The sequence below is a fragment of the Carassius carassius genome, chromosome 19 (genome assembly GCF_963082965.1).
Source record: "Carassius carassius chromosome 19, fCarCar2.1, whole genome shotgun sequence".
Lineage (NCBI taxonomy): Eukaryota > Metazoa > Chordata > Actinopteri > Cypriniformes > Cyprinidae > Carassius > Carassius carassius.
The window spans coordinates 29,973,905-30,118,083 of NC_081773.1; the positions used below are offsets into that span (position 1 = coordinate 29,973,905).

At 35.7% G+C, this 144,179-nt stretch overlaps 3 protein-coding genes across 7 annotated transcripts; all 3 read right to left on the reverse strand.

Moving 5' to 3' along the window:
- Nucleotides 1–15,038: 15,038 nt before the first annotated feature.
- On the reverse strand, nucleotides 15,039–81,312 carry slc4a10b (solute carrier family 4 member 10b). Of its 3 annotated transcripts, XM_059500647.1 has the most exons (27): nucleotides 81,152–81,312; nucleotides 68,440–68,469; nucleotides 55,105–55,186; nucleotides 50,696–50,839; nucleotides 49,291–49,429; nucleotides 47,004–47,164; nucleotides 41,041–41,229; nucleotides 37,625–37,713; nucleotides 35,830–35,987; nucleotides 35,662–35,749; nucleotides 30,415–30,561; nucleotides 29,058–29,152; nucleotides 26,087–26,261; nucleotides 25,828–25,961; nucleotides 24,323–24,568; nucleotides 24,102–24,207; nucleotides 22,646–22,807; nucleotides 22,387–22,500; nucleotides 21,162–21,323; nucleotides 20,832–21,083; nucleotides 19,627–19,695; nucleotides 19,349–19,522; nucleotides 18,910–19,032; nucleotides 17,613–17,677; nucleotides 17,130–17,222; nucleotides 16,698–16,734; nucleotides 15,039–16,076 (listed from the first exon to the last, which is right to left on the reverse strand). In XM_059500647.1, exons 1-26 carry the CDS (start codon nucleotides 81,197–81,199, stop codon nucleotides 16,722–16,724), a joined length of 3,258 nt encoding a protein of 1,085 aa, XP_059356630.1. In that variant the 5' UTR covers nucleotides 81,200–81,312; the 3' UTR covers nucleotides 15,039–16,076; nucleotides 16,698–16,721. The 3 variants fall into 3 exon arrangements, with proteins under 3 accessions (XP_059356630.1, XP_059356631.1, XP_059356632.1); XM_059500648.1 differs by lacking the exon at nucleotides 68,440–68,469; XM_059500649.1 differs by lacking the exons at nucleotides 68,440–68,469; nucleotides 81,152–81,312 and adding an exon at nucleotides 64,246–64,533.
- Nucleotides 81,313–84,126: 2,814 nt separating this feature from the next.
- LOC132095549 (T-box brain protein 1-like) lies at nucleotides 84,127–99,553 on the reverse strand. 3 transcript variants are annotated; one of them, XM_059500657.1, is made up of 8 exons: nucleotides 99,505–99,553; nucleotides 99,156–99,258; nucleotides 98,516–98,628; nucleotides 87,543–87,697; nucleotides 87,221–87,342; nucleotides 86,536–86,694; nucleotides 86,391–86,452; nucleotides 84,127–85,688 (listed from the first exon to the last, which is right to left on the reverse strand). In XM_059500657.1, the coding sequence occupies exons 3-8, from the start codon at nucleotides 98,524–98,526 to the stop codon at nucleotides 84,842–84,844; spliced, it is 1,356 nt and encodes a 451-aa protein (XP_059356640.1). In that variant the 5' UTR covers nucleotides 98,527–98,628; nucleotides 99,156–99,258; nucleotides 99,505–99,553; the 3' UTR covers nucleotides 84,127–84,841. The 3 variants fall into 3 exon arrangements, with proteins under 3 accessions (XP_059356640.1, XP_059356641.1, XP_059356639.1); XM_059500658.1 differs by lacking the exon at nucleotides 99,505–99,553 and having other exon boundaries at nucleotides 99,156–99,453; XM_059500656.1 differs by lacking the exons at nucleotides 98,516–98,628; nucleotides 99,156–99,258; nucleotides 99,505–99,553 and adding an exon at nucleotides 88,446–89,211.
- Nucleotides 99,554–115,366: 15,813 nt separating this feature from the next.
- LOC132095553 (TRAF family member-associated NF-kappa-B activator-like) lies at nucleotides 115,367–136,129 on the reverse strand. The gene is made up of 8 exons (XM_059500663.1): nucleotides 135,917–136,129; nucleotides 134,135–134,359; nucleotides 133,922–134,033; nucleotides 131,312–131,418; nucleotides 129,566–129,633; nucleotides 126,648–126,766; nucleotides 121,292–121,671; nucleotides 115,367–116,216 (listed from the first exon to the last, which is right to left on the reverse strand). The coding sequence occupies exons 2-8, from the start codon at nucleotides 134,231–134,233 to the stop codon at nucleotides 116,052–116,054; spliced, it is 1,050 nt and encodes a 349-aa protein (XP_059356646.1). The 5' UTR covers nucleotides 134,234–134,359; nucleotides 135,917–136,129; the 3' UTR covers nucleotides 115,367–116,051.
- Between the last annotated feature and the right edge of the window lie 8,050 nt (nucleotides 136,130–144,179).

Below are 144,179 nucleotides of genomic sequence, written 5' to 3' on the forward strand. Positions count from 1 at the left end.
CCATTGAATCCAATGGGGTCGCTGTGTCCATTTCTTTTACTGTCTATGGTGTCAACGCGCCAAGTGAGTTCACAAACACACACACACTTTCTTTCCAAAGCGCTCGGGCAGTTGCGCTCATGGGACGGACTTGGCCATCTGGTTGAGTGAGTCGATCGCGCGGCCGTGGCCGATATGTTTTGTTTGCATGAGCGTTTTGCCCTCCCTCCCTGTTTAGTTTTCTCTACTCCATTGCGTATCTTGAAACACACCCCCTTTAACGTGGTCTATTTTACAGAGAGAGAGAGAGACAGATTTATCCGGTACAGCGAATTTCTCTGAGCAGCAGGCCACTGTATACGTTCACTTAAAACATAACCGACTGTGTTTACGAGAATACTTGCAGAAACAATTATTTTTAGAGTGACTCTAGGGGGCCCTCTGCTGGCTACAGGGCCCTTTGCAATTGCAAGGGTCGCTTAGTGGCTTGGCCGGCTCTGCATATATGGTACGTCCGCTTTATAACGTTCGCTGGCGGATTTGGTCCGCTTTTTGGCGTTCGCTGGCGGACGTTCGGAGGACATTCGTCTGAGACAGTTTGTGAACGTCCTTGTTTCGTCCCTCATCTGCCATTTCCATTCCAACACTTGAAAAATTCAGTCCTTTATCTTTTATCATCAGACCCCCCGCCCCCCCCCCCCCCCCCCAAAAAAAACTGTAATAATAACAGATTGCAAAATAAAATTAAAAAAAAATGATTTACCGATTGGTATTATAATTTTTTTTTACTATATAGATTTGAATACATTGTAAAATAAAGTTAATGTTAAATTAATAATTTTCATTTCTGGAAAAAGAAAATAGGAGTAACTTCTGTAATGAAAAATGTCATTAAATCAGGAGTCTGTTTTCAGCATTTAAACATCAAAATCATGATGCCTTTCAATAATATAATTGAACATAGCTACAATTAGGTTTATGCATGAATGAAGAAAATGTGTTTGCATCCCAGGAGCTCAACTAGAATGTTATAGAGTGAATGCCAAGGAAAACATGAAGAAAAGAAAGTGAAAAATAACACAGGTAAGACAAATAAATTAATTATTATTTATGTTTATTTGTGCTATATAAATAAACATGTATTCAGAGGTGGGTAGTAACGAGTTACATTTACTTCGTTACATTTACTTGAGTAATTTTTTTGGGGTAACTAATACTTTTCGGAGTATATTTAAAGATGGGTACTTTATACTCTTACTTGAGTAAATTTTGGGGGGGGAAATCTGTACTTTTACTTCGTTATTGTGGGCGACGCTCCTCTCGTTACTTTATCTTAATGCAATACATGTTATAAATGCTTCAGTTTATTCCAAACGCGCCGTCTACTTTTCTCTGGGCAATGAGCGATGCCCATTCGCGAATGATTCATTCTTTTGAGTCAATTCTGTTCAAAGGCTTGATCAAACCAATTGGCAAACGAGTGAATTGGTTCATGAATCAGTTTGAATGAGTCGTTCAGTTCCCTGCCGCACGCGCTGAGCGTCTGAAGCAGTTCACTCAGAGTTGTGTTGTAACGTTTAAGAACATCGTGGCTGGAACTGCACTGAATTGAAAGCAAATCTGCAAAGGCTATTATTTGCTTGCGATGGAGATCCTTATTAGATGAACACCGCGTGTGCTGTCTACTGTTTAACAGGTAATAACTTGGGCTACATTACAGTACACGATAGCACTGTGACATTATTTTGTTGTACGTGTGTGGCTTATAACAGAGGGGAGTCAAGTTGAATGCAGCTTCTAAAAGACAACAAATAGCCGATTAAGATTTTATTAATATTAATACAAACACACCGGTGAGAGTACGTTCAGCAAGTCATATCATCATCAGCTGCTAAATTCAGATCTGTGATTGCTTGCTGGCGCTGAGCCAGAGATAGATGCGTTTATACAGAAGTGTGCATTCAATCACACATGATTCTTTTGAGCTTATTAAAGCATTGGCCAATCAGAGGCGTTCAGATGAGTCATCGCTAAAATGCCGGTGCTTCCTTCACTCGCTCACTGACTGAATACCTCTTTCTGGCGAATTCTCTCGTCAGAAACAACAAAGTGCAGATGTGTGTACGAATCTTTAATTAAGATATTGATTTCACAGTGTTAACAGTTTCAGTGATTTTATTGGGAGTTTCTGAGAGTGATTGAAATCTAGACTGTCAGTGAAAATGATCTTAATAATGTAAATGTTATTTGATCTCTTTCTGAACAATAAAAAGATTAGTAGCAATATTTATATCACATTAACTTTCAATGTTAAATTCACATTTAATATAAAGTCAGTCGTATTAAAAATGTTATGGCATGACACCTATATCTGTTACTTAAGTAAACAGACAGGGTTTTATAATAAATTACATAAATTGGAGTAAAGGCTGATGAAATATATACATTTATACACACACACACACATTCATTACATACATTTTATCTATATATCTAAATAAAAATAGGCTCAGTATATATGACCCAAAGTAACTAGTAACTAACTACTTGAGTAGATTTTTTATCCGATACTCTTTTACTCTTACTCAAGTAACTATTCAAGACTAGTACTTTTACTTTTACTTGAGTAAATATTTCTAGAAGTACTTTTACTTTTACTTGAGTACAGTTTTTGGGTACTCTACCCACCTCTGCTTGTATTGTATAAACTGTTGGTAAGCCGACAAGAAAAGTTATTTAGGAAATACATTATTTTAGTTATTGCATTTAAGACTGCTATACTACATGGAGCTCTAATAAAAAAGTAATATAGCCACACTGGAGATAGGATCCAAGCAGCTGTCGATCAAATGAGCACATGACCGAATGACGTCACTTTAGGGCACGCGGCATGTATCCATGGCAACGCTCAGCCGATAGTGACAGTTAACGGTCATCCGGTGATTTCCTCAGACACGGCCTTGAGTGTTCGCTTTTGTTTGATCGAAAAGGTATTTATTCTTTTATATTATTAAACATTATAGCTGCATAACTACTGTTTATCTCCTAATGCTTACATTTGATGAGGTTTACCTTTTTAAACATTTTATGAAGTTGTCCCGCACGGCTGCTGACCTTAGGCTATGTGAACACTTTCTAAACTAAGGTTAGCTTGTAAAGCTGAAATGATTAACGTTAAACGTATATAATATTGGCAGATATTGAACTTAAATATTTAATTTCCATATGGTAAAACTACACACTGAGACGCCTATATGCGGCAAAAAGGCATACCTTATGTCCGCTAAATTTCGGCCTTTACAAATCTTTTGTCAATGGATAAACGATAGTCCTAGACATATAAAGTCATAACACTACTGAATATGTTCATTTTGTTGTTTTAGGTTAGAAGACAGTGGGAAGAAATTCCATTGACTAACCACAGCTGACAACCAGAGACACGCAGACACACCATCCACCAAAAGACACACAGACACACACACACACACACACACACACACACACACGAAAATAGCCCTGCAACTTTGCGATTGTTCAATTAAAATAAACAGCGTGTCTGTTGTCTTTGATTAGCTTAAAAGTACAATAAAATGACATTTAGAGTATTTAAAGCGAAAGTCCCCTAAACGTCCTGAATGGCCGCTGCAGGTCCTGTGAGAGTCCCCGTGAATGTCCGGGGGACGTCTTCGCGAACCTCCGCTCGACGTCAAGCGGACCCTACACGCTGACGTCCGGGGGACGTTCGCAGAGCCATTTAGGGGACGTCCTGGGGCCTTTTTTTTGTTCAAAGCGTGTTCGCGAATGGGTTTCGCAAATCATTTGAATCAATTCTAGAGTTCGGGAGTTCGTAGCGGGATCGCGAATCATTTGAGTCAGTTTGAAGATTGCGAATCATTTGAGTCAGTTTGGGAGCTTGGAGCGGGATCGCAAATCATTTGAGTCAGTTCCCCAGCAAACAGGGGACGTCCCCCGGACGTTCCGAAAAACCGCTTAGGTCAGCAGTACGTCCGCTTTATAACGTTCGCTGGCGGATTTGGTCCGCTTTTTGGCGTTCGCTGGCGGACGTCCGGAGGACATTCGTCTGAGACAGTTTGTGAATGTCCCTGTTTCATCCCTCATCTGCCATTTCCATTCCAACACTTGAAAAATTCAGTCCTTTATCTTTTATCATCAGACCTGACCAGTGTTGGGCAGTAACTAGTTACATGTAACTAAATTACATATTTAATTGCAAAATAAATGTAGCTGTAATCTGTTAATGTAATGTAAACTGTTACAGTTAATTATGATATTGTTAATGATGACAAAGGGAGTTACATTTGAATATTTTCACACATATACATATTTAAAATATGAGACACCAATGTTTCTGGAGTTGAAGACAGAATATGACATGCTTTTTCCATAACTGTTTTATTTCCTATTTTGGTTTATGTAAATGATTATTTATTTATTTATTTTATTTTATTTTTTAGATTAACTGCCTTTTTTCCAAGGCATTGTTAGATGCCAATGTTTCCTGTCATAGCTATGAAAAGATTTAATTTCAAAAACAGTATCATAGCTATTAAACTATATCTTATGATTTTAAATCTGTATTTAACCTAAAAAAGATTGCAAAGTAAAAAGAGCTGCTAAAGTCCTATTTTGAGGTGGTTGTACTTTACAATCTTAATTCAAGTAAAGAAGGATTCTGAAATCTGAGAGTAATCAGTGTTGAGTACCACTGTATCATTAACCCTGCCTGCTTTAAATGATTCAAAATAATCAAAATTTGAAAACAATAGAAATTTAGAAAAGTAATCAAAAAGTAATCAAATGTAATCAGTTACATTACTTAAAGTTACTTGAAACAGTGACACTACATATTACATTTTAAATAAGGTAATTTGTAATCTGTAAACTATAACATTTCCAAAGTAACCTTCCCAACACTGGACCTGACACCTTGCAACTCAGACAAAGATAGTTGACAAAATCAAACTAATATAAACTCATATTGGATTTTAAAAGGTATTTTTGCCTAAAACAAAATACTGTAATAAAAAAACTGTAATAATAACAGATTGCAAAATAAAAGAAAAATTGTTTTGATTTACAGATTGGTATTATTGTTTTTTTACTATATAGATTTGAATACATTGTAAAATAAAGTTAATGTTAAATTTATAATTTTCATTTCTGGAAAAAGAAAATAGGAGTAACTTCTGTAATGAAAAATGACATTAAATCGGGAGTCTTTTTTTAGCATTTAAACATCAAAATCATGATGCCTTTCAATAATATCTACAATTAGGTTTATGCATGTGCTATATAAATAAATTTGTATTGTATAAACTGTTGGTAAGCCGATAAGAAAAGTTATTTAGGAAATACATTATTTTAGTTATTGCATTTAAGACTGCTATACTACATGGAGCTCTAATAAAAAAGTAATATAGCCACACTGGAGATAGGATCCAAGCAGCTGTCGATCAAATGAGCACATGACCGAATGACGTCACTTTAGGGCACGCGGCATGTATCCATGGCAACGCTCAGCCGATAGTGAAGCCGCTTGTCCACCAGCGTCTCGATTTCTGACGCGACGTCAAAGCCCATTCATTTCCCATGGAACTACGTCATGCAGCAAAAACGCCCCGCAAAGCATGATGGGTCACGTCGAGTCGATTTGGTCAACAGCAGCGCGTCAAAAAAGTATCTCGGTGGATACTTTATGCAAATGAGAGCGTCAAAACGCGGGGCAGCAGCCAATGGAAACTCGGCGGCGAGAGTTTGTGTATGGCCGTTGCTATGGTTTCATATTTAAAGTTCCAGGCGCGAAAATGGAGGAAAAATTAATTATTGCGGTCTCTAACTTTCCGGTTATATATGATTCCAGCCTGGACATATATAGAAATGTCCAGCTAAAAAATTATGCCTGCAGGGATGTAGTCCAGATTGTCGGAAGCGATGGTAAGTGCAGATTAAATATTTTAATGTTTTTTTTAATGCTGAACCCGGTTCCTGATAGCGAGTCTTCATCGTCGATCCATTGCAAAATGATAAATAAATGATAAAAAAGTATTTTCCCTCCAAAACTTCACAAATGACGTCCGTACAATGTCCAGCCCACAAATTCCACCCCCAAGCAGCGAAAACGTCACAGGCGTCGCAACAAAAATTGATCCGACGCTGGTGGACAAGCGGCTTTAACGGTCATCCGGTGATTTCCTCAGACACGGCCTTGAGTTTTCGCTTTTGTTTGATCGAAAAGGTATTTATTCTTTTATATTATTAAACATTATAGCTACGTAACTACTGTTTATCTCCTAATGCTTACATTTGATGAGGTTTACCTTTTTAAACATTTTATGAAGTTGTCCCGCACGGCTGCTGACCTTAGGCTATGTGAACACTTTCTAAACTAAGGTTAGCTTGTAAAGCTGAAATGATTAAACGTATATAATATCGGCAGATATTGAACTTAAATATTTAATTTCCATATGGTAAAAATACACACTGAGACGCCTATATGCGGCAAAAATGCATACCTTATGTCTGCTAAATTTCGGTTTTTACAAATCTTTTGTCAATGGATAAACGATAGTCCTAGACATATAAAGTCATAACACTACTGAATATGTTCATTTTGTTGTTTTAGGTTAGAAGACAGTGGGAAGAAATTCCATTGACTAACCACAGCTGACAACCAGAGACACGCGGACACACCATCCACCAAAAGACACACAGACACACACACACACACACACGAAAATAGCCCTGCAACTTTACGATTGTTCAATTAAAATAAACGTATTTTGCTTCATACAGCATGTCTGTTGTCTGTTGATTAGCTTATAAGTACAATAAAATGACATTTAGAGGATTTAAAGCGAAAGTCCCCTAAACGTCCTGAATGGCCGCTGCAGGTCCTGTGAGAGTCCCCGTGAATGTCCGGGGGACGTCTTCGCGAACGTCCGCTCGACGTCAAGCGGACCCTACACGCTGACGTCCAGGGGACGTTCGCAGAGGCCATTTAGGGTAGAGCCCTGCACGGGCCTCAAATCTAGGCCCGAGCCCGGCCCTGGCCCGAGACACTCAGGCCCTAGCCCGACCCGTGTCCGACAGCTCATTAGAATTATCAGCCCGAGTCCGACACGAGCCCGTGTTTTTATTTATTTATTTAATTACACAGCAGAAGCCTGCCCTATTTGCAACAATTAAAAAGGGGTCAGTTTTGTGTTATGTTTCTTTTCTTTTCTTTATCAAGGTAATTTAGAAAAATGTTTGGAGCATTTTTTTAAAATGAAGATTTACGTTAATCAGCTGAGCCGACAGCGAGTAGCTTAAAACATATTTAATCATAAGCCTCTTAAATTAACGCTAATACTTTACTTGGCTACAATAAAATCCATAGATATAAAACACTTCAAGCATATCACACAGACAGTTAGTTTAATATATGTTTATTTATTAAACCACAGTGAGTAAAATAAAAAAAATGGAAATACTGAGGAAGACTCGCAACAGCGCTCGCAAACGAAATGAGAAATAGCCTACAATCTAAACAAATTAAATTTGTTTAGATTGTAAAATTAAATTAATTGTAAAATTAAATTAATTAAAAACAAACTTGCAGGTTATCTTACCTCAAAAATGCACCACTTAACATGTCCATTCTTTTTCCATTATTTTCCAACAGTTAAACGAAAATAAAGTCCAGTCAAATGAAAAGTTAGAACAGTCTCTTACAGAGCATCGTGGAGAAAAAGAATAGCATCCAGAGTGGAAGGTTTTAACCCAGTCCTCCTTTCTTCTATCACTCTTCCCGCTGCGCTGAAGACACGTTCGCTGCTGCTGCTGGCGGGACACTAAACACAGAGCGAGCCAGTCTTGACAGTTGCGGTAGCAGGGTCTCGTGCTGTTTCCACCATAGCAGCACATCTCGTCCAGCACCTTCCATGTTGTGATTGAGGCGCATGTATTGCTGTACTTCATCGTCGTCATCCTCGTCCTGCTCCACAATGTTTTCAAACTCGGCCAGCGCTCTCTTCTTTGCTGCGTGGCCCGCAACAACAGGTGCAGACACAGAAATGCTCGCCGCTGCATGAATCATCATTTTATAATTATTATTTGGACAACTAGGCTATGATTAATACATTAATTTAGAGGCCTATAATAGCTACTACTACAATAAGTGGATATAAGCAGAGATGGGACCAAGTCACACATGTGCAAGTCTCAAGTAAGTCTCAAGTCTTAACCTTCAAGTCTCAAGTAAGTCCCAAGTATTTTTTTCTTGGGCAAGTCAAGTCAAGTCCAAGTCAAGTCACCTTATTATTGTAATTTTACCTGCAGAATCTGATCTTAATAAAGTTAAAGACAAGATATAAGTAACAGTAAATTAAAATAATTTGGATTTGCATTGTAAATACTCATGTTCAGTAAAATACATCATGGAATCAGAAATGTTTTACATTTTCAACATTGAGTCCATAAAACAAATAACAGCTAAACATCCAACAGACTTCTCTCTGAACACCTCTCTCTCTCTCTCTCTCTCTCTCAAACGACATGACATGACATTCGGCCATACTCAGAATTCGTGCTCTGCATTTAACCCATCCGAAGTGCACACACACAGAGCAGTGAACACACTGTGAACACACACCCGGAGCAGTGGGCAGCCATTTATGCTGCGGCACCCGCGGAGCAGTTGGGGGTTCGATGCCTTGCTCAAGGGCACCTAAGTCATGGTATTGAAGGTGGAGAGAGAACTGTACATGCACTCCCCCACCCACAATTCCTGCCGGCCCGAGACTCGAACTCACAACCCTTCGATTGCAAGTCCGACTCTCTAACCATTAGGCCACAACTTCCCCTCAAACACAGTTTACATACAACATTAAACTTTCTTACATTTCTCCTCTCTCTCTCTCTAGTTCAAGTTCAAGTTGCTTTATTGGCATGACATTTGAGTTACAGTATTGCCAAATTCAGCATTTAGATACAGAATAAAATATGATTACAATAAAATACAATAAAAATAGCAGCAGCAGATAATATTTCTAATATTAATAATAGTAATTATATACAATTAAGAATATCAAATAAAACAGTTGAATATAATAAATTATCCCTTTCGTATGGTGTATAAATATTTAGCAGCTATTGTGACTGCCGTCTCATTCTCTCCAAGTATATAGAGTAGTTTCTCCGAGTCATTTAGAGACAAGAATGAACGATTCAAAGCTTCAAACTGTGAGAAGAATGTTTCTCTTGTAGTGCTGTATTTGGGACAGACAAGAAGGAAGTGTTTCTCATCCTCTGTTTGATTCAGCTCACAGTGTTTGTCTCTCTTCTCTCGGTAGCCAGGATCTTTTATGTCTACCAATCTCTATTTCCAAATCATGATCACTGAGTCGATATTTTGAAAGGATTTGTCTTTCTTTTAATGGATTTAGTGATAAGTAATTTGCCAGTTTTGTGGTTCTGTTTAGGGCCGAATAACACTGGAGTTTGGTTTGGAGCTCAAATTCATTTTTTTCATTTTTCATCTTAATTATACTTCAGATTTTTGTCAATTAGTTTCTGAATGTTGGGGTTGTGATTGGAGTCAGACTCAGTTTGGGTTTCCTTCATCAGGTGAAGCACGAGTGTGTTTCTCTCTCACTCTCTCTCTCTCTCACACACACACACACACACACACACTCTCTCTCTCTCTCTCTCAGAGTACATCCGTAAGTCATTACCTCTATTACAAGGTATTGCACTTGCAAAATATAAGATTCGAGAGTCTTGTCTGCAAGCCAAGCACGATGTGGCCTATCCCACCATGTATGCGCCACCGGTATGCGCGCTCATAATGGAAGCAACGCGGTCGCGACACGCTCGACGCCTCAGGGGCGCAACTGCCCGAGCGCTTTGGAAACAAGGAGAAAGCGGCGCGACTAGCGATTTCCACGCGTTTTTAGGCGCGAATTATTGACGACAAAAGCGATGACCCTCAGTACCCCTCAAGCTGAGATGTTGATGTGATGTGATATCTGATCTAAGTGGGCGTGGTCTGCGTAAGGTAGAGAGGGCATGACTGATGATGTCATGACATGACAACGCGATTCTCAGCCTGCGCTCCAGCTGAGTAATCAATTTTATTTTTTAAAAATAATTTATATATTTTATATTCAAACTGAAAACATAATGTGATTAACACTCAAGTCATTCAAGTCATCCTGTCTCAAGTCAAGTCAAGTCCCGAGTCTTTAACTTCCAAGTCCGAGTCAAGTCTCAAGTATTTTATTTTTTGTCAAGTCAAGTCACAAGTCTTAAAAATAGCGACTCGAGTCCAAGTCACCAAGTCACAAGTCCCCATGTCTGGATATAAGTGAAGTATAATCGTGGGTCGCGCTGACGGAAAAGCGTGCGTGCATGAAATTGTCATGTCAGTATAATTATATGAGCTATTAATTATAATTATGAGCTATTACGTGAAAATTGGCCCGAAGCCCGGGCCTAGGGGCATAAATAAGTCGGGGCCCGTCGGGCTCGGGCTGAAATGCAGGGCTTTAATTTAGGGGACGTCCTGGGGACCTTTTTTTGTTCGGAGCGGGTTCGCGAATCATTTGAGTCAGTTCGGGAGTTCAAACCAGGTTCGCGAATCATTTGAGTCAGTTTGGGGATCACGAATCATTTGATTCAGTTCGGGAGTTCGTAGCGGGTTCACGAATCATTTGAATCAGTTCGGGAGTTCAAAGCGGGTTCGCGAATCAGTTGAGTCAGTTTGGGGATCACAATTCATTTGAATAAGTTCGGGAGTTCGGAGCGGGTTCGCGAATCATTTGAGTCAGTTCGGCAGTTCAAAGCGGGTTCGCGAATCATTTGAGTCAGTTTGAGAGTTCGGAGCGTGAATCATTTGAGTCAGTTCGGGAGTTCAAAGCGTTTTCAACGTTTTCCACGCGTGTTTAGGTGTGATATGTGAACTCGTATTTTTTGTTTTAATGATGTGCCTTTTAACAGTATCAAGTATATTCAAAAACTAAACAAATCGTGCCTAAAAAGTGCACGCATCTAGGCTAATGTAAAGTTACATGATGAAGTCATACTAGTGCGTGTGTGCATTTTGAGTGCGTTCTTTCACTGCATTATTCGGTGTATTCAAATGCATTTATGAATGCATGTGAAAGTGACGTGACATTCAGCCAAGTATGGTGACCCTTACTCAGAATTCGTGCTCTGCTTTTAACCCATCCGAAGTGCACACACACAGAGCAGTGAACACACACACACTGTGAACACACACCCGGAGCAGTGGGCAGCCATTCATGCTGCGGCGCCCGGGGAGCAGTTGGGGGTTCGATGCCTTGCTCAAGGGCACCTAAGACACACACACACACACTTTTTTATCATCATGGAAATTCGTCTCCCACACTTTTTCGGGCAAGGGTGTTCGTATAGAGGTTTTCAAGAGCTGGTGTGAATAAATATATATTTAAACTTAAAGAGACAGGATAGTCTGCGCATGACATGTTGTTTTATATATAGCATTTATAACAGTATAGAAACTATTCTGCCTTATTATGTGATAAAAATTGTTTGTAGTATATAAACAAATCATTATTATTTGTTATTGTCCAGCAGTTACAGATTTAAGCCAATTAAAAGCCAAGTCTGCATTTATTTGATCCAAAGTACTGCAAATCAGTGAAATTTTGAAATATGTTTACTAGCCTATTTAAAATAGCTGTCTTCTATTTGAATATATTTCAAAATGTAATTAATTGAGAATTCAAAGCTGAATTTTTTTGCATCATTACTCCAGTCACACAATCCTTCAGAAATAATTTTGATATACTGATTTGCTGCTAAAAAAAAAAAAAAAGAAAAAGATGAAAAAAAGAAAAAGTCATATTATGATCATGTTGAAAACAGCTGAGTAGAATTTTTTCAGGTTTCTTTGATGAATAAAGTTCAGAAGAACAGCATTTATCTGAAATAGAAATCTCTTGTAAAATGATGTCTTTTGATCAATTTAATGAATCCTTTGCAAAAAAAAAACATATATACATACTGACTAAGCTTTTGAATGATATAGTGTAATGTTGCAAAAGATTTTTATTTCACATAAATGCTGATCTGTGGATTCTTCTGTTCATCAAAGAATGCTGAAAAAAAAGGTCTCATCTACAACCCGAATTCCGGAAAAGTTGGGACGTTTTTTTAAATTTGAATAAAATGAAAACTAAAAGACTTTCAAATCACATGAGCCAATATTTTATTCACAATAGAACATAGATAACATAGCAAATGTTTAAACTGAGAAAGTTTACAATTTTATGCACAAAATGAGCTCATTTCAATTTTGATTTCTGCTACAGGTCTCAAAATAGTTGGGACGGGGCATGTTTACCATGGTGTAGCATCTCCTTTTCTTTTCAAAACAGTTTGAAGACGTCTGGGCATTGAGGCTATGAGTTGCTGGAGTTTTGCTGTTGGAATTTGGTCCCATTCTTGCCTTATATAGATTTCCAGCTGCTGAAGAGTTCGTGGTCGTCTTTGACGTATTTTTCGTTTAATGATGCGCCAAATGTTCTCTATAGGTGAAAGATCTGGACTGCAGGCAGGCCAGGTTAGCACCCGGACTCTTCTACGACGAAGCCATGCTGTTGTTATAGCTGCAGTATGTGGTTTTGCATTGTCCTGCTGAAATAAACAAGGCCTTCCCTGAAATAGACGTTGTTTGGAGGGAAGCATATGTTGCTCTAAAACCTTTATATACCTTTCAGCATTCACAGAGCCTTCCAAAACATGCAAGCTACCCATACCGTATGCACTTATGCACCCCCATACCATCAGAGATGCTGGCTTTTGAACTGAACGCTCATAACATGCTGGAAGGTCTCCCTCCTCTTTAGCCCGGAGGACACGGCGTCCGTGATTTCCAACAAGAATGTCAAATTTGGACTCGTCTGACCATAAAACACTATTCCACTTTGAAATAGTCCATTTTAAATGAGCCTTGGCCCACAGGACACGACGGCGCTTCTGGACCATGTTCACATATGGCTTCCTTTTTGCATGATAGAGCTTTAGTTGGCATCTGCTGATGGCACGGCGGATTGTGTTTACCGACAGTGGTTTCTGAAAGTATTCCTGGGCCCATTTAGTAATGTCATTGACACAATCATGCCGATGAGTGATGCAGTGTCGTCTGAGAGCCCGAAGACCACGGGCATCCAATAAAGGTCTCGGGCCTTGTCCCTTACGCACAGAGATTTCTCCAGTTTCTCTGAATCTTTTGATGATGTTATGCACTGTAGATGATGAGATTTGCAAAGCCTTTGCAATTTGACGTTGAGGAACATTGTTTTTAAAGTTTTCCACAATTTTTTTACGCAGTCTTTCATAGATTGGATAGCCTCTGCTCATCTTTACTTCTGAGAGACTCTGCTTCTCTAAGACAAAGCTTTTATAGCTAATCATGTTACAGACCTGATATCAATTAACTTAATTAATCACTAGATGCTTTTTTAGCCATTTGTTGCCCCCGTGCCAACTTTTTTGAGACCTGTAGCAGGCATTAAATTTTAAATGAGCTAATTAAGTGGATAAAAGTGTAAAATTTCTCAGTTTAAACATTTGCTACGTTATCTATGTTCTATTGTGAATAAAATATTGGCTCATGTGATTTGAAATTCCTTTAGTTTTCATTTTATTAAAATTTAAAAAACGTCCCAACTTTTCCGGAATTCGGGTTGTATTTTAAATATTGACAATCAGCAAATCGGCACATTAAGAATAGTTTCTGATTAATGTGACACTGAAGAAAGAGGAATGATGCTGAAAATCATTCAATATTACTGCTTTTGCTGTACTTTGGATCAAATAAAGGCAGGCTTGGTGAGCAGAAGAGACTTCTTTCAAAACATTAAAAATCTTACTGTTAAAAAACTGTTGACTAGGCTATATAGATTACAGAAATGTTATATCGTAATGTTCTATATATATGTGTGTGTGTGTGTGTGTGTGTGTGTGTGTCTGTAATTTCTGTCCCCCTCACTTCTGAAAAGATGGCTACGCCCCTGAAACAAACGATGAGAGGCCAGATGTTATGGGTTATTAAGTTGGTGGAAAGTGTATAATTTATTTGAAATACAATACACGAGTGGAACAAAGCAAAGCAAAAGGACAATGCTCTAGTGGACATGATAACCATGGATTCACAGCCATTTTCAGTGGTGGAGGATGAGGGCTTCAGGGCATTTGTGAAAAAGCTTGGGTCACTATGTGCTTCCCACAAGGCATGCACTGAAGGACATAGTTGCTGGATGGTATGAAGAGACAAACAGAAGGTGAAAAATGTGAATCAGTGAACATCAATGAACATGGATACTTACCTTGCCGTAACTTGCCATTACAGTACATCAAAGAATCAAAGTTGTCCACTGGGAGGACTGATATATGACTTTGACATACTGTGCACTTTTTTCTTGTAATTACAGAAACAAGCTATGACATATTTAATCAAGTCATACATCCATATTCATACGGCTTTTTATTTCACTCTAGAAGAAATAGCAGGAACAAAATCTCCAGAAAAGTCTAATTAGTTCCCTCACAGTTCATGAAATACAAGTGCCAATGAAAGTAATGCTTATGTCATAACCCCCCCCCCCCCCAAAAAGCATATAAATAAAAGATCCGAAAGCCACACCATACAGAGGATATAGTGATAGTTCATTCAAGTTAATTTACAGAAACATCAAACCAGTCAAAATAACTAGATATTATAATAATGCAATAGGACTTAAGCGTAAGTCAACATTTTAATAAACTGTTAAAATATTTGCATGATAACAATCACTCTCGTCTTTCAAAATCAAGCCATCTTTGTGTGAAGATAAAAGTCATACAAAACAAATATACATATTAATAAAAGCCAAACATTTCAATCAGTTTATGGTAATATTACAACAATATGTATGATTTTAAAATGATTTCTCATCTAGCGATATTATAAATGGTAGACTTTAAAGGTTTTAAATGGAAATTATTAATTGCATGATGACCTCAACATGGAAATAATATTTACAGAAGCAGCATTCTACATTTTTGTGCAAAAAAAACAACAAAAACAAATGTATATTAATAGCTAAAATTAATTTTCTATGATTAACACTGCATTAATGCAAAGGTCTTAAGCAAAATACAACAATTTTCTGATATTGCAGGTATAACAAAAATCTACAGGAGCCTATGTTTTATGCTTTTTAAGCGTAAAGTTTAAAAGTAAACTCACTGTCTATATTAATACTGACCCTCAAGCAACCTGGAGTAAAGTGTCTTGCTTAAGGACAAAATATGGCAATGGTAAATCTAGTAGTGAATATACCGAGTATCATCAAAGAGCTGTAACTTTATATGAACAGAAGGTTTCTTTGCCAGCCCAAAATATGAATACAAAAACTGTGATGCATAAGATTTAATGATAAAATAGCTATTAATTGCTCACCTACAGTAGATATTGTCTACATATTTAAAACTGTACCTTTAGGGATGTGAAAGTTGTGCAGTAATGCTATTTAAAAAAAAAAAAAACATAAAATACTTAAAAGAGCATTTAAAATAAAAATGTTAAATAATTTCCATTTCTGTCACATTTTCTTCTAATTTCTCACACAACAATCGCCACTTTGCTGGTATTACTATATGTACAGGATTTACATCTAGAAGCTAAAAAGCTTATCATTGTGATGTAATTTTAAAATACAGAAACGCAAGACAAGACAGGAAGCCAAGGTGTTTATTAGACTGTGAGTTTACTTGTAAACTAGCAATACTTTAAGCTAAAAACTGCAACAACAACAAAAAAGTCTTCATAAGTTAATTAAATCTGTAAAAACTTACAGATAAATTAATTAATGTTAATTTAAACAATACATCTATTTGGATAGCTAGGTGTGTGTGTGTGTGTGTGTGTGTGTGTGTGTGTGTGTGTGTGTGTGTGTGTGTGTGTGTGTGTGTGTGTGTGTGTGTGTGTGTGTGTGTGTGTGTGTGTGTGTGAACACAGTGAATCTTCTTTCCATCAATGCTCCGTGTGCACTTTCTTATTAGACAGGCTGCAAAATGACATAGAAAGGGAATAAGTTCACTTGTATTACCCTAAACTACAAAAGCTCTTTAATGCACAATGGCTATATTAAATGACTGTTTATCAGTTTAGCTAATTCTGTTTATTTACTCCATAGAGAAACTGATTTTCAACAATACTATACAAGTCTATTAAGAAAGACCTCTCATGAGCTCAGAATCAGAATATTTCATTCTGATTGCGTTGAACACATGATGATCTCAATAATAATCCATGATTAGCAGCTAGCAGACCAGACACACATTACAATTTCACAGCTGATTAAACATTTTTCCTGTCTGAGTAGTAAAAAAAAAACACAAGACAACAACAACCAAAGACGATCACATGCTGTCTATCTTTGTCTGACACTTACAGAGAGATGTGAATGATTTATTGTTTTCGACTGAGTAACTGGATGGAAAAATTGGGCTGAATTCAAACATTCTTGGAGAGACACATAATGTAAATGTCTGTTCCAGATGGATCACAATCAAATCTGTCTAACGCCGCAAATTTGGTCAAAATAGCTGTTGCCATGCAAAGAAAGACACGATGAGATCTTAAAGTGACGTGGGACGTTGCTATGAGAGCAGTCCAGTGTGCGTACCTTTGGGGATCAGCATCTGCGAGCTTAGGAAAGGGGACTAAAAAAAAAAGTAATGAAAATCAATGTGTTAAATGCAGAGTAAATGGATAAAAAAATTAAATGACATATTTATTGCACATGTGTGTTTCCAAACTATCACAATGACATTTAAAGGTGCAGGACAACATTTTTTGTTAGCTAGTACAGATACAAGTTTTGTCCACAATCCTTCTAAATACTAAAATAGAGTAATACAATTGTTTTAAAAACACTTAAAGTATTGATACATATTATTGATTTGACTATTATTGATTGATTAACCCTATCGGATAAAAAAAAAATACTTGTCTATGGCTGAAAGTTGTCATTATTGTCTTCTGTAGAGCTGCTTTATGTCTAAACATTACTACTGTACCAAATATCGAATATCAAAAATATCGAATAAATCAGAACCTTTTTGTGTTTAGATCAGTTTTGGAGTTCCAAGTGCTTCCAAAGGAGCCTTTAGACATTTCGTCAGTGATGTTGATAGTAGAAGGATCATCTCTGAAAAATAACCAATACAAAAAAATCATTAAAATCAATAAAATATAACATTAATAATCATAACCAATCATAAAACAGAATTTGACTCAGCAATGGTGAATGCTTGACAACAACTGCTTATTCCAATTATTCATAAATGCTAGTATGTATCATTTATTGCCTTAACATATTAATTCTACTTATTAAATTTTTCTAAATGTATAGCAAGAGTCTCAAGCTAATTCTACTTCTTTAATTCTTTCTATTCTCTATATGTACAGCATGTATTATAAAAAAATACATTACCTGTGGTGCCATCGCTGTCAAGTATTGGCCTATTGTTTTAAAAAACTAACAAAACCTAGTATCGCTTGCTGTTGTGAGAATTAGTTTAGAAAATCTGGTCCATACTTGTAATGTCCCTCCAATGGCACTTGTACGATTCCTTCTTCCTCTGCCAAAATACTTTGCTCCTCCTGGCAGTAAACACAGGGAGAAGGAGCGAGAGAGAGTTTTATTCCCATCCAGCCAAAGAGAACTTCCGAGACCCTTTGAGATTAAATAACTTTGCTGAAGGACATTTTGGCAGATCGATTCATGTTCCATTAGTTTGGCATGAAATGAATGCATTCAGATGCTGAGGTGGGTGAATCGGGGTCTCTCTATAAGAAACGTATCATGGCAATTTTAGCAAGAGTACAACATCAGATTATGTGCCAGGGGGTCAGAAAGTCTCTGAATGCAGGAAAAACAAACTGCAAAACTGGAGCACAAATCAGCCCTCCTCATTAAAGCAAAAACTCGCCGAAGAAAACTCATGCTTTTACTTTCATTCAGCTTGCATAAATAAACTCATGTCGTATCATTCACTTACACGGACATTGTCTTCCAAATGCTAATTACTCGTGTTTTTAGGGGTCGAACCAGTGACGTTTTTGTAGCAGGTCTTTATTTATTCCTTTTAAAAACAGCTCTAACTTTGTTGCTGTTTGGCAAGAAGTCACCAAATTTTGCATGGAGGTTATTTCGATGGCATGCTTTAATAATCTCAATTATGTGATATTAATCGAAATATTAAATATAATCGCTCAGTGCATGCTGCTGGTCCATTTGAACAACAGATGTGAGATTTATGTTCCTTTTCGTCGATCCTTTGCCTAGATTTTTGTTTAAAACAAAAATCATCTTCTCATGGACCACATAACTGATTTCCACAAAACTGTGCATGCATGCTATTTGGACATATTGGTAACTAAATATGGAGGAATAAAGACCAATGAAGACTTTCTATTCATTAAAGCATACTTAAACAATATGAAATGGTTTCCACAAAAATATGAAACCGTTTTTTAAAATGTTTCTTAAGCAGCATATCAAAATGATTTCTGCAGAATCATTTTAAAGCGTAATAATAATTCACATTATGTTTTTGATGTGTTTTTGACCTTAGTGAGCAAAAGAAACTTCAAAATAATTTCCCATTTTACCAACCCCAAACTTTTCTGTTTACTTTCCAGGATTTGATTAGAGAAGTCTTGTCTATATACAGCGTTTCCATTAAAATTCCTCTTCTGATCTTTGATGTCTGTGCATTTCATTTGTTCTTTCAGCTTTCTGCTTGGACCTTGCAAATTGCTGCTTGCAGCCATGTTTCCAAGAGCTTATTCACAGTGAACATTGCATTTAGATAATAAACTGTGTAGCTCACCTCTCGCTCAGCGTCCTCCAGCTTCTTCTTCTTGCTCTCGGGCATGAGGTCATCGAGCCAGCTGAGCTCCCGCTTTGTAAAGATAAAATCCAGCAGCTTTCTAATGAAAACCAGCGCCAACACCTGCCGTGAGCAAATCGCTAATTCAATTATCACATATTACTCGAAAAACCAAACGGTTAAGAGATGCTTCACGAGGCAATTACATGTACAAAGATGTGTTTGGCAGACTATATGTTTTCATGATCTCTCTGATTAGTATTGTGCCAACCTACAATAGATTTTTTTTTTTTTACTAAACTAAAAATATATTTAAAAAATGTTGCCTTAAAATGAGTTTAGACAAGGCTGAATAAGTAGACGTTTGACTACTAGTGTAAATTAAATTTGTACATACATGACAGATAAAGCTGGGTTATATTAAGGAATAAATGTGTACCATCATGGGAAAGACAATGGCGGCTCTGGAGGTCTTGATGACCCAGAGGAGAACCAGGCAGCTGAGCTGGATGATGGTGAAGAGATGAACCTTTCGGAGTGGAACGTGCCTCAGGTAAATGAAGTCTGGCTGGTGTTTAGCTGGCATCCCGAACAATCTCAAACGATCGAAAAACTAAAACGGGAAATATACAGTAATAACATTTTCTCAATTTGGCAAGTTTGAAACGTTGCAAAAGCTTCGATACTGTAAACAGACATTGTCTATAATATTTTTACCTGTATTCCTCTCAATGAAGATGCACCCATGTAAAGAAAAACTCCATACAGCACCGGCATTGGAATAAACTATAAGCAATACACAAAATAAACATTTTAATACCCAATTTATTTTATCCTGAGATTTTGTGCAAAAAAAAAAAAAAAAGTACTTATCATTTTTAGCGTTATATGACCACGCTTGAGTTTTAAAAGTGTTTTTAGTGTATAATGATCGCTTACTTTTTAAATAATCAAGTAAAATTTCATTCTTGTTTTTATTTTTTTTATTTGATTTTTTTTTTATAAAATAGCCCTTCTACCATATAATTCAAAATGCATGATGCTTGCAAAACCCATGTCGTGGTTTCGATTCCCAAGGAAATGCATGACCTAGCCTTGTGAAAAAGAAGTACATTTTAGAACTTACTACGGCAATAATAATAATACTTAAGTGTGAACTTAATGCACACCTTAATGTTAGAACTGTCCCTCAATTTCCTAAATCGTGCACACAATTTATAAATCGAGGGAACTAAATAGTAAATCGTGCTCAACATTTAACCTACTATTTTTTTCCTGTGCGGAGCTTCATACTTAAATACATCTTTGTATGTAATTTTCTAATTGTTTTTATAGTTTTATGAAATTTTTTGCTAATTCGTTCCCTCGATTTGCTCAATCATTAAAATAAAAATAAATATATATACTTTAATGTAATTTCTATTAAAACTGTATGTTCGCAGTTCGGAAACATTTGTAATAATAAAGTTGCAATTGAGTACATATGAAATAATTGGCTTTAAATGTAATATTGAATAACACGCTACCGCTTAAATGAATCAAGTACTTTACATGTCAGTCAAACAGCAGTACTTCTTAAAAGCACAACAAAATATAAAAATAATGATTAAAAAGTGAAACTTTTAATTAGAACTGTGCTTTTTAAAAGTGTACATAAGAAACATAGTGACCTAAGTGGCCTTTTATTTTAGTAATATTATATTATTTAAAAATATATATACTTTTAATATTTGAATTAACTACAAGTTAACATTAATTATATTTAAACACACTTCTTTCACAAGGGTTTATGCATTATATATATATATACATGTTTATACATGTAGAGCTTGAATGCAATGCAAATCATTTTGGATAAAAGCATCAGCCAAGTGCATAAATGTAAATGTGATTATGAATATCTTGATTATCGAGCTCCAGACCTTCAGCACTGAGGTCATGAATACAGAGCAGCCCATGAGGAGGAAGATCATGAGGCCGGTGACCCGCTGCTCTCTGATCCCGAGGAACTTGGGCTGTTCTCCAGGCGCCGAACACTCGGACTCCAGCTTCAGACTGTTGACGTGACTGATGGACAGAACCGTCGCTGCCACGAACCACGGAAGCCCCATCAGAGAACAGACACCCAGCATCACGGCCACCATGAACAGGTCCAGATGATAGCCACAGCCTTTCTGTAGAAGCAAGACGTCAAGCCGAGGGTTAACTCATTTCATTCAGACATGAAGGCAGTTTGAAGGAACTAGCAGCACCTTCAGTTTGTGCTCCTTCCTGTTGATGATCACAGCTGTGATCTGCTGGTCCATAAAGATGAGGATGGTGCAGAGGAGGGCGGGAACGACTGTAATCACACACGTCCACCACGGGTTCGGACCCAGCGGGTTAATGAACCACCCACGATCGTCACGAGTTGGCTGGAAACATATTGCAAGACTTATTCAAACATATTAAACTGGCCAAATCTATTCTTATCAACTCTTTTAATACATGTACACATATATATATACTGTTATGTTACAGTTAACATATGGCTAACATAAAAAAAACTTTGAACATTGTTTGGTTTTTTGTGAAGTTAGTGCATTGAACTTAATTTAGTTCAATTGTGCATAACACTGCATGTTTAATTTTATATTTACAGTATTCTGGGGGTTTTTTTCCACATCATATTTTTACTCAAATTTTATAATGCTATACTGTATATAGGTTTGGGAATTGAAAATCAATTCCAATTCCAGAATCGGATACCTGTTGCAAAATGTCAATTTCAATTCCACCGATCTATTTCTGTGTCTGCATCTTTTTTTTCTTTCATTTTTTTCTTAGTTGTTAAAATGTACTTGCCTTTGAATCATTCATTCAAGAGATTCATTCAAAAACACTGATTCATCCAATAATGAAACATATACACCTTGAGTAAGCCACTGAATCATTGCATTTTGTTTAGTTGTCTAATATATTTTTCTTAAGAATTGAGAGAGCTACAATCTCCATCTTAAAAAAAAGGCCCAATTTGTCATGCATCTGTATTTTGCACACATTTTTATGGAGTCAGCTGATTTTAGTTCATGGTAATCAGCAGCAATTAAATGTTTTGCAAAAACAGCCATTAAATAAATCTGTTTAATATCTAAATGTTAGGTACTCTACCCTAATTGTATATTCCTTAATACATTCCCTTGACAACCCTTTGTATATTTTCTAAAATGTTTTATTTCTATCACTTATTCTACTTGTACAGCCCTCAGTATCTCATCTGTGTGAATTAAATCAATTTGATTAATATCAAAATAAATGTTATTAAATGAAATATTAGTGAGCTAGAAAGTAAAGTGTGGAAGTGAAGTCCGATGTTAGCTTGAGAAAGCCTAGTCTGAAAGTTTAAAATGGTTTGAAAATTTTAAAACGGAAATTAAAAGCTTGAAGTTTGAAGGTTTTCAACATCATAATAATTGAAACTGTAAGACTTAAACAAACCTTAAACACATTAGGGACCTTCAGTTTGGGGGAAGGCACTCCTAAAGCGTAATCCACCAGAACCATGGTAGCAATAGTGATGAAGACTGCAAAGTCACTGATGATGGCTCTGACCTGGAGGAAACAGGATTTACAATCCTTATTCTCCTCCTCTCAGCAGCTGCAGGCACTCCACAGCATCACTAGAGAGCACCAGAGCGCACAGAACTACAGCATGGGGACAAACGCAGTAAACGGTGGCTGGGAATGACTGCAGTACCTTGGTGGGGAAGTAGCGGCTGGTCTTGAATTCTTTGAGGAACGCTGACATGGCCACAGTAGAGAAGAAAAGGACTGTAGACCAGAAGAGAACATCAGGAACGTACGGACCATGAGGCCCACAAGCCGACCCCACGAATTCTCCTTTTTTCTCAATGCAGTCCTGAAATGAAAAATGGGTTAGGATTCCTATTTTATTTCTTAAAGCAATTGTTCACTCGCAATGACAGGATGGTGAGTATATGATAACAAATGATACAATTTTGGGTGAAATCTTGAAATGCTGTGCATTACTGAATTTCTAAATCACACTCACACACATACATCTGCTTAACATGCTGCTATTTTCACTCTTGCCCATTAAAAGATGAGCAGCAGCGATGATCTTTTTTTAGCTTTTATGGTGATTTATCAGATGTAATCCAGCTCAGATTTTCTTAATCTCACGTAACAGCCCTGCTCCATCATGCCACTCAAACAAGACATTTTTAATTCCCATAAATCATAACATGCTTGGAATAACTTTGTTTAAATGTAAAGCAAATGTGGAGTTGATGCAATGCAGGTTATAAGACTAAAATAACAGTTGGCCTTATTCTCAAAATGTCTCATTTGTGAAAAATCTGCTGATTTTGACTATTTTGTTTTCACAAAATTATAGATCATTCAAATTAAATCATACATACGTGGTCAGTGTTATGAATATTATGAGTATTTGATCCATCAGGCTTTCATGGCTCATAAAGTACAATATATTGAGAATATAAAACTCAAACTTGATATTCAGAGCCCTAAAGTGATCAAAAATATCCAGTTACTGATACTGATATTTATATGGCCAAAAATAATAGAAATAGAATAGAAATATACATTTCTGATTCCTGTAATGTAAATCGATAAGATGATAATATGTCTTAGTACTGTAGGTTTATTTATGATTAAAGCTCTGTAGTTTCAAAACATATAATGGAGTGCAATAAAATTAACAAATAAATGTTCCTCAAAAGCCTGATGATCATGTTTGAAACTCACATTTGAACAGGATTTTTCTAAATAATTCTGGATAATCAAGTGAACTGAAGCTACTTTACTGAGTTAGTGACCAGAAAGTGCTCATCTTGAAATATTAATAACAAAAATAAAGTTATTTTCATGGTTACATTATAAAAATCAGTACAGATTTCACAGCAAAAAGACTGAAGATGGACGTCTTGTCTGTACAGTTATACTAAAATACCTTTTACTTGCTAAAAAGTATAAAATATCAATCAAACAACAGAAGGCATGAAGTAGATTGTGCACATGTGCACATCATGATTTTAGTAACACTTTGAATATGCTGATAATTTAGTGACCTTAGAAATTTGATACAAATATGATACAGCAGGCTTTACAGGGTTAAAATCAAGTTGTAAACCAGGTCAGGGATTCTCAAAAGACACAAATGCAACCCTGACCTGAACTTCCAGAGCCTCCCAGAAGATCTCCGGAGCTGAGATGTTGTTCTGCTCCCAGTATTGAAGAGTAGCATTGCTGGGGTTTGCAGGCTCAATACAGGAACATCTACAAGAACAGATTATTGAGGGGTTGTATACGACAGAATACTGATCTTCTTTACAGTATTGGAATCTACAGTACATTACTTTGGGTCTTTCATGCCATTCCAGCCAGTGTTCACCTGTAAGTGGTGAGTTTCTCCAGATTGTTGTTCATGTTAATGGGATACGTCTCTCCGAGATGAATGAGCTTCTCCAAGGCCTCGTAGATGAAGATGATGCAGATGAGAGAGGCGAAGGCCTCCTCCGTGAAGCGTGTGATGTAACAGACTAGGGAGCTGGCATCAGTGGCCACCAGCAGCAGACAGAGGAAGGCCGTCCACAGCCCGATACACGTCCTGAGGGACAGGTACGACAGCCCATACTCCCTGCACACAGACACACAGCCAGCCACGACTCATCTTAACACAGGCTGAGGCTTACACAGGCCCGATCGAGTCTGAGTCACTGGGCAGTTTGGAGAGAGATTACAAGTCTGAAGAGATGTTGACCATGGTTGGGGGTTACTAGGATATTCTGAGTGGTTACTAAGTGGTTTCTAGTCTGTTCTGGGTTCAAGAGCAGCGCTTGGCATTCCAGCTGTTTGCTAGATGAGATGGTTGAACAAATGAACGAACGATGAACAAACTACAAATGAACGTTCGATGGATGGATGGATGGATAGAACAAACGAATGAACGATGGATGGATGGAACAAATGAATGAACAAATGAACGATGGAATGATAGATGGATGGATAGAACAAACGAACGAACAATAGATGGATAGAATGAACGAACGAATGAACAAACGAACGAACAATGGATGGATGGATGAATGTATGGATGGAAGGATGGATGGCTAGAACAAACGAGCAAACAACAGATGGATGGATGGATGGATGGATGGATGGAACAAACGAACGATGGATGGATGGATAGATAGAACAAACAAGCGAACTATAGATGGATGGATGGATGGATGAATAGAACAATTGAACGAACAATGGATGGATAGAACAAACAAACGAACGATGGATGGATGATAGGACAAACGAACGAACAATGGATGGATGATGGATGGATGGATGGATAGAACAAACGAACGATGGATGGATGAATAGAACAAACGAATGAACGATGGATGATGATAGAACAAATGAACAAATGATGGATGGATGGAAGGATGAATAGAACAATCAAACGAACAATGGATGGATGGATAGAACAAACATACAAACGATGGATGGATGATAGAACAAACAAACGAACAATGGATGGATGGATGGATGGAAGGAATGAACGATGGATGGATGGATAGATGAATAGAACAAACGAACGAACGATGGATGGATGATAGAACAAATGAATGAACGATGGATGGATGGATGGATGGATAGAACAAACGAATGATGGATGCATAGATGGATGGATGGATGGATAGAAAAAACAAACGAATGAACGATAGATGGATGATAGAACAAACGATAGATAGATAGATAGATAGATAGATAGATAGATAGATAGATAGATAGATAGATATTATAAGTGTTTTCACTAAGCAGTATAAAACAGTTTTTTTATATTTGTTTATTAATTTAAATATTATTAATAATATTTGTATAAATAATAATAAATAATAGGCATACTTGCAGAATTTGAATAATATTTTCTCAAACACAAGGACAGGTCCAGTGCTGCCCAGAATAGTGAGAGGCTGGCCGGCAAAAAGTGAGTAAGCAATTCCAGTCATGGAGGCTCCAAACAGAGATTCTATTGCACTCTGGGAAGAAGGGAGAATGTGTCACAAAGCATCATGTTTACATGACTACACTAATACAGATTCAAATATTAATGACTAGCCAACTAGGCCAATTAGATGAGCCTGATGTGTGCAGGTGTTCTTACTATGCGTCCCTCTGTGGCTTCTCCCAGCAGTCCCCCAAAGGTGATAACAGGGGACATGCAGGCACAGTAGAGGAACAGGAAAGAGGCCAAACACTGCAGGCTGAGCGCATCTGTGAAATCTGACAGGAAGTGAGGAGCCTTCCTCTTCACATCCAGAACCAATCCACCAAAAATCCTGACAAAAAACACCAGACACTGGATTACTGCCATCTGAGCTGCGCAAAGAGGTGGAAAACTGGCTTAGACCGAATTCACAGTGTTACATTCCACAGAGAATTACATGCTAAATAAACACTCACCAGGCGATTTCATTTCACCAGGCAATTATTTTCATGAAAATGTAAAATTTTTCTTTCAAACTGTGAGTAACTGCCATGCAAAAAAAAAATAAAGGTACTATTACTTAAATGTATTTTTTTATAATAATGTATTACAGTAATGAAAATTATAGGAATAAAAAAAAACGTGAACATTGAATATGAGTTATTCTCCTGAAAAAAATGTCACGATGCAAAATGATTTTAATGCACCTAAAAATATGCTTAGTTTACAACCTATTATTATTGATTTATAGATTATTTTATTTCATCTTGTTTTTTGAGTGTAAATAATGTCTTGCATGTCTACCAACAAAAAGAGAAGTTGATCTATGGAATAGCTGGAGGTTTTTCTCCGTGTGCCGACACATGTGAAATATTCATCACATGAAGTCACGGTTTTCAGACCAGTGTTGCTTCACAGTAAGAAAGTCTGGCGCGTCTTGCATATGAGAAAACAGTTGCACTGTCATCGGGACAAAAATATATATTTCAATTTAGTAAATGCTAAATACAGTTTCATAGCCTGTATTAAATATTGTAAATGCAGGTGAATTGTGGAAATTTGCTTTCAACAAACATCATAATTAGTCAAAAAAAGAGATGTTAAACTCAAAACAGATCTGTCGCTCTGGAAATACAAGGTCAAATCGAGACCATTGCATTCTGGTATACAGTATTTTCTGTAGCACAATTTGGCAAATATCAACCAGATATTTCATGCATATAGAAAAACTACATTTTGTGCACAGTGTAGACATACTATATAAGGCATAAGTCTTTAAACAGAAATAAATATTAATTAGGGCTGATCAGATATGATCGCCGCGAACCATTTGGGAGAAAAGAGCCATCTGAGAACAGAAGGGGGTTATTGTTGTGAAAGTCACTCAAAGTTGTGAAAACTGTCACTTAACAGGAAGAGTGTGACCAAATGTCAAACATGGCGTCTGTCCAGTTCACTGTAGAGTCGAAAACCTGGTCTTCGGTGGCACGGCTCTCGGTTACATTGTAGTACAGAACTTAAGCACCATCCTAAATGATCTGCATTATTACAGTACGTGCCTTTTAACTGTCATAATGAACACAACGGTGAGCCATCTGACCTTTTACAGCCATTTGGCTTGGAACATTTTATTTACATTTTAGAGGCTGTCCTTTCAAAGTTCATGCAATTAAGCTGTTGTGTTTAAGGAAAGACACTACAGCCAAAAATATTGTGTTTTCATGCAATGGTTAATTTTGAGCGTCTGGAGTATTTGGCTTTTCATAACATATTGTTTCAGACTAATGGACAGAAAACATCCAGCATGCACTTTCAAGTGTTTGTTTTACTACACTTTATCTATTTGCGTCTGTAAAATTAATTTACAATAAATATCAAAATGAGTTTTTAGTCATACACCAAACTTCAGTATTACTCCGATCTGTATTCTGAAGTATTTTACAGAAGGGTTTGCTTAAATAACATTTTCCTGATTTATACAATACATTTTTCCTAAAAATATGGTAAAAAGGTTTTTTTTTTTTTTTTTTGTCTGTTGACAATATTTTTTTATTTGAAGACTGATAAAAAGAAAAGTTTTGAAAATGGCATTATTCAACATTCAGATTTCTGTTCCAAAATGAAAGCAAATTAGTGCATATTAAACTAGATAATACTTTATAATTCATAATAAAACATAGTATTTTTTAAAAAAAAGTGTATCATTGAGAAACTATTATTATTCTGAATTCGTTTTTATTTTTACATCTTCTGTTTTATTTTCATTTATATTGTTGTATTTTGCAATTTTTTTATTAGTTTTTGTGTGTTTTTTTAAATGTCTACATGGTTTTTAATCACTTTTATTTAAACTAAATGAAAATGTATTTAAGTTAAAGTTTATTTTATTTCAAATAGCAAAATAATTATAATTATTAAGGTTTTAGCTTTACCTAACTATAATAACCCTGATAATAAGTGCTGTCAAATGATTAATCGCATCCAAAATAAAAGTTTTTGTTTACATAATATATGTGCGTGTTCTATGTATATTTATTATATATACATAAACGCACACACACACAGTTTATATTTTGAAAATATTTACATGCATTTACATGTCTGCATCTAAATTCATATAATTTATATTATAAATAAATATATTTAATATATAAACATAACCTATATATATACATGCATTAGTGTGTATTTATATATACATAATAAATATAAACAGTACACACATATATATATATTATGTAAACAAAAAACTTTTATTTTGGATGCATTTAATCGTTTAACAGCACTTCTGATAATACAAAAATGTGTCAACTTTGTCTTAGATGTTTCTCCTTAAATTAATATAAAGAAATATGAGTACAGATCAATAAAATGTGAATAACAGCTCAGACAATTTGGAAAAAAATATAATGATAAATGTTTTCACATTGATTAAGGGTTTCATATTGATTTTCATAAAATCTCTTGAGATTCTAGAGGACACAAAAAAATAAAGCATCTAAAAAGCAGGAGACTTTAGCAAACACCTCCATTTCCTCTAAATGGAGATATTAAACGATCTCATCTTTGATATTTGGAAGGCTTTCACACAAACTGACATGTGATTGTGATGTGTCTACACACACACACACACACAGTCCAGACTGACCTCCCGGTGCGCTGCAGCTCAGGGCCTCCATGTCCACCATGTTCCTCCGGCTCTGCCAGCTCTCCATTAGGCACTGCAGGGATCTTTCTCTTCTCCTGTCATATCAGACACACAGACAGAGAAGAGTGTTTGCCGTGATATTCCTCAGCCGTTCTGCTCAGTGTTGGTTCTGAATCTGTGACTGTACATGTTAAACTACTGTGATTATTTCAGTCCGCTTAACATGCAAACATTTGTTTTTAGACAGCTATGAAGTCATCATAACATCTGCATACTGAATTATGATCGATAAGTGTTACGTGCATTTATTTAAATAATTTATAGTTAGAATTACACTGCATAATTGAATCATTTACTCACCATGATGCTGTTCTAAACCTATACTTACATTCAGACATTTTGGCTGGTAATATATATATATATATATATATATATATATATATATATATATATATATATATATATATAATTATATTACATAATTTTTTTTTTTAAATGTTTGTTGAAATATCTTATGCCCCTTATCAAGGCTGCATTTGATTGATCAGACATACAGTAAAATTGTGAAATAATATTACATTTGAAAATAACTGTTTTATATGTTAATATACTGTAAAATGTAATTTATTCCTGTGATGCGCAGCTGTATTTTCAGCATCATTCCTCCAGTCTTCAGTGTCACATGATCTTCAGAAATTATTCTAATATACTGATTTGCTGCTTAGAAATGGATTTACTATCACATGTGACTAATTTAATTCATCCTTGCTTAATGTAAGTGTTAAACAGTAGTGTAAAGGATTTTATTGTGCTTTTTTTAGAGAGAGAAGCTCCCCAAAAAGTCTTCTTTTTGTTTTCCGTGATAGAAACAAGTCATGCTGGTTTGGGACAGCATTACAGCAAGTCAGAATTGTAATTTTGGGGTCAGTTATCTCATAACTGGGGCATGACAAACAAATCATTTAGATCATCAGGTTTCAGATGAAACACTGTATGGTCAATCTGCAAGATGCTCATATATCATTGAACAGCATAAATAAAGTCTTAATCCTCTCCTCAATATTTTCTAGATAGAGATTCAACTGCAAATGCTCTGTTTTAATCTTTAAAACCAGATGGAGACTCGTGGCCAGCTGTGCTTTTATAAATCATGTGCATTACATAAGTAAATGACTTACTGTACATACTGTACACGTGGAAGAAAACACTGAATTTGACTTAGCAAACAGTTTTTCATTTTATATTAACCACAATAAAGGAGGAATATGTGTGATGAGCACTTCATGATGCTTTTCTATCCTGCGTTTTCTTACTGTATGTTTTTTCTGGTTCATACAGTAGTTTCTGTTCCACTGACCTGGGACGGGACGTTTTTTGGCGGCTCTATCCTGATGGACGGGTCCCATTCTCCTGGTGGCAGGACTGTAACTTGGTCAAGAAATTCATCAATTCCAGCAATCAGATCATTGCGATCTTTAGCTTTATAGGCCACGTCATGGAAAACCTACAAAAAACACAACCAGAACATTCTTAGTCAAAAATCTATGGTTATCGACTTCCACCACAAAAAAAAAAAAAAAAGAATAAAATAAAATAAAAAATTCTGACCTTTTTTCATTTATATATTATATTTCTATAAATATCTAACTTTGATTCTGGGAGGAAAAAAAAGTCATTTATAACATAAACTTACAACTGCAATGAAAAGTCAGAATTCTATGATAAAAAATGACAATTACTTTTCATATTTTTTATATTTCATGGCATAAGCAAAATTGAGAAATACAGTAAATTCAGAAATTGGATGGAAAAAAGTCTTTGAATTAAAATAATTAATAATGAAAAAAGGGTAGAACTGCAAGATGTACAAATTTATAAAATTCTGATAAAAAGTCAGAATTACAAGATTTTACTCAGAATTTTGAGAAAAAAGTCAGAATTGCAAGATATAAATTCTTAATTATGAGAAATGTCAGATTTGAATGATATAAACTCAAAAAAGTCAGAATTGAAAGATATAACCCCCAAAAAAGTCAATTGAAAGATATAAACTAAATAAAAGTCAGAATTGTAAGATATAAACTCAATAAATAGTCAGAATTGTAAGATATAAACCCAAGAAAAGTCAGAGTTGAAAGATATAAACTCAAAAAGTCAGAATTGTAAGATATAAACTAAAAAAAGTCAGAATTGAAAGATATAAACCCAAAAAGTCAGAATTTAACGATATAAACCCAAAAAAAGTCAGAATTGAAAGATATAAACTCAAAAAAAGTCAGAATTGAAAGATATAAACCCAAAAAAGACAGAATTGAAAGATATAAACCCAAGAAAAGTCAGAATTGTAAGATATAAACTCAAAAAAGTCAGAATTGAAAGATATAAACCCAAAAAAGTCAGAATTGAAAGATATAAACCCAAAAAAGTCAGAATTGAAAGATATAAACCCAAGAAAAGTCAGAATTGAAAGATATAAACTAAAAAAAAAGTCAGAATTGAAAGATATAAACCCAAAAAAGACAGAATTGAAAGATATAAACCCAAGAAAAGTCAGAATTGTAAGATATAAACTCAAAAAAAGTCAGAATTGAAAGATATAAACCCAAAAAAGTCAGAATTGAAAGATATAAACTCAAAAAAGTCAGAATTGAAAGATATAAACTCAAAAAAAGTCAGAATTGAAAGATATAAACCCAAAAAAGTCAGAATTGAAAGATATAAACTCAAAAAAGTCAGAATTGAAAGATATAAACTCAAAAAAAGTCAGAATTGAAAGATATAAATTCAAAAAAAGTCAGAATTGAAAGATATAAACTCAAAAAAGACAGAATTGAAAGATATAAACCCAAAAAAGTCAGAATTGAAAGATATAAACTCAAAAAAGTCAGAATTGAAAGATATAAACTCAAAATAGTCAGAATTGAAAGATATAAACTCAAAAAAGACAGAATTGAAAGATATAAACTCAAAAAAAGTCAGAATTGAAAGATATAAACTCAAAAAAGACAGAATTGAAAGATATAAACTCAAAAAAGTCAGAATTGAAAGATATAAACTCAAAAAAAGTCAGAATTGAAAGATATAAACTCAAAAAAGACAGAATTGAAAGATATAAACTCAAAAAAAGTCAGAATTGAAAGATATAAACCCAAAAAAGTCAGAATTGAAAGATATAAACTCAAAAAAGTCAGAATTGAAAGATATAAACTCGAAAAAGTCAGAATTGAAAGATATAAACCCAAAAAAGTCAGAATTGAAAGATATAAACCCAAAAAAGTCAGAATTGAAAGATATAAACTCAAAAAAGTCAGAATTGAAAGATATAAACTCAAAAAAGTCAGAATTGAAAGATATAAACTCAAAAAAGTCAGAATTGAAAGATATAAACCCAAGAAAAGTCAGAATTGAAAGATATAAACTCAAAAAAGTCAGAATTGAAAGATATAAACTCAAAAAAGTCAGAATTGAAAGATATAAACTCAAAAAAGTTAGAATTGAAAGATATAAACTCAAAAAAGTCAGAATTGTAAGATATAAACCCAAACAAAGTCAGAATTGAAAGATATAAACTCAAAAAAGTCAGAATTGAAAGATATAAACTCAAAAAAGATAGAATTGAAAGATATAAACTCAAAAAAGTCAGAATTGCAAGATGTGTGAGATGTAAACTCAGAACTCACACACACGCAAAAAAAAATCTGAATTAAAAGATATAAACTCAAAATTGCGAGATCTAAACTCAGAATTCAGAGAAAAATGCACTGAAACATTTTGGACATTATTATTCCATTATTCTGTTTGTGTTTCATGAAAAAAAAATTGGTAAATAAATGATTTACATTTTAAGATAAGCTATTTCTTTGAGACTTCTTATACTGGAAACCTGGTAGAAAAGTACATAAGACATTATCGAAGAGTGTGAAAATGTGAATAAGATGTTGCCTTAGCAACATCAAGCAGCAGCTTGGCACGAGGGTGGTTTTCTGGCTAATTAGCAGTCATTTGCATGTTATTAGGGCTGTTCTGGAAGTTTCCTCTGCACCTCAAAGACTAAGTGAGACAGAATGTGCTGAGCTGTGAAAGACCTCAGGAGTCTCCAGCGCTCTCATCTCTGTGAGAACGCTTCAGTCCGCATCAAATCCAGTTGATTCAAGCTATAAATGTGAGGTGTTTTTACAGACAATGCAAAGCAAAGCAACAATTACATGATAATAGATGGAAATGTTCAATGTTGAGATATATTTATTAATCTTAATAGATCATTCCTTCCATGTAGTACATTCCTTCTATTCATTCCTTAAAGGCACAATATGTAATTTTTCTGCTTTAAAAATAGCAGATATCACTATATCTATGATATATATATTTTTTTTGTTGTGTACTTACATTATCCCGACAGTTTCCACGAACTTTAAAATCCGGAGAAAATTATAGTTTAATTAGAAGACACGGCACGTTTCTTTATTTCCGTTTTGTCGCCCGTCTATGGCGTCATATAAACTTTGACCCCTCTAGTTTATCTAACTTCCTGCGGAACCGCCAAATACAAAGGTGAACAGAAGCAAAGACGAGACGAAGAAGAAAAAGTAGTAGCTAGCTTTGGTCGAGACTATTATATTTTATATTTATATTGTTTATATTCGTATTTATACCTCAATCAATAACTTAGTTATGGATCATGATTATGCTTTGCCTGCACGTTCTGTGAAGCGCAAACGTACGGGTGAAATAAATGACCTGAGAAGGTTTTGGGACAAGAGAAGAAACGAGACACGGGTAAATATTGGAGTTGCATTTCCAAGATAGAGAGAGCTTCGTGACAAGCTGAAACTACAGAGAGATGTTTATATTCTAATAAACAGGTATGCATCCATTCAGCTAACTGTATCTATCCGTATATTTTGTGAAACAACGATGTCTTGTGTAAAACGCAGACGGACTAGCTCTCATGTAGAGTATAATGTAAATCTACATGTGTTCTATATCTAGCTGGATAAAGTAGCTTCAAATGCAGTTCACTATCTTGTTCGATATCATAGTATAAACGTAGCCTAATTATAATCATTAACGAAAGGCAACCGTGTTTTTTTTACATATATTACCACTAGCTAGATGGAATATTGATTTGATAGGGGTCTGATAATTCATATATCTCTCCGTTCGAAAATACGTGATTGTCAAAATACTAAGGCCGGTGACACACTGGCTGCGTGGCGTCTCTGCTGCGTGCCAGAAGCGTGGCGGCTGCCTTGTGTTTTCTGTGTCTTTACACACCAGAACCGTGCCTGACGCGGCGCGGCGCGCTGCTGCTGCTGTAGGTGACATAGAGGGAGACCGCCGACAGACCAGGCGGACAACAATATCTATACTTCATGTTGAACATAAATATAAAGCCTACTGATAAAGGACACCGTCAACAGTATTGACGGCAAAATAGACTTATGTTTGACAGGTGCAATATTTGAAAATCGATAATTATTTATTTATTTTTTAAATTACATTTGTATCTGAATTTATGTCAACCTATAGACTTTCAAACATCAAAATGTCATGAATTAATATGTATTTGTGTACAAAATTACATATAAACATATTTTCCTATTATATTTTACCTGGAAACGCTTCCAACATGCGTGCGTGTTGCGTGAAAAATAGGCGTCGGTTCCATTTCTAGCATGCACACGTTTTCTGCGCGGCTCGAGTCGGGCCTGAGACACGCGTCTCACGCAGGCAGTCTGCAAGCTCTAACCTATTAACATGGGAGCCGAATTAAAAACTGACACGCCACGCAGCTGAGACGCTTGCGAAAATTGGGATGATACAATTTTAGAAAGTATAAAATTCTGAATATATAACAAAAAATAAATATATACGAAAAATAAGTATAATACCACAAAACCAGTCATAAGCATTTTTTTTAATTGAGATTTGTGCATCATCTGAAAGCTAAAGCTTAATAAGCTTTCCATTGATGTATGGTTTGTTAGGATCAGACAGTATTTGACTGAAATACAACTTTTTGAAAATCTGGAATCTGAGGGAGCAAAAAAATCTAAATGTTGAGAAAATCACCTTTAAAGTTGTTCAAATTAAGTTCTTAGCAATGCATATTACTGATAGATTTATGGTAGGAAATTTGCTAAATATCTTCATGGAACATGATCTTAATATCCTAATGATTTTAAGCATAAAGAATTGATCAATGCTATGAATTGTCTATTGCTACACATATACCCATGAAACTTATGGTCCAGGGTCACATATTAAAAAATAAATAAATTACTGAATCAAATGTTTTCAAATGTAAGTAGACTTTCCTTTTGAATATCTAACCAGTTGGATTGTGTCACTCTGATTCCTGTTAGATCAAATGACAGAAATTGATATGACAACATTTTTTTTTTTATATACATTTTTCAAATATATAATACATTTTTTGATCAAATAATTTCATGTTGACACATCAGACGTTCATTTTCATAAATGCAGCTCAATTAATCAGAGTTTAGAATTATACTCTTCAACTGATTTCGAATTATTCTAAATGCTAAAAAGTGAACACGAGAAATTCGTTAAACTGTAAAACAAGTTCATGCCCTCTTACCTCATCTGTCATTAAAGTAGCAATTGATCTGCCAATCTCGTGATATTGTGGTCCTTTACCCAGAGGCCCCAGCAGGATGAACAGGAACCTAACAGATCAGCCACAAAACACTAATGTAACTGCTGTCAGGTTATCAGTATGGACTAAGCTATCCAGTTCTATGCTCACCTGGTGGTGATGGGCACCTCTGCCAGGCCGTTCAGAAGTACAGCAGGAGATAGGCGGACAAATGCCACGACAGGCCTGTCCAGAAACTCCAGCTCTCCAACCAAAACATTAGAGGCCTCTGCACCCGGAGGAATCTTCTTCATGAAGTGCAGGTCTATCTACACACAAATCATTATGCAGAGTCAGCTTACTGCAGCACTACTGAAGATGAGAAATGCACATGCACACTGAGATCAAAGCCTGGCATGGATGTTTTTTAACAGGTTTATTATACAGAACAAATAGATTAAAATAAATTTGAGCCATCTGTGTAAAAAAAAAAAAAAAAAACATTACTCAAATTTTAACTACAATTTTAATGAAAATGCACAAAAAAAATTAATAAAAAAAAACTAATTCAAAATATAAATAGAAACAGTATCTCAATAATACAAAAAAAAACCTAACCTCAGTATTTTCAAGCCATAATTATGCAACCCATCCATATCTAGGATTCTAAGTGATTATCGCATCGCATCTAAAAGCTTGTGGAATTCTGGTTACTATGGAAATGCATTCTTAGACTGGTTTAGGGTCAAAGGTCAAATGATGTACAGAACCACAGAGATTATGTATGTTTGCATAACGCAAAAGGCCATGTGCTGTGTAAGATTTCAAAATATTACTCTCTCTGTTATTGCAGCATTTCATCATGACCCCTGTGACCCCTGACAGCACTGCAGCCGCTCTCTCATCTGTTCATGGGATCACAACATAATACCCACTTAATGCAAGAAACAGAACAGTCTAATGTCAGGTAAAGAGGGTTTCAAGCACAGTGTGTTTGAAGCGTAATCCCTCTTCACAGAGCAGGTCACACTGTAAAAGTCTGAAAACTTTAAGCTGCTAAACCAAATATGGTGAAATATTTATATGCAGTAAGATTTTCGTTTTTGCAAAGAAAATTTAAGAACGTCCATGAAATGTATGGAAATAAATGCATGCTAGAATTCTACATTATATATGACATTTAGCAAGAACATTCATGTACTTTTAATGGAATTGGTGATTTAAAAAAAAGATTTTATATATATATATATATATATATATATGTGTGTGTGTGTGTGTGTGTGTGTGTGTGTTTTTTTTTTTTTTGCACAATAAAAAATCTGTTTACTTAAACTACCTTTTAAAAGTTGAGGGTTAAGATTTTTTAATTCTTTTGAAAGAAGTCTCTTTTGCTCAAAAATCCTGAATTTATTTGCTCAAAAATACAGTAAAAATATTAATATTGTGAAATATTATTACAATTTAAAATAGATGATCTCTACATGAATATATATTTAAAATGGAATTTATTCTTGTGATGCAAAGCTGAATTTTCATCATCATTACTCCAGCCTTCAGTGTCACATCATTCATGTTAAAAGCTGTTTTTGCTGCATTTTTTGGAAACATTTTATTTTCAGCTTTATTGATGAATAGAAAATACAAAAGAACAGCATTTATTTGAAACAGAATCTTCTGTAACATAATGATAAAAGATCTTCAGGAGGATCATGTGACAATGAAGACTGGGGTAATGATGCTGAAAATTCAGCTTTGCGTCTCAATAATAAATTTCATTTTAAAATATGTTAAAATAGAAAACACTTAATTTAAAGTGCAATAATATTTCACATTATTGCAGATTTTCTGTCAAATTTAGGACATGCATGCAGCTTTGGTGAGCAAAAGAGTCTTCATTAAAAACATAAAAAAATGGTAATCCTTCCAAACGTTTGACACGTAGTGTAGTTTAATTGTGCATCATTACCTTGCTGAAGTCCACAGCACTGTTTTCGCGGCTCACGCCATTCTTGCCCTCTGTGGTCAGCGTTTGAGACTGCGGTGGAATCATCTGACCTGCAGACAGAAAGACTATCAATCAATCAATACTAATCAGCGTTAATCAGCCGATGAATGGAATGCAGCATAAGCATGGGAAGATTGAAAAGATTGTGTTTATGAATTGGTAGGAGAGAATGATTTTAATGGAGGTCTGTCATGATCTCAGATGTGTTTGGGCCATCACTATTGATCACTAAATCCATAAAGAGACATAATGAGCAGAGAGACGATGGCTCCTACTAATTTCACATTTTTGCCTCCAAAAATGGATATAAATAAATCACCAAGCATCACTTAATGGAAACCCGATTGCACTCTACTCTAAAGGCAGGTAAAGCAGCTTTCAGCGCATGAAGTAGCACCAAAGCCCTCAGTTAAGAGAGCATCTCACATGGCATGAACAGATTTGAGTTTATTAGTCATGCTCGCTGCTGTTTTAATGCAGCTTTGGCTCAGCGCTGCATGAATTACAGTACTAATGATGCTCTGTGCATCTGCACGGCACAGAACGAAGGGTCTGGTACACTTCATGCGTCAGCGTTAGCGTGTGGGAAGCTGGCAATCTTCCTAAACATAAGCCCTGTATAAAGGTGATGAATATTATAATAGCATTCACCTTCCTCACACAGTGCAAGATCATTTATCTGCAAAATCACACTGCTTATCTACTGGGGCAAATCGTATAACATAAATATATCACTATTGTATCAGTATACATTTGCTTTTATTTTGTAAATTCCTTTGGGCAAAATGCATAAATGTAAATTAATCAATTTAGCACCAGTCTTAAGTAAACTAAACAAACTAAAAGAAACAATAACTTTACTAACTTTACCTACATTTATTGAGTAGCATAAATGTAAGTAAGCTATTGATGCGTTCAAGTACTTAAAAGCCATAGCTAGTTATGTTTTTGTGCAGAAAAAAAAAAAACTAAGAAAGTTGTTTTTTTTGCCATCTGTGCTAAAACCAAGAGGAAATGATGCCTAATTGACACTTAACTTTTACATTTTATCCTTGTATAGCCAAAGAGAATCATGAGAAATGTAGTTATGTCATCCAATAGAATGAAAGTGAAAGTGAAGTGACATTCAGCCAAGTATGGTGACCCATACTCAGAATTTGTGCTCTGCATTTAACCCATCCAAAATGCACACACACAGAGCTCAAGGGCACCTAAGTCATGGTATTGAAGGTGGAGAGAGAACTGTACATGCACTCCCCCACCCACAATTCCTGCCGGCCCAGGACTCGAACTCACAACCTTTCGATTGGGAGTCCGACTCTCTAACCATTAGGCCACGACTCCCCTTAACTATCGCATTCATTTTCTCCATAAAGGAACTGATTTTAAAGCTAACAGATCATACAAGGCTGTTAATCGATGGTAGACGCTTTTGTAGAAACCAACCACCTTCATTAATTTAACAACAATTGTGTTTAAAAAGTGGAATTCCTGGTGAAAAACTACATTACCCATGATTCTTCAGAGAAATTTCTATCAGTCAGAGAATTCAAATAAGCACATTCCACCAAAAAAAAAAAAAAAGAAAACATCTTTGGCACTGCAAAGTTTCCCTATGCTTTCAAACGTCCTAAATATTTGTTAATATATACATACTACGCAATAAACATAACATATTTTGTTTCTATAATCTACACATAAATTCATAGTTTTATATTTTCTGTTGATTTTAAATGTCTAGTTCACAAAAAAAGTACCAGCGACAATAACATTTGGATGTTCATATGTATTTGTCTCTGCCATGACATGAATGAAGTATATTTGCAGTTTATTTTAATGAACATGTTCTCCAAAATGATTCTTTAAATCATTTCTCATTTTAGTTCCTGGAACTTTCTGTGCATTATTTTATGCACTTATGCATATTAAGTCTGACAGTCCACACAAATGAAATGTACTTAAAGGAAAGCGTCTCATCAGTGATTATTATTTTGGTGCCGTTTATGTGCACTCATCTCATAACTATGATCATTCTGACATTATCTGAATCCAGTATCTTATCAATATCTCCCTCCCAAAAATAAATAAATAAATAATTACTGATTCAATACATTCAGAGAGTTCATTTTAATGAACTGGTTCAGCAAAATGATTCATTTGAATCATCACATAGTTCCTAGAACTTCTTGTATATGATTTTATGCTTATAAAGTATGTATTTTAACATAAGAATGTCACTAACTCCCTAACATTTATCCTTGTTTTTGTGTCACAAATATGTTCATTTAATCATAATTTTTATTACATAATTATAATAAAATATATTGCTTCTTAAGATTGATTTTTACATTTGTAAGAGTTGCAAATAAAACAAAGATTACTGGAGTACATTTAACAAGAAAACACTATTTCATGTTTATCATGTTTGACTTAATGTCTTACTTGCTTAATTGTGAAATTGTCCAGCAATTTCTGAGAGAAAACTAATTTTACATCATATTTATTCCAGTGTACTGTAAATTATGTGTGGCTTGTTGCTTCGGCAAATCCTCACAATCATCTTTAGAGGAACAAGCAACTAAATGAATCCAGCCATGGCTAATGAAGAGGTTTTTAGCTTTACAACTTTTGCTAGTTGTTATTAATATAATCTCAGAGAACCATGCATTCTCAGAGCCTCTCTCAACATTTTAGACTACATTTAGTTTACCACGTGCATCCTATCCGCTGAGATAACCACCTTCACACATTATGTTTTAGGAAGCGCTAGAGCAGAAGGGAAAGTCTCTCAAGGTAAACGTTGCCTGGATCCAAGCCGTCGTCTCTGTCCAGGCTGAAGGAGGCGGTGGGGTTCTGGTTTGGGTGGGTGGATGTGGAGGATGGAGAAGGGAGAGGTGAGGTGATGGATGCACTGGATGAGCAGCACAGAGGCCAACATGGAGAACAGGATGAGACCTGCCCATCACTCCCATCACAAACAACTGATCGCCACAGAGGACACTTAAAGAGATGAGATGAAGCGCCTGTCACACACACACACACACACATATAGAGAGGAGACAAGACACTGAAACTCTGAAATGTGTGAGTGTTACAATCTAAAAGTATGGTTTTCTATTTTAATATACTGTAAGGTGTAATTTATTGCTGTGATCAAAGCTGGATTTTCAGCATCATTACTCCAGTCACATGATCCTTCAATAAAGACATTATAAATGTTTTTATTGTCACTTTTGATCAATTTAATGCATCCTTGCTCATTATAATACTCATTTCATATTCATTTACGGAATCCAAACTTTTAACCTAGTAGTATATAGTATTGATGCTATTTGCATATTGCATAATCAGACCTGCAACCGCCTTTATTTGAATACCGTTCTTGTCCATGCAGTTTGTCTCAGACTGTCTCTTGCCGATGTCGGCGAAAGAGCGGACGATGGGAATCCGATTGGCCAGTTTCTTCTGGTTCTGATGATGGTGCTGCTTCAGAAGAGCTTCTTTGACCCTCTTCCTGACATCCTCTTCAAGATGCCCAGCCACTTCCTGCTGGTCCAGCACCATTTCTGAGAAATCCAACATACAGCATCACAAATGATCAGCAGCAGAAGATTAAATGCATTATTATCACAAGCCTAAAACACACACACCTTATTTTTTCAAAATGTTAATACAAAATATTTTTAAAATTAAAATACTTAAAAGTTTTTTTAATGGATATAATCAATATACATTTCACACTTGTTGCATCACCATGGCATATTAACAAGTTGGCAATAATCTGATGTCATTTAGATGATCTTTTTACATTTATTGTAATTTTATACTAAAACGTGAAAAGTGGCACAGATGTGCAGCAGTATCGATCTGCCAAATGCTATATTCTTCTTCATATGTGCCACCAAAGTGTTAAGTATTCACTTAAAACCTGAATAATAAATAGAATGATAAATTCTTAACACAGCATGTCTGGCCAGTGCTTGATACAGAGCTGGTGGGATCTTTAAATGGCTAATCTGTGCTAAATGTTTGGCAAGAACCTCATCTGTGTCTATTTTACAGATGTTCCTTGAACTCTGCATCAAGAAACTGACATTGATGTTGATGACGAGTGATGGAGCATCTGCTCAGAGATCCGGAAGATGCAGAACAGCTTTGAGTAATGTAAAACTCACACGCTTAAGAGAGTGAGGTGCAAACACTGTATAATGTCATGACTGACTCGAAGAGATAAAGAAAATTTCCACAGCGCATTCACCTCTGGAGGCTTGTTCTAGTGCATTGAAATTACATAAAAAGTACAGTTTGTGTACAGACAGAATACAATACAATACAATACAATTTTATTTGTTAAGCACATTTAAAACAACCGAGGTTAGCCAAAGTGCTGGACACTGACATAATTGCAACAGATTTTAAAAACACATAACATGAGCACAATACACAGTTTAAACAAGTGACAAACTAAAATAATAAAATGCAAAGATGAACTCTCAGGCTGGTTTAAAGGCCAATGAATAAAAGTGAGTTTTAAGTCGTGATTTAAAACTGTCAAGGCTGGGAGCCACTCTGACACGCATAGGCAGATCATTCCACAGCCTAGGGGCCACGACTGAAAAATCTCGATCTCCCCTATTTTTAAGTCTTGTTCTAGGAACGGATAAGAGTAGTTGGTCAGCAGACCTCAATGACCTTAGAGGAGCATGCATCTTCAGTAGATCATCTATGTAAGCTGGGGCTTGACCATGAAGAGATTTAAAAACAAACAATAAAATCTTAAACTGTATTCTAAAACAAACAGGTAGCCAATGAAGAGAGGCAAGAACAGGCATAATGTGCTCTCGTTTACGGGTACCTGTAAGGAGTCGAGCGGCAGCATTCTGAACTACTTGCAATCTAGAGAGAGAGGCCTGGTTAACTCCTATATATAAAGCATTACAATAATCCAGGCGAGTGGTGATAAAAGCGTGTATAACCCTCTCCAAATCTTTGAAAGATAAAAATGGCTTCAATTTGGTAAGTAGTCTAAGTTGAAAAAAACTAGCTTTTACTACAGAGTTTATCTGTTTCTCTAGGTGAAGATCACTATCCATCTTTACCCCAAGGTTCGTTACCATAGACTTTACATAGGGCGTCAGGGGTCCCAAGTCCAATTTGGAGGTGCTAGTAAAACTGCTAGGTCTGAAAATCATAATTTCAGTTTTACTTTCATTAAAATGTAAAACGTTTAAAGCCATCCATGCTTTAATATCATAAAAACACTCTAACAGCCTATTTATCGAATCCTCACCCTTACATTTTATAGGCAGGTAGATTTGTAAATCATCTGCATACAGATGGAAACTAATGTTATGCTTTTTTAAGATGGAACCTAAAGGAAGCAAGTAAAGGGAGAAGAGAATCGGCCCCAAAATAGAGCCCTGCGGTACTCCACATGTCACTGGTGCTGCTGGTGAAGTAGAGCCCCCATACCCAACTTTAAACACTCTCGCTGAGAGATATGATCTAAACCATTTTAATACAGTGCCTTTAATCCCCACGTTGTGCTCGAGACGCGAGATAAGAACACTGTGGTCAACCGTATCAAAGGCTGCTGTAAGATCTAAAAGCATCAAGATTGAAGAATCTCCAGAATCTGTTGAAATCAAAAGATCGTTAAAAACTTTTATAAGTGCAGTCTCTGTACTATGAAATGCTTTAAAACCAGACTGGAACACCTCAAGAATACCATGCAGATCTAAATAGGCTTGTAACTGCACTAGGACTGCCTTCTCTAAAATCTTGGACACAAAAGGAAGTTTTGAAATTGGACGATAATTTGAAAGAACTGAAGTGTCCAGATTTTGTTTTTTGATAAGGGGCTGCACCACAGCCTCTTTAAAACAAAGTGGCACATAACCAGAAGTCAGACTACTGTTTATGATTGCTTGAATGTTTGGTCCAATAGTGTTCCATACCTCTTTAAAAATACGTGATGGGATGATATCAGTGGGACAAGTTGAAGGTTTTAAATGTGTAACAATGTCATTAAGGGCCAAGATGGAAACAGGCTCAAACTCAGTGAGGACTGCAGCACACTCTATGGAAATGGAAGGATCAAAGGCTGGAGGTAAAATGCTAGCTCTAATAGTGGTAATCTTTTCCACAAAAAAGTGGAGGAATTTTTCACAGGCCACAGTAGATTCTTCCAACATTATAGATTGGGGGGTATGAAGAACAGAATTAATTGTTCTAAAAAGAACATGAGGTTTATGGCCATTTTTATCAATAACATCAGAGAGGTATTTAGCCTTTTCAGTTTGAACAATTCTCTGATAATTATTCCAACAATCCTTTAGAATATCATAAAAAACCTGCAATTTATGTTTTTTCCATTTTCGCTCAGCTTTCCTACACTTTTGCCTAGCCGCTCGAGTTAAATCATTAATCCACGGTTCAGAATTTGGTTTGGAGCGCCTGGGCTTTAGTGGTGCAATTTTATCAAGAATATTTATACAGGTGGATGAAAAACAGGAAACAAGCTCATCTGTACATTGGAAAACAGACGGCTCTATAGTGTCTATAACATTACTAAATGCTTCAGAAAATTGTGCAGCAGTGGCCGGTTTAATCATCCTGCATATACGAGGTGGAGCACATTGCTTAACAGTATTGTATGGAAGGGAAACATCAAATAAAATTGGTGCATGGTCAGAAAAAACAGCCTTTTGTATCTCAATATTTAAAATAGGCAAACTGCATGACAAGACAAGATCTAATGTGTGGCCATGAATCTGTGTAGGACCACTTACAAACTGTATAAGGTTAAATGAATCAATAAGTTCTAAAAAAATCTTTAGCCAACAGAATGATGAACTTTTGTGACAACATGCCCCGATATTGTCCAGGTCAAGTCAAGTCACCTTTATTTATATAGCGCTTTAAACGAAATATATTGCGTCAAAGCAACTGAACAACATTCATTAGGAAAACAGTGTACAATAATGCAAAATGAGAGTTCATCATTGAATTCAGTGATGTCATCTCTGTTCAGTTAAATAGTGTCTGTGCATTTATTTGCAATCAAGTCAACGATATCGCTGTAGATGAAGTGACCCCAACTAAGCAAGCCAGAGGCGACAGCGGCAAGGAACCGAAACTCCATCGGTGACAGAATGGAGAAATAAACCTTGGGAGAAACCAGGCTCAGTTGGGGGGTCAGTTCTCCTCTGACCAGACGAAACCAGTAGTTCAATTCCAGGCTGCAGCAAAGTCAGATTGTGCAGAAGAATCATCTGTTTCCTGTGGTCTTGTCCTGGTGCTCCTCTGAGACAAGGTCTTTACAGGGGATCTGTATCTGGGCTCTAGTTGTCCTGGTCTCCGCTTTCTTTCAGGGCTGTAGAGGTCCTTTCTAGGTGCTGATCCACCATTTGGTCTGGATACGTACTGGATCCGGGTGACTGCAGTGACCCTCTGATCTGGACACAGACTGGATCTGGTGGCCACGGTGACCTCGGAATAAGAGAGAAACAGACAAATATTAGCGTAGATGCCATTCTTCTAATGATGTAGCAAGTACATAGGGTGTTATGGGAAGTTTTCCTGGTTCCAGTTTACCTAATTAATGCAGCCTAAAAATCCTTTAACGGATTTGGATAATAAAAGCATATTAGTATGTTATGTGTATGCCAGGTTAAAGAGATGGGTCTTTAATCTAGATTTAAACTGCAAGAGTGTGTCTGTCTCCCGAACAATTTTAGGTAGGTTTATTCCAGAGTTTAGGCGCCAAATAGGAAAAGGATCTGCCGCCTGCAGTTGATTTTGATATTCTAGGTATTATCAAATTGCCTGAGTTTTGAGAACGTAGCGGACATAGAGCATTATAATGTAAAGGGAGCTCACTCAAATACTGAGGTGCTAAACCATTCAGGGCTTTATAAGTAATAAGCAATATTTTAAAATCTATGCGATGCTTGATAGGGAGCCAGTGTAGTGTTCACAGGACCGGGCTAATATGGTCATACTTCCTGGTTCTAGTAAGAACTCTTGCTGCTGCATTTTGGACTAGCTGTAGTTTGTTTACTAAGTGTGCAGAACAACCACCCAATAAAGCATTACAATAATCTAACCTTGAGGTCATAAACGCATGGATTAACATTTCTGCATTTGACATTGAGAGCATAGGCCGTAATTTAGATATGTTTTTGAGATGGAAAAATGCAGTTTTACAAATGCTAGAAACGTGGCTTTCTAAGGAAAGATTGCGATCAAATAGCACACCTAGGTTCCTAACTGATGACGAATAATTGACAGAGCAGCCATCAAGTCTTAGACAGTGTTCTAGGTTATTACAAGCAGAGTTTTTAGGTCCTATAATTAACACCTCTGTTTTTTCAGAATTTAGCAGTAAGAAACTACTTCTCATCCAGTTTTTTATATCGACTATGCATTCCGTTAGTTTTTCAAATTGGTGTGTTTCACCAGGCCACGAAGAAATATAGACCTGAGTATCATCAGCATAACAGTGAATGTATACTATATATATACATTCTCCTCTGTATCAAAGTGAAAATGCAATGCTCTCTCATGAAATACTGATGCTCATAGGCTGAACACTGAACACTAGAACCTTGTACATATGTGCTAATTACCTGAGTTTTAAACACTGTGAGTCTGTACACATGGCTCGAGCTCTCTTACACAAATCCCACCGAGATTAAAGTGTAAAACTCAGTTTAAGGTGTTCCTCAGCGGCATATGAGCACTGACACATCCTATTAGAACGTGCTAATTTGACAACGGAAGCTCATTTGACTAGAAATAGCAAACATCTTATGAGAACAGGAAAGAATGAAAGGGTATATCTCATTTAAAACATGTTCAGGTCACAGTTCGCCCATGCAATCAAAACAGGAAAAACAACAAATTATATTTTCCAAAAACTCTCATTATCCGTATTGCATGTTTTATTTTTACATTTTCTAGAATGAATTATTCTCAATAGAGATTTTTATTTGCACACTGCAATTTTTACTGTTTTACAGTACAAGATGCTATTATACAATGATTTCATTTTTTAAAAGTTAAATTAGTGTAAAGACAGTTCAGCAAATACTACTATGGTGTCAAAACGGTTTACACATTTTTTATTCACATTACAGTACTAAACCTTTTGCATTAACGATGATGACTTGGGGATCGGCAATTCTCATTAAAATGTACATTAAGCAAACCATTTAATTTTTTATTTATTTTTGGTTTAAATGTGACCCAGAAATGACAGATTTCACCCAAAAGCCCAATGTGTTTGTATTGAAATCAGTTCTACGCTGATATGCACTTCTTTAATATAAAACCCAACCTGCGATCTCCTCCAGAGAGCTGGCTCTCATGTCCAGCATGACGGTGCCGTTGATGATGCAGCTCCGCAGCTCAAAGAGACTGTGTAGAGAGAGCGTCGCAACGTACGGTTTACTCCAGCGCTCACCTCCGTCCTCCACGTCCTCTTCAAACTTCAGCCACCTGAACAAAGAGACACAGACATAGCTAAAGGAGTAGTTCACTCAAAATATGAAAATCTTGCCTTGCCGTAATGTACTCATCCTCAGGTCATCCAAGATGTAGATAAGTTTGTTTCTTCATCAGATTTGGAGAAATGTACCATTGCATCAGTGTCTCAGCAATGGATGCTCTGCAGTGAATGGGTGCCGTCAGAATGAGAGTCCAAACAGCTGATAAAAACATCGCAATAATCCACAAGTAATCCACACCACTCCAGTCCATCAGTTAATGTCTTGTGAAGTGAAAAGCTGTATGTTTGTAAGAAACAAATCCATCAAGACATTTTTAACCTTTAAGCAAACCTTTGCTTCAGGACAAAATATGAGTCTATAATCCATAACAACGCTCCCTCCAGTGAGAAATCCCATCTCCACCCACATATTGGTTTAGAGCTGTTTTGGATTTAAGATGTTTGTTTACAGATGTGTGGAATACTTGTGGATTATTTTGATCTTTTTATCAGCAGTTTGAACTCTCATTCTGACGGCACCCATTCACTGCACAGAATCAATTGGTGAGCAAGTGATGCAGTGCTACATTTCTCCAAATCTGTTCTGATGAAGAAACATATTCATATAGATCTTGGATGGCCTGAGAGTGAATGAATTGTCAGCAAATTTCTTTGGTTGAACTATTTATTTGAAAACAACCATGAATGCCACCAGAATACCAATGTCTGTGGAAAATAAAAGCTCCAAGATACATTTCAGATATAAGAGCATAACTTTCGTATTTCATATACCAAATATATCATATTTGTCCTTTTTTTGGAGCTTGACAGCACTATGAACTGTCATGAACATTACGCATATGTATAAATAATAATATAAATAACCTTCCTTATAACTTCTACTGAATAAGTTAATGGGAATTTGTGTTGCCTCATGTGAATTTGTAATGTTTAGATATAAAGCACTACAGTCTAAATGTTGTCTTTTCTTACTGAAGAAAAAATGAAAGAAAATCTCATGCTCAGTGCGCTTGCATTTAGATGTGATGCCATATGACAATGCAGAAACCATTATCATTATAATCGCATTATTTAGCCTTTCTGTTTGATCACAAGCACACAAATGTTACATAACAAAGCTTCTTTATATAACCTCAGCTCTCTTGGAATAATGCTGCTCAACAGATTTAATGCATTAAACATCCCTCATGCTCTCAAAACACATGAGAGCAGCCAGGAATCAGTCTCTGAAAAACACTGAGCATTAACGCGTGATGTCAAAATATTGATTCATTATTTGTGCGCTAATAACAAATAAAGATTACTGAGATGAAGAAAAGCAGATATCTTTTACAAAAAGATTAAAGCTTATGTGTCAAGTGCTTTAAAATATAATTTGTGCATTTATTATGAATCTGAAATAAACCATGATGTGTCCTAAACAAGTGGAAATATCTTCTTTTTTTACAGATTTGCATGCACTGACCTAGGTACATTTCCATATTTTGTGATGTCATTTCCTGTTCTTGGGGTTTCTTGTCAAATGCATTGGTCATTTGACAAAATATGTAAATGGTTTGTTGTTAACCACAATTAGTTGTTGTTGTTGTTGTTGTTGTTGTTGTTGTTGTAATAGGTTTTTTTTTTCATTTTTATAGTTATTTTTATATTATTCATGTGCCATATTTACACACACAAACACACATTTCTATATTTTTCAGTTTCGTTTTAATTTTAGCTTTGCTTTTGTCATTTTTATTCATTTTTTTTTTATTTAATATTTGCCTATATTTGTATTTTTTTTATTTCATTTTAATTCCTAATTCAACTTTTTTATGACATAAGATTTTTAACTGTCAAATAAAATAACTCCTCGAAAAAATATTATATATAGAAATATTTAAATGAATTAATAAATAAATATACACTCATATTCTGTTCACTTTTTACTAGATGATTGCACAACTTTTTTGGAGACATCTGATAAAATCAGGATGAAAGATTATGTTTTTATTTTCTTTAAAAATCTGTATTTTATCTTCTCAGACATTATTATATGTCATTATCCCATAAGTGCATGCTGAATGACTGAATCCAGACAGATGAAGTCACATGACCGAGTCACATGGGTCAGTACCTGGCGGTCTCTCTCCACTCAGCATCCTCTCCGTCACGCAGGCAGATCTCATCCAGCTCGGTGAAGAGGTCATGTGGTATGTGCTCTTCATCCTCATCCTCAGTGCCGAGCAGAAACTGAACCCTCTGGGAGGGAGTATCTGTCACACAGCATTTCAGTGACTTCAATAAACCACCAAGCTCAGTTCAAAAGGTCACATGGCTAAAACAGGCAGCTAAAAGCTTCCGAGACCCCAAAACTGTTCTGTGTTCAACACACGTTTTGTAGATAATAATAATAAAGCTGCTCTCTAGCAGGACTGAGTCATCATGATGAGCTGCTAAAGGAGCAACACACACGCCAACTCTGAGAGAGAGAGAGAGAGAGAGAGAGAGAGAGAGAGAGACAGACAGAGAGAGAGATAAAGAGAGAGAGAGAGACAGAGAGAGAGAGAGCTTCAAAGAAACATAATACAACAGGACAGACCATCAAAGGAAAACAGAAATGATGAAAGGATATCAGAAGGAAAAGAGGAAGACAGCAAACAAACAGAAAAAAGGAAGGACAGAAAAGAAAGATACTTAAAAAAAGAGGTTCTTACTCAGTGTTTTTGTTTTTGCAAAACATCATAATATTCTTAATTAAAGATACATTTGCTTGCAATAAAAAGGAAATGCGTATTTAAATAAATTAATTAAATGTATTTACATTTATTCAAAATATAATTTGCTTACCACACTGGCAAATCTTTTTCAAATTTTTTTATTTCTGGGTTTTTTTTATTGTTGTTTTTTTTTCATAAATTTGATTCATTCTTTTTTTTTTTTTTTTTTTTACGTTTTAAATCATTTTGTGTCTCATATAAATGTACCTTTACTTAACCCTGTAAAAACATGTTAATAGAACAGTTTATTAAACCTTTAGACAAATTTAATGCATCAGGCTTATATATATATACATATATATATATATATATATATATATATATATATATATATATGTATGAAAACAGCCCAACTGTCACTCTGCTGTATACATCTCAATAATATGTTTATTAATTAAGATGATATTTAAAATTTAAAAACATATAGTGCAGTCCAATACTATGATGACTGAGAGATGAACAAATAAGCCTGATGATTATATTTCATACTTGAACTTGAACTAGCAGCTTCAGTCTAGAAACTGTTCATCTTAAAATATTACTAATAACACCATTATTTCCACAGATTTCACAGCAAATAGATGAAGCACACGCTGTGTGCCTTTTACTTGCTAAAAATGTATAAAGTATCACTTAGATGACAGAAGTACAGTAGATTGTGTAAGAAAGGTTTTTTTATCAGTTTTGTTCTGGGCTTTTATAGGGTTAAGAAGGAGAAAAACACTGAGTAAGACAGTCCCTGAAGGAAGGATGGATGGCTACTGTATGAAGGAGATTCGTGTCCGTCTTCGACGCCCGAGTCTCTCTCCCTGCTCCTCTTTCTGTGTCGGTGTCCGTGATGGCGATGACGGCGACGGGTTCTTCTGCCCAGAGGAACATGAACCCCAATATACAGAGTCCTGTGACCTGTCCGTCAAACACAAACACAAGCACTCAGAGACGGTGGGAAAATACAGAAAATGATTTAGTTCACGTTCTGAGGTCACTTGCTAATTAGCATTTTTTTCAGCAACAGAAAACTGCACAGATCTCAACATAACTTTCCCTGAAATTAAACCCCATACATACTGTAAAAACAGAGCAATTGGAACATGCTAAATAATCATCTATAAAAACTAAATATTTTTAATAAGACATTATTTTAAAGATGTTGGTAACAAATACTGGGCAAAATATTTTTTCAAACAGTTTTGGAGCAATGTTTTCCAGCAGTGAATTAATTGCTTTGCTCAAAAACACCACATTAAGTTTTTATTTTATTTTATTTAATTATTTATTATGTTTTATTTCATTGGTTATTTATTTATAATTTAATACATTTGTCTTTTTTCTTTTTTTCTCTTGGGGTGGGGAAAATATTTTGTCATGATTCTCCTGTATCTGTATCCAATTATTTTTGTAAAAGTTCAATAAACAGGAAAAAAAAGAAACATTATTTTAGTTTTATTTATATACTGTAGTATTTATACTATAATTTATAGTATTTAAAATATAATTTCTGTATTATTTCTATTGTAGTATTCTATTTATTTTAGTATTATAGTATTCTATTTTTTTAGTATTTATAGTTTTAGCTTTTTATTTTTAAATCAGATTTCATTTAAATTTTAGTTTAGGATTAAGTAATACATTGTGATTTTGTAATTTTTTATTACTTTTTTATTACTCCTATTTTTTTACTTTTACTTTTATTTGCTTTAGTTTTATTTAGTTATTTTAAATGATATAGTATTTTAAATTATTTTAAGAAAATAACCTAATTTTCATTTATTCATCTTTTCATCTAATATTCGTATTTTATTTTAGCTTTATTTCAATTAGTGTTATTTAAGTAACAGTTACATACTATTATGTGTTCTGTTTTACTATTAAGGTTTTTTTCAGACAATTTTTAAGTAATATTTTCCACCACTGAATCAAAAATATATATGCATTAATAATCAACATTTATAATTAACTGTGTTCATTCCTGGATGGGTTTTCTTTTTAATGACTCTGAGTTGCAATGCATGATGGGATTGTCTTTTCCATAAATGCAGTGCTGCTTTAGTATTCAGTCTTATGAAAGCTGCATAATTATGCTGTGACTCATTTGGAATAATTTTCCTTCACAATTATGAATTATAAAACACAATTATAAAATAATTACACAGTGCCTACTTTTTGAAACAGATGCTGCCTTAAATATATGAAACCTGCTGTCTAGGTTTTGAAGTGGATAATTGACTATAAACACTTTGGTGTACTATTTTTTGGTTCAATAATTACATTTGCTAAACATATTTAACCCATACAGTTATTCATCTTCTTGAACAAGGCTTAAATGACAGACATCACTCAGTTTAATTTACGTGCTGGGAAAACATCGCATATATCTATCATATATTATTATATATCATCTGTCTGAAAACATAACACAGCTACACACCTTTAATATACAGTAATTAAGTGATTACAATATGATCAAAAACAGTGTTATTTTCAGATTCCATATTAATGTTAAGTTTGTTATGTGCTTAAGAAATGTAATTCAGTTTCATTATTTTATTATTATTTGCCTGGATTCGTATTTGTTTAATTTATGTCAGTTTTACTTTTATTTAATTTAGTTTTAGGAAACCTTTCAAATAGGTGTTTTATCTAATTATGTTATGTGCTTTTGAAATTCATATTAGTTTTTAATCCTTCTAAATTTATTTATTTCGGCTTTACATTATCGAACCACAGTGTTATTTAAGTATTATTTATATACTTTTATATTAAAGGTTCTTTAGGCTATTATTCGTTCATATATTACATTATATTAAAATATTAACTAAAATATTATCTAACAGAATTATTATACAATTAATGCCTATATTAGGCCCCTGCAACAATTAATATTCACAATTTAAATGAACATTCTCTTTACTTTTAAAAGTATTTTCATGATTAATATTAATATTATAAAATTATATATAATATTATTAGCATGTTACTCCAAATGCACATTCTTTTACTTAAAAAAATATTATATTATTACAAAAAAATACTATAATATTGATATTAAAGTGCATCCCCGTAACAATTAATGTTAAAACTAATATTACAGACATTCTATTTACCTTAAAATATGTAAATGATTAATAAAATAAAATAAAAAGATATAAAAGAAAATATTCAATATTATTAAAATACTTTTAATTTTTTTTTACAGCCATGTAAAAGTTATTATATTAATATAATTAATAACTATATTAATAAAATTAATTATATTATTAATATCAAAGTGAACAAAATCACATTTAAAATGTAAATTCTATTTGCTTACAAAAACATAATTATTATTATAATTAAAATATTATATAAAATATGTATTAGAAATAGTAATTATTAGTAGTATGTTACACACCTGTGACAATTAATATTAAAGAGACAAATTCATATTTAAAATGTACATAAGAAATTATAATTATTATTATCATTATTAAAAATATTATACGATGTTAGTAGTAAATTACACACCTGTAACATACATTTATTTATTTTTTTATTCATTTATTTTGTTTAATTACGATCTGATAAAATGTAAAAACCGAACTCACTTTGGATAGAACACCTGACAATTACATACAAACATATCATCCTGCTTCCATAGATATGAACACAAAAAAAGAAACCTGCACTCATCAAGACATGAGGTCTTCAAGTTCATCAGCCAAAATTAGAGATGCATGTTCACAATTAATGCAAATAAAGCAGGCACAAACTTAAACAGAAAAGTGTGTGATTATTTCTGACGTGTGTAGGACATGGAGCCTCTATTTAGACACTAAAAGTCTTGATGACCCATTTATTATTTTAATTTGGATGCTGTAATTATTCTCTGCCTCTTTCTCACCAACAAACACAGTAGGATGTAAAAATAGCGGCTGACGCCATCCTTGCTTCCAGTAGCTGCTCTTTTCCCCTGTGAAACGCTCTCAAATACTAGCTCTCCGTCCTCCCACAGTCTTTTCTATTCATGACATCTCAGAGGCAGATAAACACACACACCCACAGACTTTCCTCTCCGACTAACATGAAGTTGCTCTGAACCAGCTGGTTATTATTGTGTGTGAGGACGAGCAGTACATCTATACGTGACTGATGAAGCATCACAGCTGCTCATGTAATACACTGGAAGCTGTTTAACTGATGCTAGACTTCAGCAACGGGACAATGAAAGAATCTGTTAGAAAATCCTGCCTTCTGAGGATTTACCCTATATGTGTGGATTTATTAAAAGACCTTTACCTTCTTTCAACTTCTTTGTTGGCTTATTTCACACCATGCCAAGACAAACTGGTAGTTTTAATATTAATTGCAATTAATATGTATATTTATATCAATGTTAAAATTAAAGTTAATTCAATTGAGGTATTTTTATCAATATTGTCTGTGTATATGTGTGTATATGCAGATTAAATATATTGGACATTTTCATCCACTCTCGTGATCTGCCACATTTGATATATTTTTTCCACTAAGGTTGCTTCGTGCACAGTAAAAATTATTTTTCTTAAGTAAAAAAAAAAAAAAACGTAAAAATACTAATATTTTGAAATATTTTTGTGCTGTTTTCTGTGTAAACATATTTTAAAATGTAATTTATTCATGTGATGCGCAGCTGTATTTTCAGCATCATTCCTCCAGTCTTCAGTGTCACATGATCTTCAGAAATCATTCCAATATACTGATTTGCTGCTCAAGAAACATTTCTGATTATTATCAATGTTGAAAGCAGTCGTGCTGCTTCATATTTTTGTGGAAATTATATAGTTGTGAACATGATATATACGTGTATATATATATATATATATATATATATATTTTTTTTTTTTTTATATATATATTATTATTTATTTTTTTTCAGGATTCTTTTTGACGAATAGAATGTTCAAAATAACAGCATTTATTTGAAATAAGAATCTTTTGTGACATTATAAACTTCATCAGTTCCTCCCAGGAATTCCTTTAAATTGTTTTCAAAAACTTTAGAATGTTAATGCCTTAGAATTTGGGGCAAATAAATAAATACATGCATGACAAATAAAATTAACAGCAAAAAACTAAATCGCACATATGATATTTTATAAATTAAAAATGTCTCCAAAAACATTATTTTGATTAAATTCTTAGTATGTATTTACCCTCTAGCTCCTCCTTCTCCAGTCCAGCTTTAAGCATGGAGCGAGTGCCTCCTCTGTCCACCACGGCCTCCTCATCGTTCCTCTGTGTGTAGAGAGAGAGAGAGAGAGAGAGAGAGGGAGAGAGAGAGACAGAGAGGGAGAGAAAGAGAGGGAGAGAGAGAGAGGGAGAGAGAGAGACCGAGAGAGACAGAGAGAGAGAGAGAGAGAGGGAGAGAGAGAGAGACAGAGAGAGAGATGTCAGTGTGAAGGTCTGTCTCAGAGTGACAGGTGCAATGGATGCGTGTCACTGACAGATGCATTTGTCCCGGACCGTCATACAGACACACTCAGACCACACACATGCTGTCTTAAAGTCTTAAAACTATGGGCATAAAAAAATAAAATAAAATTACAATTACAAAAATACACCACAAAATGACTAAAACTATAATAAAAAATAAAAACAAATTCAAAATATTAATAAACACTATAATATCTCGATGATATTAAAATAACACTGGCAGTATGTCATCATTATTATTAATACTAAATTACTAAAACTAATAAAGAGACAAAAATCACATTTAAAATGTGCATTCTATTTACTACTAAAATTATTTAAATTATTGTTTTTATATTATTGGTTTAAAAAATTTGATGAGACAATCTAATAATTTATGGGTGATTATGGGTAGTTGCTAGGACATTGTCATAGAGTGTGCTGAGCTCCATACAGGTTTGAAATAAAAAGTGAGTATCTAATGATAAACAAAGAAATATGATTCCCATTCATATGCAGTGCTTGATGTTTTATTTTCTATTAGGAAATGAAAGAGTAATCCAATTACAATCCAATTACCATGGTATTAATGTAGCCAATAGCAGCAGCCTCTCCATGAAATCAAACCGACTCATGTTCTTCAGCAAAGGCGATGTTTTTTTGTGAGTTTCATATTGAAAGCTTCACCAAACGTGACAGCGTAACTTCACTTTCTCTTTAAAATCAAATAAAAAAAGACAGTGCTAGACAGGTATCGGGACAACATGAGCACCTTACAACTGGAGGTCATTAATATGCATAAAAATAATAAATAAAATGCATATTCATTTGTATATCTTTTCTAATAAAAAAATTAAAAATAATAAAATCAATTGGAAATTGTAGGGATTTAATATTTAAAGGACATTATTAATATCAAACAGTCCGAAACTGCACATTATTGTTTTTGTCCATCATTTTACGATACCTGAATATGATCAATAACTATTTCAAAGTCAAAAATGCACACTACCAAGTCTCTTCTGCTCACAAAGGCTGCATTTATTTATCAAAAATATTGTAAGAACGGTAAAAATGTGAAATATTATTACAATATGAAATAACTGTGTTCTATTGTAATATATGGTTAAATATATTTTATTTCTATGATACAAATAATTTAGCAGTTTTCTCCCGTCTTCAGTGTCATACGATCCTTCAGAAATCATCCTAATATACTGATTCTCTAATGCACAGAAAGTTCAAAAGAACAGCATTTATTTAAAAAACATATTCTAACATCATGAATATCTTTACAGTCACTTCTGGTCAATTTAATGAATCGTTGCTGAATAAAAATACTAATTTCTTTCTTTTCTTTTTTTTATAACTAACCCCAGAATGTTGAAATGAAAATACATTTAGCTTTGAATGCAAACATCTGCCAACTGCATAAAGATAAAAATGCTTTTCCTCAAGTTAATCAATCAATGTTGGTTTGATTGTTAACATTATAAGAGGTTCAATGTGATTATTTAATGCAGGTTTTAAATGTAGCATACTTCAAATCATTCACTCAATCATATATTTCATGCAGAAATACAACTAGAATACAATTACTCATCGCTCAGCTTCAGCACAAAACAAATTAGTGTCATAATGAGCTCTTGATGGAATCTTTAATTAGTGCAAAAGAATAGCTGCAAGTCTAATAAACAAGGTTTCTAGTCAAGATTCTCTTCATGTCAGTGCATAACGAAAGCAGGCTGGATTTGTGCATTTGTCCTCAACAGAGAGCATAACTGACCAGCTGCTAATCGCAACAAGCTGGTGTTTTAGCGCCTCATTACTGAGAAACACGCAGCATTAAAACAGATGGTGCCGAGCCAAGATCAACCCTCAGAGCAATTACATACAAGCAGAAATACACCAAAAAACAACACGCAATACTAGTGTCGCACACATACATGCAAACTATGCTAGAATAGTCATTTTCAATATGTCAACATTTACACTAGCACTCAAAAGTTTGGAGGCAGTACAATGATTTTGTTTTTGAAAGAAGTTAAAACTTTTCTTCTGTAAGGATGCATGAAATTGATTAAAAGTGACAGTAAAGACATTTATAATGTTACAAAATATTTAGATTTCAAATAAATGCTCTATTTTTACTTTACATTCATAAAGTATCCCGTCAAAAACATTTTTTTTTTAATAATAATCAGAAATGTTTCTTGAGCAGCAAATCAGTATATTAGGATGATTTCTGAAGATCATGTGACACTGAAGACTGGAGGAATGATGCAGAAAATACAGTTTTGATCACAGAAATAAATTATACAAATATGTTTTTTGTTGTTTGTTTTGTTCTTTTTTTTTCCTTTTTCTTTTTTTGTACTGGCCTTTTCAGTGCTGCCTTTGCATTTTATATTATCCATTTTTTATCTATTATTATTTGCTTGCATATCTCCAACAATGACTTTTTTTTTTGACTAAGGTCAAAAAAATCTTTTGGTGGAGTCAAAAGGTAATTATGTCATCATTAGGGTTGCCAATTAACTTCAGAAATAACTGTGATTCTTGATTTTATTCTTATTGAGGTCCAAGTTTAAGAATAGCCTACATTAGAAGTTATTTTTTAATGTATTTTTTCCCTCTCTATTTAACAGCATTAACTTAAAAATGCAAGACAGTCCCCCAGTTATTTTAAATTTGTATATTATTACGCAATTTTTACTGTATTTTTTGATCAAATAAATGCAGACTTGATGAGCAAAACAGACATTCAAAAACATTTAAGTTCTTACTGACCTTAATCTTTTTAATGGTATAGGGTATACATTTTGTTGGAATTATTGAATAAACTTCATTTGAAATGTTTAATACAGTACTGAAATCACGGCACAAAATGACATAATTTTCATTTGTATGCATCAATAGCAATAATCACCTTTTTCTTAAAAAATTTAACATTAAAAATGTCTCTACATTGGCACAGTTTTAGTCATAACAGAAATGAATCAGAGACTGAATCTGAGTTTTTAACCCTTTCGAGTCAAAGTGATTCACTGAATCAGGCATTCTGAACTGATTACAACATAAAAACTCTAGCAGTATTTTAGCTAATGATGAACTCTAGCAGTATTTTAGCTAATGATGTTTAAATCAAAGATGTTATTAACTCAAGTTAACCTTGGCTCCTCAAGTAGGACCAAGTAGGACCAGATACATGCTTTTACTTTATCTGACTTTAATATAAAAGATTGGCACCAGACTGCTTATAAAAAATTTAAAAAAAAGATAGTGCGTGTGATTCACTTAAGATGAAAGCATCTGCCAAATGCATAAACATAAATGAGATGCAAATCATTTCAAATCCATTCATCGTTTCACCTGCTCTGACAGCAGCTCACTAAAATCCATCATAAATGTCAAAATAGCAGCCAAAAGTCATGTTCCACAGGGCCTCCAGGTAATAAAGTGTGTGTGTGTGTGTGTGTGTGTGTGTGTGTGCAGTCAGTTGATGGCAACTTACAATAATTCACAAAGATGAGAGCTCAAGCTTCACACCCACACAATGACGTATTGAAGGAACAAACCCAAGGGCACCTTCTATCTAGACGAGGGAGCGTGTGTGTGTGTGTGTGTGTGTCTGTGTGTGTGTGTGTGTGGTCTGTGGTTAACACGGTTTAAAGAGACGTTCCAATTTTGCTCTACAACATAAAAAAATAATCCTGCCATATTTTGCATCTGTTATTTTATGTCAATAATCATATTTTCAAAATTGTTTAGAATCAGCACGAATCTGTTTATTGTAAAAACAAATCCATAAATCTGGCTTATTATGGAAAAGCAAGGCTGAATGATTAGGGGATTGAAACAAATGGATTAAACTGATGATAGTGATAAATTGATATACACATAGACCGATATAGTATATACATATATATAGTTAAAACTGTGTAATCCAAATGGATCAACATTTTATTTGCAATTAAAATATACATTATAAATTTAGATCTAAAGACACTCCAAAGATGTGAATTATGAAACCGTTTTGCACTTTAAAAATATAAGTTTGAGCAGTTTGCTAAATAACAACCGTATACTATAGCTTAATGCTTTATTAATGACTATGAATCATTAGCTAAGCTAGTAAATTCAAATAAAGTCTTATAAAAAAGATATTTTCTCTCTGTCACTTAAGGCAGTCAATCAGATGAGTGCTTTTTGCCCTGCCTAAAATATGAAAAGCATGTAATCGGCATGAGGTCTAACTTCTTTATTCTGAATCCTCTCTTTTTATGATAAAACTGCCACACGCTCTCCTTCTGCTGCACACATCCTACACTGTAATCCTGTAAAGAGAAAACACACTACACACACTCACAGGTTCATGTGAGGGAACAGAGCAGACACAAGCCTCAATACTGTAAAATAAAAATGAGATCTCTTTAAAGCGGAAGTGATGAGCAAAAATAATTACACTGTACATCTGCCATTGGTCAAACGAACAAACAGTTCCACACCAAAATCACACCAGGTGCTCAAAGAGTTCCAATATTTACATTTTTTGAAGATGAAATACAGTACTGAAATACAAAACATGTATTTTAAAAAGTCCTCAAAACTCCAGACTAAGCTTTAATATCTCAATTACAAGAACAAAAAGTGATTAAACAGAGAGGAAATAGAGATCCTTGCTAAAGTCTTCCCAGATGTTTCACCGTGAGGAAAAAGCCCATAATTAACAAAACAGTGAGAAATCTCTATATCATGATATATGATGTCAAATGTTTCTTATCCAATTTTTACAAGATCTGATATGCTATCCACATTAATTTTATACAATAGCTTTATATTCCTACAACAGGACAACTTTTAAATTTAGTTCTATTCTTAATTAATTCAGGACATGCACTACCGTCCAACATTTGGGGGTTGGTAAGTATTTTTAAAGAGGTATCCAAAAAAGAAGTGTCTTCTGCTTCTGCAAGGCTGCATTTATTTGAGCAAAAATACAGTAAAAATAATATTATGTTATTATCATTTAAAATAAATATTTTCTATGTGAATAGATTTTAAAATAGATTTTAAAATTGTATTTATTTCTGTGATGCAAAGCTGTATTTTCAGCATCATTACTCCATTACTCTCATTACTCTTACTGACCGCAAAGAATTGAAGAATAATGTTAAAACTTGAAAGAATCATAAGTCTCTATTAAATACCCCTGAGCTATGACAGAACAACCTCTGAGCAATGAAATGTGGGTGTCTCATAAAGCTGGTCTGTGAGAAGGCTATAAATAGCAGCTGTATGTTCTGCATCCAGCAGTCAATACAAGTCTCCAAGCGCTTAAAATAAGCACTTTCCTGTCAGATCGATACACAGTGCAGGTTCCATGTCACCGACCCAGTACTTCAGGATGCCTGCACACTCAGATCAATGCAGCTCCCGGCAGCACAGCCCTGCAATGTCATGTTTACAAGGTACCAGGCTGTTATGAAGAACACTTCTGGACCACACCTTTCACTCTACTGTCTTTGCAAAGGTTCATCTGAATATCCAGCAACCCAACGAAGATTTGTTCTAATTCAATTATGAGAACATTCTGAATGTTCCAAACGATGTTTACATTTTTTGCAAATGTAACCAAATTTGCTTTAACTTTATGGAAATCTTACTTTAGAATGATGTTTCAACCTAAAACAAGTAACATCTAAAAAATATATATATAATAATATAATTTGTGTGCACATTTCGAGAACATTTTTCAAGACCAGATTAACTCTGAACAAACATTCTATTTATCTTACTGGAAGAATTTTCGATTAAAAATTTCAGAAAACCTTTTTCAGAACATTGGCCGAAGTTCAAACATTCTTTTTAAGTTTTGAAAACATTCTGAATATAATTCTTTTTGTTACATTTTAAAAATGTTTGTTTAGCAAACTTTACGACAAATGTTACATTTTGATCATTTTGCAAACATAATGAAAATGTTATTTTTAAATGTTACCTGAACATTCTAAATCAAGTAACATTTAAAAAATGGAATTCAAACCAATATTCTGTGAACAATGCATAACATTATTGCGCCAATATTTTTTCAAAAATTTTAGGAAGATTTTTAAAGTTTTATTAATTTTACTTGAAGAAAATCGTTCAAAGAACCTGATCAGAAGTTTAAAAACTTTTTTTTTTTAATGTTCCCAATTAGTTATGAAACATTACATATGTCCTCTACTACAGCCAGCTTTTAAATTATTATTATTTTATTTTTTTTGCAAATTTTGTTCCTGCCAACATTATGGAATCATTCAATTTAAAATTTTGCAAACATTATGGGAATGTTAGATTTTAATGCCCTCTGTACATTTTGAAAAAAAGGTTACATTTAGAAAATGGAATTCAAAAAAAGTTCTGTTAATTAAATTTTTGCACTTAAATTTTGAGAACCAGGAACTAATAATATTATTAATAACTATGTTGCCAGAAGAACACTTGTTCATCATTTTCAAAAGCAAAAAAAACATGTTGTGAGAATGGAATAAAACAAACTAGAAATTCAGTTCACAGGCAGAATTGTAGATTTTACTTCAATATATTTCAGAAAAACCCTACCGTAAACAGCACATAAAAAACTGAGATTGCCCTGTTAACATGTCAGTCACAGACGTTTCATTTCTTGGCCAGATGAAGCTGCAAAGTGGACGAGACTGATCGTCACCATCTTGTTCTTCATGGCTATATTCTCTTGTGGATCAGATAGATTCCAGCTGGCTGAAAGAGACTGCTTTGGGATAATTTTAGAAGCAACATATCTGCAAAATAACACTTGAATAGTTACAGCTTTTGTTTTCTTAGTATTCAGGTCCATTATCACTGAATATAATCTCATTTTTTATGAAAATTTCCAAAGAAAAGAACTTTGGATTTTCCCCAAAATAACAGAAGGAGCGATCAGCTTAATTTTAATGCTGTTTACTAACAGAAAATGGACACAAATTGACATGAAATCCTCTTAGACACAGGAAAAAATACTTTTGTGCACTTAAACCTCGTGAAAGGATAAACTCACAAAAGATTCTGGGAAAAGTAAAATCTTTTGGACCCCAACGTTCTTCAAAACACATTCCACAATATAAAGAAACTCATACAACTTTGGACTGACATGAGGGTAAGTATATGATGACAGACTTTTCATTTTTGGTAGCGCTATCTCTTTAAAGCAACATGAGGGCAGTCAGAGAGCGGAGAGATTAGCAAACATCCCGTGATGGTTCGCATTGATTTAATTGGATGAAGCAGATAATCATACTGCACATCCTCAAAGGGCTGATGGAGGAGAATATCACTATAAGCTGCAGCACAAAATCCACAGAGAGCAGTTCAGTGCAGTAAATGCTGAAGCAGCCCAAAGCATGAGGAAAGCAGGTTCACTCGTGGCCATATTTGCAACACCTCCATTCACATGGGCATCCAAGATCAAGTCTTATATACTTCAATGGATTAAATCTCAAAAACTGCTTGCCAAACTCTCCCATATATTGTTTCCTGACACCAAATAGCATTAAAAAGGCTTATACTGTATAATATAACATGAAGTCAAATGACAAAAGTCAAAAGACAAGCAAATGAAAACATTCAAATAAGATACAATGGACAAATTAATATGAATTAGCCACCGATTAGCAACTTAATTGCACAGACATGTGAAGCAAACTTTATCAGCCCTAGAGCGTGGTGGAAATTATTAATGCATATAAAATAGTTGTGATGTGTTGACACTATTATTGTTAACTGAAACTAAAATCCTGAAAATTATTTTCGTTACTTGAAATAAAATAAGTGCAATGAAATCAAATTTTCAAAAGTTACATTTATTTTTTACTTCAGCTCATTGCCAAAGTAACATTTTTCATTTTCGTTCAGTTTAACTAGAGGTTCACAAATAAAACGAATTAATAGAAATGTATCAATTTTATATATACAAAAAGGAATAAAAATGACAAAAACACATATCAACGATACTGAAATAACATTGGTGTTGGCTTAATATTTGTAAAATAGTACATTTTTCATTCAACTGAAGCATTTTTTACCTATAATTTACAGCATTTAATGACATATATTTTTAGTTAGCATTTCTTTCACTTAGTATGTCATCTAAAAAAAAATGTTCCATTACGGCATTATTGTGTTCTCCACAAAGAAAATGTTTTACCAGAAGAAGGCTTCTTAGAACATTTTGGAATATTATAATATTTGGAATAATGCCTTAAAATGCTGTGTAGTTAGTATCTACACTCTCAGAATTTTTTTTAATAAAATCCACAAAGCTGTCAATGAGATGGGATCCTAAAGTAGTACTCAAAGCATACATATTTATACCTTGAAAGGGTTAACATCCCAGTGACCATTTTGTACCCTTATTTCTCATAGTATACAGTACTAAAAAGAAGGCAAGGGACGAAGCAGTGTCAGAGATCTGTGCTGGATTTACGGGAGGTCTTGACCGACATCTGCAGCATGTAACCTGCTTCTGACTGTAGCAGCAGAGGCTTCCTACACCCCTCCTCCACAGCACTAACCATGCATCTGATCAATGACATTCAGCCTGCAGAAAACACGCTGCATCCTCTGCAATAAACAGACTACATCACCCACAGTTCTGTAGCGCACTACTGCAGTTTGCACTATTGCACACTGTTCAAACAACAGCTAAATGTAATTATCTAAATCATGCATATTATCTGGCAATATTAGTACTGCAATACCAAAATCAAGGGCATCATAAAAATTCATGCATTTTCTAAATCCTAGAACTTGGCAGTGTTTGCATTGAGCAGATGCCACTAAAACCTGAACTTGAGTAAAAACCAGTATGCCGCTCATACCTGAGAGTCCAGTCGGCTGTAAAGATCCAAATTCTGCATATCCCTGGTGTTTTTCACTCCAGACTGAGTCAGGACGGTTTCACCTCATGCAGCATGCACTTCAGCTGATGTCCAACTTCAGCGCATTCACATACAAACACACACTCGTGCACACACACACACACACACACAGCGATTACAGCAGTGACATCAGCAGCGTCTCTCCCATTCAAAAACACTGTCTTTATCTCATTCTGTCTCTTTCTCTCTCATAGGGAGGAACTGCTTCTCATCCCGGTGTTGCACCAGTGTATTCTGCTCGCCTCCTCCCCAGAGGCATGCTGGGAGTGGACTGCTGACCTGTCAGAAGAGGCCTGACCTTGTTCTCTTGCTCTCTCTCTCTCTCTTTATCTCACCTATGAGATCTAATATACCTGGAGAAAACTATCTTCTAGCATTTCCATTCATCTCAGTGGCAGTTCTTGACTCCCTGGAATAATTGTTTGAGCAAATCACCTCCGCCAAAAATATGACTCGTCAATCTAAAGTCACAGGAACACAATAACTGACTGATTGACCCTTCACTAGTGACTATCCTGAGCTGTGACATCAAAGCAAGCAATCTTTTTTTTTTTTTTTAAGACATGATATAGTTAAATAATAACACAAAATCAAGAATGGCATTTTCCCGGATATCAGTGAATGCCATCACAAATGTGATGTTGATTTTATACAACAGATGAACAAAAAAAGAAGTTCATTATTTAAAAAAAAATAAGTGTTAATTATTGTTATTGACAAAATCACATAATAATGGTGATATCCTTTCTTATCAAAAATACCATTCATATGTGTACGGTCTGTACGAATTGTTTATGTTTTGGAAAGAAGTCGATTGAGAAGTCGATTAGGGTCTGTTCACACCAATAATGTTAACTAAAGATAACTATAACAATAACCATGTTTGTGCATGTGTGTGATTGTGTGTGCAGTTCAAAAGTTTTTAAACATTTGAAAAAAAAGCTGCATGCTGAACAGTTTAATCTTAGCTTTTATTTCCCCATAATTATCTGATGCCAGCTTAACAAATGCATAAACTTAATCTTAAAGGATCTTAAACCATGTCCTTGATGCTGCACTGGACTGTGTGTGTGTGTGTGTGTGTGTGTGTGTGTTTGTGTGTGTGTGTGTGTGTGTGTGTGTGTGTGTGTGTGTGTGTGTGTGTGTGTGTGTGTGTGTGTGTTTGTGTGTGTGTGTGTGTGTGTGTGTTTGTGTGTGTGTGTGTGTGTGTGTGTGTGTGTGTAAATATATATATATATATATACAGTACAGACCAAAAGTTTGGAAACATTACTATTTTTAATGTTTTTGAAAGAAGTTTCTTCTGCTCATCAAGCCTGCATTTATTTGATCAAAAATACAGAAAAAACAGTAATATTGTGATATATTATTACAACTTAAAATAATTGTTTTTAAATTTATCATTTATTTCTGTGATGCAAAGCTGAATTTTTAGGATCATTATCACATGATCCTTTAGAAATCATTCTAATATGATGATTCATTATCAAAGTTGGAAACAGTTCTGCTGCTTAATATTTTTTCAGAACATGTGATACTTTTTAGGATACTTTGATGAATAAAAAGTACAAAAAAAAAAAAAAAAGAAGCTATATTTTTAAAATATAAATATTTAGTAATAACAATATACACTACTGGTCAGTAATTTTTTTCTTTCTTTTCTTTAAATAAAACCAATACTTTTATTCAGCAAGGATGTGTTAAATTGATAAAAGTGATAGTAAAAAAAAAATATATTATTAGAAATTGTTTTTTATTTTGAATAAATGCAGTTCTTTTTAACCTTTTATTCATCAAATATATTAGACAGCAGAACTGTTTCCAACACTCATAATAAATCAGAATATTAGAATGATTTCTAAATGATCATGTGATAGACCGGATGTTACATGTGACACTGAAGGCTGGAGGAATGATGCTGAAAATTCAGCTTTGCATCACAGGAATAAATTATTTTTTTAAAGTATATTCAAATAGAAAACTATTATTTTAAGTTGTAATTATATTTCACAATATTACTGTTTTTTCTGTATTTTTGATCAAATAAATGCAGGCTAGAAGAAACTTCTTTCAAAAACATTAAAAATAGTAATGTTTCCAAACTTTTGGTCTGTACTGTATATATATATATATTATTATATATATATTAGTGCTGTCAAATGATTAATTGTGATTAATTGCATCCAAAATAAAGGTTTTTGTCTTGTTTACATAGCATATGTGTGTGTACTGTGTATATTTATTATGTATATATAAATACACACCCATGCATGTAAGAAAAATTTTATGTTTATATATTGCATTTATTAATATATAATATAAATTATTGAATATAAATATATACATGTAAATACTCACAAACATTTTCAAAATATATACTGTATGTGAGTGTATTTATATACACATAATAAATATAGGCTACACATTACACACAGATATATTACATAAATAAAAGCTTTTATTTTGGATACGATTAGGGCTGCCCTTGACTAAAGATTTTTCTGGTAAACTAGTAGTCATTCATTTTAAGCATTATAGTTGACTAATCGCACGTTTATTAATAAACCATTTAAATAATTATAATAAACCTTTAATTGCCTACATATCCTAATAAGTGCTCAAGCACACGCATAAAGCTTGCCACAATAACACAAGTAATGATTATGAATGTGTGTCAGGGCAAAACAGTAAGGAGGCTGCATTAACATTTGAATAATTCACTAATAAATAAACAAGTGCTTTCTTTGTTCAGGGTTTAAGAGATGAAGTCGGTGACACTGAATCGTCATCTCCACAGCACATTTGTATGTCCTGCCGGATGTACTGTATTACCACAAAAATCAGCCGTTAACAATCTGCGTGACTTCGCCAATGTGGATTTTTTTTCTGCGACTAAGCGACTAATAAAATTTTGGGCAACCAAGCCTCTTCTGGTCGACTAACGATTAGTCGACTATTAGAGGGCAGCCCTAGATGCAATTAAATATGATTAATGGTTTGACAGAATCCAATGTTGACTAGTAATATATTTGTATTTCATTCAATACTTTGTATGAAATTTAAAGTGGCAAGAGTTCTTCAGATATGTCTCACGGGCTTCGTTTTTGTGTTTAAAACCAGTAAGAAATGTAATGATTTGTGATACAGAGAACTTGAGACAAGTTAAACTTTTAACATGATGTTATATATGAGTTCTTCTGAGTACGTTTTAATACATACACTACAGCAAGAATGATGTCTAGCTGATAAAGCATAACTACAAAATTGTGTTTCCACGGCTGTTCAAGGTCCACAATTTGTAAAATTCCCTACTATCCTGTGTGGAAAGCAATACTCTGAAAACTGTCCATCCTTCACCTTTGTGTGCCCCTGTCTGATGAAAGTACAAGGCTTTGCTTGTGTGCCACAGATTCAGCACAAATATAGAAGCAGATCAAACGCTCTCAGACAAGAGGAGATGTCAGTGTGGTGCATTTCGCTGATCTTCTGCTGGGCTTTTCCTCATTTCAAAAATGTGCTGTCTATCAAAACAATACATAAATGATACTTTTCATGAAAATAACCACCAAAAAGCCAATGCAGCTCATCTAATAATTGTTCATTGTAAGATCAAAGGAGAATGATTTAAAAACATGCCATAAAGCTCTTATAAGCAACTAGATTACTGTACGCATCTGGTGATTTTTCAAGGTCTTTTCTGACTAAAATCCTGCAGATTTGAGCATGTGGTGAGCAGATTGACAGAGGAAAGATTTATAACTTCTGTGACCTTTTGGTGTCTAGAAGCTTCAATGCTGCTGAATCCATGAGCTGCATACTGAGAAACGAATGACACGAGGAAGAAACTGCTGCAGCAGGAATTCATACTGTGATTTTAAGCTTTGACTGAGTTTTGGATGGCAGTGATTTCTCCTTACTCAGTCACAGTGATTAGATTGAATAATGTCAGATGCATTGAAAATTATTTATGCTGACAGCAGGTTCTGGAACAGCGTTCCTGGACCTTCGGATCCTAATATTTTGGCAGTTTCTTTGTCAGTACAATCCATCCGTCCATTTATGTTCCAGTCCGGTATGTGTGATATATCAACCATCATAATAAACGAACAAAGTGTATTAAATATTTCTACTCACCACACTTTGTCTTCCAGGAGACGTGACCTCCTGCAAAACACAAATATTTACAGATCAAATTCCTGTCATTTGTTTTGACTCACTCTAATAATTGCTGTTCATTAATTAACACATTACAGCATTCACACATATACAGGACTTCTTCATAATCTTCTGAATTGTGTCAGCACAATGCACTATGTGCACACTGTTAAGTAACATTTATATGTTGTTGCTTTGTTTTTACAGTATGCATTAGGGCTGCACTATTTTAGGGGAAATATAAAATTTTATAATAGTAATAAAAATAATTATTATAAAAAAAATACTAATATTTCCTATTTGTTTTTGTCTAGTCATATTAATACTACTACTACTGAAAATAATAATACAATTATTATTTTTTTATATTTTGATAATAATAATTGTTATTATTGTTATTATTATTATATATATTATTTGGTTTTTATCTAGTAATTTAAATAGTAATTAATACATTACTAGACAAGAAATATTCCTTTATAATAAGTTGCTTACGTGTAAATGAACACAGTGCTGCATTTTACTCTGACACATGCAGTGCATATATTTATTTATTTATTTAATCACAGTTTTTTTTATTCAATAATCACACTATATTGTGATTTCGGTTTTACTTTGACCAATCATGCTGCCCTACTATGCATTTAAATTTTTTATATATTATTTTTAAGTAAAAACACAGGAATGAGGGGTTTGTAATTTAAGTGTATTTTAAGATATAACCCATAACATCCCTAAATTAATCAACATTAACTTTACAGTTAAAAACCATGGTGAATCTGACCATTCTTGTTTTCAGTTCATTATCTAAAACAGTTTAGTCACAGGCTTGCTACTGTGGTATTGTGGGATTGACAGCAGAGCGCAGCAAGAGGTGAGAGCATTAGAAAGTTGTGAAATGCTGAACTTCATGCAAAACGACAGACAAACTCTGTCAAACGCATTTAAAACTCTAAAAAAAATGATGCAAATGCATTTAATTCAGATTTAAAATGACGTTTGCATGCTTTCATTTGCAGCTTAACTGGCAAAAGCATATTACACAAACACCAGCTGAGCATTCACAATCATGCATGCGCGTGTACATTTACAGGAAATAAACATCATATATCTGTCATTTTGGACAGCATTGAGTGAATTTCTTCTGGTTTTAATTTTATTTTACCCCATTAAAAAGAGAGGACACGTTTAACAGAGGAAGTGCCAGGACATCTTCCCTTTCAAACACCAATTAGTTTTAAAACAACCACAGAAGCCTTGCGTACATGCTTAATCTCTGCTAAAGGCCATTACATGAGCATCTCTTGCGGATTATCCAAAAACACTGCGAGAAGACTTAGGATAGAGTTATCATACATATCAGTACATTCATACTGAAATTACGAGCTCTAGACTGCAACAACCGATTAGTCTTAACAATATGCTTAATTGGATCTCATCTATCTTCATCTCAGAGGCACAATTTACCTGCTTCAGAGTGACAGAATCACTATCAACAGTTTCACGTTTATTTTCCATTAAGCAATAATAAGCAGCTTTGTCAGTCTGCTCGGGACTCACGCTGAGCGGGAAATATTTTTTAGTGTCATCTGAATAATAAAGCTTAGCTTTGTTTTAGCAAAGAGCTTTGCAAAACCCATCATTATATTGTCCTGTGATACATGACAGATGAAACCTTTGGAAGATCTTCTTCATGTGCTAAACTTTCATATATTTGTGGTTTAGACATATACAGTTTAAAATGCAATAACTGTTTTAAGTTCATAAATCATGAAATGAGCTCAATAAATATAGTAAATTAAGACCAAGTACTAAAGTACTTCATCACCTTAAATACATGTCTACAAGTTAGTTTTTATTTCATTTTTTGACCTTGAATATCATGAATATCATTACTTTAACATCACACTCCATTTAAAATTTCAACTTACCTAATATAATATATATAAAAGATATTTTAAAGAAAATTACTGACCTTAACAAATAATCATAAGAGTCTACAGGGGTCCTTTTTATGATGTCATTTCCTGGTTTCCGCCTTTGTGACATGACCCCAAAATATTACATCACACTTGGATTCGGCAGACAAAAGTTTTAATATTAATAATATGTTAAATGTATATAAAATTATATTTGATATTATAATATTGAATAATATAACATAATTATTAAATATTTAAATATTTATATTTAATTTGTATTATATTATATTATTTGTGTTATATGTATATATATATGTTATAAAATATTTTACAGCATATATAAAATTGTCTTTCTGCTTTGATTCGGCAGACAAAAGTACTAATAAAGATATGATGTATTTACATAAATTATATAAACAATTAATCAATTGATAAATAAAAAATTATACATTTATATTGAATAATATTTCAAATTGTCACAATGCAGTAAGGGAGCACCATGGAAAAACAGGATCTGGGTCCAAATGCAGGTGAAATTAGATTTATTTAACAGAAAGGCAGACAATAAAAAAAACAGATCAGAACGTATAAACAAAACAGTATCAGGTGAGGGATACAAATTCGGCACCAACGTGCTTGCATCAACCTACACACAACAAATAACTACAATTACAATTCAGCCAGGCAGAGTAATGGGAGTGTGGTGTATAAATAGTCCATGACAATAAGGAACAGCTGAGGGTGTAATAAGTGACAGGTGTATGGAGTTTGGGGAATGGAGTCCGGGAGGATGGGAGATGGTGGCCTCTGATGGTGAGAGGGAGAAATGCAGGGCCCAGACTCATAACAGAACCCTCTCTCTAAGGAACACTGCCGCCTCTGGAGCTTTGTGAGCGGACACCGCCACCTCGAGGGAACTGTGAGCGGACACCGGCGCCTCTGGAGCTTTGTGAGCGGACACCGCCTCCTCGAGGGAACTGTGAGCGGACACCGCCGCCTCTGGAGCTTTGTGAGCGGACACTGCCACCTCTGGAGCTTTGTGAGCGGACACCGCCCCCTCGAGGGAACTGTGAGCGGACACCGCCGCCTCGAGGGAACTGTGAGCGGACACCGCCGCCTCGAGGGAACTGTGAGTGGACACCGCCGCCTCTGGAGCTTTGTGAGTGGACACCGCCACCTCGAGGGAACTGTGAGCGGACACCGCCGCCTCTGGAGCTTTGTGAGCGGACACCGCCCCCTCGAGGGAACTGTGAGCGGACACCGCCGCCTCTGGAGCTTTGTGAGCGGACACCGCCCCCTCGAGGGAACTGTGAGCGGACACCGCCGCCTCGAGGGAACTGTGAGCGGACACTGCCGCCTCTGGAGCTTTGTGAGCGGACACCGCCCCCTCGAGGGAACTGTGAGCGGACACCGCCGCCTCTGGAGCTTTGTGAGCGGACACCGCCCCCTCGAGGGAACTGTGAGCGGACACCGCCGCCTCTGGAGCTTTGTGAGCGGACACTGCCACCTCTGGAGCTTTGTGAGCGGACACCGCCCCCTCGAGGGAACTGTGAGCGGACACCGCCGCCTCGAGGGAACTGTGAGCGGACACCGCCGCCTCGAGGGAACTGTGAGCGGACACCGCCGCCTCTGGAGCTTTGTGAGTGGACACCGCCACCTCGAGGGAACTGTGAGCGGACACCGCCGCCTCTGGAGCTTTGTGAGTGGACACCGCCCCCTCGAGGGAACTGTGAGCGGACACTGCCGCCTCTGGAGCTTTGTGAGCGGACACCGCCACCTCTGGAGCTTTGTGAGTGGACACCGCCCCCTCGAGGGAACTGTGAGCGGACACCGCCGCCTCTGGAGCTTTGTGAGCGGACAACGCCCCCTCGAGGGAACTGTGAGCGGACACCGCCGCCTCTGGAGCTTTGTGAGCGGACACCGCCACCTCGAGGGAACTGTGAGCGGACACCGCCTCCTCTGGAGCTTTGTGAGTGGACACCGCCCCCTCGAGGGAACTGTGAGCGGACACCGCCGCTCTGGAGCTTTGTGAGTGGACACCGCCCCCTCGAGGGAACTGTGAGCGGACACCGCCGCCTCGAGGGAACTGTGAGCGGACACCGCCGCCTCGAGGGAACTGTGAGCGGACACCGCCGCCTCTGGAGCTTTGTGAGTGGACACCGCCACCTCGAGGGAACTGTGAGCGGACACCGCCGCCTCTGGAGCTTTGTGAGTGGACACCGCCCCCTCGAGGGAACTGTGAGCGGACACTGCCGCCTCTGGAGCTTTGTGAGCGGACACCGCCACCTCTGGAGCTTTGTGAGTGGACACCGCCCCCTCGAGGGAACTGTGAGCGGACACCGCCGCCTCTGGAGCTTTGTGAGCGGACAACGCCCCCTCGAGGGAACTGTGAGCGGACACCGCCGCCTCTGGAGCTTTGTGAGCGGACACCGCCACCTCGAGGGAACTGTGAGCGGACACCGCCTCCTCTGGAGCTTTGTGAGTGGACACCGCCCCCTCGAGGGAACTGTGAGCGGACACCGCCGCTCTGGAGCTTTGTGAGTGGACACCGCCCCCTCGAGGGAACTGTGAGCGGACACTGCCGCCTCTGGAGCTTTGTGAGCGGACACCACCCCCTCGAGGGAACTGTGAGCGGACACCGCCGCCTCTGGAGCTTTGTGAGCGGACACCGCCACCTTGAGGGAACTGTGAGCAGACACCACTGCCTCTGGAGCTTTGTGAGAATGCACCGCCACTCGCACTGACCTCAACAGAGGATCCTGCTTACTGTGTATCAGCCCAGGACGGCCCAGAAAAGGGCATGAGGTTTCGGGAACAGCTGACAAGACCACTGAAGTCTCCTGGATCGCTGCTCCGAGAGAACTGTGAGAACTGGACACCGCCGTCTCTGGAGTTTTGTGAGTGGACACCGCCACCTCGAAGGAACTGTGAGCGGACACCGCCGCCTCTGGAGCTTTGTGAGCGGACACCGTCCCCTCGAGGGAACTGTGAGCGGACACCGCCCCCTCGAGGGAACTGTGAGCGGACACCGCCACCTCTGGAGCTTTGTGAGCGGACACCGCCCCCTCGAGGGAACTGTGAGCGGACACCGCCGCCTCTGGAGCTTTGTGAGTGGACACCGCCACCTCGAGGGAGCTGTGAGCGGACACCGCCACCTCTGGAGCTTTGTGAGCGGACACCGCCACCTCGAGGGAACTGTGAGCGGACACCGCCACCTCTGGAGCTTTGTGAGCGGACACCGCCGCCTCTGGAGCTTTGTGAGCGGACACCGCCACCTCTGGAGCTTTGTGAGCGGACACCGCCACCTCGAGGGAACTGTGAGCGGACACCACTGCCTCTGGAGCTTTGTGAGTATGCACCGCCACTCGCACTGACCTCAACAGAGGATCCTGCACACTGCGTATCAGCCCAGGACAGCCCAGAAAAGGGCATGAGGTTATGGGAACAGCTGACAAGACCAATGAAGTCTCCTGGATCACTGCTCCGAGAGAATTATGAGCGGGTTCCGCAGCGAACTCCACCATGAAGGATGAGCCTCTCAAGTAAAGAGCTTGATTGACATATTCCTCCAGTGACTCCTCGGGGTGCCGGTAAGGCACAAGGGACTTGAAGGGCTCGGCTAGGCCTCCCCAGAAAAAAGACCATGAGGCAGGTCTTCTCCATAGCCATCCGGCGAGCCGCTCCAACGAAATCCCTGGCGTAATCCTCAAAGCTCCGGTCTCCCTGGTGGATGTCGAAGAGCTCCCTGCTGGACCCATGTTTGCTGTCTGAATTCTGTCATAAAGCAGTAAGGGAGCACTGTGGAAAAACAGGGTCTTGGTCCAAATGGAGGTGAAATGAGAGTTATTGAACAGAAAGGCAGAAAAAATAAACAAAAATAACAGATCAGAATGGATAAACATTCGGCAACCAATGTGCTTACATCAACCTACACACAACAAATAACTACAATTACAATTCAGCCAGGCAGAGTAGTGGGAGTGTGGTGTATAAATAGTCCAAGACAGTAAGGAACAGCTGAGGGTGTAATAAGTTACAGGTGTGAGAAGTTTGGGGAATGGAGTCCGTGAAGATGGGAGATGGCAGTTTCTGATGGTGAGAGGGAAAAAAGCAGGGCCTGGACTCATGACAAATATAATATTTTAATAATTAAAAATATTTATATATTAAAAATTTAAAATGTATATTTATATATATAAATATTTGAAAATGTTATATATTATAACAAAATTGTTATATTTTACATTTATATGAATTTTTTTTACTGCTTTTAACCCAAATTATTGAAAAAATATAATAATAATAATAAAATAATAATAAAATAATAATAATAAAATACATCAAACAACTTAATTTACTATCACACCACAAGCTTTATTAAAGTACCACAGAAAGCATAAAAACTACTTATAAAAACTTAATTTTAATTAAATAACATGACTAGGTTTATTCAAGTCACTGTGTGCATAAATTAATTGTTTATATATTTTAAACAATTTAATAGATGCAGATAGAAAAAGTCACAAATCCTTAAATAGCACGTGCTGTAAATGAAAAGCATCACACAAATGACTGATACCGCAGATAATCCTAATTACACATGTGCTAATGTGCTTTAAAGGGGTCATATGATGCAATTACAAGCTGTTCGTGAATAGATAAGATCCCTAAAGTTGCAAAGACTAAAGTCTCAAACCTAAAGTGATATTCTTTATTAAAGTTAAGACTCGTCCACACCCTCCTAAAACACCTTGTTTAAATACGCCCCCACATGTCTACGTCACGATGTGGAAAGATTTGCATACCGCTGCCCAAATGTTCACGCAAAGAAAGAAGGCGTACCTTTGATTCTCGCTGTAGTCACTGGTGCCAATGTCGTGGAGAAGCTGTTTCATTGTGAAAGCTAAACTACTTTGTTTGGCCTTCCAAAAGAGAACATGGTTTTATGTTTATGCGGCACAATGCAACACAATGTGTAAAATCACAGTATAAGTCATTATAATCAGTAATTATGTCCCCACTGGATGCAACAAATGTCTTGTTTTTAATGTGTTTTATTGTTTTTTCTTGTTGCGCCAGTGTTCTGACCGGGACACGGCATCACAGTAAAGGGGCATAACATTTCCGTCACACGCTTGAGGCACGCGGCCAATCACAAAGCATTGGATAGCTGGCCAATCAGAGCACACCTCACTTTTCAGAATGATGAGCTTTGTAAAAATCGACGTGTTTCAGGCAGGCTGAGCATATAGGAGAAACAATAAAGTACAGTATGTGGAAAATAATGTTTTTTTTTTTTTTAACCTTAAACCACATAAACACATTTCATTACACCAAATACAAAATAATGTTCTTTTCAGCAACGTCATATGACCCCTTTAAACACAAACCTGGTCAAGACTGTATAAGGGTCATTCAAAAGCTGCTTTTCTGCCATCACTGGATTACTAAATAAAATAAACGTTTTGGGCTGATTAGAGGTGCTTGTTTGAATGATTAAACATATACTTTCTGCATTTTCGGGTGTAGAAAGTACAAGTCTCCAACAAACACAAACACACTCAGCATTTCAGGGTCACTGGATTTGGTCTAAAGGGACTTTGAATTCAGTGCGGTTTTACGTCTCTAATATCTTAAGATCATAAGTCCTTACTCTAACTACTACTAACGTTAACACTGTAAAGCCTGAAGTAAATAATAGTCAGAAAAATCCTTTTTTTCTTCTTTTTTTTATTGAACAGTTTATTTTTTGTTGATTTTCATAATAGATATATCAGGATTTTATGACTCATATACTCCGTTATAGTGAGAATACGGAGGAAGAACACCTCAATTTTATTCAGAGGCCCAAAATGAGCACAAATATTTGGTACAGAAGAAGAAATTCTGAGATCTTCAAAACAGCGTAACAGAATATTTACATAAAATGATACAAATATCAGTTTTCACACTGCATCCCCAATAATATGTCTTAGTAAGTGTAATGAATTAAACCCTTTGTAATCGTCGGCAAGAAGGAGGCGGGAACCGGCGGACAATCAAACGACATTTAATAATTCAAAATAAACACAAAACAGCGCATCAGCCCCTCACGGACGACTGATGCGCACAAAATAAAACCAAAACACAACTAAAAGCCCAGGCCTGGTCCTCTCTCGTCCTTCACTGTCATCGCTCCAGTTTTATATCCTTCCATCTCCTCCGTGGGCCTCGAGACCGGCAGTGGGTCGAACAGGTGTAGTTCATCTCCAATCACTCCACCGACCTCGCTCCCACGTCACTCGGCCCCGCCCCACTCGTCACATACCCCCATCGCCCCTCGCAGGCCGGGGGGTACTCCTGAGACTGCGCTCTACTATCCCCCCCCCTCCCTCCGGGGGGGACCGCTCACGGGGACCTGCGGGAACCTGGGGGTAGGACAGACGAGGCGAGAAAAACGGAGATGGAAGGAGGAGCGACAGAGACGAGAGAGGGGAGAGAGGAAAAAAAAAAAAAAAAATTCCGGTTCCCAGACGCACTGCTGCTCGGCCCTCCACCAGCTGGGTGATCTTCTCCGCGGTGCCTGGCGGTGGCACTGGACGGCCCTCGGCGGACTGCACGACACTCCTCCGCCTCCGGTGGACGGCGACGGCTCCTCCGGTTTTGGGCAGCCAGCAGGAGTCCCCCGTTCCCTGCCCCTCCGGATATCTTCACGGAGGCAGCAGGCTCCGGCCCCCTGGCGAACGGCGCCGACTCCTCCGCTCCCTCACGGACTGCAGCCGCCCCTCCATATCGTGGGCGGTCGGCAGCGAGCTCGCCCGTCCCCGGCAACTCGCTCCAGTCCACCGCCTCGAGCGTCCATGGCGGCACACTCCTCGCCTGCTCTGTGGCACCGCGGATTCACCACAGCGGCGAGGGATCTTCAGCAGCGCGTCCCTCCTTCTCCCGGGCTTCGGCACCACTGTAATGAATTAAACCCTTTGTAATCGTCGGCAAGAAGGAGGCGGGAACCGGCGGACAATCAAACGACATTTAATAATTCAAAATAAACACAAAACAGCACACCAGCCCCTCACGGACGACTGATGCGCACAAAATAAAACCAAAACACAACTAAAAGCCCAGGCCTGGTCCTCTCTCGTGTTTCACTGTCGTCGCTCCAGTTTTATATCCTTCCATCTCCTCCGTGGGCCTCGAGACCGGCAGTGGGTCGAACAGGTGTAGTTCATCTCCAATCACTCCACCGACCTCGCTCCCACGTCACTCGGCCCCGCCCCACTCGTCACATACCCCCATCGCCCCTCGCAGGCCGGGGGGTACTCCTGAGACTGCGCTCTACTCCCCCCCCCCCCCCTCCCTCCGGGGTGGACCGCTCAAGGGGACCTGTGGGAACCTGGGGGTAGGACAGACGAGGCGAGAGAAACGGAGAAGGAAGGAGGAGCGACAGAGACGAGAGAGGGGAGAGAGGAAAAAAAAAATAAAAAATTCCGGTTCCCAGACGCACTGCTGCTCGGCCCTCCACCAGCTGGGTGATCTCCTCCGCGGTGCCTGGTGGTGGCACTGGACGGCCCTCGGCGGACGGCACGACACTCCTCCGCCGCCCGGTGGACGGCGACGGCTCCTCCGGTTTTGGGCCGCCGGCAGGAGTCCCCCGTTCCCTGCCCCTCCGGGTATCTTCACGGAGGCAGCAGGCTCCGGCCCCCTGGCGAACGGCGCCGACTCCTCCGCTCCCTCACGGACTGCAGCCGCCCCTCCATATCGTGGGCGGTCGGCAGCGAGCTCGCCCGTCCCCGGCAACTTGCTCCAGTCCACCGCCTCGAGCGTCCATGGCGGCACACTCCTCGCCTGCTCTGTGGCACCGCGGATTCACCACAGCGGCGAGGGATCTTCAGCAGCGCGTCCCTCCTTCTCCCGGGCTTCGGCACCACTGTAATGAATTAAACCCTTTGTAATCGTCGGCAAGAAGGAGGCGGGAACCGGCGGACAATCAAACGACATTTAATAATTCAAAATAAACACAAAACAGCACACCAGCCCCTCACGGACGACTGATGCGCACAAAATAAAACCAAAACACAACTAAAAGCCCAGGCCTGGTCCTCTCTCGTCCTTCACTGTCATCGCTCCAGTTTTATATCCTTCCATCTCCTCCGTGGGCCTCGAGACCGGCAGTGGGTCGAACAGGTGTAGTTCATCTCCAATCACTCCACCGACCTCGCTCCCACGTCACTCGACCCCGCCCCACTCGTCATAGTAAGATGATATTTGAGTTCTTAGTTTTATGATCAAATAATATAATTCCATGTAATACAATGATTCAGAGAAGCCTGATGATCATATTTGATAATCACCTTTCAACGTGATTTTTCTAAAAAATGATCTATGGATAATCAAGTAAACCAAAACGTCTTCAGTCCAGTAAGTGTTCATCTTCTTGCATTTACTTCTGTAAGTTAATGGTGGGATTCATCTGTGATTTAAGCCCTTTCTGTATCATACTTGCTGAAATACATATTCAGAAACTTCTTCATCTCACAAAGTCAGAAACCCGTCTCAGAAATGAACCACAGCCTGGCTTGGATGCAGTTTGTCACGTCTAACAAAAATAGAGTCCACTGCATGTGGACAAGTGCAAATGAGCTCTGGCCTGATAAATCTAGGCCTGTCTGAGACGCTCCAGATGCAACAGCAGCTTTAAGGCCAAAGATCTGGACTGCTATTATGAAACAAACAGGGTTTATTGATGCAGGAACCGGAGAGGAATAATGTTTTGCTGTTCTACGTTTAACTAAGCCACATTTATATATCTGTGTGGTGATCTCACAATCTACCGAAACCCACTTTAGATCAGGTGCTCAACTGGTAGGTTTTAAACCCTATATTAATAAATATAAATATATCTGGTCTTAAGAAAATTTTGGGTCGAAATTTGATGCCCAAAGGAAAATGAGCCAAAACCAGTTGAGTAGAAGACTTTCCTGGTCTTCGGTTGTTGAGCTCATATAATTCACTGATTTTATACGTAACTGATGGGATGTGATCATTAAAACATTATATATCATAATATATCTGATCTTATGCTCCGGGGTCACAGCGAGTCTCATCTGACTTGCAAAATAAAAACGACACTGACACTGCCGCTCAAATGTTTGGGATCAGTAGGATTTTTATTGTTTTTTAAAGAAGTTTTCTGCTTCTCAGTGATGCATTTATTTGATCAAAAATACAGAAAAAAAACAATAATATTTTGAAATATTATTAGAATTTAAAATAACAGCTTTCTATCTTAATATACTTTAAAATGTAATTTATTCATGTGATGCACAGCTGTATTTTCAGCATCATTACTCAAGTCTTCAGTGCCACAGGATCTTCAGAAATCATTCTAATATGCTGATTCATAATCAGTGATTAAAAGAGTTGTGCTGCTTAATTTTTTTTTTTTTTGGAACCTGTGATACTTTTGTCAGGATTTTTTGGTTTAATAAAAAGTTTAAAAGAATAGAATTTATTTAAAATATAATTATTTAGCAACAATATAAGTATTTGCTATACCTTTGTATCAATTAGCACATCCTTGCTGAATAAAAGTATACATTTCTTTTAAAAAAGAAATCAAATAATTTTACTGACCCCAAACTTATGAACAGTAGTGTATATTGTGACAAAATATTTTTTTTCAATATTTATGTATTTTTGATCAAATAAATGCAGCCTTGATGACCAGAAGAAACTTCTTTAAAAAATATATAATAATAAAAATCCTTCTAATCCCAAACTTTTGAGTGGCTGTGAATGGTGTGTGTGTAATGCTAAATTTAAATGCTAAATATTGAATACTAAATAAATATAATTAATAATAATATAATAAAATTATTATTATTATTATTATTATTATATTAACAAAACATTTTATAAATAAAAAAATTAATACAAAATATATCAAATGAAAATTCTAAATATTTGAATAACAATAATAAAAAATAACAGTAAAATATCTGTAAATTTTGAGGAATAAACGTGCTTATTTGATTTGAAAATCTGACAATGCAAGAAAAAATATCATAATCCCATTATGAAGCCCATTAAACTTACAATAATTAAGTAGTTATGTTTTTACATTTAATCAAGTTACATTATTTTCATGACAACAGCGTCTCATTACTGTACTACAGTATTATTTTTACTGTACTACAGCAAAAAGTTACTGAATTACAATCAATTATTGTATTGCAGTAAGAGTATTATAATTATTAAAATACAATTTAAAATTAATGACAGTCCCTCGAATATTTCCATGATGTAGACTATTGTATAAATATTTTAAAATTCACATTGCAGTAATGAGAATATAGCAGGAAACGTAGGCCTATGCTTAATCGCCATGAAAAACGAAATGCAAACTTCAATAGGCTTCTTTTTTCATGCATATAATACAATCTTTTATTTCTGCTGATTTTCCTCCCATCTGAGTTTGCTCAAATTCACTCGAGGTACAAAACCACTTTCTCATCAAGATCTCATTTAATGATGTTTAATTCATCTTGCATGTAAATACGTTAAAATAATGTAAGATGAACCTGTGAAAGCATTAGTAGAATGCGTCCTGATCTGCAGCAGAATGCAACTGTAACATGCGTGTCGATCTCCTTCGAACTGCAGAGGCGCATAACACGCACGAGCGTAATAAGTCATTCACTCAAAGTCAAGGTCTCTCACGCACGCATCATACGATCCGACACGATGGCGCGCGCTGCACCGTTAACACGGCTGATTAAAGAGCGTCTTACCGCGGGCAGCAGAGGCTCCATTTGTGCGCCTTGGTCCTTCAAGTCCATCTTCTGTACCTGTAGATCAGCTCCAGTGTGTGTAGTGCGTGCAGCGTCGCCGATCAGCGCAGATGATGTGCTCACATATTTAGTGCAGTTATATTATCACAGTGCTCACTCATACGGGCGCGTGTAGCTGCTGTGTGACGCAGAAGTGGGTAGTATCACTTAAACTCCACAGAGGAGAGGGCATTATGTTATAGTGCCTCAAAATTGGTCAGGACTGGGCCTTATGAGAGAGATTACAGAGGCATTTTCAACAAATAACTACTAGTGCTCACGTGTGTTTGCATCTTAATAACTTTTTTTAGAGATTTTAAGTCAAAAGTCTAATTGCAAAATTGCTCATGTGAATACCAGTTCAAACGTTTCTTAAAAGGATAGTACACGGAAAACTAAATTTTTGGTCATTTCCTGGCTTATTTCTAATAGAATAATAAACATAAAAGATGCGTTTTTGTCCATATGAGAGTTTCAGAAAGTTTTTATGTATCACAGAGATTAAGAAAGTTTGGAAGATTGTGGTTTAGCAAATGGAAATTTTCATTATCTTATTTTGTTTGCATCCTAATGTAAATAGTAAAATGATTAGCATTTTTATTTTATTCGGTTGGCTAGATGGTTTACACTTGTTCTGAGAAAAGTCTTGTGAGATTTACATGCGATAGTCAGTGAATAGATTTAACAAATAAATAAATATTTTCAGGAAATTTCTAGTTCCGGTGATTCCCAGTTTACTGTTTCATGACTATATTGCTTTGTTTATGTATTTCTCATACTGACAACTTACCACCATAGTGTGACAACATGCCCCCCTGTGAGATCAGTATTTAGGGAGCACCGTTTTTTCCTGGAAAGTAAATTTCCTGGTAAAATTGTTCAATAGCTTTTTTGCTAGACTTTAAGGTTTGATTGTATACAGAAACTGACTTTCAAATATACAGTAAATCTACTCTGAGAAATACTGGAGCAAAACTGTGCCAACAGGTCTCCCCTTATAATACAATGTCTCATTATTAAATATTTACACTTTCTTCTTTACAATAACTCAGTGCAGTGGTTTCACATTATGAGCCAACAAAACTACTGCTGTGCTTTTAAATCTGCCATCTGCAGTCATTGTCAGGCCTGCACTACGACTCAACTTATTTATAATTTGGGTGAAGCCTGAAATAATAGAAATCCTGGACCATCTTAAAGCATCTACAGTAAAAGCCTCCTGCTCATATACAGGATTTGGACATTTAAGTCAAACTTGTGTTTCAGTTTAATTGCATTAGACAGTACATTCAAACCAGTTATCATTTGTGCTCCAATGCTGCATTGGTACTTCTCTGTTGTTAACTTTTCTTCTTTTTTAAATAAATGCCACTCATTTTTGTATATTATATAGATATACTAGCATTCAATAAAATTGCATACTACATCATTGATAATAATAGTGTATAATCACATATGCTACCATATAATACAAGTGTGTTTTGGTTTCATAGATACGATGTTGTCGCCATCTAGAGTTCGCAGTTGTGTAATACAGGTTTACAGCGGCTGATCTAAAATCGTAAGATATGGCGGCCTTTTCCTTGAAGATTAGGTTTTTGAATCAAATTATGAACTGTAAGTTAAAATCATATTTAGTCTATATATAGGAAGTCTAAAGGAACGGTTTTAAAATGTTGCTTTACTCAGCAGCGTATCACTGAACCACAGGGAGGCAGCAAACTTTCAAAAAGCATTTCTCAAAACGATGGCATATGGTCACACAACTCTTAGCCTATTTTTAATGCTATATCTGTGCATGGCTAAAAAGTAAGAGTTGTATGACAGTATGTTATCCTGAATTATTGATCAGGAGAAGAATTAGAGGAGCAGGAAAAATGTGCAGTACAGCATACTCAGGGCCAAGATTAAGAGCCAAATGGTGTAGTGTTTTATAACACACATTTTATAAATCTGTTCAAAACTCCTGATAGCTTGTGAAATATTGATGGTGATTGCAAAATGGTGTGGTATTTACTTATGTGAATCACGATATTGTACACAATGTGTGCTTTTGGCAATAGTTGAGTGCTCATTTAGATTCATAGATATATACACGCCCATCAAGGTTAAAGAGTTGTGTGAAACAAGACCCTATTATATGTAGTCATGTTTTAATGTGTGTGTAACATACGCTACGGTGACCCCAAAAGGTATGTGGCTGCAATCCATAAATGCAATTGCACTAGATAAAATATACATATATAGGCCTATATATATATATATATATATATATATCACTACCAATATCAGTTGAAATAAATTCTTTTTTCTCAGCCATTTTCACAAATTTTACATGAAAGTTTCTAAGATATTATATTATTAATTTTCAGGGGCAGTTTATATCTTTATGAGAGTAGGTTATATAGTTAATTCATGCCAAATACTGTCTAACTAAACAGGCCCATTAAAAAAAAAAAATTCCGGATAACAGGTTAATTTCTGGCCCTAATTATACAAGAGCAACTACATGGCTATGCACTAAATAAATTGTCCAAATATTACATTCTTAATATGGAATATATTATTCTACAAATTTGTGCTACATTTAATGCATGGCAGTTGGTTTGATGTGTATTTAATATAATGACACTGATACATTAAGTGGCTTTTGTTTAACTTTATGGCTACTGTAAATATATAGTAGCCAACTGCATTTTTCCCCATTAAAAAAAAAACGCATTAGATGAATAGCCTAGCTTATCTAAAGCTACTAAAAATGTTGTTCTGATCGATTTTCTGATTTGTTGCATTGCATGACTATATTTTATTATGAAAATGCATCGTAGCCTACGTAAATTGACATTGTGACTGGGGTTATCGATATGCCTCTCTCAGACAGGTGGCCTAGAGAGAAATTAAACATATTTGGTTTCGAAATCAGCTTAGTTGGAGTCTTGTGTACTTCGCCCGGGGTTTCACATTCTGTAATATTTATTGCAGTTAAGCACACAAACAGTTACATGACCTTTACACATTAGCAGCTTATGAAATACAAATGAATGGCTGGGTTGGTAATAGGCAACGTGAAATGATAGCCTATGTTTTTATCTCTTAAAAAAAAAAAAAAAAAGAAATTTACGCAGGTGTGGTTAAAAACATACGTCCACAAAATGAAACCACGAACTATGATATTTACGAACAGACGACGCGACTCTAAAAGCAACATCAATATATGCTTACATAAAAACCGACATGCGTCCGCCATATTTCCTGTCAGAGGGACTATACGACTTGTATCCTTATTTTTTTTCAAACATCAAAATATTTAATAGGCCTATATGTAGCTATTCGAACGAACGTCTAACTAAGTACATTAAACAAACCTAACCCGGTTTTCTCTAGGCAGGCCTATTATACATCAACATTCAACGAGAAGAATCACAAACGGATAGATAAATACAAATATGTACAGTACTTTCATACTTACAATAGGTTTGACAGTTCGAACCTTAAAAATGTCATTTGGGAACGAAAACCGCTTACATCTCTGCTCGAGTCACAGGTTTTCGACGCGACCAAGATAGTATAGGAATAAATAAACAAGCACATAAATAGGAATAAATAGATTATAAGTCACTGGTGAATCCTTTGAGCCATGCACGAGTTTTTCTAACTGTGGGGGTAAAAGCTGTAGTAGCCGATGTCCTTGGAGCAGTTTTTCTCGCATTCCCTCGGCGTCAACATTTCAGATTTTAATGGAGACGATGTCTCGGAAACCGGCGTGGCAGATGGCGAAATCCTCCTCCGCTTGGCTTGCTCAAAAATCCCAGAATCGCTCGAATCGATGGACTTAATTGAGGACGGGGTTTCTATCCAGCTGGATTCAGACAAGTCTTTGGGTTTGGACTCGTCCGCGCCACCTAGCGGTGACCTCTCGGGCGCGATGGCGTCTCCGTCCTCGAGGCCAGGGACCAGGTAACCGGAGGAGGTTCTGCTTCCCACGGAGTTGGATGGCCAGCATGACAGGACCGAGCTGGACTTGCTGCAATATTGCGGTGGCGTGCGGGGACCCCACCCCGGCGGCTCGCCGTAATACCCCAGGGGTCTGTTAGAGCATCCCGCACCAGGCAAGGGCAGCGCTTTAACACCGGCAGCTGCGTACGACAGAAGGGTGGCCGCGTTACCGGCGAAATCGGCAGCCGCTGCAGCATCGTATGCCGAGGCGGCAAAGTCCAGTCGGTTGTTGGCAGGGGTGACAAACCATCGCTGCGGGGAGGCCACCGTGGTCTCCTCGGTTTGTTGCGGGGAGAGCAAGCTGTTACTAAGTGGGACGCTGCGGTCCGTGCCAGGAGCGCCTCCGACGCCAGGGTGAAAGCGGGACTTGGCATACGAGCTGACAAATTGGTCCTGCAGGAAAGAACCAGTCATGGCATATCTTGCGCTAGGCATGATCTGAGAGCGCGGAGAGTCACCCGGGGACGGCGTTAACCGATCGATGTCGCACCCTGTGTAGACACTGGAGAAAGATGGTGGACAAACACGTTAATGTTGCACATGAGAAGCGTAGATAAGCGTAAATAAAGCGTTGCAAATGTGCACGAGAGCATACGATTTTTCCCCTCACAATTTTCCATTCTGTGCGTAATTGCGCGAATAAACAAATTAGCACTGCGCACGGTCAATGCACTGCACCAAATTATAATGATTAAAAACGAAATAACTAAACCGTTGTTTTTCTCAACTTTTCAAAATAAATATTGCTGGCCAAAACACACAGCACGCCTTAATGCCACAGTGAGATGCTGAGAAGGGAAATTAAGATTTTAGTCTAGAGATTTCGCCAGGCCAACGCACAAAACGCACGCAAATGGTTATTAATACATCGGCCAATGGGAATTAAGAGTCAAAAATCATATTTCATAAGAAATCCCAGCAGGATTTAAAAGAGCACATAAAAATAAAAATCACACACGATTTCTAGCTCTTGCAAGAATAATAACCTGCTTATGTCTGAGAAATGGAAATTCGCACGAATGCACATATGCGGAATATATTGGTTAAGATCATAGAAGAAAAATGTATTTCACGTGCGCCTAAATTGTTTTTTTCCCCCACTCAGATTTATAAGATGTAATATTTGATTAATCCTCATAACATTTTGTATTGGTGAGACAGGATAGAAAGGGTCACTATTTAAACAAGAGAAATCGAAACTTACGTGTCATAATTGTCACGGAATCCCTTCGCAAATGGATTGTGGTCGATTTTTAGCTGCGTGATCTATAAATGACAAGAGATTCAAACACTTAGGAACGTCTTACCTCATCAAAACATTCGAATTTTCAGAAATCAAACTTTCTTACGTCAGTATTTTGATATGCGGTGACCGCAATAAACTGCGTCTCCGGGAACGTGAACGTCTGCACGCGCCCTGGTTGGCTCGTGTCCTCGGTTCCGTCCTCGTTCACCTGCACCACATGCAGTCGAGGCTGGTATTTATGCAGAGACTGCAGTACGACCATCTGCAGGAATTCAAGCGAAAAAACGAGTGTCAGAGAACATCTTCTCACGCGTCTTTACGCGTCTGTTGTTCCATTTCGAACAGCAACATTAAACTAATTTAGCAACATTTTTTGTCAGCTTATTACAATGTAATTCATGGTTAAATGTAAATTAACCGGTTTAACTAAATTAATTCAAAAATATAATTTTATTATGGCTGGGAAAAAAAACGTTTCCACATGGTTACAACAAAGAATGTTAAGGTAGCATATTTTCATTTTTAAATGATCCTGCCACAAAATCACACATTTTTATATAACACTAAAAAGATTTTTTACGAGAATGTTTTTGGAGCTGATTGTAATTCCACAAGATTGAGGCCTAATTTGCAACTGCAAAAATAGCCAACAATAATTAAATTTTCTCTAGACATTAAACACACAACATTGTTGTTTATATTTAATATGCGCAGTCTGAATGCATGACACATTAGGAAAACTAAAAAGAAAACTTTTTTTCTTTTTAATCTTTCGATAAATAACTAACCTGTCCCGTGTTGTTCGTTGCTCCTTTATTGTTGGTTAGTTTCAGTTTTCCAAAGGATATCTCTTGACGCATCCAGTGCGCACCAGTGTTTGGCGAATCCGGGTGCATGTACACTCTGTTCCCTGATTACAATATAATTGCACTGTCAGTTCTGAGCCAGGACAACAACGAAAATAATAAATAAATGATTAAAATAAAAACTCAGATCAATGTTATTCAGACAGACAGATAATAATAATAATATCAATAACAACATTTCTATTTATTATTATTATTATAAACAATAAAGCCAAAAAAGAGAAATAAAACCATATTTGTTTACCTGTAACATTGGTGTCCGCTTTGCCGCACGGGACCCATTTTCCTCCTTGAAAGCGCCAATGGTTCGGATCCGCGAGAATCACGTCCACAAAGATATTGTAATGCGCCGTTGGGTCAAGGCCAGATATGTTGAAACTCAAAAACGGGAACATTCGCCTGAGGGTGTATAAAATGTAAAGTTTCAGTGCACAATACTGCAGCTCTGCTAGCCAACGCGGATTTGCAATCTTAATTTTAATATGAAATATACATTTTCTAAGGACATTTAATCTAAGGACAATTAATAATTTAAAAAAAGGCATAATTAAGTACTAAACGAATGTAAATATTTTGTAATAGCAAATCTAAAAATAATATTTTTGATTATTAAAAGACGACACTCTTAAAAATAAAAGGTGCTTCACGATGCCATAGAAGAACCTTTTTGTCTAAACATCTAAAAGAGCATGTTTCACAAAAGTTTCTTTGTGGCGAAAGAATGTTTTTCAGATTATAAAAAGGTAAGAAAGAGATGGTTCTTTGCAGAACCTTTGATTGAATGGTTCTTCTATGGCATCGCGGTGAAAACCCTTTAAAGCACCTTTATTTTTAAGAGTGAAGGATACAGCAGGAATATTAAATGGATTTAAATACATAAATAAAACGAATAATAAAGAAATACAAATGCATTAAAAAAAAATAAACAGGCGGATCAAATTAAAAACATTTTATTTTTGTTCTTGGAAAAAAACTACAATAAAAAAAATACAATTAAAATATATCTTAAACCATTCTCGGAAGAAAAAAAAAGTGCATTCCATGTAATTTGCCCACCTTAATTTGTTCCATTGATATTTCCGATACGAAAACATAAATGTGGAAAATAGCCTAGTAGTTTTCAAACGGACAATTGCCCATCACCTACCGTCCTTGCTTGGTAATAATCATCTCCGTTTGATGTCTGTGAAATTTAATCCACAGGGCCCTGTTGCAGAGGTAAACCTGCGCTTTACCGGGCACGAGCCCGGCCTGAGCGGAGGAAAACTGGTAGAAAGCCGTGCCTTGGTACGCGTGTCCGTACTGCTGCGCGTATGGGTAGCCCGCAGTCGGATAGCCTTGCGAAGAAGAGTTGCTCAGCAGACTGTTGTAGGCTCCGTTCGTGATGACCGGGTGGTGAGCCATGTACCGGCTCGGGCTGCCGATGGAGAAAGCCGGGTGCGTCGGTGCATGCTGACCCGGGTAAGGAAACATGGTGGTGGGACTCGGCTGAACTTGACTGGACTGAGACAGGAGATACCTTTCTCCCGCAGATCCATCGAAAGTGTGACGACTGTCGCCGACTCCGTGAAGATCAGGAGAGAGTTTGCCTCGCTGGACGTCCCCTGATGAGTCCTTGGAGTCCGCGAAATTGTCTGCCTCTGACTGATTCGTCATCCCAGCGGAGTTTTTTTTCAGAGGTGAACTTCTCTCCAGGTTGTCGCCGATAGATATAATAGGATAGTCCTGCAAGGCGAGCTCAGATGCTTGTGCGTTTGGGTAGCCACTGCCCACAATCATGCATTTCTTGGAGCGCGCTCGAGCTGGCGAGATGCAACGCTCGAGCTGCATCGCTCGATGACAAATAGCAATTAACGCGAGCGCGAGAGAAAACTAACGCCTTCCTGCGGTTCGAGCTTTGTGCAAGTCGGCAAATTAGCCAATTGACACTAGTCTGCAATCAGGAAAGGCTTTGCTTTTCAGTCCTCGGTCTGCATGGTTAATGAATCAACTTTTGCTATTGGTTAACACGTGACGGTAATTTAATTAGACAGCACTTAATTAGTGTAATCAAGGATGCTTACACGCCACAGTGTATTCACTTCTGTTGGTCATCCATGTTTGTATACTATAGTCTGTGAAAATTGGGGCTCTCGTGATTCTTCAGGAGCGCACTAAGTAGTGCAAATAAACCCTATTGTCTTCCCTTCGAGGCCCTTGTGTGAATACGGTGGAAGTCGGCAGGTTTAGCACAAAAACTTAATTATTCATTATTTTAAGCACTTGAAATGACACGCCTCGCGCACTACCTAAAATGTTTGCGTTATAGCGTGAAATATTGGCTTCTCTTGAAGATCTGTTTACTGCTCCCAAGACATGTAAATATTTGATGTGGATGGACTACTTCAGGTTACGCATTCAACGCTTTACGCTTCAAAACATGCCAGAAACAATCAAATCAGGCAGGAGTCGACCACATTTTGGGGGGAAAAAATGTGTTTGTCAAAATTTATTTCATAATATATATATTGAAATGATTTGTCATGTCTAATAAAGCACATAGAATAATTAAATGTCTGTTTTTCCCAAATACTTGGGAGCAAAGCAATAACAGCTCTATTTTGCATCTTGTAAGATGCTGCCAATACAAGGTACGATCAATTACAATTATTTAGATGTTCATTTCATTGCAGACGCTGTAATTAGTTCTAAAATGCATGCAAATGGAATCTGGATAATATTACCTTTAAATGGCAATACATTTTTTTTAAATATTTTTTTCATATATATACATATATATATATACTGTATGAATTATTATATTGGCAGCGAGAGAGAGACGTGATCTTGGATGTTTATATGTTGGCTGATGGACACTTCTGAGGTTTGTGGATCAGAGCCAAGCGAGTTTTAAAGAACCTTTCATGGAGACATACATTTAATGAGATTTGAATGACTGTCGCTCTCTCTCTCTCTCTCTCTCTCTCTCTCTCTCTCTCTCTCTCTCTCTCTCTCTCTCTCTCTCTCTCTCTTACATAAGGACACGTCCGTTTCCACAAATATCCAGTCTTTGTGCATGTTGGCTAGTAACGATGTAATGTCATTATTCGAGGAAAAAATAATGCATGCAGTGCAAGTAGGGAAAAGGATTTTGCAATTGTTTAACGCTTTTCCAAAACGCGATGGTTGGTGGCGTGCATTTATTTTCCTCACAAATCAAAGCCTACACTTAGTTTTCAAAGTTTTACCTAATCACCTCTCAGTTGTGCCTTATTCTAGAGTAACACGTATGTCAGCATCCCAGCGGTCATCTGATAGGAGTCAGATCGTCCTCCCCCTCAGCAGCCTGAAATAGGCTCTTCTTATCAGATCATTTCACCTGTCTCACTGGCACAACCGATTCTCCCCATGCACGACCGATTAGAAACCACTGCTGAAGTCTTTGATGATGAGTCTCGGAGACCTCGCTCTAGCACCGCGTCACGTTATCCCTCGTGTTCTGGCCCTTTAAATAACGCAAAAACACACTTAAAGTCGCAGCATCAGGTTGAAACATTTTTAGAACTGACTGTAAACAAAAATATATCAAAAACAAAAGTTACATCAGTGGTTTTCAACTGCCTTTGATTCAGATTTTACCGAATGCATGTAACAAAAGTGTCCTTAAAATCAAAACACTCAAATTGATTAATATTCCCATTAACTGCACAGGTCCAACAATATGCACAATTATTAACATGAACAGGGAAAATGTCAATTTTGTAAATGCATAACATCACAAGTGTGATTTACCATTACACTTTACAAAGTTAATTTGTGCCAAAATATCATAGGGTTTGTCTGGGTGGCGTCAAAAAAAAAAAAAAATAGAACTAGTTTCTCATCACTTAGAAAGGCTGGTTATGCTAAATATGCTCAATTATGCTTCAGTGCATGTTATTATTTGCATTAAGCGTGTTTTTGTTCCCTGCTATTGCAACCCACTGATCACATTACTTTTGTTTGGGGGGTCGAAAGACATGATTAAATGGTTACGCATTAACACGATTTGATATATAGTCACATATATAAAGTCAAATTTTTATTACTTTATTACAGAGGGTTTAATATCTGTCAAATGGAATCAGATGAGTAAAAGTAATCTGAGGGCGTTATATAATGTACGATTGCTATTAATTTTTACTAGTGCTGTCAAACGATTAATTGCGATTAATCGCATCCAAAATAAAAGTTTTTGTTTACATGATATACTTTTGTGTATATTTTTTATGTACATATAAAAACACACATACAGCGCATATTTAGAAAATATTTACATGTATATATTTACAGTCATATAAATTATATGATATATAAATATTTAATATATATACATGATAGTGTTTGTGTGTGTGTGTGTGTGTGTGTGTGTGTGTGTGTATATATATATATATTATATATATATTTATTACATACATATATAATAAATGTACACAGTACAGACACACATATTATATAAACAAAAACTTTTATTTTGCATGCAATTTATCAAGATTAATCATTTGGCAGCACTAATTTTTACACATAAATCACAGAGGACCCAAAACATAGTGGAGTTACTAACAAGCTCCTCTCATTATTTCCTTTCATCTCTGTTGATGAAATCTTCTTGTATTAAAGCCTACCTGCCATATTTAGCCACACAGGTTTATGCGGTGAACCTTATAATGTCCCAGCTTATACGCAAGGCAAAGAAATCATGTGTTTAGGGGTGCAAAACAGCTCCTGTCTCCCAGAAAGGATGCAGGCAGAGGTGAGTTGCTCTGAGATCTAATGAAGAGGCATCCATCTCTGAGGCTAACAAGAAGGGTCATTATAACACGGCAATGGGGTCCAGTAATCTATTCTCCTGAAACATGCATGCACGGACTTGTCTGCACCCTACCAGCAGGGCGAGCGGCCATCATCTCATCCTCATTACTGGATTATTTTCCTTTCCTCCCTTTCTCCTTCTCTTTAATAGGCTACCGGCAGGCTTTACTCTGAGTCCTTATTGTTGAATTAACCGTGTATGCGCCTGCCTGAAGAGTTTGTTTTTCTCCCCCTACTTGTTTTTGTCCTCTCCTTTTGTTGTGTATTAGCCCCCTGTACTTTGCACTTATTAGCACAGTCAGTGGCCACAATCGCCGAGGGGCCGTCGTGATTAGGAACGGTAAGGCCAGCCGCTCCCTCGGGGGGTCATTGTGTTGGATGGAGAGCTTTTCCATCATCAGGTGGGTACAAACATACTGCGCTGACCCAGGCGAGCAGCTGTTGCACGTGCGCGTCTCTAACGAATTTCACTAAATGCTTTTTTGTTATATACCAAAACAGATTTGGCAAGAAGATCCAGAGAAGATGATAATCTAATGTCCTGGAGGTGATGATATTGAAAGAACCTCTAATAAAGCCTCACCTGCGAAAACAGCTTGTATAGATGACATCAATCTGGAAGTGTTTACCCGAGGTCACATCGCAGATACTTCACCACAGCGTTCATTAGTCGTGCAATGCCTAGACTGAAACACAATGCAAATCTGATGCGACCTAAATCAAGACAATGCCAAGGACGAAATATTATTACCTGAAAATCACACATTAAAGTTCTCAAAGGTCGGGTCACATCACAGATTCTTCATCACAGCATTTATTAGTCATGCAATGCCAACAACTGGCTTGATGAAAAAGCCAAACATCTGATTGAAGCTTAAGGCAATCAAAATCAAGACGATGCCAAGGACAAAATATGAAAATCTTATATTAAAGTTTTTAGTTTTTAAAAATTGGGTCATATTGCAGATTCCTCACCACAGCATTAATTAGCTGTGCAACGCCTAGATAAACATGGCCTACATCGGCCTGAACAAAATGCATGCAATGTAACCTAAACCAAGACAATTCCGATGACAAAATACTATTATACATGCAAATCAAATTGTTAAGTTCTTGCAGGATCTTCACCATTGCATTTATTATTCGTGCAATGCCAACAGTTACCTAGATGAACATCACACTGAAACACAATGCATCCGATGCAGCCTAAATCAAGACAATGGCAAGGACAAAATATAAAAAATCACATAGTTCATGAAGATTAGGTCATGTTGCAGATTCTTCACCAAAGCATTTATTAGTTGTGCAATGCCAACAAACGCCTAAATGAACAAGCCAAAAATAAGATTGATGAAAAATACATCTAATGCTTCCTAAACCTAAATTGCAGATTCTTCACAATGGCATTCATTAGTCGTGCAATGCCTAGATGAACAAGCCAGATTTAAATACAATGCATCTGATGCAAACTAAATTATATTAAGACCTGGGCAAAATATTATTACCTGAAAATAATTTTCATGCTTGTAGCAACACAAGGTCATGAGTTCAGATTCCCAGGGAATGCTTGAACTGATTAAATGTATACCTTTAATTTAAGTCACTTTAAATGCATCTGCCAAATGCATGAATGTTAATGTTAAAAAAAAGATCATATATTAAAGTTTTTGAAGGTTGGTTAAGGACCGCACAAATCAAGAGGCCCTGTCACCAAGGAACGTGTTTGCCAGCCAGGTCTAATCGAATCACTGTCAATGACAGATCGAGGCAGCTTCTGTAAGTGAGCACTAGTCTGGGGACTTTACCTAATGCCCGGCACTGTCACATCAATGATGTGGTCACCGCACAGCAAATGACAACGAAATTATTGCCAGCCTGGATACGGGGACAGTGAAGACCGTCCCAGTCAGAACAGATTGCTTTCTTTGGAGAATATAAGAGGAAGGCGGTGAGCTGATGGACAAACACGTCGAGAGGCAGAGGTTATTTGCCATTCATGACAGGTAGTGGCTTACATTACAGTGGCACTAAAAATTTCATGGGAATGCATTTAAGATGGCCCTTGAGTTATTTATAAGTTGTTTGCCAGATGCCACATGAAATTCATACGAAGAAGTCAAGCCGAAATATGACGTCTTTCTTTGTCGAATTGGGAGAATATTCAGAGGGCACGTTCTAATCAACGCCTCGGCTCTCTAATAGGCGCGGGCTGCATTGTTTGATGCTGACATAACCAGTGACCGCCGCGGTCCCCCGCGGTAGCAGCTGAGGCCTGTCAGAAAGCATCAGCTAGCTCTTTGGAAAAGAAAGACGGCTGGTGGGCTGGCGTGGGCTGTGTGGACAGTTGTGGCTTTTAAACCCTTATTAGCCTCTGTGCAGACGACTCCGGGCCCATGTCGTCCCTTGAGAAGCACTCCCACACCTCTCATTATTGATGTCCTTTTAGGTCTCCTGCTCAGGTGTCACTGATGTTCTCCTTGTCATACCTAGCCCTGCCTAGTAAAGGAGCCAGATTTACCTGGACTTTGAATATATCTTTTGGTCTTGAATTGATGCAAAATCGACATTTATGCTGCCCTGATTGGCATTTCACCCAATTTTCTGTGCCCTTGATTTCAAATTATTATGCGTACAGCATTCTGTTATTTACGAGCGAACAATGAGTTTTACGCACAATAAGTTCCTCAAGTTTTTAAGAGGTGTTAATTGAACAAATGCACCTAATTAAAGTAAATCAATAAAAGTTCTTTAATACAAAAGGTGCATCGGAGAGAGTAAATTAGAGCAATTTATTGGCTTTATTTCCACACCTGACACCACAAAAGCAATGCTAATGAGGACAGTGGCCTTTCAGGTAGGCAAAAGGTCTGTTCGGTTCACTTTGCGACAGTATAGCTTTCCTGAACTTGAACCTTGTCTAATTATGATGTCCACATAATCTGCAATAACAGACCAGTGCACGCCAAATTAATTCACATTTTAATTAAGAATTCTAATAAAAAATAGATAGCTGTTGCTTTCAGCATTGGCTTGTTCTACTTTTAGCTTTCCCTGTAGCAAGTCACTCCAGAGGTGATGCACCATGAAGGGAAAAAAACAATGAGCACCTTGACTTTTCCAGATGAAAACATCTCAGATAATGAACATTTTCACATGAATACTCTTATGTATGCATTTACTCTTTTTTATTAGTGAATACATTACACTGGTTCTGATCCAAAAACTAGTGAGCACCTACAGTATATGGAGTATTTTAAGGCATTATATGCACGTCCAACACAAATATGACATGTTGAACAGCAACCAAAAAAAGTTTTGTTTTAAATCAGTATTTTTTGTTGTGTTCTGAAAGAACAAAGCTTAACCAAAATGTTTTTTGTTGTCAAATTTGACAAAAAGAAAATGTATAGAAAATTTCAACATTAGATATTTAGACTTTTTTTGAATATTGTGAATATAATTTTTATATTTTGTACTCCATAAGCAAATATGTTTCTTCTTTTAAGCACAAGCCTTGCTCAAATGTTGCAAGTTTCATGCTTAAAAACAAGACAAATTTTGCCAAAGGGGGTAAAAAAAAGTAAAAATCCAGATTAAGATGTATTTTACAGCACAGAATGAACAGTGAATTGGTTCATACTGATACTGTTATATTAACATCATACAAACACAGGGTTTGTTTACACAGTGTCTAAAAATTCAGTACAAAACATACTATTGACTGCTATATACTTATTTAGAATTTTACTCAACATGGGTGATATGCATTTTAAACTGCAAGGAAAAAAGTAGAAAAATGTATAAAGCATTAGTCATTTTCATCCAGGACATTATCGGTGCATTTCCTTTAAAACTCTAAAACAAAACACAATGCAATGCATATTTCAAAATATGATTAAAACACCTGTGAAAAACCAATACAGAAACTTGCTTCATATTAAACCCCAGGCCCTATTTTTTCAGCCTTTTCTTAGACTGTAATGTTTATTAAAAGGTCACACCGTTGGCTCAGCAACATGTCAAACTACTGAAATAAATTTGGCTTTCTAGGTTTTTGGAGCTCCTGTGACATTTTAAAAACGCTATAGGTGTTCGTTTCATTTGTACAGTGACGTGATTTACCAGTTTAGCATGATGTAGTATAAAACTCAAGCGTGCCTGCTGTTTGCCAGATCAGCGGTTTGATAATCATCATAGCTGTTAAGATGCACAGTTACATTTATTTCTCACATCTCTCGCAATGTCAGTCAACCTACTGTACAGGGCATGCGAAGCTAAATCACTGATGTGTAATACAAGGCTAAATGATATCACACACTGAAGAAAAGGCCTAATGTCCCAACTAAAACTGACTTTTATCACCTGCAACTGACCTGTTATCAGCCCCTCAGTGTGTCGCTAGTCTCTTGAAATATTTATCAGGCCGTATGACCCAGGAAGTGCAACAGGGGTTTGTGACCATTTTGTTGTTGACGCTGCCACGTGCTGTCAGACGTCTACAAGTGAAGAACATCAGACACTGTCCCCTGCAAGCCCCAAGTCATGAAAGATTCAGAGCAAGTCTACTTTTTAAGCCATTTCTGATGAAAAGGTCGGAAAAATGAAACTGACTTATGCCAAATGAATATCACTGAGTCGCTGTGATTGTGGCCTTTGATGTTTGTGGCGTCGAAATTATTTATAAAACATCAATTTTATCTTAAGACATGCGATGGCTCAAAGCAGCTGCATTTTTCATCAGCCTCCTTGGAGGATTTCAACATATTTGCCCAGACCCTAAACGATAGAAAAACCTTTCTAGCCTCTGTGTTGTGCTGAGTTTCCACAGTAAGTTACCGATCCTAGAATATATATGTGTTCAGTTCTAGCTGTCCTGAGTGGTGCAAACTTTGACTGGTTGTCAGAACTGCACGTAAAATAAAACAGTAATGCACCAAACAATTAATGGCTGGCAAAGATTTTGCATTCATAGTCTCTGCAGAATTGCTGTTCAGTGCATCATGCATGCTTATGTAGAATAGCATTGTGGCATTAAAAAAAAAAGCAGGAAAAAATTGAAAGAATCTTAGTGCTTACATGCAGTACTTTATGCATGCAAACGTAGACACAAAAGTTGATTCAATGCATTACAACCATGCAGTTTTGTGGTTCAACTTTAATGTGCATTTTCACATTACTGTGGTTGCACGAAGCAGCAGCAATCAAATGCATAATAGGACATTTCTGTGTTATAATTGAACTTACTATATTAACTAAGAAAACTGACTGTAGAAGAAAACTATTTGTGCTGATAGAAACCATAGCGCATCATGTGGCAATGGCAAGAGTGCAACGTGTCCTTAAAGTGCAGTTTTACATATTTCTGACATATAGTAATGCACAAAATCAAGACTGCAAAACTACTTCAAATACTTGCATAAAGCATGTATTTGGATTACGGAATAATCAATCACACCAAAGTGAAAATTAGAAACGGACTTTGCATCAATCATAGCAATGCTAAAAACATAAATGTGCAATATTTAAATGCAGTGGCACCTCTCTGTTGAAAACTGCAGGAAATTGGACCATGAATCAATCAGATAGCAATGCTAGAAACATTAATATATAAATAAATGACTCTGTGTGTAATACTTGAATGCAATGTCACCTATGAAACAAACAGTCTTGATCTGTGCACCTCTCAGTATTAAACCATTTTCACAATAGCAATCGTGACATGCAATCAATGCAGTACATTTAAAAACCTCCAATGCAGAAAATCAAGGAACTAGTTGAAATACTTGCATAAACCATGTTTTGGTTAAAAAAAAATGAAGAGAAAATTAAAGAACGGCCCGTGCATCAATAGCAATCTATATGAATAAATGGCTGGATGTGCAATATTTAAATGCAGTGACACCTCTCTGATGCAAACAAACAGTTTTGATCCATGCATCTGTCAAAACCCATATTGAGCAATTTTCACCATAGCAATCGTAGCATTAGTGTAGTACATTTGAAACCCTCAGTAACACAAGAGGAAAAGCGTTGTCCTTGCACTCCGTCTATAAAAATGAACCCTTAGCCAATTTCTTTGAGCTGGGTAGTACGCCTGCCTCCTCCTCCCCATGGCAAAGTGAAATGGAATTGCCTCTCACATTCAAAGACAGCTCAGTGGAGGTGATAATAGAGCTACTCCCTGCTGTCTACAGCCAGGAAATAGGAAAGTGGCATATGGGGCCAGGAACCAAACAGAACAGGAGATACAGCCTGGCAAGGAGGAGGGAGGGGGACCAAAGGAAAGGTTAATGATCATTCCAGAATTCTAGTGGGAGAAAGTCTTCTTGAAGTTGAGAGAGTGGGGGAAGGGGAAGAAAGAATCGAGTGCTTATGTCAGAAACTTACCTTCGCCGCATGCTTCATACACACACTCGTCAAATTGGATGCAACTTACGAACGCAATGTGAGGATGTTGTGATGATTATTTTGCAGCCAAAAGTGTGATGCATTTTGTCCACCTCAGGCAGAGAAAGAGTTTCAGTTAGTTAAGCATGCATTTGTTGTACCATTTGTGATTTTTTTTATATATAGTGCTTTATACAATACAGATTGTTTAAAATCAGCTTCACTGGAAAATAGCAGGACCAAAGATACAGACCTCTTCAAAACAAACTCAAATTATGCTCTAAAGCAGCTTTAAAAAAGATGATAGTGTCATTATTCAGCTCAAGTCTGTTCAGTGTTGATTCAGTTCAGTTAAATCAAGTTCATCAAACATCATAAAACAAGTCCAGTTTAGCTATAAGCAGCTCTACAGAGGTGAATTTAGTGTGATTCAATTCAGTTCAAAAATAGTGTTAGCATAGTAAAATTAATTAATTATGAGACCAAGCTGATTCAACTTGAAAGTGAAACTGAAAGTGGAATTATGCTTGCAACTTTTTGGATTACTTTGAAAAACAATAATTCATTTCCCATTTGGTGATGCAAGTGGGATTGCAATTACATACTTACATAAGTGCAACAAAAGAAACACAAAACTTACCTTGAATCGCCTGCAATGCTTCCAGAGCGACCACATCACCATCTGAAACCATTCTGCTCATTTGTGCATGCAAATCTCCACAGGTAACACTGCCCAGCTCTACCTGTCAACACACAACAACACTCTGGACTCATGCTGCCCTGAGAGTGGCAAGACACCGTCTGAGACAACTGGTATAATGCGGACGAACAAGGTTTGAGGTTTCACCGGGGTGCGAAAAGAAAGCCCAAAACAATAGACAGTGATTAAAATGGCTCTATTATTCACTGCTGCAAACAGGAGCGAGCTGAGACTGCAGAGGACGGCAAGAGAGCATTAGCAGACAGACAACTCGCTTGCAGTTACTCACCCTGTTACCACACCTTGGCCGAGGCGGTTTGTAGCCTCTCAGCACTTCAGAGCGGATAGCAGGCCTTTAAGTATCAATTAAACTAGCAGTGGGATTAGCCACCTCATCATCAGGCAATTTGCACTGTGTTGCTCCTCTGCTGTGCCTTTGTTCGTGTTCAACTGAGGTGTTTTTTAATCTCTCTTCAATGACAAAGATATTTGAAGAAGCAAATGACAACTGTTGAAGGGCACAGTTGAACTGTTGAGGTGCTTGAACAGATTAGAGTTCGCTCTTTTTCTGTTCTTATATGTGTGTATGCATGAACACCCACATACATGCTAACAGGCCAGATGTGCTAAAATGCACGCGACGCGTGCACACAAATGCAATATGCATGCATATATGCACATATAGAACAAATGCCCACATGCATGTCTCTGTACATTTTACATTTATGCATTTGCATCTCTTATCTAAGGTAACTTGCACTGCATTCAAGGTGATCTTTAACCTTAAGTTTATGAAAATCTAAATAGATTTCACCGCTAAGAAAGAAATCATCCACACAATAAAGCTTGAAATGAGCCTGTATGTACAAATATATGCCGAAGACAAAGGTAAACATGCTTCAATGGTACATAAGCACATTAACATTTGAGGTGATCACATGAATACTACTGTACATGCATGCATATTTCAGTGTTTGGTCTGCTATTGTTTTTGTTTTTTTGTAAACTTAAGATCAAAGTTCAAAATAGTGAATTGTGATGTTTATTTCTAAATTAAATTGTGATTAGTCTTTTCTTTCTTACATCTATTTAGCTAAAAGATACTTTGTGAAAGCATGTTTTTTTTTAAGTTGTGAAAGGGTTGTGATAAACTTACATGCCAAAGGTCATGGGTTCAATTCCCAGATAATGCATGTACTAATAACTAATAAAACAATGAATTTAATGTAAGTCACATTAGGTAAAAGTGCATAGTGAATGCATAAATTTAATGTAAGCAGACAGGCATGTGTGCATTTGCATTCAAGGTAATCTTGAAACCTAAGTTTATGAAAACCAAAATGGATAGCACACCTAAGACGGAAAATATTCACAATAATGTCTGAATGCGCTCAGTTACTTGCCAAAGACATGCACACATGCAAATACAGATAATGTATGGTGTAAAAGCACATACAAGCTTTGAAACACTTTTAAGCAAACTTACATTTCATGCGAGTTCATGCTTTCACTGTGAATTGAACATGATTTTGGCTGCCATTTGTACTACAGATTTAAAATATCACATCTCTTTCATGACATCCTTTTACAGCGCAATCACTAGTTACATAAAGAGAGCACATAAATATGTACAAAGAGAACACACATTCAAACATGCATCACTTTTTTTCAGGCTATACTTTCACATTAGATATTATTGGTGCAAAACTTTAAAGGCAATTTTGATGCAAAACCCATGATAGTAATTTGTATGTTGATGATGCAAAAGTAGCATTGACACAAATAATACAATGTGAAAAGAGGCCTGCTTTGGCAGGGTGGTGGAATCGAACTCAGGTCCAGACCAAGCAATCGAGCCAAGTGTGAAAACAGCCTCTAAGACTGGCATTTCACTGTAAGGCTTTGCAATCAGGTTTCAGGCCACCTGCAGCAGCAGACATGGGGCACAGGTGACATATAAGTCATAGAGACAACATTCATCTTTCAGGAGCCAAATCTCACCACAACGAGTTATCACCAGAACGCAGAGGTGACATGACAGGGCCTTCAGAGGCAGATCGATCAATAACCTTCAGAGCTCATATGCTTTCCATTTCAGCGAGATCAGAGTCTGGCAGATGTCAGTGCTGGATGTTGCTCTGAGATGCTCGAAAACTGAGATTTAACTTCAGTGCACTGCAAATGGGGAATTTAAACTAAAACTATTAACAGTATATTATCTTGAATGGGTGCCATCAGAATGAGAGTCCAAACACCTGATAAAAACATCACAAAATCCACACCACTCCAGTCCATCAATTAATGTTCTGTGAAGTGAAAGGCTACATGTTTGTAAGAAACAAATTCATCATTAATGGACTTATTATTTTTTTTAATTGTGTTTTTCCAGTGATAAAGTCCATCCCATGTTGTCCTCTCACATCAAATTCCCCCCACGTATTTGTTTAGAACTGGTTTGCACTGTTTTAGCTTGTGTAGATCCTGATCCTGATTCAGACTAGATAATTTTTTTTTAATTGCATGGCTAAATCAATATTATAGATAGAGGAAGCAACAGTTCAAAGTTAGAAACATCTTGATGGATTTGGTTTCTTACAAACAGACATGCAGCTTTTCACTTCTCAAGACATTAAATGATGGACTGGAGTAGTGTGGTGTAATTTCTTCTGAATTATTGTGATGTTTTTATCAGCTGTTTGGACTCTCATTCTGACGGCACCCATTCACTGCAGAGCATCCATTGGTGAGCAAGTGATGCAACGCTATATTTCTCTAAATCTGTTCTGACAAAGAAACAAACACATCTACCAGTTTTACCTGAATGTGACAAACATTTTGACAATGGCAAATTTTTCTACAACATTTGTTTTTTTTTTTTAAACAAAATGTTCAAATGTTAAGAAATATATGTGATATTAATGAGGTAGGATGAAAGTGTAATCAACCTTTTCACAACATGGCTAAATGTAGTCAAAACCAATCATAAATTAGAATGAAAAAAAAAACATTTACAATGCAAATATCATAGTTTACATTTTCAATGTGGAAAGTTAATGTTAGATTGTCACATTTTAATCATAAATGTCTTAGATATAATGTAGCTCTTGTTAACTTCTAACACTGGCAATCTACAAAATTAAGTTTGAATGGAGTCTGTACATAACATGATTCAGGATGAATTTCCTGCCAAATTGTAATGCTCTTAGAGTGTTTGAAAAACAAAAAAAATACAGTGCTGCCATGCAAGAGTAAAAATAAATGAATGATTAAAAACTGCTCTTGCATTACTAATACTGAGGCTACTAAACCAGTCTCATGTCATTGGCTTTAGGTTTAGCATCTTTTTGGCTCCTCTATCAATATTGTCAGGCCTACACATGATGAAATCCAAGCCGTTGCTGAAATATTCAGCACTGAGGTTTTTATTTGTCCCTGTAGAAAGACAGTGTATGATTTAGTAATGCAGATGGAAGAGGCTGCCAGCACACGTCTCTCTCTCTCTTTCTGCCATCATGGCTGAGGAGCTGAGATTTCTGGATGGCACTAACATAAGCCGTGTTTGATAGCTGTCCAGCGTCTGTGTGCCGTTCAGATATCTGCAATCATTCAAACTCAAAAATATAAAGTAGGCACAAACATTTTAAGATCCCCTCTACTGCGTTTATTTTTGCTCTTATATATTTTAAGTCAGTTCCACTTGAATGCTGCTATTATGCAACATTATTAAATGTTCGTCCATAGAATAGTTGTATACCATATACTGTATTTAACATGCATATGGTAGATGATTTTATCTAAGTTAACTTAGATCAGAAAGTTAATGCAAGTGCATGAATGCATTTGGGAATGTATGCAAGCACAAAGAACAGTTTCCTTAAATTTTCTAAACCAGATGTGTTTTTATTAAAAGTTGTAAAAAAATGGGACATTGACATACATGTTTAGCAAGAGTGTGGCTCCGCTATGACAGTTGATCTGAAAGAGAACACTGACCACACTTGCATTGCATTACCAATTGCAAATTATGCACACAATGCATTACTGAATGGTGGACAACTTAGGCAGTATGTATTTTGTGCTTAACAGTGCATTTTAAAGGAATTGTTCGCCCAAAAAATAAAAATTTGCTCAAAATGTACTCACACTCATGCAGATGAGTAATCCACACCACTTCCAGTCCATCTAATAACATACTGTGAAGTGGAAAACTGCATGTTTATAAGAAACAATCCATAATTAAGGCATTTTAACTTCAAACCATCACTTATGGCTGAGTCTATTCGTAATTTTGCTTGTCTGAAACAGGAGAGAAATCTGCACAGATAACACACCGTTTAAAAGCAAAGACAATGCAAGCCCATTCTAAACAAATATGTGGGTGGATTTTAAAGTGAGCGACAACATTAAATTAGACTGTTTTCAACCGGAGAAAGCATTATTATGAATCATGGAGTCATATTTTGGTCAGAAGCAGTGGTGTGAAGTTAAAAACGCTTTGATGGTTTCACAACTTTTGGTTTCACAAGATATTAACTGATGGATTTGAGTGGTGTGGATTACTTCTGGATTATTGTGATGTTTTTATGAGCTGTTTGGACTCTCATTCTGACGGCACCCATTCACTGCAGACGATCCATTGGTGAGAAAGTGATGTAAAGCTAAATTTCTATTCCTTAAAGTATATGTTTAAACTTAAAGTGCTAATTTATGTTTAGAGAAATCAGAGGTTCTTAAAAGGCACTTCGGATGGGAAATAATGGATTTCTCAGTACTTTTCACACCTGCTTCTCTGCTTTAAATCCAAACTTGGCATTTATATCACCACAACAGCAAGACTAGTGAAATGACCACAACTCTTGCACACGCATCCGCTCTATTGTGTGCACAGGCAACGACTGCAATGAATCTGACGTGACCTAGAGGACGCAAACACAACAGAATGAAAGCAGGACTCGCAGGAAAACAACAGAAACCGTGGGTGCTCAGGAGGTGTGGGGTCCCTGACGTGCAGATTAGGGTTGTGGGAGCACTTTGCAGGTTGTTGTCGCAGAAAAGCCAGCGGAGAATTGCACTAGCTCATCCCTAGATAGACGAGTGTGTTAGCAGAGTAGGCAACACATTTGTTTTGCACTAAATTAAAAGACCTTAAGAAAAGGAAAAAGGCAAATGAATTCGGTCTTTATAATCTTCATGTGGTAAGTTAATGCATCTAAAATATATTTTAAAATACATATAGCAAAATAAAAAAATTTGAGTAACAGATGCATTTTTTATGAATACTTTTAGAACCATTAAAAGAAACGCATCTGTTTCTAACATTGTTTAATTTTGCTATATGTATTTTTAAAAATTTATTAAATGCAGTATTCAATATTGTTGTTGTTTTTTGTTTTTGCATATGCACAAATCAACTGTTTCTTTCAAACAGGATTTTTGATTATGATGATATACAAACATTTATAATAAAAAAAAGAAAGCTGTGGTCCTGAATGCTCCAAGTTGTGAGTTTTTACGTCAAGACTAGAGTTTCCAGCAAAGAGATTGCACTTAATTTTTTATAAAAAGATAAAACAGGCCTAAAATATTTTTATTTTATAGTTAATGCTATATGAAAGTACTTAAGTCAACACACAACAACAACCTTGCTTACAGTCACAATATAACACAGCCTCTCTTGATAATCTATTGAGACACAATTTCCACTTGTTTTTTAAACACTTTTGTGTCAAACTTCATCTGAATCAATTTAAAGTTATACTAAGAAAGACTTGTGTGTTTCTTCACAAAACTGAAAAAGCCTCATCACTGAATCTCTATAATTAAACATAAAAGCAACAGGCTCATGTCACGAGGAATGAAAATCTCCTCGATCTTATTCTTTACAGCAACACTGTAACTTTCAGAACTCTTAAAGAAAAACTTACCACCGAAAAAGAGCATTTGCTGAAACGAAACGGCAAAAATCAGCCATCCTGAAGATTTAGTGTGTTACTGACATCAGGTGCATACATTAGCACATGTGATACACCCTAAGGTATGGAGGAAGAAGTAGGACAGATATTCCTCAGTAGGCCTACCTGAAGAACCAACAACAAAAGAGTGGAAGACTATAGATTACAGTCTGAGATTGGAGCATGGGGCATTTCAATTAACTAGTTAATGTGTAAAAACTATTTTTTTTGAGTCTTTTGGGGGCAGAAAGAGAGCGAAAGTGCAGCTCCGGGAATCAAAATAAAGTGTCCAACTTCTGACTCACTGCGAGTAAATCTGACCTGGCCTGTAGTAGGCCAATTTTTTGATTCATCATTGTTTGGGAGACTTTCAAGGAACTGAAGGTTTGTGATAGTCAGTCGTTTAATGGCCTGTGCCGGTTCAGACAGAGCATTAATGATTTTGTCCTCCCACTAATACCACATGAGGTGTCAGTCATACACTCCGCCGCCTGCCAGATTACATCCACTTTCAATTTCTCCACGGCCAGATGGTTTCTTCACACTGCATAAATAAATGAATGCGGGTGTGTGGACCTCCATTGCACAGATCACATTCTCTCCGCTTCTCTCGTCGACGAGGCGAGCTACGATCTCGCAACCTCGGAGGTGAGCGGGGCCGCGCGCTGTGGCGGGGCCTCGTGTTAAAAGACGCGCGGCCCCGCGCTCCTCATCCGAGCGCCACTCGCACCTCGGAGTGTTATACTCGTAGTTGTAGTTTAAGGCACACATTTGCGCACGCTGTTAGACAGCTCGCATCACCTTTGGCTGCGGTGTGAACCTCTATCAATTATGCATCTTTCCTTTGATGATTGCATTCCGTTAGAATAGCTGCTAATGAATCGCGAAACGACGCAGTCGCGCGCACGTGTGCTATTCAATTTCGCCAAGCTTGATGTGAGGACGCGGGCCGAAGAAGGTGTTTCAGATGGGCTTCCAGTCATTAGGACCTGGCAGCGGTGCTTCTCTCCTTCTTTCTCTCTCCTACCTGTAAATGGACTCGGAGGAAAAACAGTGACGGGGCCCGGTGAGAATTTCACTGGGGGCCTGAAAATTCACACCCGCCCAAGGTGTTGTTTAGGCGTCTGATAAACATGTGAGAAAATAATAGGATGGGGAGGAGAGGGTGCTTTAACCAAGGAGACCAGAGTCAAGATCTAGATTTCTGAATAATTAACTTTGTGATCAAGACGATATCAGTCTGTTAGTCTTCATTTGTTCAATAGGAGCAACAAAAGAGAGGAAGAGGGAGAGGGAGCCAAGCATGAGAGAGAAAGAGAGAGAGAAAGAGAGAGTGTCTTGGAAACCAGAGTTGTGGATCTAATTGAGGCTGCAAGCGGCCATATGGACTAGTGTGAAAATAGCAAACGCTATCAGTAACGGAGAAATACGAAAGGGGAAAAAAGAAGAACAAGTCGAAGAATATCTTCGATACAGCCGGAGCCAAAAATCCCTCCAGCTGTAGGGGAAAAACGAACATGTTTCTCCAAGCCATCTTTGCTATTCTGATCGCGGCGTTCTTCGCGTTCGACGCGCGATGAATGACTGAAGCGGCCTTAAGATGCTGAAACGCACGCATGCCAGCTATAGGAGGCAGGCCAAGAATGAAAAACAAAGTGCATGTGAGCCTCTCCTCCCAACGCGCCTGATGTTCCGAGGCTGCCTGTTATCCGAGGTGTTAATTGGCAAATTCGGTACAAGTCAAGAGCGTGTTCCCTGCCGTCCTCGCCCAGCTAGGCTAGGTCATTAAGCCGAGAATGGATTCTCTCATGCTGCCTTAACCCTTGCGGCGCATTGCATCTCTCCCTTCCTTTCACTTCCTCCTCTTTTAACAACCTAGAAAGCAAAGGGAAAAGCCATATATATATAGCCTATATATACGTGCGCCGTGCATCATTTCATTATTGCTTCCGAAAGGTCAGCGGTGTCACACAATCTGAGCACGCAACAATGTTATGAGTACATTTGCATGAAAATAATAAATTCATAATAATAATAATAATAATAATAATAATAATAATAATAATATATAGATGGATCGGAGTGCGCCTTGCAGTGCATTTGATCAGGGAGCACAAATACTGGCAATCGAACCCATCACCGTGGTGTCGGTTCTTTACTGGCATCTGTGGCTCCATAAAGAACATTTAACCCAGTAAACGTTCTCAGAATGTTCTGACGAGGTTATCTCAAACTTAGCTTATAATCAGACCGTTACATTAACAGAACATTCGTTTTACATAAATCCGTTTTGGTTACTATTTGTTTGTTTTAGAACATTCACAGATCATTGAAAATGTTCCGAAAACGTTACGTCATAGTTATGAACAAACGTTTTTCCAGTAACATTAATAAAATATTTATTCAGAATTATCTTAATTAATTAAAATAACTGTCTTTTTTTAAATCCGTTCGTTACTTTGTTTTCATGGAACATTCCAAACTAACGTTTCAATAGTTGCAACATGAAAATGCAATGTTCTCTTAAAATTGATATAGGCCTATCCAAAAAAAAAAAAAAAAATCGAACATTCAATAATTAGCGTTTTGGTAGCTCAATTGGAACGTTTTTAAAAGGTTCCAAGAACTTATTATCGTTGACTGTATGGGGAAACCATGGAACCTTTTAGCACAAAATGTTCTATATAATGGAAAACTGTTAAGGTTAACTTTAGGTTATAAAATGTTCTACACAATAAGAAAAAAGACATTCAAAAATGGTGCTTCTATGCATGGGATCGCTGCGAAAAGCTCGTTTTGGAAGGTTTATTTTTAAAGCATCAAACCGCATGACTTAAACAAGCTTGAAGCGAAGCCTGAGACGGTCTAGAGGCCTTCCTCTCTGCTTTCGGCTGCTTCCTCAGAAACGGTGGCGTCCTCTGGGGCTCCGGGTGCGATCTCACCAATGCCTCTGTCATCACTTGCTGTGACTGCCAAATCCGTGCTCCAGAATCGGGGGGCTCGAAACAAACACACACAGCAGACAGGACTGCTCAGAGACCTACGGAAGGCAGCCTTTCGCTTCAACACATTTCGCCTGACATGAGGAGGATTCGCGTCGCATCCTGAACCGAGAGGGACCGGCGCGTTGCTTGTTGGGTAACATGTAAACCGCGGGGTGGCCCTATCCTCTCTTGCCCTTACATTTGGTCTGCATCCCATGCATTCACATGTGTTTATGTAGGAAGTTGTTGATTGTCTGCACGACTTTGATATCCATGGAGAGATGGCCATCGAGGCTAGAAAATATCGGCCAGCTGACCTGCGACACCTGTTGAGATCGACTCTTCTTACAATGCAGATTTCTCACAGGTGCATGAACGTACTAGACGTCATACGCAATTCTCAAAATACACTCTTAAAAATAAGAGTTCTTTCCATGGACATCTATTGAACTTTATAGTGGAAAAAGGTTAGGCCTGTTTAGATTTTTTTTGTATGTGCTTCAGTCTAAGAAAAAATAAGTGTTTTTTTTTTTGTTTGTTTGTTTGTTTGGTTTTGGGACAACCAATTCCTCCATGCAATTTTATTTATTTTTAAGAGCGTCTCTTAAAATAAATAAATAAATAAAAGCCAATCTGAGATATAGCTACTGTCCTTTTTTTTTTTTTTTTGCAAATAGAGAAATGCAAATATTTTACAAATGTAGAACTAAAAAGTCCCGAGAAAAATGCAAAATAAAATGCATGCCAAATGCAAGGAAAAGTGACAAGAGAATAGCAGTCAAACATGACCCTAGATTTCACAACAAACATAAATTGACACTGCGACTGAATCCTCAGTTTTCAGGTGTTTGCAAAAAAAGGCAACAACACCGAGCAGTCATTATAAACACTGCATACAATACTGTGGGAATATACTTCCTCTGATCAAACTTTGTCAGTGGTGATGCTGAGACTGCCTCTGACTTCCTGTTAATTAACACTACATATTAATTCCTCCATCTTTTCCCCCCTCTCCTCTCCAGACAGTTATTTGGCAATAGTCTGGCAGTGCTGCAGACACCGAGTTATACTCAGCTTTCCAAGTTTGGTTGTTCAAAAAGAAATAATCAAGATCACGTTGATAAGTAATTTTTTCTTTAATAGATGAATGTGTAAACGAAAGGAAGGTTTTCTGATTCTTAAAATGCCTATTATTATTATTATTTACTATTTATTTGTCTATGGTTGTTGACTCTGATCTTTACGCACGATCTGCATGAACGAAACTAAATTAAAAAAAAAGAATTTAAAAAACAATGGATTCTATTTTTGATATACGCATGTTTCTATTAATCACGTCATAGAAGCCGAACGAATAAATTCAATAAATAAGTCCTCTATGTGACGTCATAACGATCTCGATGCAGGAATATTATTCCTGCTATTTTTAAAGATATTGTAAAAGTTATGATGTCGCAATAATGCAATTAAAGTCGTGCAGTGACTCAATTAAACGTGTTAACAGAAACGAGCAAATCTAAGACAGGTCTATAATCTGGTTTGTAATTTCCGTTTGCATATTAAACATTTTAGTATTTTAGAGAAGTGATGCTGTTTTCTTCCTCACGGGGTTGGGTTGATGCATTATTAATAAATGAAACAAGTTTATTTCTCATAGAAAATAGAAAGAATGTGAAGAGACAGCGAATAAATATAGAATAATTCTGTATTGTTCTCATGACAAGTTTTTATTAGTAGTAGGGCTATTATTTATGTGGTAGTCATTTAGGCCTTAAGAAAATCTCCCAAGAAACATGAACGATGTTCTACTGCTATAGGACATAAGGAAACATTAATTGAGGAAAGATTAGACACAAATGAAACAGCAACAGATGTTTCAAATGATGCTAATTTAATGTCATTATCCATGTCCTCATTTCTGTGCTTAGCGATAATAGCATTGAAATTAATTAAATTAGAATGCTCTACATTTCCAACATGGCTTTATAGTTTGTCATTAATATAACATATATCCTATAAGCATAGACAGACATAGATAGATAGATAGATAGATAGATAGATAGATAGATAGATAGATAGATAGATAGATAGATAGATAGATAGATAGATAGATAGATAGATAGATTCTTCTAGCCTGCATTTATTTGATCAAAAATACAGAAAAAACAGTAATATTGTGAAATATAATTACAACTTAAAATAATAGTTTTCTATTTGAATATACTTAAAAAAAATAATTTATTCCTTTGATGCAAAGCTGAATTTTCAGCATCATGACTCCAGCCTTCAGTGTCACATGTAACATCCAGTCTATCACATGATCATTTAGAAATCATTCTGATATTATGATTTATAATGAGTGTTGGAAACAGTTCTGCTGTCTCATATATTTGATGAATAAAAGGTTAAAAAGAACTGCATTTATTCAAAAAATAAAAAATTATAATAATATATATTCTAATAATATATTTTCTTTACTATCACTTTTTATCAATTTAACACATCCTTGCTGAATAAAAGTATTGATTTTATTTAAAAGAAATGAAAGAAAAAAAATTACCGACCCCAAATTACTGACCAGTAGTGTATATTGTTATTACAAAATATTTATATTTTAAAAACATAGCCTTTTTTTTTTTTTTTACTTTTTATTCATCAAAGTATCCTAAAAAAGTATCACGTTCTGAAAAAATATGAAGCAGCAGAACTGTTTCCAACTTTGATAATGAATCATCATATTAGAATGATTTCTAAAGGATCATGTGATTATGATCCTAAAAATTCAGCTTTGCATCACAGAAATAAATGATAAATTTAAAAACAATTAGTTTACATTGTAATAATATTTCACACTATTACATTTTTTCTGTATTTTTGATCAAATAAATGCAGGCTTGATGAGCAGAAAAACTTCTTTCAAAAAATTAAAATAGCAATGTTTCCAAACTTTTGGTATAGTTATATATATATATATATATATATATATATATATATATATATATATATATATATATATATATATATATATATATATATATATATATATATATATATATATATATATATATATATATATATATATATATATATATACACACATATTTGTTTTTATTATTACAGACAAAATCTTTAAATGAGATATATTTTAAATTAGTATTCAAGCAGTGCAGTCCTTTTGGTGCAATCCTTTTACTTGAGGAACCTTTTGGCTCGTTCACGCGTTTTGGTGGAGCTTGGGCCAACACCAGGTCTCTGTCTCTGTCTCAGTGTTTTCCTCGCGCTGGAATGAAGCTGTTCTCCGCTGAACTGCGCGGCGGCGCGCGGCGCGTCTGATTAGCATGCGGCAATAATGAGGGTGAGCCGGGTTCCATTGTTCTAACACCTCCCCTCTCCTCCGCACCAATCTGTCAGCGTTCAGCCTCAAATGCTGCTCTCCACAAATGAATTGGATAATTAGTTGCCCCTCACGAATGCTGCACTCTTCTCACCCCTGATTGCTTTCACCTTTTTGCTCCTGGCAATTTTGACACCTCGTAATCAGCCTGCTGCTTCTCCTTCTCAATCTATATAACCCTCGTCTTCCTCCTCCTCCTCCTCCTCCTCCTCTTTTTTGGGGACTTTAATCCAAATACGCCGTGTAGCCTTGCTATATTGCAAGAAAGTGCGCAGATGAATGGAAGACCTGCTTTACTGCACATAATGGACGCGAGGTCTAGATCCTTTGAATAATCAATGATATTTCTGTCGACATTATGCTGTCAAAATTGAGTGAACAGCAAGGACAAAAAAAAGACTAAAAAAAAAAAAAACACATGGACCCAGACACTGTCAGTACAGCTTTCCTCTTCCAAATAACGAGCACTGACAACGTAATTATGTACCTGTCCACGACTCCAGAGAGAGAGAGAGAGAGAGAGAGAGAGAGAGAGAGAGAGAGAGAGAGAGAGAGAGAGAGATCATTAGGGAGAGACGAGTTCATATTTGCTGCCTTTTAGAATAAATTCATGCTTTGATGTGAGAGATGAGAATTTGAACGCTCTGTTTATCCAAGTTGGGTCGTGTATTATGCGCAACACATTGTGTGTTTTCGACATGCAATATTCAGCATTGCAAATAGAGCAAGAGCACGTCGCGTGCCTCGGTTGTTGTGTTGTTTTTGCAGTAGCAAAACAACGTGTAGTGCAAGACATTGCAAAATTATGCTTCATTGAAGCAAGAGGATTTATGGAGGACATGGATGAAAGAACATGTTTGTTATGACTTCCTATGTTATAGGCTACCTTAAAAAGTTTCGATCCTGATCGCTGATTAATCAGAGAAATTAATCACTAAGAAGTTCATATGGCTGATATGGGAAATAGCATACTAGGCCTAGACTATTCGTACTATTTTGTGCATATAAAGATATATATATAAAAAAAAAAAAAAGTTGGTATGCTAGTATTCTATTTTGCACAGAAGTAGGTTAAGCAATTTTCTTTGAATGTGCGAGACTTCCGGTTCATTAGCTGCTTTAGGTATCCTAAATATAACTAAGAATAAAGTGTAGTAGGCTATAAACAGTCAGTTTGCCCTACAAGCCATTATGTTTATGATTATGGTAACATATTACAATAATAACAAATAACATTTTGTAATATCAAGAAGCATAATAAAGGACGTAGCATAACCGGAAGTCTCGCATATTTCCGTTACAAATGGCCTCACGGCTCTTACTCGTAGCTATTTTTTCAGATACTGCTAGATTAAAATATTGAATTTGTTTAATAAAGTAACTCTCTAATATTAATTTAAAATATGTCAATGTGCTGTATTTTTAATCAAAGGAATGAAATTATGATTTTTTATTATGGTGTTTATAAATGATACCGTGAGAGTACATTAACTTTACTTTTTTATAATCCATATGTTTCAAGAATTTTACATTATTTATTATTTAATGTATTATTTAATAGAACAACAGTAATAATACTAATAATATGCAAATTGTTTAAAAATTGAAAAAAAGACAAAATACTAATTTTACATATTTTTAAGTTAGATCATTTTAATATTTAATACTAATATGTTAATGTATAATATTATATACGTTGTATTTTATAATAATAGTTTCACTTATTTTAAATGATCCCACAGCGAACTGCTTGAGAAATAATGCCTTAGTGACAAAATATAGATATTTTATGTTCATTTATTTATTTATTTGGCAACTAGCAGTAAATAGAGCTGTTCATTCATGACATCAATTTGTAGGCTGACCTGACCTGGATAAGTCATCATGGCTTCCTGGGTTTTCAAAAACAGCCTTCCTCAGATTAAAGCTGCTAAATAAGAACTACAACAGTTTTCAGATTTGCAAAGCATGCAAGCTCACATTCTTCTAAGCTGTAGTTCGCATTTAGAAACTTCTTAGCAAGATACATTTTATAAAAAATAAAATAAAAATAAAAACACCTTTGGTGATTTCAAAAATCACATATGGATGTGTATTATTTATGTTGCAGAACAAAACCTGAAAAAGATTGTTAACCACAGATCTTATTTTATTTCTAAGCCAAAAACCCAAAAGACTTGAAAAAACTGATTCTCTTTCAGGTTTTAGATCCACAAACTGAACAGCTCTAGAAGCAAGATAATGAACAGGAAGCTGGTCACGATCTCAAAATAAAACCTGCTTTGTGTTGTTGAATCACCCAGTCAGTGTTTATTTTGCGATGATGACCAGCTAGTTGTGCATTATCCCTCAAATCAATATTTTTAGGTAATCTTTTCTTCAGCGAATCAGCAAACCAGTCTGCCAGTGTGAAAAACAACAGCTAATAGTTCCTGTTCATCACACCAGCTCATCTATGCAGTGTGTGTGTGTGTGTGTAAGCAGGCTTTAATTTGAGGCGCTGCGAGGTCTTCACGGCACACATGTGCGACTACACACATTTCTGCTCAATGCATCGTCAATGGAATTAGTGAAAATTATTAAGTTTGTTTACAAGACTTCTAATTATCCACACACACACACACACACACACACACACACACACACACACACAGTCCAGTGCAGCATCAAGGACATGGTTTAAGATCCTTTAAGATTAAGTTTATGCATTTGTTAAGCTGGCATCAGATAATTATGGGGAAATAAAAGCTAAGATTAAACTGTTCAGCATGCATCCGTAGCTCGACTAGAGATAAGAGCTCAATATGAAGGATAGAATGCGTTAAATGCTATATCAGCAATGTAAAAAAAATATTGTGCAAATGAAATGCTAAATCTAATGATTTTAAGTTGGGTAGTAATAATAATAATAATAACAAAAGCAGTAATTATTATTATTATCAATAATAAAAATATTAATTATTATTATTAATAATAATAATAATAATATAACAATAATAAAATATATTCTTTTCAGCTATTGTGAAAAAGCATTGTTATAATTACACATTAATAATAAAAAATAATATAAATAATTGTTATTATTATTAATACTACTACAAAAAAAAGAATATCAGAAAATACATTTGCATATTTGTTGTACTTATACATTTAATAAAATGAACAACAACAACATTATTATAATAATAATAAAATGATCTAATTTTCTGCTAGTGATCAAATATTTTGTATTATCTTATAGGTATAATGTGATCGTATGAAAACAAAATGAGAGATTGTTTTTGTTATTTATTTAAGCAGCTAATTCGGTCTTTGCGTTAGAAAACATTCAGTTCATATTTCTCCATTCATCTCAGTGCTTTTCGCTCATGTTCATTGATGTGAATAAACCACATGGCCTTAAAACAGGCCTAACAGTGATCAGGCCGCAAAATAATGCATTATAATTCATAAGATAATTGTGCATGCAATCACAAATTGAGCTTATATTGGATACTGCGTGTAGAAACAAAGTTTCAATTAACCCGAAATACCTGTGCAGAAGTGCTTTCGTAAACCAGATGGTGTTTATCGTTGAAATAATTATCCAAGATTATTCTCATTCTGAACAGATTCCCTCATACAGGTGGTATGCATTAAAATTAAGTGATCAAATTAAAGCAATTAGGAGTCATAACTTCCACAACGTTTCAATGGAACATTTTTCCAGCGATCGCTAAATTTACCAGCTAAAACTAAAACAAGAGTGCTAAAAAAAAACAAATGCCCCAGCCTGACATTTGTCCTGAGGACCCAAGTTTTCAATTATATAGTGACTCTTAATGTGTGTCAGTGTGGTTTTATTGCATTCACTTTAAACAGAAATATTACAAAAATACGATATTACAACTTCGTTTGGAGGAAAGGATGCAGAAAATGATTCTTATTTAAAAAAGCTTTGCTACAGAAGACAAGCATTTGTGTAACTGGATTTCTGACTTAAAATCGCTTAAAATGGCTCCAGTGACGGTTTCACTTATTCCTGAACATTGCAATACAAATGTAACATATTCATAAACAGGTCTTGAAGCTGCCTGAAATCTGTAGAACTGTCAAATAAGTCTAGAAATTGATATTTGGTTTTTAATTTGACATAGCACAGATGAGAGCTGTGTTTTCTTTAGGTTGCATTGGAAGAAAAGTACAACGGTGAGATGTTTAGCTCACGTAAACAGCGTTTGCAACTCATCCTCTATCTTTTAGGTTGCCACATCAACTTAAATGGCTTTCAAAAGGAAGCACGTCTTTATTCTAGAGTCATCGGAACGCCTCCAAACTAATATGTGGCTAAAAAGATTAATTAAGACACAAACACCCTAAAATGAACCGTTTAAAGTTCTCCTAATTAAATAAAGGCTGTGCTCTCTTCATCGTGTCACTGATGGACGTGAGCAAATGTGTTCAGACGGGCAGCACGCTACTCAACAAAGCCATGAATAAAGGCTGCTTCAGTCCTTGCCTGTGTGTGTCAATCGCCAGCTTTGTTCTTGAAGTGTGAATTGAGGTGGCTATACATGTGATTCGGGGGTACATCATCCTCGCAAAAGGCACACTTCTCTCGGCTGTTCATCTGCTGTGTGTCTGTCCCCGGTGCCTGGGCGGACAGGTCCGGGAGGTCTGGAGTCCAAAAGAGCTGGACACAGACAAAGGACATTAGACAGCAATGAGGGCAACTATCCATTTGTTACTCTGGCATCAGATAATGATGGGCAAATAAAAGCCCAGATTAAACTATTCGGCATGCATCCGTAGCTCGACTAGAGAAACACACTCAAAGTGCAGGATAAAATATCTGAAGATGATATATGATATAAATAAATAAGTGTGCAAAAGAATTGCAAAAGATAATGGCTTTAGGTGGTATAGTTGTATAATAATAATAAAGAATCGTCAGCATATTATATATATATATATATATATAAACATACATACACACACACACACATTAAAATGATAAAATTATGAAGAAACAATAATGATACAATGTAATAACATTATTCAGCATGCATCAGTATCTAGACTACAGAAATATGCTAAAATTGCAGGATAAAATTCCCTGAGAATTATATAAAAAAATATTGTGCAATGAAATAGAGGCTAATGCCTTCCTGTGATGTAGGTGTGTAATAATAATAATAATAATAATAGTAAAAGTATACGTATACATACACTTTTGTTACTAATAATATACACACACACACACACATTTAGATATAAAATAATACTGAAAATGAAACACAAAAGCGAATACCTTTGCATGATGTAGTTGTGTAATAATAAAAATCATTTTTTATTTTAATTTACTTACATTTTTTTTTTTACATTTTTAATTTCTTCCATAATCTTCAGTGTATTTTATTTTCTATCTATCTATCTATCTATCTATCTATCTATCTATCTATCTATCTATCTATCGTTCTATCTATCTATCTATCTATCTATCTATCTATCGTTCTATCTATCTATCTATCTATCTATCTATCTATCTATCTATCTATCTATCTATCTATCTATCTATCTATCTATCTATCTATCGTTCTATCGTTCTATCGTTCTATCTATCTATCTATCTATCTATCTATCTATCGTTCTATCTATCTATCTATCTATCTAAATATAACATACAACGATGATAATAAATCATCAGATATTCTACAAGTGAAAAAAGCATTTTTTGTCATTCTGCACAGGCATATGATAAACAAAACCACTGTGTTCATAATCAGTCTGTTATCGTGTATTAAGGTCTGCCCGTGTGTCAACAATTAATTTAGCCATTTCTTTCAAAATGTCGGTTTTGCCAACACTATACATTTTTCCCTTGCTCTTAACAGACGAGCTCAGATATCTGCGATGCTTTTAAGATCAAAGACTGCAGAAAAGAACAGTCCGGAAACAAGTGTAATAGTACGACAACAACACAGAAGACGAGGTAATATGTGATTCACAGCTCTCTGTGGTCTTAGCACTTCCTAATTGACATCCTAAATGGAATAGCACCATATTCCTGTGCAGATGTGAGCCTTACACAATAGGTGTGAGTTTCGGCGTTCTCCGTATGGACAGGTAAAAACAATACGCTTCTTTTATGTATTCCTTATATGCGTTTAATTAGATTTCCTCTGCAATTTCACGTGCTGCAAATATGCAAAGTTTACACACAGAACGTCAAGAAACTGAAGGATTTGGGTCTTCAGGACAAACCAGGGACTCATACAGCTACAAACAGCTAAAACAGTCAATGATGCTCAAAGCAGCAACATTTGATGTCAAGAACCAAGAGCGTGGAAACATCTGAGCAGCATATTTGTAGAAATTCTAATTTTGTCCGGTGTAATAAATTCAAAATATATGTTGACCAATAATAATAATAATTCATTTTTAAATGTTAATAATAAAAATAATTATTACGATTATATTAACAATATTTTAATAATACATATTTAAAATATTAATAAGAATATTATAATAACAGACATTATAATTCTACATTAAAAAGTTCACAAGGAGTATATAAACTTGAGCAGAACTGTATATAATGTTTATCTTGTCAATTTTGCATGTATTATGCTTTTAAATAATTACATTTTATATTAATATTTTAAATATACTACCACTACTATTAACAATAACAATAATAATGGAAATAGTAATAATAATAAAAAAATATTTTATGATATTACTTATGATAAATATAAGTAATAAGTAATATTTAATGACAGTAATACATAATATTTTACATTTAAATAATCCCTTTTACATTCACCTATAATAATACCAATAATTAATACATAATCAATATTTTAAATTAACAATAAACATTTTATATTTAATAACAATAAATACAGTTTACATTTAATATATATATATATATATAATTATTATGTAAATAATTTTAATAATAATAAATTATGATCCCCGTCTATAAAAAAGTATGTACTTATTAAAGAATTACGCATAATAATGTTGCCAATTTTTGTGTAGTATAATAGTTTTTTGTTTGTTTGTTTGTTTTTGTAATATGTTTTAAAGATATTAACCTGTAGTGTAAATGTCTCTCCATATACACACTATAACCCAGTGAGCTGTCTTCTGTCTACATAGACAGCTGACTTTTAAGGGCTTTTCACTTAAATGGAACCTCACAAGTGACCAATGGTGAACACTCTGCAAACAGTAGGTAACAAATACCACACCAATATCACTTTACACATGAAGAGCACAGAAGGCATGATCAGTTTATTTTAATAGCTTGCTGTTAGCATTGCTAAACTAACTTCACAATGTCCCCTATAAAATAAGCATAAACATAAATAGCATACAAACACTGGGTAAAGCAGGTTAAGGTAGATTGAAGTCATTTTTATCAACACTTTTAGGTTTTGAATGAAATGCATTTAATGCTCATCACAATGCATTTTCAATAAACTTGAATAGCAAAGACATTATGCTTTCTTTTAGTAAAAATGGCAAAACCTATTGAAATTCAGCATTTTAAGGCATCATAAACGTGTGCCTTTTAAAAAAAAGATAAGCAGAATTACTGGTGACATTTTATACAGACTTCAATGCAGAGATGAATAATGATTTAAGGAACAAAAACTGAAAACAACAGAACAGAAAACTGGAATTTCTCCTAAAAACCAGCGACCAACATTTTCCATGGTAAACTTTCAGACTGACACCACTTCCTGTTGCATGAATCCTGTCTTTCCCCACACACTCTTATGAGGGGAAAAGTTCACCTGTCCAGTACTGTACTGTACTGTACAGTACTGAAATTATTAATGCAAAGTTGTCTGTACATACTGTAAATACGAGCTTGCACCTTACTACAGCACAGTGATCTCTCGTTTTTAAAAAGAACATTACTAGCCACTTTTTCCTTTTCATTCAAAACCAGTTCATTTGAAAAGGAGGCCTCAAAACACCAGAGCTGAAACTATGGCTTCTGCTCACAATTGACCCAAAATTAAAAACATTTTGTATTGAGTCCCTTCTAAAATATATTCTAAAATATCTTGTGGCAAAGTTGCATCTGTCCTTTGCGGACAATCTGCGATTAGCTCTTTGTTTTCCGTGTTATTTTAATATAACTGAACTAATATTATAGTTTTTGTTAATATTTACAATTAGATTAAATTTTTTTATATTTTCTGATTTTATTTAATAAAAAATATACGTATAATTTATTGTTGTAATTTTTTATTTAGTTTTTTCAATATGTTAATACAGTTTTTATTATTTATTTATTTAGTTTTAGTTTTTTTTACTACTTAAAATTAAATGAAAATGAGAAATATTACTGAAATAAAACATTTAATATTTTATTTTATTTCTGTCAAAAAAAAATTACTAACAAAGATTTATTTTATTCATTTTATTATTATTTATTATTTATTTTATTTATTTATTTTTTAGGTTACAGGTTTAGTTTTTTAATGCCATGCCAGGTATTTTTGTATTTTGTTTTTGGCTATTTTCATGGATTAAGAAAGAGATTAAGTTAAGTTAACTTAACTTAAGTTAAGATTTAAGATTTAAGACATATTTTTCCCCCAAAAAATGTAACATTTAATTTGGATGAACTTGATTAAAAACCTTTTCAGGGGTTCCAAGTCAAGATAAATCTTAATTATAACAGTACCTTCTGGTACTTATTGAAATGCATTCGTATTAAAAATGTAAAATTTTAACCAAAATCTCAGAGTGCTGTGTATTTCTGTTGTAAAGAATCGTGTCCTGTGCACTTCACATAAGGAACACTATTTATGTGTCACATGGATTAGCATTTGAAATGAGTCACTTCGAAGGCTCCGCTGTAGTTAGAATGCTGCCTAGGTAGTAAATATGAAGGCAGCTCACTAGGGTTTGGATTTTAAAATGCTCCCAAAAAAAAGTCTCTCTCTTTTATGAGTGGCATTAGCCAAATTCAATGTAATGTTTCCAAATTAAAACTTGACTGGGTGAGAAAATCTTAAAAATGACTGCGGTTACAGCAATTTTCTTAAGCAGATGGGTTGTATGTCTCTCATATTACTTAGATAACCGTCCTAAGTGTAGCATTGCATCACTTGCTCATCTGCAGTGAATGGGTGCCGTCAGAATGAGAGTCCAAACAGCTGATAAAAACATCACAAGTAATCCACACCACTTCAGTCCATCAGTTAATGTCTTGAGAAAAGCTGTGTTTATAAGAAACAAATTCATCAAGATGTCAAATCGTCTGAATCAGGAGAGAAATCTGCACAGATCAAGCAACGTTTACAAGCTCAAAACAGCTCTAAACAAATATGGGGATGGATTATGATGTGAGAGACAACAGGAGATTTATTATGCATTATAACAGATTATGGACTTTTATCCATAGCTTTAGCCAGAAGTAATAGCTTACAGTCAAAATGCCTTGATGGATTTGTTTATTAAAAACACACATCTTCTGTCTTCTCCAGATGTGAACCGATGGACTGGAGCGGTGTGGATTATTGTGATGTTTTTATCAGACTCTCATTCTGACGGCACCCATTAACTGCAGAGCATCCACTGATGAGACACTGATGCAATGCTACATTTCTCCAAATCTGATGAAGAAACAAACTCATCTACATCTTGGATGTAAATTATCAGCATATTTTGGGGGTGAACTTTTCCTTTAATAAAGTTACCAAGCAGCTTTCAACGCATCCTGTCTGTGAGACTTCATCTTACCTGTTGGGGTCCTCGTACATTTTCGTGTGATGCAGAAGATGCAGATGTGTGAGCGGACGAAGAGGGTGCGGGGTATGAGGGATAAGACTCCTCCCTCATCGTGTGCATGCTGTCTCCCAGGTCTGGCCTGTGCAGGGGCAGGTCCACCCGTTTTTCCGGCGTACTGTTGAGGAAGTCGTACTCATCGTCTGTGCTCGGGGGAAACTTCACACTCAGGCCTCTTAGGGAATCAAAAAACGGTTCATCTGGACCGACGCCGCATGACGCGAGGGATGTGGAGGTCGAAGAATCGACGACTTCTGACCTCAGCGGTGAGGAAAAAGGAGCCTCGGCCTGTTCTGCTGTGTCTTCAGTGCACTGGATGGGCATGGAAAACTGCTCTGGAAACAGACAGGAAATCAACAAAACCTTTATGCATTTAACCAACACCAGCGCTCGTATCATGAAAAATATATTTACCTTGATCTTTTGAACTAAAAGAGTAATGCAACACTTCTGTTTACCACAGCTACACAAAAGGTCCTGCTGAATTCATACTGTAAAAACTATTTTTGAAAGGTGCAAATAATACAAATAACAAAATACTATATGCTTTAAAATGTTATGCTTAATTCAATGCATTACTTGCCGATCTATTTGGGGGAAATACTAGCAATTTCTAATTGAGAACTGTTTCTATGCCTTTTTTAAAAAATGTAATAAAATAAAAATGCATATTAAAAGCAAGAACTAATCACTGCAGTTTTTGCCAAAGCTTTCCAGGAAAGTGGCATCAAATCTTTGGAAGAGTCTGTGAAATAATCAGTACACGTGGTGTCATAAACAAACACTTTTTTGATCATCACAAGCTGTAATAAGTCAAAGTCACATTGCACAGAAATGTTGGCTAAATGTACAAAATAATGCAAATGCATCAAGCAGGAACACAAATGGAAAAGGGCCTCATGTAATTTATGCAGAATAATCTCATTTTCCTTGCATTCAGAACCCGTATATAAACCGGCTGTGGTTTAATATTAAGACATCAAGCATTTTCTCTCATCAATCTCTCTCTTGATCATATATGTGTGTATATATATATATATATATATATATACATCAGTATGCAAAAGCAAAAGAAAGCAAAGCAGTGATATGCACACCATGTAACGCTGACTATTAATGAGGAACCGTGTCAATTTTAGCACCAAACAATGCAGTGAGAATTGCTCCACCATAACAACTGTGTCAGCCGCTGCCATTGCAAGGCAACACCGGCCAATTAAAATCAACTACAGCGCTTGACATTCAGCTTCCTGATCAAAGTCTGTGATCACACTGAGAAGGCAAGTGGACCTAGCATCAGATTCAGTTACTACATTCATAAATCACGCGCAGCAAAGCTGAGATCACTGTGAGGAGAGAGATTATTATATTACAACTATTTTTGAATTCTTTCTTCAGTGAAACAAAAAGATGTTTTGTGGAATCTCTGAGCTGCTCTTTTCCATATAACAAATGTGAATGGTGATATTTACTTTAAAGCTCCAGATAGCCAAAAAAAAGCACCATAAAAGTATGATATTCTGTAACCTTTCACTGTTATTTGTCTTTTTCTGCTTCGGCATTGTTCTAACTTCCGACTGCAAAAAGCATTTATTCTTGCATGCAGTGAAACAGACTGCAATGCATCAGTATTAAATATGCACAACTGCAAATTTGACAACTACAGAAGAGGAAACGTTCATATGGCTTAAGAAGACAGAAAATACAGCAAACAAGTCATACTGACTACTCTAATTTATTTATCACCCTCCTCTATCATTGTCTAGAAAACAGCAGCTCACACATTTTGCATAACATCTTTTGCAGAATAACTACTATACATATGTTTTAAAATGTCTAAAATCTAGTCAGGTATAGAGATCGACCGATATGGGTTTTTCTCTAGCCGATGCTGATGTCGATGTTTAGAGGTCAGGGTCAGCCGATGGCCGATATGTGTTGCCGATTTTTAGGGCCGATATCTTGACGTTTTCCCCTTCATTTGCATGCTAAAATGAAACACTAATAATAAGTGGATGCACAACATTTCTAAACTTATCATCATTTATTGAGCACTGACTTGAACCATCTCTCGAATCTTAATTTTGTGCACTGCACGGTATTAAAATAAAAAATGTATCCAAAGTTAACCAAACAAAATCAATAAACTGACCCAAGTATTAAATATATAAAACAGGTCATCTTCAAGTTTGTTTGAACATAAATGTAAACTTAAATATACATTTAAATAAATACAATTTTAAAAATAAAAATCTGAAAAATATAAAAAAATCAATATATAAAAAATAAATAACAGTAGTGCTGCAAACACACTAGCAACCAGCAACCTTTGTGTTTGGTATAAATGACACAGAACATCTAAAGTGCATTCTAATTTCAAACTTACATCGCAGTCTGTTCATTATTAAAATGAAGTACAGTCAACCAAACATTTAAAAGATTACACTGGTCAGTTTAAATAGACCATAGTATCGGTCCACTCTGCTGTTATGCCAAGGAGCTTTTTGCTCATGTGAAGAGGATGATCTTTCCATCTAGTTTACATTAAATAAATAAAAAATATTATAGTTTAACATTCAGATACATTGCGAATATGGAAACATTTGGATATGTGCAGAACGAGACGTGAGCAATAACCTCCAAATACATCTAGTCAAACCCGCGCTCGCTCGTCCTCGTATGGATCGGATCATTTTTCGGATCAGCAAAAAAAAAAAAAAAAAGGCCAAGACAAATAAACATACGTTTTGTCTTTTTTTATTAACATTAAATTATTAAATTAAAATATATGAAATCAACTTAAAGTGCACATAATATCTTCTTTTTAACATAATAGCCCGACTTCTCATCTCCCAGTGTGCTGTGATGAAGTGAGCAGTTATCGTCACAGAGCTCTCCGTCCCCCTGGACGTCCACTCGTCTGTCGTGAGCGCAACAGAGGATGCTCGGGATAGTTCATCCACAACTGTTTTCTTCTCCTGTTCATAAAGATCTGGCACAATCTTTTCACTCTAACCTCTTTCCTTCATCATTATATCTGACAGGGAATCCAAAATGAACCGGCCGTTCAAGCTCCTCCGTTCCTCCGCTCGCCATTACCACTGAGTGTGGACTAAACATGCGCAACTTTTTTTCTTCATAAATCAATCCGGGGGTCACGTGTGTGCCGAAACGAAGATATTGATCAATGATGATCCGTTGCACCACTACTATAGTGTGTCATTTGAAAACATTGCAGTTGCGTTTTAAAATACAACAAGCACCACGAAACCATTTAAAGAGACGCATTCAGCGGTCTCCTTGACGGGAAACAGTCAACAAAGTAAAATGATCTCCAACGTATGGCGCGCTCTCTTCATTTTATCAAATGATCATAATCACATCTATTCATTTTATAGTCCTACTACTAGCATTTTTTTCAGACTAAAACCCCTTTAATTCGGATGAGAAAGCTTTTTTTCCAAGTGGCTTTTGCACATAAAAATAATACCGCTGCAGACGCATTTTGCAGCATTAAAGTAATTAATTGATCATTCATTTAAACGACGATCGATCATGGAAATAATCGAATATTGACATCCCTAAATACAAATGAGTTGGATGGAAAACTGGTTATTGTCTGCATCAAACCATGCCTCCGAACAAATGTGATTCACGGTTCTGGGCAGCTCCAGCACAGCTGTCTCTCCGAGCACGTGCTGTCTGTGAAGAGGGGCGGAGTAACGTCAGAGACAGTTTACTTTGGTAACGTCACGCTGCAGTGTTTGTTAGAGCCGATATATCGGTCGACCTCTAGTCAGGTAGTTTGTTTATTTGTTCTCTTCTCAGAGTACTCAAAAGATTGGTGGTTATTATTTCAGTAATAACTAAACCGGTAACACTTTAGAATAATGGTCCATTAGTTAATGTTAGTTAACTACTTTAGTTAACATGATCAAAGGAAGAACAATCCTTCTACAGCATTTATTAATCTTAGTTGATGTTAATGCATTATTCAAATCAAAAGCTGTGCTTGTTAACTTGAACCTGAGAGGTGCCAATAAATCTGTTATTTTGACTGTTCTTGTATTGTGATGTAACCAAAAGGACTTTTCTTTTGTAAAACCAGAATTATAAAACCCCAGTGTTGTATGTGGTTGACAAGTGTAGCTTTTTTGGTCCTTAAATTGTTCTTATTTTACATGACAGAGTTTTATTAACCCGAACAAATTCCAACAGATTTCCATTGCATTTGAATTCATTTTACAAAAAAAATAAATAAATCCGCTCCCAGCCACTAGAATATGGAAATAATTTTTACTGTACCTTTTGATTACTCCTCAGTATTTTTGTCTTGTTTTCAAGTGCAAATGTCTGGAGATTGGTAAATCAAGATGCATTTATTTGAGACGCAAATCAACTTAATTCAAAAGTGCAAACTGTTTTTCATGCACTATTGACAGATATATCTAAAGAAGGGGCTGCAGATGCAAATTAGCTTTATACGTAGCTGACTCTAAACCAAAACACTTTTATTGTGCATTAGTTCATTTATTTATTACAGGGACAATCTAAACTAATATATATTAAAAAAAAAAATTTTTTTTTTTTTTTTTGTTTTTTTTTTTTTGCAGTGCATGCAACATCTAATGCTTTGACTTTGTTCATTTAAGGCTTTCTGACCTAATTCAAGAATTTTAAAACACTTGCATTGCGATTTCTGATATATTTAGGGTTTTCCAGAAGCCCTAACCCTGAGTATAAGCAATCTGTTATTATGAATGCTTTCTTTAGCAAACACCCCCTAATTAGGTTTAATATGTACTATATGGACTTTCCATGGGGCAAAAACACTGTCTTTTCCATCATGCAACAATGTCCAAAAATACATCTCACTGCCGTATTGTTTTCCAAGTGATTTCACCAAGGACATATAATTGTGTAATAGTGTGCTGCTTCAAAATAACATTTATCAAAGTGATAATTGAACATGCTTATCTGCTCAGTCTATTTTAATGCTGCGTGGAGGTCAGAGGTCATTGGAGCAAAAGGCCCTTACACCATGGCTTTGCTTCAAGTATTTCTGCTTTTAATTGTGGGAACGAACAAGCAATGAAATGTATAATTACTAGTATGCTGCATTACACTACTAACTATATAATTACTCATTTGTTGTGACATTTTGAAAGTAATTGTAACTCCAGTTTTTATTTTACCTAATTTAATTAGAATGGAAAGAAACAGACTTGGGTGGTGAGGTTGTATAACAGCTATAATTTAATAAAGCATATTAGTCTGAAATTTCAAATTAGGTTCTAAAACATGACTTTACCATTAGCGGTCTCATTCCCTTTGTGGATTTGCTTCAGGTGATCTTTCTGCTTTCTGGTTAAAGTCTGAATCCTCTGGAAAGTCCCCTGGATTTCTTGCCAAGTGTCCAGTGCATTCTCACTAATCCAAAGAGAAACAGAAAGCAAATGTCTGATGGGCTCTTTCAAAATGATACTGATCTAAAAACAACAACATCAGTGTTGATATTAGAAAAGAGAGAAAGAGAGAGAGAGAGAGAGAGAGAAAAAAAACACTTTTATCCAGAATATCTAATGACTCAGACTCCACCGGGAAACTTTTTTACTTGTGCCAAAATACAAACTTTAAAAAGTAAACTCTTTTTATTTATTTTTTGGGGAACAGTTTTATACATGTAAATTGGATTTTTGAAGTTTATAAATAATAATAATAATAATAATAAAAATAATTATAAAGCAATAAAGCATCTTAGGCCAGGGCCGGTTCTAGACATTAGGGGATAATCTTTTTATTTATTCAACATTTAATTTTACATTTTGTAAATTTGTACTTATACAGTACAAAAATTTAGAACTATTTTACATTTTTTTGCACATCAAGCCTGGAATTAGTTTATTTGATCACAAATAGAGAAAAAGAAAACCCAATAATATTGTAAAATATGATTACAATTTAAAATAATAGTTTTCTATTTTAGTATACTTTAAAATATATGAACTGAATTTCCATCAGGCATTGCTCCAGTATTCGGTGTCACGTGATCCTACATAAATCACTGTAATATGCTGATTTATTATCAATGATAGAAACAGTGCTCAATGTTTATTTTATAACCTGTGATACTCTTCTCAGGATATTTTGATTATTAAAGATATAAATCTTTTAGAACAATATAAGTCCTTACTATCACTTGTTATCAGTTTAACACATCCTTGCTGAATATTATTGCTTTTTTTCTGTATTTCTGATCAAATAAATGCAGGTTTGATGAGCATAAAAAATTTCTTTCAAAAACATTAAGCATAGTAATGTGTACAAACGTTTGACCCGTCCTGTATGTACATATTAATATCTAAGGTAATCTTAATTGATGAAGATGTTATTGTTGTTATTATTATTTTGCTGTTTTATTTATTAGTGATTAATTTTAATCACAGTTACACTTCAGTAGATGAACAGAAGTGCTTTTATCATTTTTTTCCAAGTTTGGTATGAGCAAGATTTCCTGCTCCCATTAAATCAATATTGACTACAGATATTGTCATATTATTAATATCAACAATATAATATTATGTATTGCACATATTGCCATATATATGACATATACACTTCCGTTCACAAGTTTGGCATCAGTAAGACTTGTAATGTTTTTTTTAAAGAAGCCTCTTATACTCACCAGGGCTGCATTTATTTGATCAAAAATACAGAAAAATGAACAGTAATATTGCAAAATGTTATAACAGTATTACATTTTATTTATATTTTAACATATTTTAAAATATTATTTATTCCTGTGATGCAAAGCTGAATTTTCAGCATCATTACTCCAGTATAAAGTGTCACACGATCCTTCAAAAATTATTTTAATATGCTGATTTATTATTACAATTATCAACGCTGGCAACAGTTGTGCTGCCAAATATTTTTTGGGAGCTTGTGATACTTTTTTCAGGATTCTTAGATTTTTATTTTTTTTTAAAGAACGGCATTTATTCAAAATATTTTTTTTTTTTTTTTTACAATATGAACAAATATTTTCACCCACCACCACCACAAAAAAAAAAAAATAAAAATAAAAATTATTCTGAGGATCATTTTACCGCCATATTTTACAGGGTACCTATTGTGCAAAATTCACTTTTACATGTTGTTTGAACATAAATGTGTGTTGGCAGTGTTTGTACACAACCACCCTATAAGGATACAAATCCACCTGCTCCTTTTTTAATATATAAATCTCTATAAATCATGAGCAGTGTCTCAGAGCTTACTGATCACAGAATCTGTAAAGTGTGACATCACACTTCACAAGCCCCGCCCACAAGTTGACTGACAGCCGTGACTCCGCCCTGAGAGAGCCATGTTTATCTCCACGCCAGAGCATTTAAAAGCAGCATTCAAGTAAGAAATGTCTTCTTATTAGAGCTTTAGAAGCTGTTCAGTCCAGTATTTTCTTGTTTGGGTCATATTTACAGTATAGTCTCAAAAAGCGGCCAGTATAGGTACTGTATATTATGCTGCTGTCACTTAATACACCGATCTAATATAGACATTGGATTTCTTTCCCAGCTGTTTAACTTCACAGACATAACCGACTGTGTTTTTGTAACTTAAGCGTGTTTTTAACATAAACTTGGTTGTAAAAAGAGATCTTTTAGTACTCACATTAGTGTCACAGCCACTCTATGTTTTGGATGTGTGTGTCCAGAAAAACATATATCAGAAATTTAAACTGATATGGCTTTAAAACGCGTGATTTCAGCACGATATACATATTAATCAAAACCAAACAGATGTTTTTTTTGGCAGAGATATAGGATATTTCAGTGACATTTTCCCCTAGTTAACTTCAACCAAAAAAAGTCATAAACCATCAAGTTTAACTTCTCTCCTTCTAAATGTCATATAACATGACATTTACAAACATGTAGACATGACCCCAGATCAGTGGAAAGGCAGAAGTATTTAATGAGCACGGGGCATCAGGGGGGTTTTTACTGGATCAGTTTTGCTCTTTCCTTTAATGTTATTTAGACATTATACAAGACATACTCTGCAGGAACAATACTGACCTGCTAATTCCAATAAACAAACTCCTCCGAGCTGTTAATCAGTTGTTTTAGTTCAAGATTAAACCTTTTGTGCGGGTGCCCATGGGACTGGAGTGTAAAATTCTTCATTAAAAATTGATTTTTTTTTAAAGCGATATGATTTATGTACCTTTTCATCTCGCAGGCAGCAGATATTGTATGCGGAAGCATCCTGGAAAACTCTGTGGGTTCGTTTATCTGCACAAGAACAAAAAGATGCACAGAATGACAAAACGGTTTCCAAACATTAATTCTAAATATACTACAGTATGTTCAAAAACACACACACACACGCACACATATACACTCAAAAACATTTATTATCTTTAAAATGTCTACATTAAAATACATATATATATTCATTTTACTAATTAAAATTAAGCCTATTTTTAAGGCCATTATGATTTTGTGACATTATTTTTCTTTGTTTGTTTTCCCATCACATCAGCAAAGGCTATGTTCATGGCAAACTAAAAAAATATTTAAAATTGTCTTAATAACAGTACTTTAATGAATTGTATACAATAACTTTACAGTAATCTTTTAAAAAAAAATTAATAAATAACATTCCCCCCATCCCCCAAATAACCATAATGGATTTTTTTTGTCAATTTATATATATATATATATATATATATATATATATATATATATATATATATATATATATATATATATATATATATATATATATATATATATATGAAAAAAATTAATTAAAATACAAATTATATATTATATATATTTTTTTTTTTACTGTAATGCAGTAACATAATAAATATCTACATTATTATATCAATTTTTTATATTACAATAATTCCTTAAATAATACATTATAATATATTACAAATGACATGTATATATATATATATATATATATATATATATATATATATATATATATATATATATATATATATATATATATATATATAAATAACCATCAAGTAAAAGCAAAACAACAAATTCTACCATGATATATAGATATTTTACAATTCATAAACAAAAAAAAATGTTTTTCAGTTTTAAGAGAACTGGGTGGATAATATGTGCTTAATTGTTGTGAAAATAATGTCTCAACCAAAAGAGTTTTGTATGACTCAACTAGCAGAAATACTTCTAAAAAGACCATTAATAAGCTCCAAAGTCTGTACAAGTTCACAAAAAAACTTCTTGCTTCCTTAATTATGGCGTCTTTGAATGCATTTGCTATAGAATAGCATGCATTGTTACATTTACAGGTCAAGCTCACTACAGATCTTGAATGGAGGCCATTATCTACCCAAGATTAAGTTCAGGAAAAGGATAAAGTAGCCATTTCAAACTGTTATGTCTATATCTTTCAAAAACAGTCATCTAAAAAAAAAAAGTGACACCTCCTTTCATAAGAGAGAGCTCAACTCCACTGTTGTGCTCTAGTGCCCCCTGTGGGTTACAACGTGCATAGATTAAAACAATTGAGAAGAATTATCACACTGGATTCAATTAGAGAAACATTCTCACTATGGACAGATAGCGATGAAAAATGATATCAAACTGTGAAGAGAGAGAACTACATCTTTTTCACACATTTCTCACAACTTAACCCTCGAGTGAACTGTGCATAACTAGCAAAGCACGGCAAACTCAGCTATTAGGTTTGTCTGTGCTTACAGGCGGGTAACGATGATAACACAATATAAAGGCTGGGAGGTCCGAGGTCACGGTCCATTCGGAACAATTACATCACAACCAAAAGTGCATTTGCACAATAACTGGAAAAAGAAAGTGGGTGCATGCATTTGGACAAAGTGTAGCAAGTCACCGAGAGGAAATGCAAAACTCTGAAATCAAACATTGGCCAGAGTCACATCTCTTTATAAGATAAATCACCCACCAGGAAATGGTTAGTCCTGTGGGAACTGCATGGGAGGTCAGAGCGATGATCGCTTGGTGACAAGGTTTCTGCTTCCTGTTTTCTGTACGCAGGCTCACAGACCTCCCCTGAAAAAATACAAAAAAAGCATGGTTATCACAGTCAAATCAACAATAACAAGAGTAGTATATACTTATTTAATGCCACGTCAGCATCTAAGGCTATTTTCACGGAAAAAACAAAATAAAAACAAACAAGTTACATCCCACAAGATTTTTATCTTTAACATATGATACACTTTTTCTGCCAAAATGATAGTAAATAACTCTTTAAAGCGGGTTCACTTCATAAATAGTTTTCTACATACATTAAAAGCTGGACGGTGCAATATACTGTGTTTGACAGAAAGGGGAATCTTGCAGAACATGCATCGAGTAGGATCTTCACCTTTAAGCAAAAATGCATGACTCAGTCTTGGCCCATGCGACATCTGCTAAATGCCACTTGATCAAATCTAGTTTTAAAAGAAATTGATGCATTTCATGTAGCCTAATTTATTACTTGTACATCTGTACACTCTTCTTTCTACTTATTTAATATATAACGATTAATAATAGATCCCATCTCTGAGGGATGTGTTTACTTCCTGATTAAAAGCCTCCTTGGTAGCAGCATCAGCTCATTTCCTGAAAGCCCAACATGGCCTTGAACCCAGCAAAAAATACTACTATCTATCAAAGGGTGATCAGTTTATAAAGAGTGCGTTACTTGAACGCATGACTTAGAATCCTTTTCTTGTGCATTTTTTTAATATTTTCAAAGCAAAGCACGTGTTTTAGCTGTGAAAACTGAACACTCTTTCGAAATACGAATTGCATAACATTGCTGTCCAGTCACCATTGCTGCAGTTACACCATTTTCCACCTTCGAACCATCTGTAAATATAGGTGAGTGTAAAGGAAATTGACTCTTTATGCCCAAATACTGCTGTCTGTATACATTAGAATGAGTCACTCTTTTCTTCTGATGACCTGAATCCATGTTTAATTTCCAACAGTAACAAGAACACTCATCACATCGAAGCATGCATGTGATCGGTAGCCTCGGTGTACTTTGACAGCTAAGATAACATTTGACTCTCACACTAAGCATACTATCACATGTAATGATCTGATATGTGCATTAAAAATACGTCATTTTCATATGCATTATGCAGTTTGTTCAATTGTCGGATGCTTTTTATCTTAGTTTATACAGCAAATTAGTTATTTTTTGTACAATTTATAAATAAAACAAAGACATTAATTGGCATGCCATGCAAAACACAATCAAATTTAATCATGCCTTATTAAAATGTGCCAAACAAAATGAATGCTAATAAAAGTATTTTATTTTTAGAAATGCATTTTATATTTATACATTAAATAAATGTGTATGTATAAAAAAAAAATAATAATAATTATATATATATATATATACATAAAATATATATAAAAGTTTGGAAACACTCAAAAATATTTATTTATGAAGGTTTCTATGTAAACTTTTTGATCTAAAGGCTTCTGCTTAAACACCTGAAGTTTATTGTGTAGATAAAAATAAACTGTGTCTAAAAAAAAAAACCAAGTAAAAAACACCTCATAAAGTTTCTCTGTCCAATGAATCTAGACAAAGGGAATCAATTTTGAAGAAGTTTGAGCATCAGATAGTTCCCATATTTACATTTGTGTTACTTAACAGTTTAAACGACTTATCTATTATATGAAAATGTGGAAATAGTCATAATAAACATACGAGATGTGTGTACCGCCTCGTTGGTTGATTTACAGACAGTCTTATCTTAGTATTTATAGCGTATACTAGGCAAACCATTTAGTTTTGAGTTATTTATATTAATTTATTAATTATTGTATCCCATCTCAGAACCAAAGGCTATAATTAAGATTTAAAATAGTCTTAATAACAATACTTCAAATTAATTGTATACAATAATTATTTTTTCAAATATAATCAATGATAATACACATAAAAACAATTATATACAATACAAACTTAAAAAAAGAAAAGTTCATTAATGTATTATTAAGTAAAAACCTAGTCTTTACTTGATTTCCTCATTTTAAAGCAGGGCACTCTAATAAAATGTTTTACAGTCAGGGAAGACTTACACAAATCAATAAAGGCAATAAAACACAAAAACTAGTCATAAAGGTCCATTTTTCGAGATTTAGTTTTATGCATCATCCAAAAGCTGAATATATAAGCTCTCCATTGATGCATGGTTATGTTATGATAGGACAATATTTGTCTGAGATGCATCTATTTGTAAATCTGGAATCTGAGGGTGCAAAAAAATCTAAATATTGAGAAAATCCCCTTTAAAGTTGTTCAAATGAAGTTCTTAGCAATGCATATTACCAATCAAAAATTAAGTTTTGATATATTTACGGTAGGAAATTTACCAAATATGGTCATGGACCATGATCTTTACTTAATATCCTTATGATTCTGGCATAATAGAAAAATCGATACTTTTGACCCATACAATGTTTTTTTTGGCTATTGCTACAAATATTCCCCAGCGAGTTAAGACTGCTTTTGTGTCTTTTAGTTCTGAATGTAATTTCCAACCTGCTGCATGTTTACGCAGGGAGTTGAGCTCAGTTTTAAGATGTGAGATGGTCTTCGCCTGCTCCTCTATCTGTCTCTCCAGCTGGTGAGTGTGTCGCTGATACTGCTCGGTCTGCAAAAGCAATAGGTTAGTGTTTGCACACTCTCACACACAGCAGAGCGATTTAAATACAACGCTTCTGATGGAACCAACCGATCCTTCACAAACAGCACCTTGTGCTGAAGCTCCTTTCTGGCCAACTCTTTCTCGATGGACGCGTTGCGGTACGCTTCGAAGGCTTTGTTGAGCTGCTCACTAATGGTCCTGTCCATTCCGGGGCCTTCAGTAACATCCCGAACAGGGCGGTCCCGGGCCCTAGTCCCAGGCACACACAAACACTTACACACCCCTTCTTTAACTCAGAGGAGCGAGATTAGCACTGCACCTGTCAGTGACGGCTACAAACACACACAAGCTTCATCAACACACAGAGACACTAAAAGCATAAAATCCCAGTTCAAAATCTCACGCAATGCACACATTACATGAATGCACCTGGTCTACATGACTGCTCCAGTCAGTGTAAATATTATCATTTACTATAATATTAAATTGCAAATCATTGTAGATCTCCGTTAATGTAACACACCTTGGCTGTGGGGTAAGTTGTCACAATGGGAACTTGATATTTAACATCCAATCGTAAGCTTTTCTTACCCATTTTTTTTTTATCTCAAAAAAGCATGTAACATGCAAAAACAAATGTATTTTATTTAAACACATTTACACTTATGAATGCACTACATGCATTATATTTTTCTTTCAATCTTTTAATTGCACAGCTAGTCAGAAGTTTAACAAGTGTGTTTAAACTCGTTGACCTAAAGGGTTTTGGATGAACGCTTGAAATTTATTTTGTGGACATTAAAGAATTGTGTCAAAATATAACATTTAAAAAAAATATGTAAAATAACTAGTGCATAGCTTTACTTTGTAAAAATTCAATTTGTCCTCTTTTCTATCTTCTTTTTAAAATTCACACTGGCTTTGGTGAAGAATAAACTATTTTTTGTATTTTTTTTTTTTTTTTGCATATTTTAAGTAACATTCAATAACATGTTAGATTCAGTTTAAGTTTAGTATAGTCTTGCCAAACACTGCAGAGATGGAAAGAAATGTCAAACATGACTTGGCTTAATCACTTATAAATGCATGAGGAATCATTTGAAATGCCTAAATGAATTTGTTTAAAATAAACTTTAATATCTGTCTCTACAGCGAGGCCGGGGCTAATTGTCACGTTTATTTTAAGTTTGCTTCTTCAAGCCAATGTCTATAAAGATTCAGCCCTTAAAGTCTTATCTACAAAAACATATTGAACATTATTTCCACCATTATTACCCAGGACAAAACATTCAGCTCATTTGACACACACATATTGGCTATATGGGGCAAGTTGTCCCAAAGGGAACTTGACATTTAAGACACTATTGTAAGCTTTCCACACATAAAATTATTCTTTAAAATGCGGAAATGTAACAGGCAACATGCCACAATGACACACCATTGCTTTAGCCATATAAAATCCCAATATATCTGCCCTAATCTGACTGATTTATACAAAATACTTTGAGTTCAAACTCATTTTTCTTGTCTATTGTGCTCACTTGTTAGCCAACAGATGAGAAAGTGATGATCACTTAAACCAAGCATTTGTATAACTGGAGTTTTGACTTAAAATTTATATATAGACCTTGTGACAACTAGCCCCGGCGTAGATACCAATGGTGTGCATCAAAACAAAGTTTTCCAGTAAGCTTGAACACTTTCAGTTTTAGTAAAACAAGTCAGAAACAGAAATATAACAGCTAACACAATCACACTTCCTAATGACAGACACCCTGGGGCGTTTTCGAGCAACTAAAAGTAAAAACATGCTCATATCTGAACATCATCATATCACAGTGAGTGAATGGAGTAAGTGCACTCATTAGTGTGCAGCACTGGCGTCTTACCTTCACTCCGAAACAGACCAGACGCATAAAGCTGAGCGCAGTCTGGACATCGCGACGCTGCTACACGTATATCTACGCGTTCAACGAGAGGAAACGAACTATTTCGTACAACTGAACATTTTGTATCTTTTACAATGAGCTGGAACTTCCCTCGGGGAATCCCCGCGCGCCTTCGACTTCCGCCTGCAGCCGCTCCAGCCAATCAGCGGCGAGCGTGCGTCTGTGCCTGTGTTTGCGCGCATTTGGCTTGTTATAAATATCTCTGTGCTTGTGCATCCAGTCTGATCTGTTGTAACACACAATAGCATATTCATTGTTGGCATCCATGATGTGTTAGCACTGTTTGGACATTACAAATGTTCAACAGTGGACATGAAATTAATATTATTTTTAGTGTGTAATTTGCACTTTTTACTCAGAGGTCAAATGTAGGCCTATTTTTTTTCTTTCTTGTGATGTCCCTCAAAGTTGTTAGTATGAAACATGTCTTTAACAACGAATAGGCTATCCAATGCCAGGAACACATAAACAAAATTTACAGTCAATTTATTGTATTAATATATAATTTATGTTCTTTTGTCATGAAGATGCTTTTTGGACTTTGCACATGCTTGTATATCCCAGTTTGCATTGCTTGCATATGTTTTTATAAATGCATATTTTAATGAGAAGATTAATTAAAACAGCACTCTATTTATTCTATAAATATCTCTGTATACTATCTATCTATCTATCTATCTATCTATCTATCTATCTATCTATCTATCTATCTATCTATCTATCTATCTATCTATCTATCTGTATGTATGTATATGTGTGTATATATATATATATATATATATATATATATATATCTGTATGTATGTATATGTGTATGTATATATATATATATATATATATATATATATATATATAGTTAAATATTTAAACTTATTTGCCACAGCAAATGTTTGTTATTTTCATTTAATTTACCATGATGGACTAAAATGACTAGAATAAAATAAAATAAAAAGATATTGTTTTTTTTATTTAGTAAAACTAAATTAAAATGAAAACATAAAAGAGATAAATAAAACCTAATTAAAAATAGTAATAAAAACAGTACTGTACAGGCTACTGAAATAAACTATATGTTGCTTAAAATCCTGTGTAACTTATTTAAAGTTCTATATCATTTATCACTTTCACGCTTTTAACATGAAATATTCCATCAAAATCAACAAAAGTGTCAAAACGACATCATCATCCTGTCAGGAAGGGAACTTATTAAGTACAAATAGATGTAAACTATCTGTTATTTTCTTGATTTTTTTCAGTAGGAGGCGATTTAAAAAAAAAAAAAAGTCAAAAGATCTGAAAGCACAATTATGTCACAACATACTGCATATCAAAGTGCTTAGCTACAACATGGCATGATAACTCTATCTCTATCTACTCTGATCTGTTAACCCTATAATGTTTCAAATGCTACAGAATTGCAGAATCGGCTCTTCTAATTATAGATGAACCCTGGAGAGGATTGTGAGATTTCCCCTTGCAGCCATCCATACAGTCAGAATATAGCGCTCAGGTAACGAGAGTCACATCCTGTCAACTTACCCCACTGACAGCTTCGTCATCCACTGCACTGTCAAATCACACAGATGAAGGTTTTTAATAATGAAGCGATTTTGCTGCTGTAATCATAAAGTGACTCTAAAAGCCTAAAGAGTCTCATAGAGAGATGATTGAGTTCATAACTGTTGATCTTACTCAGATGGGGGTTTTAACTTATGCAAATAGCTTGCATTTCATTGCATTTGCACTTCTTTGGCCTGCTGAACTTTCAGCTTCTCATGATTCAGAATGTAAATAAAACTGGCCCGAGTTGTGATGCGATGCCGGTCACGTGACCTCTAGAGGGCAGTGTTGCTCATGTTAGCGTCACAGAATCATCTGAGTGAACTAAAACTAAATCCACTTGTTTCTTGAAATATAATATACTTTAATTTAACTGAAATACAATTAAACTTCCTCTTAATTAATTTCAGTTTATTTAATTCCCAAGGCAATATTTCCAATTTTAATTTAGTTTAACTTGATGTACTTAAGTAACAAAAACAGAACTAAAATCAATAATAATAATAAAAAACTATACAGACATAATAATAATAATTGACAAAAACACACAGCACAATTACTAAAACTTGAACTAAATATAAAATGAAAACAAATAAAGAAAATATTAAAACCTGAAATATTAAGATAACCAAATCATCATTTAAACTAATAAGATAAAACATAATAATAATTATTATAATTTTAGGGTATAAGACTATAGGTATAGAAGCCACTGTTATTTTTGGAGACTAATATTTTTATTCATTAATGTTTTGAATAGTTTTTTATTTTTTATATTTTCTGTTCATTATAAAGGTTTTAGTCATTTTGATTAATTTTTTAATATGTCTAGAGTTTTAAATAATATATATTAAATAAACAATAACATGTTTTATTATTTATTTTCTTTTTAAAGCTGAAATAAAAAGGGTTTAAGTAGTTTTTTATTTTATTTTAATATATTTTTAATATATTACAAATGTAAATGTTTTAATATATTAAATATATTAATTTTAATATATTTTATTTAATTATTGTTTATTTAATTTCAAGTAAGAAAATTGTTTTTTATGGTTTTAAAAAACATGAGCAAAAAATGGTTTTAAAGTCTTCAGGGGTTTTTAGCCCCACTGTACCCTTTAAGAAAAGTATTGCATTTAGTTAAAAGTGCCTGTTTGGAAATCAATTTTTTGTTTTTGCTGCCTAGCGTTTCTCCTTTCCTTTTTTTCTGGAGAGTATAACATCCCTCTTCTGCTTTGTTTATGTTTTGGCAGCTGAATATTAATTGGCTTTTCAGGTGTATTTCCCGTCTCTGTTCTCCCAGGGCCAGATGCAGAGCCTAAGGCCACTGTTTAGACAAGTGTTTGCTGTGTATGTAGTTACAACCTGTTAAATAATTCAACATCCAGCTTTCATATTCAGAAAAGCTTTGCAGCTCTGATGTTGGTACACTCTCAGAAAAAAAAGGTACAAAAGTTGTCACTGGTGCTGTACTTTTTCAAAAGGCACACTTTTGTACCTTTTAGGTACTATTGTACCTTGAGTGTGGTTTTGTAAAGAAAATGCCGTTTTTTGTGTAAAACACATTATCACATTAAACTAAAACTAAAAGTCTCTTTGCTCACACAGGGTATAACGACAAAAATGTTTTGATAATTGTACTTTTTTGGGATGTTTTCACCCAACTTGTTACACTTATGCAGTTCCCTTTCAGAAAAAACTGCAAACATCATTACTTATGATGTTTTATTATCTTCTACAGTATATTATTATGTATTATCTTGAAGTCAATCTTTTTGTCAACTTGTTTTCTTTCAGTTAGCGCAGGTTTTGTATTTCTTTTTTGGAACTGATTGATCTTAGGCCTCAATGATCTGAGCTTATGCAACTCAGTTTCTGAGTGAACATGTCTAAAATATTCCAAAAATAATCTTTTACATTTTTTTATGTCAAAAGATCTGAAAGCACATTCTTTTCAAACTGAGGTGCATGAGCTCAGATCAATGACCTCTACAACCAATCAATGACAAAAAGAAAAACAAACATTCCAAACATTATTGGAATTGGTTACTTTGGTCTCTGAATATTTAGAATGTTCAGTTTTTAAAGGTTTTAAGAATGCTTTTTTTCTGGTTATACAAACGTTAGCATTGCATTTTATCATTTTGCAAACATCATGGGAATGTTACATTTGACTGACCTCCGTGAATGACGTACACAGTGTTTTTGGAGCTAGTGTTTTCGAGAACATTATTAAAACACAGATAACTTTTAAACAAACATTTTATTAATGTTACTGAAAAGTAAGTATTTCAGAGGACAGACGTTCTCTGTTAGCAGTTTCATGTTTCATGCAGAACCTTTAACAGCCATAGAACTTTTCAGATGCACAAAAGGTTCTTTAAAGTGGAACCATTTTCTTTAGATAATAGAAATGTTCTTCACACTAAGAAATAACAGTTATTTTAAGGAGTGTTCACTAATACTTTCAAAAGCAAAAACAGTTCTTTAATGGCATTCCTGGGAAACTTCACATTTGTCAGCTTACAATAGAAGTGTACAATAGAAATGTCTCACACAATCAGCTTTTGAAGGAGCGTATGATGAAGATGAAGAATGTGCCCCACCTCAGCGGCACGCAGAACACCACCCTAAGAGCAAACCTTTAAACAACACACACTCCTCACATGCTTGACATTCCTGTCACACACTGACATGGATCTGCTTACTGACAGGAAGTGTGAGTCAATCATAAAGGCTGCTGTTAGAAAACATTCCCCTGTAGACACCTGCATTCAGGCGACAGACGTCTCAGTTTCAGTGAATTCGATCCGTGTGGATGCAAAATACTATAAATGCCCAGGTGTTTTAATTATTTTTAATGCAAACAGAGACAGGCTGCAGAAATGACAACATTTGCTTTCCTTGTGAAAAAGAAGTGCACTTAATTGCAGCGAATATGCACTTGTTGTGTAGCCTACTTCAGATCTTGCAGCTATATATTTTAAAAGCTGTGCAGATCACGCGTAATATTAATAAAATGAGAAGCCACTTAAGTATGCTTAAAGAAAGACACTTTCATTACACTTAAAATGCTCTTGGTGCAATAATGTCTTGTGTTTTAAATCTTTTCATTTTAAGAATTAAGCTTATTTTGATGTGTTGACTGACATAGCTACTACATACAAAAGTGTGCTAAATTTTATTACTATTAAATGTACTAAATTGCAACTTCATCATTACAAATATATTTAAGTGCATGACACAAAAGTTTCAAATGCAAATAGTTATAGTATATTTTAGTTTACTATAAATGCTCGTCAGTACATTCAACTGCACACTTATTTCAAAGACAATAGAAGTAATTATAATAAAGATATAATATAAATAAGAAGTGGGCACTCTGTCTTATGCATAAAAGTGTAAGTTTAGCTAACTGGATTTAATGATGTTAAACATGATCATTTATTTGTAAATAACATGCACTTAAGCGTCTGAAAACATTACATTTGGTTTTCAGTAAAGTATATGCTACTAAAGCATGTTATTTCCATAATAAATGATCATTTTAAACATATGCAAAAGTGTACTTTTTTACAGCTGAAAAAGGGGGCATTTTGCATGATTTTTTCCCCCTTATGGTTCAGAGTGTTTTAGGGCTCTGGTCTTGCAGATGCAGTACTGATGCAGTGTAAGTGAAGATCTGCTCGTCTTTATAACAGCTCAGGAGTCTGACACCTCGGCTACTGTCTGAGACACCATCCTGAATAATTCATTACAGTACTGGGATAAAATGTGAGGTGAACTGGCTGGTCTGGCTCTCTGAAGCAGTCTTTCAGTATTTCTCTTTGTGTTGGCATTAATGTTAATGTGTCCAAATGACTGTTTGAGCACTGCTCTATGATTATATGGGACTTGTATTAGTGTGCATGTATTTGTTGCATGTGTGCCAGTGGCTCAATGGATTCTGCCTTCACAGATGTTTCTATTTACACCTAGAAATAATGTACACAAAAATATTTATTTCATGTTATTAATTTTTTATTAAACACAACAAATTGTTAATATAAAATTATAAGAATGTAAAAAAAGATAAATTCATTAAAAACATTTAAATCACTTTATGCATATAAATAAATAAACACATTTTGAAAATTTAGTTTTTATAATGTACAAATATAAATTATTTATATTAATACTGTATACAGTAAATATATAACATGCATAAGTAATGATATTCTTAATGAATATTCTAAGAAAGATTTTTAAAAATGCAATATATTGAGGATGTCATCCAACAAATGCATAAATAGAGGGAAAAATGTATTTTTATACTGCATAAATCTATTTCTATATTCATAAAAATATACCATAACTAGAATATACATTATATGTAATGAAATTATTTCAATGTTTGGTTAATATGGCAAAATGTGCCAGCATTGCATGTATGCCTTTTAGAAATTAAAAAAAAAAAAAATAATAATAATGTAAAACATTTACATTGCTATATTTAAATAAATATGCATTAAATTTAAAGTTATTTAAATATAAATGATAAGTAATTAATATTCTTACTGTATACATAAAAATAAAAGTAATAAAACATAAAAGTAATATGCAATAAAATGAGGATGTATTAAGTAAGATAAATAGGTTAAAAAATATTTTTTTTTTAATGAAAAGCATTTGATTGTATATTGGCCACAGAAATTAATTTCATGCATTAAATAAACAAATAAATACATTTATATTATGACTACTATTTATGAAGCATGCTGTAAAGATGGTTTAAGGTGGAAACTGCATAAATTAAATATTTACGGAGCAATATATTGTCTAATTTATTCAGTCTGTTTTTGGCAGTCAACCAATCCAGCTGACCTGCATTAGCACACAGTAACCTGAATCTACAGTGATTATCAACGAGGCCTGTCAATCATTAAGCCACGGGCAATAAGAGCCATTAATCGGGGTTGAATTGGGCGATGGATGGTACAGACAGACTGCTGCAAAGAGTCCTGACAGAGAGAACAGTGCTGGGTCACCAGGTTCAGCTTCAGCATTTGGCACAACATTCTGGCAGCATGAGAGGTTAGCAGGACAAAGGCCAGTCCTTGGCTTCACAAAATTGGCAATAAAATGCATCTTGCATGAAATGGGCCACCGAAGTGTGTTTTGAGCTTTAAAACTGAGAAGTGCACTGCCTTTGTACATCATAGATCAAGTCAGGAATTTGTCCATGTCACATTTCACCTATGAGAAAACAAGAAATCACATTGTGCATGGATAAAATGATGGGTCATTCATGATTTTTAAGACAAATTGCAAATGAACATTTGCTGTAAATTAACTAATTCTCAGGCCATCCAAAATGAGGTTGTTTCTTCATCAGATTTGGAGAAATGTAGCATTGCATCACTGTTCATCAATGGATCATCTGCAGTGAATGGGTGCCGTTAGGATGAGTGCTGATTAAAACATCACAGTAATCCACAAGTAATCCACAGCACTCCAATCCATCAGTTAACATCTTGAGAAGTGAAAAGTCGTGTGGTTGGAAGAAACAAATCTATCATAAAGGCATTAGACTGAAGCTTCTGGCAAGAATTTGAGTCCATAATTCATAATAACACTTCCTCCAGTAAAAAAGTCTCCTGTTTTCCCTCACATTAAACTCCACCCACACGTTTTTTTTAGAGCTGTTTTTAACTGATTTGGCTTGTAAATGGTGCTTGATCTGTGCAGATTTCTCTCCTGATTCAGACAAGATTACCTTTTCACTGGAGAAAGCAATATTATGGATAGAGGAAACAATGGCTTGAAGTAAAAATGTTGGATTACTTTCTTATAAACACACAGCTTTTAACTTTTCAAGACATTAACTGCTGAACTGGAGTGGCGTGGAGTACTTCTGGATTATTGTGATGTTTTTATCAGCTGTTTGGACTCTCATTCTGACGGCACCCATTCACTGCAGAGCATCCACTGGTGAGACACTGATGCAATGCTACATTTCTCCAAATCTCTTCCCATTTTCATCTTGGACGGCCCAAGAGTGAGTAAACTTTCAGCAAATTTTCATATATGGCTGAACTATTCTATTAAGCAATTCTTGCCATTCACATTTACTCTAATGCCGTAAAACATTTAAAGTTTTGTCATAATGAAATACAGCACTGCTGCAAGCTGTGGCAGGAAGCTGGAGGCAGAATAAGTACTGATGAAGAATTTCCCTTAGCTTCTAGATGCAAAGCTCTTGTGTGACGCTCAGTGCCTCTCTGTTAAAAATCACTCATAAGCATTTTTGTGGCCTGAATCGCTTTGACTGCTTCATCTGAAGATCTGTCGTGAAAGGTGATATTCTTCTGGCTGCCAAGAACCTTTGAAGAACTATCCATATATAACATCCACTAAACCTCTGAACTAGTGACAGTATTTACTATAATTCACAAGAAGAAGAATTCCTGAAAAACTACTGAGGGAAGAGTTAAAGGGACAGTGCAAACAAATATGACAACAACAGCAATGTTTGTTTCTGTGCTATACTGTAAGATATAAATATAAATCAAATATATATTAAATGCAATTAATATTTTAACAATACAATGTATTGAGGATGGCATCAAAGTAATATAAACATGTGACAACATGTTTGTTTCCA

Coding starts and splice junctions, on each gene's coding strand:
- slc4a10b (XM_059500647.1), bottom strand. CDS start 81,199: ATGGACTTGAAGGACCAAGGCGCACAAATGGAGCCTCTGCTGCCCGCG. Junction 50,840..55,104: donor GGAGAAGGAGGAGCTAGAGG/GTAAATACATAC, acceptor TTTGACGGACAG/GTCACAGGACTCTGTATATT. Junction 19,523..19,626: donor CTTCATTGAGAGGAATACAG/GTAAAAATATTA, acceptor TTCCCGTTTTAG/TTTTTCGATCGTTTGAGATT.
- LOC132095549 (XM_059500656.1), bottom strand. CDS start 89,128: ATGCAGCTCGAGCGTTGCATCTCGCCAGCTCGAGCGCGCTCCAAGAAA. Junction 87,343..87,542: donor AGCGGACACCAATGTTACAG/GTAAACAAATAT, acceptor TATTGTAATCAG/GGAACAGAGTGTACATGCAC. Junction 86,453..86,535: donor CCGCATATCAAAATACTGAC/GTAAGAAAGTTT, acceptor TGTCATTTATAG/ATCACGCAGCTAAAAATCGA.
- LOC132095553 (XM_059500663.1), bottom strand. CDS start 134,233: ATGGACAGGACCATTAGTGAGCAGCTCAACAAAGCCTTCGAAGCGTAC. Junction 126,767..129,565: donor GCTGCCTGCGAGATGAAAAG/GTACATAAATCA, acceptor TCTTTGGATTAG/TGAGAATGCACTGGACACTT. Junction 121,672..126,647: donor AGGGAATGAGACCGCTAATG/GTAAAGTCATGT, acceptor GTCTGTTTCCAG/AGCAGTTTTCCATGCCCATC.